The 144179-nt window shown below is 43.1% G+C and overlaps 1 protein-coding gene across 1 annotated transcript; it reads right to left on the minus strand.

Annotated features, from left to right (window-relative positions):
• Positions 1-46396: 46396 nt before the first annotated feature.
• On the minus strand, positions 46397-106823 carry GTF2A2 (general transcription factor IIA subunit 2). The gene is made up of 4 exons (XM_073618884.1): positions 106607-106823; positions 79642-79746; positions 57738-57864; positions 46397-46695 (listed from the first exon to the last, which is right to left on the minus strand). Exons 1-4 carry the CDS (start codon positions 106676-106678, stop codon positions 46670-46672), a joined length of 330 nt encoding a protein of 109 aa, XP_073474985.1. The 5' UTR covers positions 106679-106823; the 3' UTR covers positions 46397-46669.
• Positions 106824-144179: the final 37356 nt, after the last annotated feature.

The raw sequence follows: 144179 nt of genomic DNA on the forward strand, positions 1-144179 counted from the left end.
CATTATGGCAGTTTCAAACAAAAATATTCAATTTTATTTGGGGTGCTAATGGCAGCATGCTAGCTCGGACCACAATGTTTGTGCCCAAGGACCTGGGTGGCCTGGGGGCTCCAGACTTCCGGAAATACTATATTGCAGCCCAACTGACACAGCTGTGTCAATTACACTACAATCATTATAGACCAGACTGGGTGTCTGTAGAGGCCCAGTCCTGTTCCCCATTGCCAACAGACATGGTACTCTGGATCCCTTCAAAACATAGAAAGGCTATCCTATGCCCCACACTTTCCCATTTCATCAGTTTATGGCACTCGGCTTGCAAACGATGGCCTCTATGCTCCCCCCACTCCCATGTGGCACTCCTCTTTAACAATCCTCAATTCCCGCCAGGTATGACGCCCACCCTCTTTCGTTGGTGGATGGACAAGGGACTCTACAGCATAGGACACTATTTTTACCATAGAGGTATACGGCCCTCTTCGTATTTTGTGCAGGATTTGCAGATGCCCCCCCTTTGAGAGTTTCCGCTTACAACAAATACGACACTTAGGTTCTTTACAAAAGAACGGTTCCGATCTTACAGTGCGAACACAGTTCGAAAGCAGATGTATACAAGAGACTTTTCAGAGGGGATGTATCTCCATGTTATATAAATCCTTTGTTTCCCCCTTATCCAAACTTCCTTATCAAATGGGTTGGGAGAGGGATCTGGAAATTGCCCTGGAGATGGAGGACTGGCAATCCTGGACTGCACGCATTCATAAGGGTATAATGAATGTTGCTCTAATTAAAGCAGGATACAAAGTGATTGCGCAATGGTACCTCGTACCAGAATGCCTCTCCAAAATGTATCCGTATTCGTCCCCCTCCTGCTTTTGGGGCTGTGGACAGGTTGGCTCTGCCCTTCATATATGGTGGACTTGTCCTAAGGTCCATCGTTTCTGGATATGGGTAAATTCCTTAATTATTCAGTTACTATGGTTAACATTACTAAAGACCCTCACATAGCCTTGCTTAATGAACCTGTGGAGAATATCCCAAGGTACACAAACAGACTCTAATTTATTACATGTTTTTGGTGGCCAAAATATCCATCGCTACTGCTTCGAAAAGTCCAGTGATCGACTTAGCTTTAATGAAGCGAAAACTAACCTGGATCATGCTCCATGAAAAATTGGTCAGTGTCCTACAGGACAAACAACCCCTGTTTGAAAAAGTGTGGGCCCCTTGGCTTTCTTACCTGCAGGCACCGAATACTTGGGATTAACAATGGATCGGTGCTGGGTTGGACTCCAGGACAGTTGTGGTCTCACCTCTTTCTTCTCTTTTCGGACTCACTTCCTTCTCTTTTTCTAACTTGCTTCTTCCATTCCTTCACTTGGGTGCAAGATGGGCCCTCTGGTCAGACCCGCTGTCTCACTTTTGGGCCTCCCATCTAGGTTTTGTATGTAACGATGTCCTTCAAAGGATATGTCGCTGCTAGATTTGATTTTTCTACATATAAAGTACATATATATATATATATATATATATATATATATATATATACAGTATCTCACAAAAGTGAGTACACTCCTCACATTTTTGTAAATATTTTATTATATCTTTTCATGTGACAACACTGAAGAGATGACACTTTGCTACAATGTAAAGTAGTGAGTGTACAGCTTGTATAACAGTGTAAATTTGCTGTCCCCTCAAAATAACTCAACACACAGCCATTAATGTCTAAACCGCTGGCAAGAAAAGTGACCCCTAAGTGAAAATGTCCAAATTGGGCCTAATTAGCCAGTTTCCCTCCCCGGTGTCATGTGACTCATTAGTGTTACAAGGTTTCAGGTGTGAATGGGGAGCAGGTGTTTAAAATTTGGTGTCATCTCTCTCACTCTCTCATACTGGTCACTGGAAGTTCAACATGGCACTTCATAGCAAAGAACTCTCTGAGGATTTGAAAAAAAGAAATGATGCTCTACATAAGAGGAAGAAGAAGCTAGAAGAAGATTGCCAAGACCCTGAAAGTGAGCTGCAGCACGGTGCCCAAGACCTTACAGCGGTTTAACAGACAGGTTTCACTCAGAACAGGCCTCGCCATGGTCGACCAAAGAAGTTGAGTGCACGTGCTCAGCATCATATCCAGAGGTTGTCTTTGGGAAATAGACGTATGAGTGCTGCCAGCATTGCTGCAGAGGTTGAAGGGGTGGGGGGGAGGGGGGTCAGCCTGGCAGTGCTCAGACCATACGCCTTACACTGCATTAAATTGGTCTGCATGGCTGTCGTCCCAGAAGGAAGCCTCTTCTTAATATGATGCACAAGAAAGCCCGCAAACAGTTTGCTGAAGACAAGCAGACTAAGGACATGGATTACTGGAACCATGTCCTGTGGTCTGATGAGATAAATTTATTTGGTTCAGATGGTGTCAAGCGTGTGTGGCGGCAACCAGGTGAGGAGTACAAAGACAGGTGTGTCTTGCCTACAGTCAAGCATGGTGGTGGGAGTATCATGGTCTACTTTTTTGACACTTTTTTTGGTGAATGTATAGTAGTACAATGTACCCTATACACATTCACATAGGCAGGGGCTGGGATCTGTGGGCAGTGGAAATTGACACTTTTGGAGTGTCAGTCTCCTGGATCCACACAGCTCTCACTGGTTTGCAGACAGGTGGGAAGCAGTGGCGGCTGGTGCTGGAGGATTTTGGTGGGGCGCAGATGGGCTCCTCCAGGTCCACACTCACCCTACAGCAGAGCTATTAGCAAGAAGAACTAGTGAGAACTGTAGCGGGTCCAAGGAATTGACTGAGTTGGTTTCCCTGCAACCTTACTTTCCACTTAATAGAGCAATGTTCTGGTGGTGTGGGCAGTGTGAAAGTATCCAGGTTTAAGATGTCCTCCAGGTACGTGCCTCATGTGCAAAGCAGTGAGATCTTTTATTTGTCAGCAGTCTATTATTGATTTTTTCTTTTTTTTTTTTTTTTTTTTTAACAAAAAGCTTTTATTAATGTTTGAAAATAACATTGGTACAATCATATTAACATTTGTACATAAGTTTCATATAACAGTGAATAATTGACTTCAATAATAGAGTATTTACTGGTAAGGCCACCAAGGTGGTTTCATATCCGACCTTATTATTGATTTTTTCTTTTACCTACTGTCACCAATCATTGTCCCTGATAACTGCCACACCAGTCATTTGAACATGCTGTAATGCTCTGGTGACATTGTGAAAAGAAAAAAATAATTTTATTTATTAAAACCAGTGAAATAGAAATATATATACCAAAGTGCATACATAGCAAAATTCACAGTAGCGCAACCATAGCACCAACTATTTCAGTGTTCAATACAAAAATGTATTGAACACTGAAATATATAGGTGTTATTGTTGCTGCACATTTTTTATCTTCGAATGCTTGCAGTAAGCCGTTTCGTTTGTGCACATAATGTCTCCACTGTGGCACCGGGTAGTTACGATTTATGCTTCCGGTGTCACTTTCTCTTTAAATCTTGTTTGCTGACATTACATGGTATTCTCCAATCCCAGAGGACGTCAGTTTTGGGGAAACACTTCGGGTGGAGAGCGTGTGACGTCATTACGGCTGATTGATGGTGACACCTTGGCCAGCTTGTTTTAAAAGCTTGAATTTTCTGCCTCATTTGATTCTCTCCCTGAGAGTGAGTTTCGTAAGGAGACATGCTTTTTGTGAAACGTTCGTTGTAGAGATTCAACATGGGCTGTTTTTGATCTCTGTAACCAAGATCCATATGTTCTGATAAGAGGCCATCTGGCTATATTAAGGAGCACCTTTGACTCACTGGAGCACATGTGGAGTGATTTGTGAAGCACTAGGCACCCCTTCAATGAACTTTATATTCATTAATTATATGTTCATATGTGGATTTTGAATATCTGCACTTTGCACTATTAGCACTTATAGGTTTTTGCATATGACATTGTGTTATTTGGATTGAAAACTGGCTACAAGGGTGAATTCAGAGGGTGTTGATAAATGGGGAGTACCAGGATTCTGTGCTGGGACCAATCCTATTTAATTTGTTCATAAACGACCTGGAGGATGGGGTAAACAGTTCAATCTCTGTATTTGCAGACGATACTAAGCTAAGCAGGTCAATAACTTCTCCGCAGGAAGAAACCTTGCAAAAAGATCTGAACAAACTAGTGGGGTGGGCAACTTGATGGCAAATGAGGTTCAATGTAGAAAAATTTAAAATAATGCATTTGGGTGGCAATAATATGAATGCAATCTATACACTGGGGGGAGAACCTCTGGGAAAATCTAGGATGGAAAAGAACCTGGGGGTCCTAATAGATGATAGGCTCAGCAATGGCATGCAATGCCAAGCAGCTGGTAACAAAGCAAACAGAATATTGGCATGCATTAAAAAGGGGATCAACTCCAGAGATAAAACGATAATTCTCCCACTCCACAAGACTCTGGTCCGGCCGCACCTAGAGTATGCTGTCCAGTTCTGGGCACCAGTCCTCAGGAAGGATGTACTGTAAAAGGAGCGAGTACAAAGAAGGGCAACAAAACTAATAAAGGGTCTGGAGGAAATTAGTTATGAGGAAAGATTGCGAGCACTGAACTTATTCTCTCTGGAGAAGAGACGCTTGGAGAGGGGATATGATTTCAATATACAAACACCGTACTGGTGACCCCCACAATAGAGATAAAACTTTTTTGCGGAAGGGAGTTTAACAAGACATGTTGCCACTCATTAAAATTAGAAGAAAAGAGGAATAACCTTAAACTACGTAGAGGGTTCTTTACTGTAAGAGCGGCAAGGATGTGAAATTCCCTTCCACAGGCGGTGGTCTCAGCGGGGAGCATGTGTGGTTTCAAGAAACTATTAGATAAGCACCTGAACGAACCCAACATACAGGGATATACAATGTAATACTGACATATAATGACACACATAGGCTGGACTTGATGGACTTGTGTCTTTTTTCAAGGTCACCAGCTATGTAACTATGTAATTTGTTGACTTATTACAGGTGCATGTCGTATATATTTGGATTTAAAGGAACAGTACACATTTTATTGCTTTTTGTATGATAATTTCATATGATTTTTCAGATCAATTATGCATGGAGGAGTTATGGACTTGACTCTTGATATCTACTTATATTGTCTTCTACATTGATGGACCTTTATACGTCTTATACGATTGGATCCATGCCCCATGTCTGTAATTGGGTACCTGTTGATATACTGTTAAGTAAAGGTTGGGAGGGGGCGTGGTATGGAGGAAGGACATGCTGTGTGAGCGTGCGGAGATTCCCGGGCTCTGAGAGACACGAGGAGCGGTGAGCTCCAGCAATAGCCTCCCCCTCGCCTCCCCCTCTCCTCCCCAAACCTTCCTCACAAGGCCGGGAGATAGCAATCGGAGATGTCGGCACGGCGACGCAACACGCCACACCCCCCTGGTAAGGGGAAAGCACAGACTGGCGGCCTGAAAGCCTACTTGCCCCCGCAGAGCACAAACTGAGGGAAAGCGGAGCGGAGGATGTCAGAGTATGGAGGGGTGAGGTCCGCTGTTTCCGATGCCCGAAGTAGCCAGAGGCAAGGTGAGGAGACGTCAGTGAAGGGTCAGAGGAGTCCAATGATGACAGAAGACTTGGCAGTGGGGGGAGTGGAGAGGGCTGAGAGTGAGCTCTTCTCTGAGCGAGGCAACCATGGTATGGCGGGACTGAACTATAAAGAAAGCCTTAGAACAGGCAATATGCCGGACGGAGGACTGGGGGGACAAGACACAGGTGGAAGTGGAGGGACGGAACCCAGAGATGCCCTAGGGGAGAGGGTTTTGGGGGATGAATATGGGAGTGCATCTCACGGAGGAGAATTGGTGTCTGCTAATCATGGAGCGACACAGAAACAACAAGGGATCCCCATGACCCAAACCCCCAATGCAGAGCAAGCAATACACCAGACAGAAATATTGCGGATAGACTTGGATAAGGAATTCAGAGAGCATTTGAGATCTCTCCCTACCAAGAATGACATACAATCACTTATCTCTGCAGTGGAACTGTCCTGTAAGCAGATGGCTGAAGGGATCAGAGAAGACACTATAGCCTTGGGACGCAGAGTGGAGGAGATAGAGATAAGTCAAGACGACATTAAGCAAGCTGTGGTGGACACTCAAGTAGTGGTAAAGAAGTATGAAGAAAAATTAAACTCCCTAGTAGATCAAATAGATGATCAAAAAAACAGAACAAGCAGGCAGAATATTCGTATAAGGGGTTTAGGCGAGGTAAAAGGGGCTACAGATCTAGCACAAACGGTGACGGACTTGTTTCGCCAAATACTGGGGCCACAAACTCCAGATGTTATTGAGATAGACAGAGTGCATCGTTCACTGTCTTTTGTCAATCAGAATACGGACAGACCCCGAGATATTGTCTGTAAACTGCACAAATTCACATTGAAGGAGGCAATCATGACTGCAGCGCACAAAAACCCTAGGATAGAGTATGAAGGCCATCAGATCTCTCTGTTTTCGGATTTATCATACCGAACATTAATGCAACGTCGTACTGTCAGACCCCTATTAGAAGCTATGCGGGCAGCGGAAGTGAGATATAGATGGGGTTTCCCTTTTTGCTTAAAGGCTACCCGAGAGGGAAAATCAGCAGTCCTCAGATCTAAGGATGACCTACAAAGATTTACAGAAGTACTGGGCTTGCCGTTGGTCGACTTTCCAGACTGGAGACTGAACAGTACTAGAGCCCCTTTGCCACGTCCAGAACAGTGGCATCAAGTCCCAATTAGAAGCAGAGGGAGGAAGATAAATAAAGATGGACAAATATAATTATGGATGGACATAAATAAAAAATGAGGGGAGTTTAATTGGAGGGCTGGGGGGAGATGTGACATCTTGGGATGGGGGGGAGATGTGGGGAAGAGGGAGGGGAATTGTTTTTTTTTTTTCTCTCTTTTTCTCCTAAATCCCCACTTCTGGGTCTCCCTCCCAGCTTTCTTTTCTGCTCCCCGCTACCTACCCGCCTCTTCTTTTATATGTAGAATTGTTGTCAATTATTTTGCAAATGCCCCTCTGGCTCTCGGAGTCCAGGGAGAAACCGGGTACCTTATCCATACTATGAAACATCTTTACCCCAATAGGAAAGTCCCAAAAGGAGGACTTTCTATTCTGCACTTTGGCAGAAGGGAGGACAATCTCAGGAATAGGAAGTATGCCTATAGGGGGATTGGTCCTCCATTTAGGGGAGATAATAGGAATTATAGTGGTTTGTGTTTTTGTTGGTGTTTTTTTTTTTTTTTTTTCTCCCCTTGCCCTCACCCCTTTTTCCCTCTAGCCCAGGCACCTTACTCTTGGAGTGGATATATACACGGAAAAGACAAGGGGAACCCTTGGAGCGGCATGGCGGCAGATACAGGAAAGTACATATATACAGGATTAAATGGCAGATGTGAAGATAGTATCATATAATGTAAGGGGCCTAGGAGCGCCTGGTAAGAGTGGGCGTTTCTGGTGTGAACTGCGCACCCTGGGGGCAGATATTATATTTCTCCAGGAAACGCACTTCACAGCAGGGTCGACCCCCAGATTGCCCTGCTTTCCATTCAATCAATGGTTTCACTCAACCTCTCCTATTCATGGAGCGAGAGGTGTTACAATAGCCTTTAATAGATCAAGTCCTTTTTCACTTGTGGAGGTTGAGACGGATCCGGAAGGCCGTTTTTTGTTTGTAAAGGGGAGAATTCAGGGTCAATGTTATATGTTCGCCTCAATTTATGCCCCTAATAACTGTACGGTAGAATTTATATCAAAAACACTGAAAAAATTGGGAAAGATGAGGGAGGGTGTCTGGGGGGGGGGGGTTTAATCTCACTCTAGATCCCGAAATGGACACTTCATCAGGTAAGACAGTATTATCCTTTAGGGCTCAGAGACACTTAAGAAAGAGTTTGAGATCGCTTCATCTGGTTGATAGCTAGAGGATATTGCACAGCCGAGAAAAGGATTATAGTTATTATTCAAGAACACACAACACCTACTCACGGATTAACCTATTTTTGGTCGATCAATTTGCATCAATTTACATCTTGTGAATTCTTCAGTAATTGGCCCAATTACGACATCGGATCATGCCCCAGTGGCTTTGAGCTTACGAATGAGTGGTATAAGCAAGAAGGAAAGGACCTGGAGATTAAATAAGTCCATTTTGGATGATAGAAGGGCCTTCGAAACCCTGAGGGATGGACTGATGTCGTATTTTGAGATCAATAAGCCAGGGGAGGTGTCCAATCAATCAGTGTGGGAAGCGCATAAAGCGGTTATTAGGGGGGAAATGATCGCACAAGGCTTGCGCCTAAAGAAAGTAAAACAAAAAGAAATTACGGATCTCTTAGGAGAGATACATAAAATTGAGATTAAACATAAAAATAATCGGGATCCAGAAGACGACAATAGGTTGGTAAAGTTGAGGCTTAACCTAACCAGATGTTTGGATCTGAAAGTCAAAAATAAGCAAAGGTACTACGCTCGTTTTTATGAACAAGGTAGTAAAGGGGGGAAGTTGCTGGCGAGACAGTTAAAGAAACAGCAGGAGGCAAGGCATGTCCATAAGTTAATAGTAAACAACAAACAGGTCACTGACTCCCATAAAATAGCAGCGGAATTCCAAAAGTATTATAGATCTTTATATAATATAGAAGGGGGTATAATAGGAGCTGAAGCGGGAGGAGTGAGGAAGGAGATCCAAGAGTACCTAAGGGCCTCAGATTTACCAGTTATTTCAACTGTGGCACTTGAGGAAATGGAACAACCAATTACGGTGGAGGATCTGGGTAAAGTAGTAGGGGGATTGGGAAAAAGCCCGGGCCCAGATGGCTTTACGAATGCATACTATAAAAAGTTTCTCCCAGTGCTAATACAGCCCTTGTGCAATTATTTCAATTCTATAACAACATCTAGCCCATTGCCCACAGAAGTACTAATGGCGCACGTGACGGTTCTCCCGAAGGAGGGGAAGGACCCTCAACGGTGTGTCAACTATAGGCCCATCTCCCTCTTGAACTCGGACACAAAGATCCTATCAAAAATCTTGGCCCTTAGAATGCAAGATCACATAGCAAAAATAATATATTTAGATCAAACAGGAGTTATAAAAGGCCGGGAAACCAGAGACAATACAATTCGTGCCTTACAGTTATTACATTGGGCCCAAAATGGGCCAGAACAAATCCCAAGGGTAGTGCTGTCTATGGATGCTGAGAAAGCATTTGATAGGGTCAATTGGGTCTTCCTGTCCGAGGTTTTGAGGGAGGTGGGCCTGGGAGAGCGCATGATGGGATGGGTGTTGGCACTATATAACAACCCTAAAGCAAGGGTCAAGGTAAATAGAGGACTATCGGACTACTTTGATATCCCCAATGGGACTAGACAGGGGTGTCCACTGTCACCCCTGTTATTTGCCTTGATCCTTGAACCTTTTCTATGTAAGATTAGGAGGAATGGAGGGATTAATGGGATTCGTATTGGGGCAGTGGAGCATAAGGTATCGGCCTATGCAGATGACCTTTTATTTTATTTATCTAAACCCCAAGAATCACTGAAAGAATTAATACGGGAAATAGAGAGGTTCGGAGCCCTGTCTAACTTTAAGATAAACCCTGAAAAATCAATTTTGATGCCAAGCCATGTTCCTTCTAAGATGAGGACCTCTATAAAATATAACTTTCCCTTTATTTGGAACATGGATTCATTAAGATACTTGGGGATTCATATAACAGCAGATTTAAATAAGCTATACGATCTCAATTATGGTACACTGCTAGTAAACATACAGAGAGACTTGAAAAGCTGGAGGGGCCACTTGCTGACTTGGTTTGGAAGAGTGAATGCACTAAAAATGAACGTACTGCCGAGAATTATCTATATTTTATACACGGTCCCTATGACACTCCCACAAGCCTTTTTTAGGCAGATGAGAAGGGCCTTTTCGAACTTTGTGTGGGGAGACAAGCAGCCAAGAATATCATATGATATGCTGAGGAGACATAAAGAGGAGGGAGGGTTAGGATTACCAGACATGAATTTGTACTACAAGGCTATGGCCCTGGTACGAATAATGAATTGGCGCCAAGATTCTTTAAGTAAACTATGGGTAAATTTGGAAAAAACAATAGCAGGTAGGAACCTAGAAGGGGCGCCCTGGATTCCAACTGCGAATAGGGGACTATCGGAATGGACATCGCCAATAACTAAAACTACATTACTAGTTTGGGATAAGTTGAATGCCCAGGGTAAGATCGCACCTATGATATCCCCACTGGCCCCACTGGAGGGATTTCCATGGTTTCAACCAGGTGAGGACAAAAGAAATCTAGAAGGATGGGGAAGAGATGGGGGGGGTAACATGTGCGAGAATAGCTCTATTGGGCAAATTGGTCCCTTTAAAGGACTTATTAACGGAATGGGGAGACATTCCCATGTCTACGTGGAGATATTTCCAAATTACAGATTTTTATAATAAAAGGAAATCTCTGATTAGGCCTTTGAACTCCCTCACTACGTTTGAATCTTGGTATATAGAGATCCCAGAAGCTAAGCACCTACTATCTAGGATGTATAAACTGATACTTAAAATACAGAGTATATCAATACCCTATTATATCATGGAATGGGGGAGAGAAATAGGAAAGAGGTTCTCAACTTTACAAACAAAAAGGCTGATTAAAACAACTCTTCAATAAGCTCACATACTCAGGAGATGGCATATAAATTTTTGACCAGATGGTACCTTACCCTTGCTGCTTAGCACAAATGTTCCCAAAGGGAGATGCACGGTGCTGGAGGGGATGTGAGGAGAGGGGTACATTTCTCCACCTTTGGTGGACATGTCCGAAGATCAAAAAATTTTGGGAGGCAGTGGCTCCTTGGATCAAGAGGCTGACTGTAAAACCTATAGAATTCTCGGTTATGCACTTCTTGTTCCACGGAATGCCATCCTCGAATAAAATATATAAAAAAAGTATTACCCCACATCTGCTGAACGCGGCAAAGGTATTGGTGCCAAGGTACTGGAAAAAATCTAGATGCCCAACATTGCTTGATTGGAAAAAGGAAGTAGATAAAATAATGGACGCAGAAGAGTGGGTACATAGGATTAAGGATAGACAGGAGGAATTTAAGGATATATGGGAAATTTGGAAACAACATTCAGCTGAGATATCATAGATTGGAATAGAGATGCTGGATAGGGCCGTGCCGCGCTGTTTAAAAGTAAGAAGGGGGAATATTTTTCTTTCCAGGAGGTGCCTGGGGAGGGAGTGGGGTGGGTGGATCGAGGTGAGTCCTTGACCCGCCCACCTATTTTGGATGATTAAGGGAGGGGAGGACCACTTTTAAATTTTTTTTTCTCTTTTATTTACTTCTCCGGACCCGTTTTCTTCCAACCTCTCTACACCCCCATAAAAGAGGGGAGGAGGGAAGAAGGCACAGGCAATTAAGGGGCACGAAGGGGTTTTTTTTTTTTTTGGTTTCACTTAAAGGATAAGTAAGGAATATTTGAGTAAAAATGTAAGAATAATGGTGAAAGGAGGAATGAGACTATTAACACAGGTATTAAGTGTGGAGCATGCGGGTGGATGGAGGGGAGAGTATGGTACACCGATAAGGGGAAAGAATTGTTGAATATTGAAATAATGTGAACACAATGAAATTGATTGAATACGGAATCACGGGGGCAATTAAAGGAGTAGGTTGAAGAATGCAGAAGATAAATGGGGAAGAGGGAGAGGGTGAAGGGTGTACACTCATAGAAGTGGGGGAATGTTATGGTTGGAGGTGATGTGGAATGGAATTTTTGGTTTTGTTTGTTTATTTTCTTTTTTGGTTTGAAAGGGCACGAAGGAGTGGTGGAGGGAAGGGGAAAGAAAAAAAAAAAAAAGAAAAAAAAAAGAAAAAAGAAAAAGTAAAGGTTGTTGTTGCAATGATTTTAGTATGTGTGGTTTTAACAATAATTGTAATAAAGATTATTTTGTTTTTCATGTACTGCCTCATGTTGTGCCCATAAAGTCCATTGTGTTTTTTTTTTACATAGTATATTCTACTTTCTCAATCCTTTTTCTCAGATCAATTGTAGGAGTATGTTATACACAATCGATTTAAAGGCTCTCTTTTTTTCATTATCACTTTATTGCTTTTCATATGACTTTTGCTTTTCATATGACATTTGTTTGTTTTGCCCAAAAATTGTATTTATCAAAAATGTTTTTAACCCCCTCTGGGAATTGGGATTTTAGAGGCAGACAGTACACCAAGGAAATAAAATACAGTAATACCTTGGAATTCGAGTAACGTGGTTTACGAGCGTTTCGCAATACAAGCTATTATTTTTTAAAAATCTTGACTCGGTTTGCAAGCGTTGTCTTGCAAGACGAGCAGGATTCAAGCCAATGGGGTGTACAGTACCACATTTGGCCAGAGGTGCACCAGTGACACTCAGAGCCGCTCGGATGCACTTGGAGCCGCTCAGAGTCACTCAGACACTTGGAGACACTCAGAAAGACTCCGTTCCTGAGTGTCTCAGAGTGCATCCGAGCGGTCTCCGAGTGTCTCCGGTGCCCCCCCACCTCTGGCCACATGCGGTAATGCATACAATAGCAGTCACTGTGCAACAAATTATCTGAGTTTCGATTGACTCCTATGGGGAAACTCGCTTTGATATACGAGTGCTTTGACGTACAAGCATTCTTCTGAAACAAATTATGCTCATAATCCAAGGTACCACTATATTCCAATTTATTTCAACATGTTAAAATTTTTTTTACAAAAATAGACAAAAAAGAAAACATGAACATATACATGATAAAAACTGCTTTTTTATAGAGACATCTCAGTATTGGATTACCGTGCGAGGTATGCTTTCTCCACTCGACCCGACGTGTTTCAGGTCTACAACCTTTCCTCAGGGGTATTAGGAGGGAGATGCATATATTCAACAGTTTTACCTTAGATGTCAAGGTTAGGTATGGCCTTGTGATATTATTTAGAGAATGAGATGTTATATTTGCCTGGGTGGGATGGATCAGCAAGAGTGCCACTATCGCCGAGCCGACGACCGTCCCCACGACAACCAGGGCCACAGTTAAATAATCCCCAGAAGGAAATTCGGCGCTGTGTCAGAATGTTAGAGGATTAGTGGTTGCTTGCTGATAGTTAAGAAGATGGTATCAGATTACTTGATTTGCACCACAGTATAATCTGGATCCTTCAGCCACAGTGTCAGAGTGTGCTGTATATCCTCCCAGGTTCTGCATTGTTGTCTCTAAAATATTGTATTTGGTTGTTTAACACAGATTTCTAGGAACAGCGCATCTTTTTTTTACCATTGCCACTCAATCTACAGTGTTGCATGACTGAGTAATTGGCATTCAAAGTGTGAGAGCGCTGAAAGCTGAAAAATGGCCTGGGCAAGAAGAGGTTGAAAGTGTCCGGTATTGAGGTGGTTAAATATTTCCTCTATTATTTTGCAGATATGTCTGTTTTGTAAAATATTATGTCATAAAGGGTCATTTCAACTCAAACCTGTTTTTACTACAAAATTGTGCAAATATATAGTAGGGACCCTGTTCTGGAACATTATACCATTATGTTTTCCCCTGAAAATCCTATGCAATACATACATTCAGAAAGTCAGTGAATGTGTAAAGCTTAGTACACATTAGTTTTTTTTTTTTTTTTCCGTTCAACCCAGCAGGGCTAAATGAAAAAAAAACAGCTGCGGTAGGAGCCGCTGTACCAGCTATCCGATGTTAGTACAGCGATCTCGCTTGCTGTTCTATTGTGTTCTGACAAGGGGACACCTCCCACCGCCAGAACACTTCAGTCAGCGCTCTCAACCATTGGCTGAGAGCGCTGATCGGGAGCCGATCAACAGAACTTTTTCAGTCATGCACTTTCAGAGCTTCTGTTGGACCGACTGCCGTACACACGGGCTGAATGTCGTCCAGTTTCTATTGAACCGGCCGATGCCGCCTGACATTCGTGTCATGTGTACTAGGCTTACGGCTAGGAACTTTCCTCAGGTAACATTGCCTGGACCTGGAGATAGTTTGCTAGGCATTGAGCACTGCATTGTGAGATATGGAGGGGCCTGAAGCAGATAGGGAAGGTGGGGAGGCACTGTGAAAGTATAATGTGGCTCTGGAGTAGCCTGGAAAGTTTAGTAGAAACATACCTGCGCTAAATGATGTTTTAATTATTCTCCCAAAGATATGCTTTAAAGCAGACCGTGCAGTAAAAATGCAAAGTCTGCCTAATACTAATTATTAGGGCCCCTCTCCCCTGATACAAAAAGCAGATTTACAGTTAAGGCGGAGTTCCACCCAAAAAATGGGATTTTTGTACTCACCGTAAAATCCATTTCTCTGAGTTAATCGATGAACACAGCGCCTCCTTAACCACTTGCCGACCGCCTAACGCAGATATACTGCGGCAGAATGGCACGGGCAGGCAAAGTCACGTACCTGGTGCCCGAGGTGGTCGGCTTCTGTCTGGGAGCGTTCAGAGATGGGGAGGAGGCCATCCATTCGGGCCCCCCCCCCCTCACGATCGCTCCCAGCCAATGAGAATCTTCCCCTGCCTCTGTATAGTACACAGAGGCAGGAGGAAGTAATGTGATTGCTCCTCGGCTCGGTATTTTCCGTTCCGGCGCCGAGGAGAAAAGACATCTGAGTGAGTTACACCAACACACACACACAGTAGAACATGCCAGGCATACTTTACACCCCCCATCACCCCCTAATCACCCCCCCCCCCCCGTCACACTGACACCAAGCAGTTTTTTTTTTCTTTTTTTCCTGATTACTGCATGGTGTCAGTTTGTGACAGTTAGTGTGGTAGGGCAGTTAGTGTTAGCCCCCTTTAGGTCTAGGGTACCCCCCTAACCCCCCCTAATAAAGTTTTAACCCCTTGAACACCCCCCGTCGCCAGTGTCACTAAGCGATCATTTTTCTGATCGCTGTATTAGTGTCACTGGTGACGCTAGTTAGGGAGGTAAATATATAGGTTCGCCGTCAGTGTTTTTTAGCGTCAGGGACCCCCATATACTACCTAATAAAGGTTTTAACCCCTTGATTGCCCCCTAGCTAACCCTTTCACCAGTGATCACCGTATAACTGTTACGGGTGACGCTGGTTAGTTCGTTTATTTTTTATAGTGTCAGGGCACCCGCCGTTTATTACCTAATAAAGGTTTAGCCCCCTGATCTCCTGGCGGTGATATGCGTCGCCCCAGGCAGCGTCAGGTTAGTGCCAGTAGCGCTAACACCCACGCACGCACCATACACCTCCCTTAGTGGTATAGTATCTGAACGGATCAATATCTGATCCGATCAGATCTATACTAGCGTCCCCAGCAGTTTAGGGTTCCCAAAAACGCAGTGTTAGCGGGATCAGCCCAGATACCTGCTAGCACCTGCGTTTTGCCCCTCCGCCCGGCCCAGCCCAGCCTACCCAAGTGCAGTATCGATCGATCACTGTCACTTACAAAACACTAAACAAATAACTGCAGTTTTCGCAGAGTCAGGCCTGATCCCTGCGATCGCTAACAGTTTTTTTGGAGCCGTTCGGTGAACTGGCAAGCGCCAGCGGCCTAGTACACCCCGGTCGTAGTCAAACCAGCACTGCAGTAACACTCGGTGACTTAGCGAGTCCCATAAGTGCAGTTCAAGCTGGTGAGGTGGCAAGCACAAGTAGTGTCCCGCTGCCACCAAGAAGAAGACAAACACAGGCCCGTCGTGCCCATAGTGCCCTTCCTGCTGCATTCGCCAATCCTAATTGGGAACCCACCACTTCTGCAGCGCCCGTACTTCCCCCATTCACATCCCCAACCAAATGCAGTCGGCTGCATGAGAGGCATTTTCTTCATGTCCTCCCGACTACCCCTACCCAACAAACCCCCCCAAAAAAGATGTCATGTCTGCAGCAAGCGCGGATATAGACGTGACACCCGCTATTATTGTCCCTCCTGTCCTGACAATCCTGGTCTTTGCATTGGTGAATGTTTTGAACGCTACCATACACTAGTTATTAGCGTAGGGTACAGCACTGCACAGACTAGGCACACTTTCACACGGTCTCCCAAGATGCCATCGCATTTTGAGAGACCCGAACCTGGAACCGGTTACAGTTATAAAAGTTACAAAAAAAAAGTGTAAAAAACAAAAAAAATATATAAAATAAAAAAAACAAAAATAGTTGTCGTTTTTTTGTTCTCTCTCGCTCTATTCTCTCTCTAATGATCTGCTCTTTTTTACTGCATTCTATTCTGCAATGTTTTATTGTTGTTATGTTTTATCATGTTTACTTTTCAGGTATGTAATTTTTTATACTTTACTGTTTACTGTGTTTTATTGTTAACCATTTTTTTGGTTTCATGTATGCCATTGACGACTTTGAATGGTTATACCAGAATGATGCCTGCAGGTTTAGGTATCATCTTGGTATCATTCTTTTCAGCCAGCGGTCGGCTTTCATGTAAAAGCAATCCTATCGGCTAATTCGCCTCTAGACTGGTTTTACACCGTCTTCCATGTTTTTCTCTGGCTCTCCTGTCCCAAAGGGAACCTGAGAATGTAGCCGGTGATTCGGCCAGCTGACCATAGAGCTGATCAGAAACCAGAATGGCTCCAATCATCTCTATGGCCTAAGAAACCGGACGCTACGAGCATTTCATGACTTAGATTTCGCCGGATGTAAACAGCGCCATTGGGAAATTGGGAAAGCATTTTATCACACCGATCTTGGTGTGGTCAGATGCTTTGAGGGCAGAGGAGAGATCTAGGGTCTAATAGACCCCATTTTTTTCAAAAAAGAGTACCTGTCACTACCTATTGCTATCATAGGGGATATTTACATTCCCTGGCATAACAATAAAAATGATAAAAAAAATGAAAGGAACAGTTTTTTTGATAAGATAAGATAAAAAAGCAAATAAAAAAAAAAAAAAAAAAAAAAAAGCACCCCTGTCCCCCCCTGCTCTCGCACAAAAGCGAACGCAAGCGTTGCTCTGGCGTCAAATGTAAACAGCAATTGCACCATGCATGTGAGGTATCACCGCGAAGGTCAGATCGAGGGCAGTAATTTTAGCAGTAGACCTCCTCTGTAAATCTAAAGTGGTAACCTGTAAAGGCCTTTTAAAGGCTTTTAAAAATGTAGTTTGTCGCCACTGCGCGTTTGTGCGCAATTTTAAAGCATGTCATGTTTGGTATCCATGTACTCGGCCTAAGATCATCTTCTTTATTCCTTCAAATATTTGGGCAATATAGTGTGTTTTAGTGCATTAAAATTTTAAAAAGTGTGTTTTTTTCCCAAAAAATGCGTTTGAAAAATCGCTGCGCAAATACTGTGTGAAAAAAAAATGAAACACCCACCATTTTAATCTGTAGGGCCTTTGCTTTAAAAAAATATATAATGTTTGGGGGTTCAAAGTAATTTTCTTGCAAAAAAAATATATTTTTTCATGTAAACAAATAGTGTCAGAAAGGGCTTTGTCTTCAAGTGGTTAGAAAAGTTGGTTATGTGTGACATAAGCTTCTAAATGTTGTGCATAAAATGCCAGGACAGTTCAAACCCCCCCCCCAAATTACCCCATTTTGGAAAGTAGACACCCCAAGCTATTTGCTGAGAGGTATAGTGAGTATTTTGCAGACCTCACTTTTTGTCACAAAGTTTTGAAAATTGAAAAAAGAAAAAAAAAGTTTTTTCTTGTCTTTCTTCATTTTCAAAAACAAATGAGAGCTGCAAAATACTCACCATGCCTCTCAGCAAATAGCTTGGGGTGTCTACTTTCCAAAATGTGCAAAAAAAATTGTAACTTTCCCACAACTTGTGTCAAAATATAAAATATTCCATGGACTCAACATGCCTCTCAACAAATAGCTTGGGGTGTCTACTTTCCAAAATGGGGTCATTTGGGGGGGTTTTGTGCCATCTGGGCATTTTATGGCCTTCAAAACTGTGATAGGTAGTGAGGAGTGAAATAAAAAATTTACGCCCTTAGAAATCCTGAAGGCGGCGATTGGTTTTCGGGGCCCCGTACGCGGCTAGGCTCCCAAAAAGTCCCACACATGTGGTATCCCCGTACTCAGGAGAAGCAGCTGAATGTATTTTGGGGTGCAATTTCACATATGCCCATGGCCTGTGCCAACTTTTTGTAAATTTTTTTTTTGTCATTATTCAATCACTTGGGACAAAAAAAAATAATATTCAATGGGCTCAACATGCCTCTCAGCAATTTCCTTGGGGTGTCTACTTTCCAAAATGGGGTCATTTGGGGGGGGTTTTGTACTGCCCTGCCATTTTAGCACCTCAAGAAATGACATAGGCAGTCATAAACTAAAAGCTGTGTAAATTCCAGAAAATGTACCCTAGTTTGTAGACGCTATAACTTTTGCGCAAACCAATAAATATACGCTTATTGACATTTTTTTTACCAAAGACATGTGGCTGAATACATTTTGGCCTAAATGTATGACTAAAATTGAGTTTATTGGATTTTTTTTATAACAAAAAGTAGAAAATATCATTTTTTTTCAAAATTTTCGGTCTTTTTCCATTTATATCGCAAAAAATAAAAAACGCAGAGGTGATCAAATACCATCAAAAGAAAGCTCTATTTGTGGGAAGAAAAGGACGCAAATTTTCGTTTGGGTACAGCATTGCATGACCGCACAATTAGCAGTTAAAACGACGCAGAGCCAAATTGTAAAAAGTGCTCTGGTCAGGAAGAGGGTAAATCCTTCCGGGGCTGAAGTGGTTAATCTTGACCATTAGGTTGTATTGCCTCCACAGGGGTAATACTAGGCAGAACAAACAACACCTGGCTACGCCCATGGGCTATCCTCAGTCAGTATATAACCCCCTCCCTACTCTAGGTATTCATTTTAGTAGCAAGCAGTAATAGAAGTATCAAAAACTCCATAGGGGTGGGTACTGTGTCCGTCGATGAACTCAGAGAAATGGATTTTACGGTGAGTACAAAAATCCCATTTTCTCTTTCGTTCATCAACGGACACAGTGCCTCCTTAATCTTGACCATTGGGACTTCCAAAAGCAGTGCCAAAGAAAAATAAGGGGTGGGCAAAATAACCCAAGGCTAACCACAAGAGCCCTAACCAGGACACAGGAGCCTTAACCGGGTAACAAGAGCCCAAGAAAAACACCCCTCAAGAGGGAACCCTCCTCTTTATACAGCAGCCTGCAAAACCTTGCGGCCAAAAGAAGCATCCGCAGATGCCAAAATATCTACTTTATAGAATTTAGTGAAGGTATGCACTGACGACCAAGTGGCCGCCTTGCAAACCTGTGATATTGACGCGTGATATATGACAGAAGGCTTAAGAATTGCTAAGCGTCCGAGTAGAATGCTCCGTGACAGGGAAAGGAGGAACCCGGCCCTTAATAGAATAGGCCTGAGTCACAGTGTCTGATCCACCTGGAGATGGTAGCTGAGGAAGCGACCAGCCCTTTCCTTGGTCCCTGTGTAACCAAAAAAAGTGAGTCTGACCTCCGGAAGGACTCAGTGGCTGCCATATACACTAAAATCGTATGAACCACATCCAAGGTATGCAAAGCAATTTCCTTGGGATGAGCCAGCTTGGGACACAAGGACGGCAACACAATGTCTTCATTTACATGGAAGTCAGAGACAACCTTGGGCATAAATGACAGACAGGGACGGAGAACCACTTTATCCCTATGGAGTACTAAATAGGGATTATGACAGGATAATGCAGCCAACTCCGAAACCCTGCTGGCCAAGGTAATGGCCATCAAGAATGCCACCTTCTGGGACAACGTAGGTAGGGAAATCTCCCGAACATTCTCGAAGGGAGGTTTCTGGAGAACCGATAGTACTAAGTTTAAATCCCATGGCGGCAAAAGAGACCGTACAGGTGGAGCCACATGCTGGACTCCTTGAATGAAGGTTGAAGAAAAGCTAAGATCCAAGCCACAGAAAAGGATTGAGGATGAACGCCAATCAACTCACACCAAGAAATGTACGCTTTCCACTTACTAGAAGTCGACTTCCTCGCCTTTACCATAGTAGGGATCACTGATCCCGACAAACCTCTATCTCTCAGTACCTGGCTTTCAATGGCTAGGCCATTAAAACCAGTTACTGTAAAGCAGGATGGAAGCTCAGCCCTCGGTACAACTGGTCCTCTTTGAGAGGTGGCTTCCGAGGGATGTTTACGGCCACCAGAATGACCTTTGCCCTCGGTCCTCCACAGGCACCACAGAAGAGGAAGGTGTTGGCCCCGCAGTAGCACTAGGACGACTGCGGCGTCTACCAGAGGAACCTGTGAGATTGCCATGAGTCTTAGTTACTTCCTGTTGAACTGAACCTGCTGAAGGGTCCGACGTGTGAGAAGAAAAACTACTAACCTGGTCAGCATGCACAACAGAGTCAGACCCAGGTAACCCAATTTCCTGGACAAGGCTAGAGGGGACCTTAGGTAGTTCGGACGTCACCCGGACCTTTACAGGAATTATACCCGCACAAGGAGACACAGGGCCCCCCAAAGTGGACAAAACCTGTCTCCTTTCTTTGGTACCCCCAAAAGGTTCAATTCGTGGACCCCCTTGACGCTTACGAAGGAGCTCCATGAATCTGGAAACCAGCGAAAACTTGCGTCCAGTCTTGGCCCCGAGGCCAAGACTGGATGCAATGCCAAACCAGCCATAGTAAACATGCTGCGTGCCACAGCCTCCGCTTTCCTGTTAGCCTGTCCTTAAAGGACGGAGATTCCTCTACTGGGATCATGGTTGCTTTATTCAACCTGGAAATAGGAGGGTCCACCACTGGTGGGGTAGTCCACTTTTTTAAAAGTGATTCTTCAAAGGGGTAGTGTACTTAGAAACATTTGGGGACCACAAAGGGTGACTTTGGTTGTTCCCATTCCTTATAGGTAAACATATCAAAATAAGGCAGATAAGGAAACACCTTTTGTGTGCGAGGTGACTTATACGTACCAAAGGACACAACAACATCTGTGGCCCTGTCAGCGGTATCCTCCATCTTTATAGTCTCCCACACCGCAGTAAGAAGTGCATCCACCAGCGCTTTTTCACTCGCTGCTGAGACCGCGGAGGACTCATTCTCACTATCGTCACGTTTTACAGTTCAGGTGGGGACACGTGGGGGCATTCTTGGGTCCAACGCATTTGCGAGAAAATTACATTTTATTTTGATATGTTTCAATTTGTTTTGATTAGTGAATACTGATATTCTAATATATTGTCTTTCACCTATAGTGACCATATTATGCAGTGCTTATTGGAAGTCTCCTGAGGAAGCCATTGCATGGCGAAACATGTAGAGCAAGAAACTACTGCCGGTTACTCATATTATGGTTATTGTATGATGATACTGTGATGTTTTTAGATATTTTGTATTAATAAATTTGATATATTTTTATATATTTGACTATTTTATTTTCTTGGGCACCCTAAAAATCCCATTCCCTTTCTTCTGCCAATATATGTATTCAGAGGGATGTGGTGCCCCTTTGACTATCCAACCTCCAGCAATTTACAATATTAAACCATGGGAAAGATTTATGGAACTTTTATGGCAGTTTTATTATTATTATTTTTTTACCAGATTGGACACTTTTGACACATTTTTGGGACCATTGACATTTATACAGCGATCAGTGCTATAAAAATGCACGGATTACTGTGTAAATGTCATTGGCAGAGAAGGGGTTAACACTAGGGGTCGATCAAGGGGATAAATGTGTGTTCCCTCAGTGTGCTCTAACTTTATGGGGATATGGGGATAGCAGTGACCAGGGGAAGAGACATATCGTTGTTCCTACTTAGTAGGGACAAATGATATGTCTCGTCTGCCCAGACAGAACAGGGATTTGTGTGTTTACTCTGGCCACACACATCAGGTCCCCCGCTATGCAGCGGGGGGGGGGGGGGGTGCCTCCGGCGGCATGCATGCGCCCTCTGGCAGCTCTTAAAGGGAAACCCGTACAGGGTTTCGTGCAGGGGTGCCATTCTGTTCCCGTAAAAAGACGCGAGCCAGTCGGGTACCGGTTAAAGGAGAAGTATGGCCAAAGCTATTTTCACCCTACTTTTCCTATTCTCCTGTAACCCATTTCCAGCTAAAGTCCGCTGTCAGCTGACATCACTCAGCCAGTCCCGGCTCTGGAATGATCCCACCTTAACAGCCCTTTCACACTGAGCCGCACCGAGCATTAGCGGTAAAGCGCGTCCTGAGTCCCTCTGCATAAGGCCGGGTTCACACTGGTATGACAAGCGCTCCGACATTGGGAGCTCATGTCGCATTACGTGTGAAAATCAATGTTTCCCTATGGGAGCCGTCTTAACTGGTCCGACACAAATTAGTCCGACTTTGAAAATGCTCCCTGCACTACTTGCAAGGATCGCCTGCCGTCTGGCGTCTAGCAACCAGTGAAGTCATGAGGAGGAGAGTGAGGCTGAGATCCCAGCATTCAGAGCAGAGGAGGACTTACCTTCTTCCTCCTCTGCGCCTAGTAAATTTTGGCTTCACCCACCTCCTCCTTCCATCTTCTCCAGTGTGGCTGCATGCGCCTCTCAGAGCCTGAGAGAAGGGAGATTAGAGCACGTCTGAAGGGTCGACCTGCACCTGCCTGAGGTGAGGCGGATAAATTAAAACATGTGTGTGTCATCAGGGAGCATGAGCTGGCAGCAGATGACACCCAGAGAGGGATGGGAGAAGGAGGTCACAAGGATGGATGTCAGGGATTTATGCTGGGACTTGTAGTAGGGATTTGACCCCTAAAAGTGAAGGACTATAGGTCCCAGCATGGACCACTCAGAACTGAGGATGTATCACACCCCGCCCCTCCAACTAATGAAGGACTACAGGTCCCACTGTCCCAGCATGAACCCCCCTAGAGCTAAAGAGGTGGCCCCCCAACTAGTGACTGACTACAGGTCAGTCACAGCATGAACCTGTGAGATCTAAGGGGTCACATCCTTAGATCTCAGGGGTTCATGTTGGGACTTGTCCTCCACTAGTTGGGGGTGGGGGGGTGTCACGTCCTCAGCTCTGAGGGGTTCATGCTGGGACTTGTCTGTCGCTTTTGGGGGATGTGACCCAAAGTAAAGGCCTGCAAATCCCAGCATGAACCCCTCAGAACTGAGGATGTGTCACCCACCCCGCCCCTAACTAGTGGAGAACAACAATTTCCAACAAAAGTATATTGATTGGTTTGCACAAAAGTTATAGCGTGTACAACTATGGGATATTTCTATTTATTTATTTTTACTAGTAGTGGCGGCCATCAGCAACTTATAGCGGGACTCTTTGCCATAGAAACATTTGTAAAGGGGAGGAGTTAGCAAAATGACCATGCTCATGGGGGGTGCCAAAAATAATTCTGCACTCAGGTAGCTGTGACCCTAGGATCGGCCCTGGGTATACACATGGTTACTAGCCATAATATATGCATATTTACCTTAAAAAAATGGATTTTTGACTTACCGTAAAATCTATTTCTCTGAGTTCATTGACAGACACAGCACTTCCTTATTCAGAACTATAAGGTTATACCGCCCCCTACAGAAGTAGGACACTAGGCATAAAAAAGACTTGGCTATTCCTATGGGCGGTCCTGGGTGATATACACCCCTTTCTCTGCTATAGGCCTTCAGTTTAGTAACAAGCAGTGTCAGAAGTAATAAAACTCCTTAGACGGGTGGGTGCTGTGTCTGTCAATGAACTCAGAGAAATGGATTTTACGGTAAGTCAAAAATCCCATTTTCTCTTTCATTAATTGACAGACATCGCTTCCTTATTCAGAACCATAGGGACGTCCCAAAGCAGTGCCAAACATGAGGGGTGGGACAGCCAACAAAAGTACAGGCCAACCAGGTAACAGGAGCCCAATAAGAACAACTGGAGCCCAACCTGAAAAAAAAAAAAAAGGGATAGACCGCAGCCTGCAAAACCTTGCAGTCAAATGAGGCATCCGTAGATGCCAGCACATCCACTTTGTAAAATTTTGTGAAAGTGTGCACTGACGACCAGGTGGCCACCTTAAAAACTTGTGTCACTGACGCCTGATGACGGAAGGCCCAGGAGGCACTAAGCACCTGAGTAGAGTGCACCTTAACCAGGAAGGGAGGAACCTGACCCCTGATAAAATAGGCCTGAGTCACCGTCTGTGTGATCCATCTAGAAATGGTCGCAGAGGAAGCAGACAGCCCACTCTTTGGCCCGTACGTGAGCACAAACAGGTAGTCTGACCATCCGAAAGGACTCAGTGGCAGCCAAGTACACCCTGATCACCCAAACCACATCCAGAGCGTGCAAGGCGAATTCCCTCGGATGTTGCAGCCTGGGACACAGGGAAGGCAACACAATGTCCTCATTCAGATGGAAATCAGAAACAACCTTAGTAAGGAACGATGGACAAGGGCGAAGGACCACCTTGTCTTTGTGGCTCACCAGGTAGGGCGTACGACAGGATAACACCACCAATTCTGACACCCTGCGTGTAGAAGTGATAGCCACCAAGAAGGTCACCTTCTGAGACAGAGTGAGCAGTGAAATTTCTCAAATATTTTCAAAAGGAGGCTTCTGTAGGACCAAAAGCAATAGATAAAAGTCCCACGGTGGTAGAGGGGACCCCCTGATTGAAGGTACGCACCAGGGATTGCAAAGCCAGGGAGCTTTGAAAGAAAACCGCCAAAGCCAACACCTGGCCCTTGATCGTACTGAAGGCCAATTTCTGCTCAACGCCCCGTTAAAGAAATGTCAAAATCTAAGCCACTGAAAAGGAACAGGGGTGAACACCCACCTACTCAGACCAGGAAACGTACTCTTTCCACGTCCGATGATAGATCTTTCTAGAAGTAGACTTCCTAGCTTTAAGTAGTGTCTGAATCACTGACACAGGCAAACCTCTATCCTTCCGCACCTGGCTTTCAACAGCCAGGCCGTCAAAGCCAGCGACAGTAAAGCAGGATGAAAGATCGGCCCTTGGGATGGCAGATCCTCTCTGAGAGGCAGCTGCCAGGGGGTATCTGCGACCAGGCGCACCAGGTCGGCGTACCAAGACCGACGAGGCCAGTCTGGGGCCATTGGAATGACCGGAATTCCTTTGGCTTTGATTCTGTGTAACAGCCGCGGCAGAAGCTTGAGAGGAAGATAAGCATAGATAAAATGATACTGGCCCCACGGGGCCACCAGAGCATCCGCGGCCTCCGCCAGAGGATCCTAAGACCTAGCCACTAACCTCTGCGCCTTTCTGTTGATCTGGAATGCCAACAGATCAACCTCCGGAGTGCCACAGGGCAGACACATCTGCTGAAACACATCCTGATGAAGGGACCACTCCCCTTGGTCCAACACCTGTCAACTGAGGTAATCCTCCTGCCAGTTGTCCACCCCTGGAATGTGGATGGCGGAGATTGCTGGGACCCACCGGAGGATGCCGGATACTTCCAGGGTCGCTAACACACTCTTGGTTCCTCCCTGGTGGTTGACATAAGCCACCGCCGTGGCATTGTCTGGCTGAATCCGTACCGGGAGCCCCTGAAGATGATCAATCCAATGATCCAGACAGAGTCTAATCGCCCAGAGTTCCAAGATGTTGATAGGTAGCCTGGATTCCTCCAGCATCCAGCGACCCTGAGCAGAGCTCAGGCCCAGAACACCTCCCCACCCACACAGACTGGAATCTGTGGTGACCACTGTCCAGTACAAGGGGAGAAAGAATTTTCCCCGCTGAAGAGCCAGGGGAAAGAAGCCACCAGACCAGGGACCCCCTGTTTTCCCAGCTCAGCCGAATCTGATTGTCCAGAGACCCCAGAGATTTGTCTCATTTAAACAGGATCTCTTTTTGCAGGGGTCTCATATGGAACTGAGCAAACGGGACTGCCTCGAAAGTAGATACCATCAGGCCACTGGGAGACACATAAATGAGTTTCAGCCTGCAACTTCTGGAGTTTGTCCAGCAGAAGGAACACTCTGGCCTGAGCGGAATGCAGAGTCAGACCCAAATAGGCCAATTCCTGGGCTGGAATCAGCGCAGACTTCTGGTAGTTTAATAGCTACCCAAACTCTGTCAGAGTCTGAATAGCGATCTCCACGTCGCCCCTCAGGGTAGCAGGGGACTCCGCTCACAGAAGAAGGTCGTCCAGGTAGCCCAGAACAGCAATTCCCCGCTGGTGCAGCAACGCCAGGACACTTTTGTGAAGACCAGAGGAGCGGAGATGAGACCAAAGGGTAACGCCACAAACCAATAGTGCTCCTCTCCCACAGCAAAGCGGAGGAATCGCTGGTGTCGTGCACAGATCGGAATGTGCAGGTAGGCATTCTTGATGTCAATGGGGGCAAGAAAGTCCCCTTGATGAAGGGATGCTACCACAGAGCGAATAGACTCCATTCTGAACTTCCGAACCCGCACAAAGCAGGTCCAGAATTGGACGTACCATACCCTCTTTTTTGGGGACCATAAACAGATTTGGACAAAACCCCTGGAAACGTTCCGACACCGGAACCGGGCCATTCACCCCCTGAAGCAACAGGTCTTGTACCGCTAGCAAACCTATGCATAAATCTATCTATTTGTACTAGAGGGGGTGACAGGAAAGAGGGGGCGGCGCCCCTGCGCACTTATGGACGCACCGCCACTGGTGGCCACCAATGCAAGTTTGCAGTAGTATACAACTGCACATTATGGCAAATGCTCCTAGGAACCCATGGAGGTTCAGTAAGACTTTAAAGAAGAGGGTCATGTAAATACGAGAATTCAAGTATAACTAAAGGCAAAGCTTTTTTTTTTAGTTTTGGATAGAGTAGAGATTGATTAGAACACGTCAGTTTTTATTGCAGTCTGTGCCCCTGTTAAGGAGATTCACTCTCTCTATTTGTCCTGTTTACGATTATCATTGAAAGTTAGGGCAGACCTTCAGTCTTTTTTGCTTTCCATCTATTAAAGGAGAAGTATGGGAATGAAAAAATAGGTAGTACATGCTACCCTCATACCCGCATTGCATTTCTTTCTTTCCCCAGTCCTTTAGTTTTTGCAGAATAGTCTTTTGAAGATCCCAGAATCAGCCTCTAATGGTTCTCTCTCAGTTCAAAAGTTTCCAGGGTGTGGAAATATTTCCACAATCCAGCCCCTCCTTCATTCCCTCCCTCTGGAGGACATGTGGGTGTGTTTAGTGAAGAGGTACACACCAGGGCTGCTATCTAGAACGAGCATGTTCTTCACTTGCCTCTGTTTCCACTGCAGCATGTCCCCAGCTAAAACCCAGAAGCAGAGAGACAGTATGATACAAACGGTGAAATCCTCACCTTTCCCTGGTTTTTATCTGCAAGCTCTCCTCTGAGAGACTCCAACACCTCTACCCTGGGTTTTGATGTTCCTTCCTGTGTCCTCCGAATTCCCTCCCCCCCTCTCCCCTCACTCATTCAAAGTCTGTATCAGCGTCTCCTCCAGCCGATGGGGGGAGGGGGGAGAGTCACTTTTCGTGTCCAGAAATGAACACAGGTAAGTTCTCTACACATAGCCTCATGTTATATCAGAAGAGGAAACATGGTGAGGAGCATAGTGACCTGTGCCCTGTGTCTGTTCTCTGAAATGTACACAGTGCTATGTGTAGAGAGCATACCTGTGTACAGTACATAGGAGAGGAGACTGACAACTCCCCCACATCGAAAGTGACCCCCGATATGTCCCCAGAGTCTCCTTTATTGTACATACAAATCACCCCACTGTCACTGTATGGCATGTGATGACTCTGTACGACATGTGATGATGCTGTACGGCATGTGATGGCACTGTACGGCATGTGATGGCTCTGCACGGCATGTGATGGCTCTGCACGGCATGTGATGGCACTGCACAACATGTGATGGCACTGCACAACATGTGATGGCTCTGCACGGCATGTGATGACTCTGCACGGCATGTGATGACTCTGCACGGCATGTGATGACTCTGCACGGCATGTAATGACTCTGCACGGCATGTGATGACTCTGCACGGCATGTAATGACTCTGCACGGCATGTGATGGATCTGCACGGCATGTGATGGCTCTGTACGGCATGTGATGGCTCTGTACGGCATGTGAACCTGTAATTCTCTATTTACATTGAAGGGAACATTACCACAAATATATTGTTTTCACTCTGGTAGATAGTAATATGTAGAGGAGATTTACATACACAGCACTATCAGTGACTTCTCCTACATTAGTCACTGACTAAAGTGTTATTATCTCTGCTGACTCTTCTGACCATTGAAACATGCTGCAGGGCAGAAGGGAGGGGGAGAGGAGAGAGAGAAGAGAGAAGGGAGGAGGGAGAAGAAAGGGGGAGGGAGGAGAGAGAGAGAGAAGAGAGAAGGGAGGAGGGAAGGATAGGGAGGAGAGAGAGAGAAGAGAGAAGGGAGAAGGGAGGAGGGAAGGGGAGGGGGGAGAGAGAAGAGAGAAGGGAGAAGGGAGGAGGGAAGGGGAGGGAGGAGAGAGAGAGAAGAGAGAAGGGAGAAGGGAGGAGGGAAGGGGAGGGAGGAGAGAGAAGAGAGAAGGGAGAAGGGAGGAGGGAAGGGGAGGGAGGAGAGAGAAGAGAGAAGGGAGAAGGGAGGAAGGAGGGGGAGCAGCTACGCTCTGTGAAGTTTTGAAAGAGCAGAGAGAGGACATCAATCAAGCAAAATGACAGGAAAGTGGGAGGATCCAGACTCCAGAGCCAGACCATTGTTGGTATTGCACTGTATGAAAATCTGTAGACCATCCCACAGGTATTTAGCTCGATTTTAAAAAAATTGGGGCACTTCTGAGAGGGCTGGAAAGATATTTAGATATCAGCAGCTGACATAGAATAGATGTAAGCAAAAAAAAAAAAAAAAAAAAAAAAAAAAGGGAAACCCATACTTCTCTTTTATCTTCTGCCCTTTTTGTTTTAACTTTGGATAGTAAAACATTTTTTTTCTGCCAGTAAATACCTTATACGGCCCACTTACTGTTTCTTGTCTGGTAAAAAGCCTAGGCTTATGATATCAAGCACAGCTCTCTCTCTCACTCACTCTCGTGAGAGTTTGCCAGGAAGGGAGGGGTGATGAGTCAAAGGAGGGCCAATGAAAGCTGCAGGGTTGCAGAGCAGAAGGTGTGTCTCTGTGTGTCTGTGTAAATCCAGGAAGTGAACAGACAGCAGCTTCAGCTGCCCACAGTTAAAATAGCTGCAGCCAGACTCAGTGGAGAGAGATTTCTGCAGCATATTTGGCAAGTACAGAATCACGGTATATATAATAGCAGACTGCAGTTCCTCTTTAAAGTAAAAGAAAATCCTAAATTTTGGGTTGTCCATAGAAAAAAAAATAGAGGGGAAATCTTCCAATGGGGACACTAGTTTTGATGTCCTGGGGGTCCCCAAGGAATTCCCTTAACCACTGGCCGACCACCGCACGCTGATGTACATCCCTAACTTGGGGACGGATATCGTTGTTATGGCAGCAGCTAGCTGCTATAACCCCAGTATCCCTGTGTTCGTCCGGCGGTCGGCTACAAGATAAAAGTGGTCTCTGTGGCGGATTCGCCACAAGATCACTTTTATCGGTGGTGGGAGAGGGCCCCCCCCTCCCACCGCGATCCGGTGCCCTCCGCCGCTTACCGAAGCCGACGGCAGCGGCGGAGGCAATTGCGTCTGTCCCCTTGCTGGGTATGGAGATGAGTGAGGGGAAGATGACCCCCACCCGTGTCAATACCATAGCAGGGCGGAAGCCACGTCAAAACGTCACTTCCGCCCATACGTCTTAAAGGCACATTTTTCTGTTGTAATTTTTTCAAATGACAATTTTTTTTTTTTTATTGCATTTAAGTCCAAATATGAGATCTGAGGACTTTTTGACCCCAGATCTCATATTTAAGAGGTCCTGTCATGCTTTTTTCTATTACAGGGGATGTTTACATTCCTTGTAATAGGAATAAAGATGAACCAATTTTTTTTATTTTTTTTTTAAACAGTGTAAAAATAAATAAAATAAATAAGAATTTTTTTTTTTTTTAAAAACGCCCCGTCGAGCTCGTGCGCAAAAGCGAACACATACTTGAGTAGCGCCCGCATATGAAAACGGTGGTCAAACCACACATGTGAGGTATCGCCGCAATCATTAGAGCGAGAGCAATAATTCTAGCCCTAGACCTCCTCTGTAACTCAAAACATGCAACCTGTAGAATTTTTTAAACGTCGCCTATGGAGATTTTTGAGGGTAAAAGTTTGACGCCATTCCACAAGCGGGCGCAATTTTGAAGCGTGACATGTTGGGTATCAATTTACTCAGCGTAACATTATCTTTCACATTATAAAAAAAAATTGCGCTAACTTTACTGTTGTCTCATTTTTTATTCAAAAAAGTGAATTTTTTCCCAAAAAAGTGCGCTTGTAAGACCGCTGCGCAAATATGGTGTGAAAAAAAGTATTGCAATGACCGCCATTTTTTTCTCTAGGGTGTTAGAAAAAAAAAAAAAAACAATATATAATGTTTGGGGGTTCCAAGTAATTTTCTAGCAAAAAAAGTTTTGCCTATAGTTCTACTTTAAGTTGATTTGTAGTATTAAAATGCACATATATTTTAAAACATTGCTACAGTTATTATGACAAACTGGTTGTGTGATGTGGGCTGGACACATCTTTCTTCATCTCCATTACACATTAGTTTACACAAGAAAGATAAGATTGTTTCACTAACTGTTAAGCTCACAAGGATACCACAGTTTTTTTCACTTGATGAAAATGTTCTGAAAAATGAAAACTAAAGGGCCAGAGCCAGCAGTGATCCTTGTATTGTGACGGCTGGGAAACCTCCTGCATTAAGAATACAACAGCCCCACCGGAAGGATTCCCCCTTCAACACCAAGTGTGAAAAAAAATGCATCATCTATGGCCTGCTTAAAGAGGTTGTAAACCCTTGTTTTTTTTCATAAAAATAACAAACATGTCTATACTTAGATGCTTTGTGCAATCGTTTTGCAGCCCCAGTCCTCTTCTTCTAGGGTCCCCTGCCAGCGCTCCAGGCTCCTCTTCTTCATCAGGTGCCCCCACGGAAAGCCACTTTCCATGGGGGCACCATGTGTATGCTTACTCCTGAGTCCTGCTGCTGCGTCCATTGACACAGACAGTGGGGCTCGGCCCTGCCCCCTGCTGCCGTGTCACCATAATTAGTTGACAGAAGCAGGAACCAATGGCTCCTGCTGCTATCAATCTGTCCAATGAGGAGGGAGACAGCGGCTGGAGCATTAAGGTGAAAAATCTTGAGACTTTACAACCACTTTAGGATAGCCAGCATAAGACTGGTAAGCTATAATATATTACATTTTTGTGCTTGGGTTTGGTTATACTATAGTTGTTTCTGCTATAAATGTAGCTGCTTGGCCAAAGTTCCACTGTTAAAGCGGTACTAACGAAATCCTTATATAAAAAATATGAAGTTTCCATTGCTGACCTCCTTCTGAAATGGTAAGTGCTTGGTTGTTTTGTTGATCTGCTGGCTTCAGGGCATTCTGAAAATTAAAGTGACACTAAATGATATCATTATTCTCAAGAACAGATCCAAACACATCCACCACGTGATGGCCATGTAATCTATTTTACATGAAATTGTTTCTTACTGTGTTTTTCTACCTCCTTGTAATGTCCTTTCCTTTTGCCCCTGACTTTTGTTTGGAACGAGTAGCGTTAGTTTCAGTTATATGCACTGCTCCATGCATACTACAAATCACCTAGTCCATCTTGCGCATGAACAAGAGAGGGTACCTATGTTCCTACATACAGTGGGGCCATTAAAAATGGTCAAAGCCACCCTCTAACAGGAAGTCAGATCACAGCAGCTGAATTTGGAGATTGGGAGAAGACTAAGGGCCGGTTCACACTAGAAGGTGGTGTGGGAAACCTGCATTCCGCACGCATTTAGGGCCGGTGCAACTGTAATGCCCCGTACACACGGTCGGACATTGATCGGACATTCCGACAACAAAATCCATGGATTTTTTCCAACGGATGTTGGCTCAAACTTGTCTTGCATACACACGGTCACACAAAGTTGTCGGAAAATCCGATCGTTCTGAACGTGGTGACGTAAAATACGTACGTCGGGTCTATAAACGGGGCAGTAGCCAATAGCTTTCATCTCTTAATTTATTCTGAGCATGCATGGCACTTTGTGCGTCGGATTTGTGTACACACGATCGGAATTTCCGACAACGGATTTTGTTGTCGGAAAATTTTATAGCCTGCTCTCAAACTTTGTGTCGGAAATTCCGATTGAAAATGTGTGATGGAGCCTACACACGGTTGGATTTTCCGACAACAAGGTCCTATCACACATTTTCTGTCGGAAAATCCGACCGTGTGTACAGGGCATTAGAGCGGCTTAGGCAGCCATCCTAGGGCACCAGGATGTGGGAGAGGTGGTAATACCGGAATCCCCAGCCACTTGCTGGGGATTTGGATTTTTAACATGCTGCAGACGTGCTTTTAACAAGCCAACTCTCGGCTTTCAATGTGAAAGTGACACAAGCGGCTATGTTCACTGGGCTCCGCTGTCCCACCTGTAGGCCCGGTGGTTTCAGGGTGTCACTAAGAAAGGCGAGCTCAGCGGCTCATGGGCAGAAAATGGCGTGTATAACTAATAGACCCTGGATGTCTCATAAAGGGATGCTGTCTCCTATATGCTATCACATAGGAACTATTGGTCCCTTAGGTGATAGCAATAAAGTCATGTAAAAAAATAAAAAAATAAAATGGATTAAAAATGCACATTCGCCGAGTAGACAGAAATCCTTGGACCCCACTCAGCGCGCATTTGCCACACCACATTCAAAACACAGGTTGTATACAAATATTTGGGCAGTCATTGCATTCCCGCGCGATTCATATGCAGTTCTGTGCGGTGCAATTTCAGCCCATTCATATTGAATGAAATTGCACTACACCACACCCAAAGTAGTGCATGCCCTAACTTTTGTGTAAGCAAATGCACTGCATTTGAGACCTGTGTTTGGGTTGTCCCTAACCTAATATTGACAACTGCTGCAGCCTGTAACTGCAGTGTGTTTCGAATGTGGTGTGGCAAATGTGCATGGAACACAGGTTTCCCACACCACCTTCAAGTGTGAACCAGCCCTAAGAGCAATAGTAGGTATGTTTTGATTTAGGAATATATGCTTGAAAATATTTTTTTTGTTAATCAAAGTTTAGTGTCACTTTTAGGTTAATTTTCTACTTAAAGTGATTTTATTTTTTTTAACAAAAAAAAACAAACAAAAAAAACAAACATATTATACTTACCTGCTCTGATGCAGTGGATTTGCACAGGGCAGCCCCGATCCTCCTTTTCTCGGGTCCCTCTTCACTCCTCCTAGACCCTCCCTCCTGTCGAGTGCCCCCACAGCAAGCAGCTTGCTATGGGGGCACCCGAGCCGAGCTTCAGCTCTGTGTGTCCATTCACGGAGCTGCGGTTCGGCCCCATCCCCTCTCTCTCCTTATTGGCTAACTGACCCCCATTGATAGCAGCTGGAGCCAATGGTGCCGCTGCTTTGTCTTAGCCATTTAGGAGGGAGAGTCCCTGGCAGTCGATACTGGGGATCGACCGATTATCATTGCAGCCGGCGGCCCATATTCACTTTTTTAGAAGTATCAGTTAAAAAACTGACCAATATTACTTCAAGGGGTTTTACCGGGGTGATGCATGCAGATGCATGCACCACCCGGTATCATTCTTTAGAACGGACAGTCGGCTTTATTGTAATGACAACCGATGCGGCTCAACAGCCGCTCGGCTGTTATCACAAGCAGCAGGAGAGGACGTCCCCCCCCCCCCCTCCCGCCGCCTTCCACAGCTCGCATCCCACCGCGAGGCCTGAGCAACCACCTGGCACGTCCGCTGGCTGGCCAAAGACCCGAACAAAGCCGATGCTTCATTCGGGTCTCGGATCTAGTAATCCAGAAGTAATGTCATGACATCACTTCCTGGATTACTGGCATCTTAAAGGCGCCAGTTTTAAAAAATAAAGTATTCAAAAACGCAGATCGTGAGGTTTTGAATACTTTGAAAAGCAGTGGAGGCGTTTGGGGTCTTAAAGACCCCCGATGTCTCCATAAAGAGTACTTGGCAATGCCAATTACTGTCACAAGGGATGTTTAGTGACAGTAATAACAGTGATAAAAAAAAAAAAAAAAAAAAAATGTAAAATTACAGTGTAAAAAAAAAAAAATGTAAATGTACAAGATATCGGCAAAAAATATTGGCTATCGGCAGGAGAGGTGGCTGAAATATTGGTATCATATCGGCACCGAAAAAACGATATCTGTTGATCCCTAGTCGATACACTCGTGGACATTGTTGGAAAGAGATGGGGCGGGTAAGAGATGAGATGGATCAGGTAAGTATTAGGGGGTTGAGGGGGGCTGCTGTACACATTTTTTTATCTTAATGCATAGAATGATATTAAGATAAAAAACCTTCTGCCTTTACAACTCCTTTAACTGCTTCAGCCCCGGAAGATTTTACCCCCTTCCTGACTAGAGCACTTTTTGCAATTTGGCACTGCGTCCCTTTAACTGACAATTGCGCGGTCGTGCGACGTTGCACCCAAACAAAATTGACATCCTTTTCTCCCCACAAATAGAGCTTTCTTTTGGTGGTATTTGATTACCTCTGCTGTTTTTATTTTTTGCGCTATAAACAAAAAAAGAGCGACAATTTTGAAAAAAAAACGCAATATTTTTTACTTTTTGCTATAATAAATATCCCCCAAAAATATAATACATATTGTTGGTAAAAAAAAAAAAATCACAATAAGCGTATATTGATTGGTTTGCGCAAAAGTTATAGCGTCTACAAAATAGGGCATAGTTTTATGGCATTTTTATTATTAATTTTTTTTTTTTTACTAGTAAGGGCGGCGATCTGCGTTTTTTATCGGGACTGTGACACGTCGGACAATTTTGACACATTTTTGGGACCACTGGCATTTTTACAGCGATCAGTGCTATGAAAATGCATAGATTACTGTAAAAATGTTACTGGCAGTGAAGGGGTTGACCACTAGGGGGCAATCAAGGGGTTAATGCGTTCCCTATTGTGTGTTCTAACCGAAGGGGGGATGGGACTGTGCAGGGGAGATGACAGATCGCTGTTCATACTCTGTATGAACAGACAAACTCTGTTCTACCCTCAGAGAACCGGAAACTGTGTTTACACACACAGATCCGGTTCTCCGTGTGCCCCGAGCGATCGCACGAACCCAGCGGTGATCGTGACTGCCGGGCACTCGCATCGGCTCCGTGGGCCAGCAGGGGGCGCACACACACCCCCTAGTGGCCGAAGGGTGAAGCGACGTTACATAACGTTGTTTCGCCCAGCCGTGCCATTCTGCCGCAGTACAACTGCGGCGGATGGTCGGAAAGTGGTTAATTCCACACCAAACTGAGAAGGTAATAAATAGATTAGCATAATTCTAAAATAATGGTTTTAAAATAATGGTAATCTATGGATTACCTCCTCAGTTCACTGTGGCAATAAGAAATGAACCATTCATTAGTATACAGCAAAGCTGCTGTTCCAGTCTTGGCGAGTTGTATACAAACATTTTGGGCAGTCATTGCTTAACTACATAAGGTCCTGTTGAACATAGAAATGATAAGATACAGTGCCTTGCAAAAGTATTCACCCTATTTTTTTACCTATTTTGTTACATTACAGCCTTTAGATCAATGTTTTTTTTAATCTAATTATATGTGATGGATCAGGATACAATAGTCTAAGTTGGTGAAGCAAAGAAAGAAAAATATATACATAAAACTATTTTTCAGAAATAAAAAACTGATAATTGGCATGTGCGTATGTATTCACCCCCTTTGTTATGAAGTCCATAAAAAGCTCTGGTGCAACCAATTACCTGAAGAAGTTACATAATTAGTGAAATGATGTCCCCCTGTGTGCAATCTAAGTGTCACATGATCTGTCATTACACATACACACCTTTTTGAAAGGCCCCAGAGGCTGCAACACCTAAGCAAGAGACACCACTAACCAAACACTGCCATGAAGACCAAGGAACTCTCCAAACAAGTAAGGGACAATGTTGCTGAGAAGTACAAGTCAGGGTTAGGTTATAAAAAAATATCCAAATCTTTGATGATCTCTAGGAGCACCATCAAAACTATCATAACCAAATGAAAGAACATGGCACAACAGCAAACCTGCCAAGAGACGGCTGCACAACAAAACTTAAGGATCGAGCAAGGAGGGCATTAATCAGAGAGGCAGCACAGAGACCTAAAGTAGGAGCTCCCTGGAGGAGCTGCAGAGTTCCACAGCAGAGACTGAAGTATCTGTACATAGGACGACAATAAGCCCTACGCTTCATAGAGTTGGGCTTTATGGCAGAGTGGCCAGAAGAAAGCCAATACTTTCAGTAAAAAACAAAGTGGCATGGTTTTAGTTTGCAAAAAGGCATGTGGGAGACTCACAAAATGTATGGAGGAAGGTGTTCTGGTCTGATGAGACTAAAATTTAACTTTTTGGCCATCAAAGAAAACGCTATGTCTGGCACAAACCCAACACATCACATCACCCAAAGAACACCATCCCCACAGTGAAACATGGTGGTGGCAGAATCATGCTGTGGGGATGTTTTTCAGCAGTCAGGACTGGGAAACTGGTTAGAGTTGAGGGAAAGATGGATGGTGCTAAATACAGGGATATTCTTGAGCAAAACCTGTACCACTCTGTGTGTGTGATTTGAGGCTAGGACGGAGGTTCACCTTCCAGCAGGACAATGACCCCAAACACAATGCTAAACACTTGAGTGGTTTAAGGGGAAACATGTAAATGTGTTAGAATGGCCTCAATCCAATAGAAAATCTGTGGTCAGATTGCTGTTCACAAGCACAAACCATCCAACTTAGTTACATAGTAGGTGAGGTTGAAAAAATACACACCTATGTGTGTGATATTTCATTATTACATTGTATGAGACCATCGCCTGTGGAAGGGAATTCCACATCCTTACCGCTCTTACAGTAAAGAACCATCTACATAGTTTAAGGTTAATTGGCTTCTGACAAAATTGACCCTAGTATATGAATGGGAGTTGGGGACCTTGGATTGTGGGCTCCTTGAGGGTAGGGACCGATATGAGTGTGCAATGTATGTGTGGAGCGCCACGTAAAATTGATGGCGCTATATGGGTACCTTAAATAAATAATAATATAATAGATGAACATCTTAATGAGATAAAATGTACAGGGATAGGGACAATTGTAGACATGCACCCACACTCACTCAGGTTGAAATGGATGGACTGGTGTCTTTATTCAACCTTACTATGTAACTATGTTAAGCCCCTTTTCTTCTAATTTTAACGAGTGCCCACGTGTCTTGTTAAACTCCCGTCCATAAAAAGTTTTATCCCTATTGTGGTGTCACCAGTATGGTATTTATAAATTGAAATAATATCCCCTCTCAAGCATCTCTTCTCCAGAAAGAATAAGTTCAGTGCTCGCAACCTTTCCTCATAACTAATTCACTAATATCCTCCAGACCCTTTATTAGCTTAGTTGCCCTTCTTTGTACTCGCTCCATTTCCAGTACATCCTTCCTGAGGACTGATGCCCAGAACTGGACAGCATACTCTAGGTGTGGCCGGACCAGAGTCTTGTAGAGCGGGAGAATTATCGTTTTATCTCTGGAGTTGATCCCCTTTTTAATGCATGCCAATATTCTGTTTGCTTTGTTAGCAGAAGCTTGGCTTCGCATGCCATTGCTGAGCCTATCATTTACTAGGACCCCCAAATCCTTTTCCATCCTAGATTCCCCCAGAGGTTCTCCCCCAGTGTATAGATTGCACTCATATTTTGCCACCCAAATGCATTATTTTACATTTTTTTACATTGAACCTCATTTGCCATGTAGTTGCCCACCCCATTCATTTGTTCAGATCTTTTTGCAATGTTTCCACATCCTGCGAAGAAGTTATTGCCCTGCTTAACTTAGTATTGTCCGCAAATACAGAGATTGAACTGTTTACCCCATCCTCCAGGTCGTTTATGAACAAAATAAATAGGATTGGTCCCAGCACAGCACCCTGGGGGACCCCACTACCCACCTCTGACCATTCCGAGTACTCCCCAATTATCACCACCCTCTGAACTCATTCTTGTAGCCAGTTTTCAATCCATGTACTCACCCTATGGTCCATGCCAACTGACCTTATTTTGTACAGTCAACTGTGTCAAAGGCTTTTGCAAAATCCAGATACACCACGTCTATGGGCCTTCCTTTATCTAGATGGCAACTCACCTCCTCATAGAAGGTTAATAGACTAGTTTGGCAAGAACTATTATTCATGAATCCATGCTTATTACTGCTAATGATACCATTCTCGTTACTAAAATCTTGTATATAGTCCCTTATCATCCCCTCCAAGAGCTTGCATACTATTGATGTTAGGCTAATTGGTCTGTAATTCCCAGGGATGTATGTTGGGCCCTTTTTAAATATTGGTACTACATTGGCTTTTTTTCATCACCAGGTACCATTTCAGTCAGTAGACCACAGCTTGAAGGAGCTGGAGCAGTTTTGCAAGGAGGAATGGGCAAAAATCCCAGTAGTAAGATGTGGCAAGCTCATAGAGACTTATCCAAAGCGACTTGGAGCTGTGCTAGCTGCAAAAGGTGGCTCTACAAAGTATTGACTTTAGGGGGGGGTGAATAGTTATGCACATTTTTCTGTTATTTTGTCCTATTTGTTGTTTGCTTCACAATAAAAAAAAAAAAAAAAAAAAAAAACATCTTCAAAGTTGTGGGCATGTTCTGTAAATTAAATGATGTAAATCCTCAAACAATCCACGTTCATTCCAGGTTCCAGGGGGGAATACTTTTGCAAGGCACTGTAGAGCTATAATGTGGTTTACTGAAGTTTGCTCAACATTTCCCTGTACACAATTTTCTTCCACATTTATAAAACATTGAGCAGGCAACAGCAAGCTTTAACAAAACCGATCGCTAGGAAACTTGAAAATGCTTCCTTGCAGTGGGGCCGCATTGCAAGGGCTAACTGCAGGGTTGCCACCTTTTCTTCAAGCCAAACCTGAACACTTTAGGATTCGTTCACATCTTGGCGTTCTGAATCGCGCAAACAGAATCGCAAGACGCCTGTTGCCCAAAGGAAGTTCTTGTATTACGTTTTGGAGACGGGTGCCCCATGTTTCTGTTTGCTCGATTTCACCGCGAATGACGCCCGACGAATCGCGGCAAAATCACACTGCGATTGGGGTGCCATTGGAAGTGACAGGGAACGCACAGGCATCCTGCGATTTGCCACCATTTCAAATCACGGGCAGAATTGTGGCAATGCGCCTGTGATTTGAAACGCCAAGATAAGGACGGAGCCTTAGTGGTGCATTGGAATTTTTTTTTGTAGTATACACCAGGGTTCAAAATTTCAAAGTCCTAAGCTACTTGCCAGACCTTAAGAGTTACTCAACCACAAGTTGCCCCACCCAACCTTGCCCTTAAACACACCCTCGCAAATTATCATATTTTATTTATATCAGTCAGATCAATGAAATATGATTGCCGATTCCTGGTATTGTTTATTTACTTATTTTCTTATTCAGTGTAATTACAAAACTATACTAAGATAAGAGTCCCCTTACCCCCAACTGCCAATATTCCCCAGGGCCAACACACCTGTACACATTCACTCCCCTCTGACACACACAACTCTGCCCCCATCCCTCCGTAGACAAACAGACCTTCCTTCCCCTTACTTATACATGCAAACCCTACTTGTAAAGCTAACACATGCCCCTGAGACTCAGAGAGGAGCTACAACCATCATGATCCAGAATACAGTACAAGCAGCACGCACATGAGGAGTGCACATGCAAGAAGCAATGTCCCCAAATGTCCTGCCACCTGTACACACATTCATTCAGGGAGGGGTGTATACTTAGTTTCCAGTATTAATGAAGTTGGAAGTGAAGTTCCTTCCCCCGTCCTCCCCGGCTATCCCCTCTCACCAGCCTTGCAAGAATCCTGTTCTTCCTCTGGCTCCAGCTACTGGTACAAGGCTGGGGGATACCACTGGGTCCAGGGAGAGAGCCAGGCAGAAGGGAGGACCTGCAGAAGGGACATGTCCCCCTTAGAGCTACAGTGACTGCACTTCCAAGTGCACAGTAGATTTGCCTTTAGTAAATAACCCCCAAAGTGTCTGGACAGGTGGCAACTCTAGTTGCCTGCTTGTTTAAATCTAGGGGGCATTGAAAGGCTTACTTGCCCAAGCCTCTGCGCTGCTAGAGTGGTCCCTGCAGAGTATTGCTCCAGTGATTAAAGGTCCTGATGTCATCAATTCTGATGAATTGGGCATGATGACCCAAGCCTTGCAGCTTAGGGGAATGCTGACAGGTGAGCAGAGGATTTGGTAAGTAAAATTACTTTTACTCACCACTAGAATAAAACGAGCAGTCAACCCTTGCAGGGTGGGCGCAGCCTCTCCGAAGGTTGAGCAGACAGGTTGAAAAGATAAAAACTTTGAATTGCAGTGCTGTAAAAAATAAACAGATATAGGCAGGTACCTTGAGGGGCTTACTATTAGGAGTTGTAAAGGCAGGTTTTTTTTATCCTAATGCATCAAGATAAAAAAAAAAAAAAAAAAAAAAAAGCATTCTGTGTGTAGTAGCAGCCTCCCCAGCACCCCCTAATACTTATCTGAGCTCCATCTCTGTGCAGCGATGTCCATGAATACCTCGGCCGTCCCGGACTCTCCCTCCTGATTGGCTTCCACTGCTGTCAATGGGAGTCAGTTAGCCAATCAGGAGAGAGAGAGAGGGTGGGGCCAAAATTACAGCTACATTTCTGAATGGGCACACAGAGCTGTAGCTCCAGCCCCCTACCTTAATAGAGGCCCAGCACAGACATTGAGGATCTCCGTTCCGCCACCTCTGGCGCTAGTCACTTGCTCGCTGCCCACTACTATCGATTCTGACAGCGCTCCTCTCTTGGCAGGCGCACATAACCTCCCTTCACTGCAGATCGCCATACGACAGCAGAGGAGGAAGGGGGCGGGAATCTACACAGCCTCTAGTCTCATGCCTGAATCTCCTCCTGAAGCCCACACCAGCAGCCTGCACTCACACATTGTAAGTTGCAGCTGCCTCTCTCGCTCCGACATTTTAGGTGGTGGGAGCAGATTTGGGGAGGAAGGAGAGCCCTGTACTGGAAGTGAGGGAGAGCGCCAGGGGAATTGAGCTATGTACTGGAATCTGGGAGTAAATCATTTTTGGTTGTAGAGTGGCTTGTTAGAGATGCACTCCACAACCTTGCACTCTGCACGTAGTGCAATCCAGTAGCCCCCGTTAGTGCAATTTGCCTACGCCTAACAGATGATGCTGCAATCCCTCGCCAATGTTCTCCTCGAGAGAAAAAAAAAAAAAAAAAAAACACAACACACAGGCCATGCACGAAAGCAATGGGCTGACGGGGAGAGATCTCCCCTAACTGCTACAGCATTTTGTGTAATGATTGGCAGTCTAATGATGTGTGGCTTTTCCTGTGAACTGGCTCAAGTGGTTAACTTTTTTTTTGGGGGTAATGTTTTAACATTGCCATTAGTAAGATGTAGCACGAAGGGGTTAATGTACTGCCACTGATGCATTAGTGACAGCTGTGTCAGTGTTTAACCCCTTCAAGCAGCATAACAGGGTAATTAACACTGACACTGGTGCCACTAATGCAGCACAAAAGGGATTAACTAACTGCCACTGGTCACTAATGCATCAATGACCAGTGGCAGTACATTAACCCCTTCATGCTACATATTAACAGCACTGTTAAATAAATAAATTCATTAACAACCCCTACTTGCCCAGTAGTGTGTTTAGCACATTTCAGATACCCACCCACAAGATCCGGGGCTGTCCAGCTGAGAACCTCTTCTCTTCTGGCAGTGCTCGGTCCCAAACCGCCATGTTTTACTGTGATGTCATCGATAGGCTGCCAGCTGTTCCAGATTCAGCCAGCACACCTATACAGGACTGGAGAAGGGGTAGAGCAGAGGGATAAAGATCCACTTTAAAGTAGAATTCCAGCTTAAACCTAACTAGCTAGCAATTTAATTAGAATTGTTTTAACAAAAAAAGATTTGCGTTTTCATTTTATTTCCTTAAAAAGGCCCACCAAAACCCTCAACACCAGGCCCATGATACTCTTAATCCGTCCCTGGTTGTCACCAGCACAGATTTTCCAGTGACAACACGTGTGGGATTTGCCATCACTTTCCATACCAGCAGCCATTATGAAGACACAATGTAGGGAAATCTCTCCAACAGGAAAAAAACTCAAACTTCACACCAAATATTAAAAAATGTGGATTATCCGTGCCAAGGTGCAAGGTGCTCGGAATGACAGGATAGACAGGCGACTGGACACCCCCCCCCCCCCCCCCCAAAAAAAAAAAAAAAAAAAAAAAACAGACAGACAACACTAACCTGTAAACTCCATATCCTGAAGCACAGTACAGGTCACAGGCTGGATATTCACAGGCCCCGAGTTATATGCTGCTACCTTTTGGCGATTGGACACTGGCAAAGCTTTATGTCAAAATGCTCAGAAAACTCCACGGATTTGCTGGAACGGGCAGGTAAGGGTACTGGCGGAACCTTATCCATTATAATGTAAGCCCTGACATCGAGTTGTCTTACCTATCCGGTTTGGAAACAGGGTGTTCCTTTCAAGACTCTATTGGCAAGATGAAAACTGTCCATTTACCAGAGAGGTCATAGCTTTCAGATAGACTGATAGCCATGACCACATCCAGACAAATGGAGAGCAATTTCTTTGAGATGCCTAGGAGCAAGGCATAAGGAAGGTATGACAATGTCCTAACGAAAGTGGCAGGCTGATACCACTTTAGGTAGAAAAGTGGGTCCTGGATTAAAGATCAATTTGTCCTTGAAAGGATTTAGGAAGGGCTCCTTATAAAAGAGAAAGCCGCCAACTCTGAAACACATCCAACAGACAAGAAGGACACTTCCCTTGGAGTTCCCCAATGGGCTCAAAGGATGGCTTCTGCAGGGCAGAGAAAACCAAACTGAGATCTCACAGAAGCACAGGGTACTGCAATAGGGGTCTGATCCATTAGGTACATAAAAGGTTTTAACAAGTGAAGCAAAAGGTTTCTGAAATAGAGAGGACAAGGCTCAAGCCTGTCCCCTAATAGTATTTAGAGGTAGTTGTTGGTCTAGTGAAGTCTCTCTTGCAGGAAGGCCTTAATGCAAGGTACTGCGTAATCTCTTGGGTTCAAATGCCTGCGTTTACACTAGATGAACAGGGATTTCCTGGTACACGATTTAACCACTTAAAGGTCATGCTTTTTCTGTCATTTCAGGCAATAAAAATAGCCACTTCTCTTAGTAAAAGCAGCTCACAGTATATACAAACACTGGCTAGGCACACATTTAACCCATTGATCTCCCTAAATGTTAACCCCTTTCCAGCCAGTGTCATTAGTACAGTAACAGTGCATATTTTTAGCACCGATCACTGTATTAGTGTCACTGGTTCCCACAAAGTGTGAAAAGTGTCAGTGTTAAAATTGCCCACCACACTATCGCAATACCGCTATAAGTCGCTGATCGCCACCATTACTAGTATTAAAATATAAAATAAAAATTCCAGGACACACACTAGAGCTGCACGATTCTGGCTAAAATGAGAATCACTTTTTTTGCTTAGAAGATAGATCACGATTCTCGCAGCGTTTTTAATTCATTGACGTGTGTTTTTTCCCCCCAAAAAAAATTGCGTTTGAAAGACCACTGTGCAAATACAGTGTGACATAAAATATTGCAACAATCGCCATTTTATTCCCTAGGGTCTCTGCTAAAAAAAAAAATATATATATAAATAAATATATATATATATATATATATATATATATTTGGAGGTTCCAAGTCATTTTCTAGCAAAAAATACAGATTATAACTTTGTAAGAAACAAGTGTCAGAAAAAGGTTTAGACTTTAAAGTGGTTAAACTTCCTGCATTTACACAGAAGTTTATCTCTTTGATCTAAGGAAAAGTTAAGTTATCTACTTGCTCAACAATGTTGTTAAAAACTTGTCAGACTGCCTGTTTTTTTTCCTTTTGACAGCTGAGTGAGCAGAGAAGTCTCTACACTTGTTACATGAAAGAATCAGGAAACTGCAATAGAGATCGTGAGGGGGTTGAATCGAGATCACGATTTTTTAACGATTAATTGTGCAGCTCTAAACACACACAATTTTCTCACAAATCAATCAATATATGCCTATTGTGATTTTTCCTACCAAAAATATGTAGCAGAATACATACCATAATTATTGGTGTATAAAAATGCACTTTTCCCTCCTGAAAATAGGGGGGGAAAAAAAATTAAAATTTCGAGGGTGCGTGTTATACGCTGACAGCGTACCTCGGAGGGGAATGAGTGCCACCGGAAATCACAGAGCAGTCATCTCCTCTACACTCGGCTCACACGCGCGCGCAACACACACACACACACACACACACACACACACACACACACACACACACACACACACACACACACACACCACCACCGGCATTGGACCAGTGTTTTGTCTATCACAGGAGCTGGTCCAATGCCAATGGTGGACTGTATGTGTGACTGCCAACTGAGAGCCGAGTAAACAGATGACGGATCGGTGATTTCCTGCAAGGAAAGATGGTGAGCTGCATTGATGGGAGATGGGCACAGATCAGGCTGCACTGAAGCTGCAGATGGGCACAGATTAGGCTGCAGATGGACACTAATCAGGCTGCATTGATGCTCACTGACCATTATTTTGCTTCAAAGTGGTTTATTAAAAAAAATAAATAAATAAAAAAAAAAAAAAACAATTTTTACCTGAAACCTTCCTTAAATTGGGGTGCGTGTTATACGCCGATAAATACTTTATTTACCTAAATCTATGAAGTAATTTGACATTTAAAATTTTAATGGACAAGTTTTATAGCAGAAAGTAAAACGTTTTTTTTTGTTTCAAAATGAATGTTTTTTTTGTGTTTACAGCGCAAAAAAAAAAAAAAAAAGGTGATGATCAAATACCACCAAAAGAAAGCTCTTTGTATGAGAAAAAAAAAAATATATAAAAAGTTCCATTTGGGCACACAGGACATTTAAAAAACGGCAATGCTGCTGCCAGGAAAAAGCCGTGTCAAAAACGCACTGTTAGCCACGTTTTTGAATAGCATTTATGGGCATTTGCTGCCGTTAGCGTTTTTTCACTAAAAACACTAGAATGTTTAGCTGAACGCATGGGCTGTCATTTATTTAAAAAAAAAAAAAATGTAAAAACCGTGAGACGCCCCCAACAGCAGCTGTAAAAACATGTTGCGTGCATGAGGCCTTAGGTTTGTCCAATGCCAAGCTCTTCAATAGGGAAACTGCAGTAAAAGCTTAACAGAGGTTGTACCTTTTCCTGGACACTATATAAAAAACAGGTTTTAGCAAATTTTTACACTTAACTACGGTAATTGGTGGCATTTCAGTTGCAACTAAATAGAAGTTTTCAGCAATCAATAGAGCATCACAAGTTTTTTTTTTGTTTTGTTTGTATTTAAAAGAGAAATATGAGATTTCTTTTATCCCATAATCATACTTACCTAGGTGGATGGTCCCCCGCTGTCTCTTCACCGAGAACAGAGCAACTGAACACCACTGATGGCTCGGTGCTCACACCTCCCCGAGCAGAGAGCTGCCGCCTGTCAATCAGCAGCTCTCCTGCTCTGTTCCCCCACACTCACTGAAGCGCTGAGCTGTGGAGAGGCGGGGAGTGGCAGTCTCCGCCTCGCTGAGAGCCTGAGATGGCCATCAGTCCAGGCACTTGGCGGATCCAGAGTTGGGATGACGCGGTGCCTGGACTGATTTCTGTGACGTCAGCAGAGAGCGGACTTCAGTCCGCTCTCTGCTGAAAACGGGTCACAGGAGTGCAAAACTGATTGCACTCCTGTGACTCATAGGAGAAGACCAGCCAAACAAGCTCAGTCTGGACTTCTCCTTTAATATGATGACTTTTGTACTGTATATCAAAACATACTCAAATTTCCACTGGATCTATGGTTGTTCAAAATATTGAAATATACCATAAAAAAAACCTGAAAAGTGCCATTTTCTCATGTTAATACTCATAATGGAGATATAACTGGATGGTGTTACACTATAGTAGACAGGATAGATCTTTGGACAATGATCTGTTAAAACGATATACATATAGCTAGCGCTTTTGCATTGTGCTCAGGAAGCCCTTGAAAGGAATTAAATCCATTATCTTTCAGCACACATTTATTAAATAAAAGTTTATTTGACATATTTCCCCAAAACAAAAAGGCAACTTCACATCTGTATAAAAAAACACTTTCGCAACAACCTTGTGTGTAAATGGAGGTGAGAAATAGACTACCAAAATATTTGGAATCCTGTTTGGATGTGATAGCTTGTCTGGGAGATCTCAGCGACATAAATAAACAGTCTTGTCCATGGCTCTCAAGGAAAGGCTGTAGTTCATCAGAAACCGATGCAGTTTGTGTCCGATTCTCCTTACTCCGCAGTATTTGAACCAGTGTCTGAAAAAGAATCAAAGTTCACTGGTTACATTTAGTTCAACCCATAACAGACAGCAGGCAAAACTGCAAAATTCTACAATTGTACACTTAAAGCCCAGCTCTGGGAAAAGGGAAAGTTCTCTTGCGGTGAGGCAGCGCCTGCACTGCAAGGTTTAATTGCTTGTTTTGCCTAGAGACAGGAGAAACAAAAAAAAAAAAAAAAAAAAAAAAAAAAAAAACAGCTAAGATTTCTACATCCACACAAGCCAGGTGGCTGCAGAAATCCTCCCCATTGTGCTATTGTATTTGAATATCGGGGACAACTCCTCTGTCAGCGTAGACTGATCAGCGCCTGCAGACTGCTGATCAAGGAAGGTTTTCCAGCAGTGTGTACCTGGCTTTACTTGTGCCACCGATTACATCATTTATAATGAAATGCGTAAGATGGAGGTTGTGACATTACCACACATTCGCAAAAGGCATTGTGGGAATTGTAGTCTGGGTGATGCCAATTGTTGTACATTTTAGATCAGCATTCTAACCATAATAAGAAGTGTGTGAGGATTTTACAGTACAGCGAGGTGCATGTAAGTGGGGAGTGACGGAGGATTCCCATGTGCTGCTGTTGCAGGATCAGATCTGTACAAATGCGATTTGAAATAGATATACAACTATATATCTATCGTCACACACACTCTGGTAAGCAGATACAGTTGTGCTCATAAGTATACATACCCTTGCAAAATGTTGGATTTCTTAGCCATTTTTCAGAGAATTTGAATAACGAAAACTTTTTTCACTTATGGTTAGCTTTTGGCTGAAGCCATTTTATTAACCGTGTTTACTCTCTTTTTAAATCATAGTGGCAACAGAAACTACCCAAATGACCCTGATCAAAAGTTTACATACCCCAGTTCTTAATACCGTGAATTGCCCCCTTTAACATCAATGACAGCTTGAAGTCTTTTGTGATATTTGTGGATGAAGCTCTTTATCTTCTCAGATAGTAAAGCTGCCCATTCCTCTTGGCAAAAAGCCTCCAGTTCCTGTAAATTCTTGGGCTGTCTTGCATGAACTGCACGTTTGAGATCTCCCCAGAGTGACTCAATGATATTGAGGTCAGGAGACAGATGGCCACTCCAGAACATTCACTATATTCTGTTGTAGCCAATGACAGGTCGACTTGGCCTTGTGTTTTGGATCATTGTCATGTTGGAATGTCCAAGTACATCCCATGCGCAGCTTCCTGGCTGATGAATGCAAATATTCCTCCAGTATTTTTTGATAACATACTGCATTCATCTTGCAATCAATTTTGACCAAAATTTCCTGTGCCTTTGTAGCTCGCACATCCCCAAAAAATCAACGATCCACATCCGTGTTTCACAGTAGGAATGGTGTACCTAATCATAGGCCTTGTTGACTCCTCTCCAAATGTAGCGTTTATGGTTGTGGCCAAAAAGCTTAATTTTGGTCTCATGACTCCAAATTACTTTGTGCCAGAAGGTTTGAGGCTTGTCTCTGTGCCGTTTGGCGTATTGTAAGCGGGATACTTTGTGGCATTTGCGTAGGAATGGCTTTCGTCTGGTGACTCGACCATGCAGCCCATCTTTCTTCAAGTGCCTCCTTATTGTGCATCTTGAAACAGCCACATCACATGTTTTCAGAGAGTCCTGTATTTCACCTGAAGTTATTTGTGGGTTTTTCTTTGCATTCCGAACAATTTTCCTGGCAGTTGTGGCTGAAATTTTAGTTGGTCTACCTGACCGTGGTTTGGTTTCAACAGAACCCCTCATTTTCCACTTTTTGATTAGAGTTTGAACATTGCTGATTGGCATTCTCAATTCCTTGAATATCTTTTTATATCCCTTTCCTGTTTTATACAGTTCAACTACCTTTTCCCGTAGATCCTTTGACAAATCTTTTGCTTTCCCCATGACACAGAATTCAGAAACCTCAGTGCAGCACTGGATGAAAGATGCAAGGGTCTGTCAGGAGTCCAGAAATTCCTTGACCTTTTATACACACACACACACACACACACACACACACACACACACACACACACACACACGAATTACAAGCAGATCACAGGTGAAGATGGTTACCTTTAATAGCCATTCAAACCCCTTTGTGTCAACTTGTGTGCATGTTATCAGGCCAAAATCACCAGGGTATGTCAACTTTTGATCAGGGTCATTTGGGTAGTTTATGTTGCCATTATGATTTAAAAAAAAAAAAAAAAAAAAAAAAAGAGTAAAAACACAGTTCACTGATAATAAATGGCTTCAGCCAAAAAGTAACCATGAGTGAAAGAATGTTTTTGTGTCATCATTCATATTCTCTGAAAAATGGCCAAGAAAATATGATTTTTATAACAGCTTACCTGTAAAATACTTTTCTTTGAAGCACATCACGGGACACAGAGCCATAGTAGTTACTATGTGATATTATAGGCCACCTTCAGGTGACGGACACTGGCACGCCCTAAATTAAAAAGTTCACTCCCTATATAACCACTCCCACTGGTGGGAGTACCTCAGTTTTGTAGCAAAGCAATACACGTGTATACCATGAAGGGAGGGACCTTTGATGTACTTTAAAGAAAAGGATTTTACAGGTAAGCCGTTATAAAAATCCTATTTTCTTATCGTACATCAAGGGACACAGAGCCATAATAGTTACTATGTGGGATGTCCCATAGCAATGCTAACTGAAGAGAGGGAGACACAAGAAAGTAGGGCACCAAGAGACTAGAGGACTCCTACTGCAGCCTGAAGTACACTGCGCCCAAAGGCGATATCCTCATGTCTTTTACATCTACTTGATAGAATCTGGTAAATGTATGGACTGAAGACCAAGTTGCGGCCTTGCAGATCTGAGCCATGGAGGCTTGGTGATGCACTGCACAAGAAACACTAACAGCCCTGGCGGAGTGCGCTTTAATATGAAAAAGGAGGAATTTCCCCTCTATAAAACCATAAGCTTGAACAATCACTTGACAAATCCATTTAGAGATAATAGATTTTGACGTTGCCTGTCCTCTTTTAGGACCATCTGGCAACACAAACAAAACATCTGTTTTACGAATCTGAGCGGTCACTTTCAATAGACCTTGACCTCTCTCACCACATCGAGAATGTAGTGACCTTTCTTCCACAGAAAACGAGGTTCTGGGGAAAAAAAAAAAAAAAAAAAAAAAAAAAAAAAAAAAAAAATATGAAGGCAGAACAATATCCTGGTTTAAATGAAAACCCGATACTACCTTCAGTAGGAATTCAGGATGAGGCCGCAATACAACCTCATCCTTATGCGCAACCAATATGGCTCTTTACAAGAAAGAGCAGCCAACTCTGATACACATCTTGCAGAAGATATGGCAACCAAGAAAATTATTTTTCCCCCGTCAGGAGGACCAAGTGAATATCTTGTATTGGCTCAAAAGGCTGCTTCTGTAAGCCGACAGGACTAAAATTAAGTCCCCAGGGTTCAGGGGTGACCAAACTGGACGATTTAATCTGTGTTACCCCCTGAATAAAGTTACGAACCAGAGGGTGAGAAGCACGTGGTCATTGAAAAGAAAGACCGATAAGGCCGACATCTGGCCTTTGATATTACTCAAAGCCAGCTTAATGTCTAATCCTATCTGTAGGAATTCAAGGATCCTACCTATGACATATTTCCTGGGGTGCCAACCCCTGGATTCACACCAGGAGGCATATGCCTTCCAGATTCTATAGTAGATTCTGGAGGCCGGCCTCCTAGCATTACCCAAGTAGAAATTACTGAAGCTAACAGCCCACGAACTTTCAGAATGTGGGTCTCAATAGCCAAACCGCTAAATTTAGCATTTGTAAGGTAGGATGGAATACCGGACAAGGTCTGGCCATAGTGGTAGGGTCCAAGGGTCCCCTACCACCATCTTTACAATCTCGACAAACCAAAATCTCCTGGGCCACAAGAATCACCTCCTTCCCTTCTTGCGTGATCCTGCGAGAAGGCACGGAAGCAGCAGAACAGGAGGGAATGCATAGATCAGTGAAAAACTGATCCCAAGGAAAAAACCAAGGCATCTGTTCCGTATGCCATCGGATCCCTTGTCCTTGTCACAAAGTTGTCGATCTTGTTGTTGAAACTGGACGCAAACAGATCCACATCCGAAACTCCCCATCTTTGGCGTATGAAGGGACCATTCTCCCGGGAACAATTGTCGATGACTCAAGTAGTCCGTCTGCCAATTCTCTATCCCTGGAATGAAAATTGCTGATAGGCAAGGAATGTTGCTTTCGGCCCAAGATAGAATATGATTCACCTCTGTCCGGGCTGCACGACTTCTCATGCCCCATTGGTGATGATGATATAGGCCACAGCTGTGGTACTGTCAGATTGGATCCTGACAGGACAATTCCGAAGTTTGAGTGTCCAGGCCTCGAGGGCCAGGTGTACTGCCCGAATCTCTAGAATATTGATGGGCAAGGTCATCTGATTTGGACCATTTCCTTTGGACAGATGCTTCTTCCAGGACTGCTCCTCAGCCCAGAAGGCTGACATCTGTTGTTACCACCTTCCAGGTAACTGATAGAAAGGATTTTCCTTTTTGAAGATTCTTGGATATCAACCACCAATTGAGGCTCTGACGTACTTTGGGGGATAAACGCACTGGGAAGTCCAGAGCTTGGACCTTCTTGTTCCAAGTTGACAGGATACTGTTTTGCAGCAGTCTTGAATGAAATTGCGCATAAGAAACAGCCTAGAAGAAGCCACTATCATTCCCAACAACTTCATGCAAAGTCGAATAGAAGGATTCTTGTTTTAATCAACTGAATCAGTTCCCTTATGGAACTGATCCTTTGCTGATCCTTGATGGTTTTAAGGAGGATTTCTCTAGGTTGAGAATCCAACCTAGGTATTCTAGGTAGCTGACTGTGGTGACCAAAGTTTTGGATTAAGCGGGCTACCGATCAAAGGAAGATCACTTAAGTAGGCTAGTATTCTTATACCTGGAGCCAGGACCTTTGTAAACACTCGAGGTGCAGTAGCTAGACCGAAGGGCAGAGCTACAAACTGGAAATGAAGATTTCCTACCTCGAAGCTTAGAAATTTTTGGTGAGCGGGGAAAATCAGCACATTGAGACAAGCATCCTTGATGTCGATTGACGCCAGAAGTTCTCCCCCTTGTAGGATGGAGACTACTGATCAGATTGACGCCATGTGAAAAGAACAGATATCCAAAAAAATGGTTTTGATGTTTGAGATCTAAAATGGGTCCGACATCCCCGTTTGGTTTTGGAACCGTGAATAGGTTTGAATAAAACCCTAAACCTTGCTCTTCCAAGGGGACCACCGATATCACTCTTTGAGACAAGAGATGTCCAAAGCTAGAAAGAGAGACTTCTTTTTCACTGGATCTCCGAGAACGTTTCATCTGAGAAAACGAGCAGATGGGAATTCTCTGAACTCTAGTTTGTAACCTAGAGAAATTGAGGAAGCCACACATCTGTCTTGACATTGTTCCTGCCAAACCCTTAAAAACTGTAGAAGCCTTCCCCCCACTTGAGCGAGCGGGAGCGCCCCTTCATAAGGAGGCTTTAGTATTTTGTTTTGTGGGTTTCCTCCCCCAAGTCCTCTTTGACACTGGTACTGACCCTGAGGTTTACCTCTTGAACCTGACAGTGGAGGCAGTCGTGACTGCCTGGAGGCTGATGCCCCCGGCACTGGAGAAGAGGCATGTTAAAAAGAAAAAAAAAAAAAAAAAATGCTTAAACTTCTTCTTAACTAGTAAAAGGGAACTTTCCCCTATAGAAATTCTTTGGATATACTTATCCAGATCGTTTCCAAATAAGCGTTCATCATGAAAAGGGAAACTGGTCAAGAGCTTTTTGCATGGCGCTTCGGCTGACCAATTTTTCAACCATAGGATTCTACACACATGTACCAGCCCTAGCATGAGCCGTGAGGCTTGGAGAATAGAATCTTTCATAGCGTCTACTGTAGAACACAACGCTTCTGATATCCCAGCCAAATCCTGGGCCTGCTGATCAGGAATAATTTTGTGTACCTCTATAAGCTGGTCCTATAAGGACTCAGATACTCCGATCGCTGCCAGCGCTGGTTGAACGACTGAACCTGCGAGCGAAAGAAAGGAACTCCAACTTTTTATCTGTTGGATCCTTTAGCAAATGAGCATTGTCTACCGGACAAATCAGGTTTTTGATTACAGAGGATATAGCAGCGTTAATTGCTGGAATTCCCCATTTCTTATAAAACTTTTCCTCCATAGGATAAAGTATTGAAAAACTTTTTTCGGAGGAAAAAAACTGTTTATCTGGGTGCTCCCACTCAGAATAAGCTTTCTTAGCAATGAATGGATAGGGAAAGCATGAACAGATTTGGGGAGGCTTTTTGGTGACCCCAAACCAGAAGTGGGCTCATCGACTGATTGCGTTACTGGCAGAAAAAATGTGGAGCAGACCAATTCAGTGAGAGACTGTACCAACAACCTTTCCTGCGAACCTAAAAAATTTCGTAGAAAACTCCACTTACCTTTTCTGCCGCAGGGATTTCTGTGGTAAACCAACAGACCCAATATTCACCCTTCACGGTGAGTTCCGTTAAACCTTCAGGAGCTGGGGATCCTCGAGGAAACCCACAATCCTGGACCTGTAATACCACCACCGCCAGTAAAAACTTTATGGCCTTAATATCAAAAAAGTACTGGATCCCAGGGTCCAGCTCTCTAAAAGAGAAGCGTTACAGGCAAGACCTTGTTTCTTCGGATACGAGGCCCGGGTAGCATTCAATTCGGCAAAAAAAGACAATTTGAATGGTTCCGGCTACATGGCAAGCCCCAGCAAGGATTGCTCCAGTGGGGCTCAGCACAGTGCATCTTTACTCGTGACCAACACCTTAGACACTGGCGAAAAAACTGAGGTAATCCCACTAGTGGGAGGGGTTATATAGGGAGTGCACTTTTTAATTTAAGGCGTGCCAGTGTCCATCACCTGAAGGTGGCCTATAACCCACATAGTAACTACTATGGCTCTGTGTCCCGTGATTGGCCAAGAAATCAAGTTCTGCCAGGGTATTTAAACTTATGAGCACAACTATATGTGTGATGTTTGGAGTGCACACCGAGTGTGGAATCTAAGAAGCAGATTTATGATCACAGAGATCTCAGTCTTGGCACAGGAATCTATTGGTGTTGGGACTATTCACTACAGTTGGTCTAAGGACTATTTTTAAGTTTTGTGGACTTATTTCTTTGCACAGTGTATTTACATTAAACATTTTCTATATATGTGCATGTACTGTATATTAAATTGGTCATATAAGATATATATTATTGCGCGACAAACCCTTTAAAACATTATTTTGCTGTGTATTTTATCCTACACATTTGCTGCTGCTTTATGGTAGGCATTTCAGATAACCATTTGCACGGTATTTATATAACACATTGGAATACCCGGCTTTACTTATCTGATCCTCCACTCCCCTGACAGATGGAGCTTCCCCACGCTGTGGTGGTGTACTGTCCCCTGGAGTCAACACATGCAATGCAGGGTTATGTATCCTGCATTGGTCTTGAGGCCTCTGAAGCGTGAGGGAGAAAAAGCTGCAGGTCCCTAAATCTTTTATCCCCCCCCCCCACCTAAACAAGCAATTAACCCTTAGAGTACAGGCACAGGCCCACTGCAAGGTGCAAGGAATGCTCTTTTAGTTGCCTAGAGTTGGAATTTAAAGCGTACATAAAAAATAGAAGTGGAAAAACAACCTGAAGGCAGAAAAATGCTTAGGTTATGAATACGTTACAAGATATAGCAGAAGGGAATTTAAACAGTTCCTCAACTGACTGATAAAAAGTGTAGAATTGAAATTTGTGTTACAAGAAAAACATGTTCCTGCTCACCCAACACTTATTTGGAGAGAGTGTTTTGGCAACAAAACAATTTACCAACAGACTAAAACAGGTTCTTAGGTTCACATACCCCAAGCAGGCAGTAAGGTTACAGTAGGTCAAAATCTGATGAAGATGATAGGCTTTTCTTTCATACAGTGCATTGAAACAACAAGCACATACATATATAATCAATCTATCTCATGTTTTACTAATTCCGCAAAAAGGGTGTGGACAGTCAGTTACGAGGAAGAAGGAAGAAGAAAGCACACAAACAGTAGGAAGGGGGCAAACGACCCAACTCTGGAAGCTGGATTCATTTTTGCATATTGATGGAATGATTCCATACTGTGTCCTGAAGCACACACACATTTCTATTGGCCAACAAGGCAGCCATTATAATAACAGGCATCTGAACGTGGGGGAGAGTGGGAAAGCTTTAATACTACCTGGAGCCTTTAATGCCAGCCGTTCCAAGGGGGCAAAGTTCCTTTTGTACTACGTTACACCCACATTTAGGGTGTAAGATGAAACAGTAGCGTAAATGACCCCAAAAAACTATATACAAATGCACCCTTACCAGAACTGCAGCGTGCTTGTTCTGCCACATTTGATTATGTTGTGTGGCTGTGAATGGCTCTGCCTGCACACCAATGCCACTCATGCCCAGGGTCATTGTAAGCACTACACTACAAACCAAAAAATATCCTTGAATATATATATTATATATTTTTTGGTTTTTAAATTACTGTGGGTTCATTACAAAACAGCCCGACCCATCGAGGCACAGATGCCACTAGAGCTCTGAGTGTATGCTGTGGTATCTGACAAAGCCATAAGTAGCAGATCCTTTAAGTCCTGTAAGCTGCAAGATGGGGCCTTTGTGGATTGTACTTGTTTTTCAAGCACATCCCACAGATGCTCGACTGCAGGGGTAGGCAACCTCGGCCCTCCAACTGTGGTGAAACTACAAATCCCATTGTACCTCTAGGAGTCATGTCTGATTTTTAGAGTCTTGCAATGTCTCATGGGACAGCAGTCTCAAAACAGCTGAAGGGCCGAGTTTGCCTACCCCTACGCGACTGGACTGAGATCCAGAGAATTTTCAGGCCAAGTCAACACCTCAAACTCATGTTTCTCAAACCATTCTTGCAGTGTGGCAGGTTGCATTATTTTTGCTGAAAGAGGCCACTGCCATCAAGGAATATTGTTTTCATGAAGGGGGTTTGCTTGGTCAGCAATGATGTTAATGTAGGTGGTACGTGTCAAATCAACATCCACATTAATGGCAGGACCAATCTGCGCACCAAACTGCAATGTGCTTTCAATACATCGACTACATGTTAACTTGTTGCTTAATGTATCCCACCCAACTTCAGATGCCTTTGATTGTAACAAGATATTCAATGTTATTCACTTAGCCTGTCAGTTGTTCTAAAATTATGGCTGATCGGTGTATACAGTGCTGTGAAAAAGTATTTGCCCCCTTTGATTTCGTTTTTTGCATATTTATCAGACTTAAATGATTCAGAGCATCAAATAAATGTAATTATTACACAAAGATAACCAGAGTAAATACAAAATGCAGTTTTTAAATGAGGATTTCACGTGTTAAGGAAAAAAAGCTGTCCAAACCTGCCTGGCCCCAAGTGAAAAGGTAATTGCCCCTAAACCTAATAACTGGTTGTGCCACCCTTGGAGGCAACAACTGCAATCAAACATTTCCGATAACTAGCTATGAGTCTTTCACATTGCTGTGGAGGAATTTTGACCCACTCTTTGCAGAATTGTTTTAATTACGCCACAGTGAAGGATAAACGGCCTGTTTAAGGTCATGCCACCGCATCTCAATTCAATTTATGTTCGGACTTTGACCAGGCCACGCCAAAACCTTAAGTTTGGGGGGGTTTTGAGCCAGAGATGGACTTGCTGGTGCGTTTTGGATCATTGTGCCGCTGCATAACCCAAGTGTGCTTGAGTTTATGAACTGATGGCTGAACATTCTTCAGGATTTTCTGGCAGAGCACAGAATTCTTGGTTTAATCAATTATGGCAATTCGTCCAGGTCCTGAAGCGGCAAAGCAGCCCTAGACCAATCATACTACCACCACCATGTTTGACTGTATGATGTTATTTTTATGAAATGTGGTGTTAGTTTTATGCCAGATGTAACATACACCTTCCAAAAAGTTCTACTTTTGTCTCATCAGTACACAGAATATTTGCCCAAAAGTCTTGGGGATAGTGGAGATGTTTTTTGGCACACAATACGAGCCTGTGTGCTTTTTGGTCAACAGTGGCTTTCGCCTTGGAACTCTCTCATGGATGCCGTTTCTGCCCAGTCTCTTATTGTTGAATCATGAGCACTGATCTTAACTAAGCCAAGTGAAGTCTGCAGTTCTTTAGATGCTGTTTCTGTTGAGTTCTGTTTTTTTTTTTTTTTTTTAGGACCTCCTGGATGAGTCGTCATTGTGCTCCAAGACCCCTTTCACACTAAAAGGCGTTTTTCAGGCACTTTCGCTCTAAAAATAGCGCCTGAAAGATGCCTCATCTTCAGTCTCGGTGTGAAAGCCCGAAGTGCTTTCACACTGGGGCAGTGTGCTTGCCGGACGTTAGAAAAAGTCCTGCAAGCAGCATCTTAGGGGCGGTTTCTTAACCACTCCTCAACCGCCCCTGCCCAATAGGAATGCATGGGCATAGCTGCCGAAGCAACTGCATAGCACTTCGGCAGCAGTGCTACATGATTTTAACTCCTTTTTAATCCCTTCTAGTGGGTTAAATACGCCCCCCACACCCGCCCGAGCAGCAGCGCTAAAACTAGTGGCCCAACCCCCCCAGTGTGAAAGGGCTCTTGGTGTCATTTAGGCAGGCCGGCCACCCCTGGGAAGGTTCACCACTGTTCGAAGCAATTACTTTTTCACATAGGGCCAGGGAGGCTTTTACAGCTTTCTTCCCTTAATTAAATCATTTAATATATATATATATATATACATACACACACACACACACACACACACACACACACACACTTTTTTTTTTTTTTTTTAATTTGGAAGTCTAAAGTGTATATTTTAAGTTTTCTTTAAGGTTTTAAAATAAGAGCCTCAATTTAAGTAAAATAAGTAAAAAAAATAAATAAATAATCGCACTATTATAACAAACTTACTTTTCCCATCGCAGGCTACAATTTTTACTTTATCCACCTTCACCAGGTCAGTCACTTCTCTGAACTCCACATCATTTAGAACAAAGGTCCAGACGTTATCACAAAACCGATATGTATTTAATGATCCCTTAATAAAAAGGAAAAAAGACAAATTAATTGTCAGACGTATTTTGCTAAAAGTAAATGGACAAACTTAACTGTGAAAACACAGAAACAAATGTGTAGGCATCATACAGAAAACCTGTGCTCTCAGTATACTGTTAATTGTATGCCACGTTCACAGCTCTGGCATGAACCAACAATTGATAATGGTGCCTAGAAGGTGTAATAATCAAATGTATCTTGCATCATAAGTGGCTATGTAGGGAAAAAAAAAAAAAAAAAAAAAAAAAAACACACACAAATCCTAGGGATTTAAAAAGCAGTCTTCCTAGAGAGTTATGCAAAGAGAAATCTTTCTACACTTCTATGGTGTTCTACATATCATTAGGGAAACCCCAATGCATCCTCCTCCTCATGGCCCAAAACTGGGTGCGTCTTAACGCGCACGTGCTTCCTAAGATTTTTAAGACGCAACGTGTAACTTGTGAATTATCTCTGCAACTACAGTGGATATAAAAAGTCTACACACTCCTGTTAAAAGGGCAGGTTTCTGTGAAATCATTTCAGAACTTTCCACCTTAAAAGGGTTTGTTAACCCATCTATATAAAACTATGCCAGCCCCTCTATTAGAGGCTGGCATAGCACACTGTCAGTGGTTTTAAAAACCGAGTGTTCTAAATACCTAATTTCAGCTGTCTTCAGGCCTGTCACATGACTCGCGGCCGCCTTACAGCTCCGATGGATCGGGAGATCACGGGGCCGCTCGTCTCCTCCGCAGAAGCCCTGTATTGGAGCTGTAAAGCGGCCGCGAGTCACGTGACCGGCCTGAAGACAGCTCAAATTAGGTAGGTATTTAGAACGCTATTTTTTTTCAAAACTGCTGACATAGTTTGCTATGCCAGCCTTGTGATAATTTAAAGTTTTTATGTTTGAAGAATAGCGGCGGGGGCAGGGCTGGCCCAGAGACAGACACAGAGGGGAGATGACAGGCAGGAAGGAGGGGATGGGGTGAGGGGGGAGAGAGGAGAGCAGAGGGGACAGATACGCATGACAGGGGGACATACTTTGACCATGGTGATGAGGGCGGAGCAGTCCTGATTTTCGTGGTCTGTTTAGATGGCATACAGGAAGTGCCAGGTTCAAGTTTTTCTTCTTTACAGTTTGGGGGGGGGGGGGGGTAGATTACACAGCACAAGCACTGTGCAGTGTAATCTGCTTTTAGGGGACAGGCTCTGTATATATTTTTTTGGGTTAACAAACACTTTGCCACCCTGTGTGCCTTCAGGCTTTTTAGCGCAAAACATAGCGCCTGTAAAGTGCCTCTCAAGCTTGCCCAGTGTGAAAGTCTTGCGAGCAGCATCTTTGGGGCAGTGCGGGAGCACTGTATACAGCGCTCCTAAACCGACCCTGCCACTGAAATCAATGGGCAGCGCTGCCGAAGCATCTTTAAAGCGATTCGGCAGCAATACTCTTTGGGCGCTTTTAACCCTTTCTTGCTCCCGCCCGCACAGCGCCGCTAAAACTAGTGGCGCTTTACCGCCAACGCTTGGGTAGTCTGAGTGTGAAAGTAGCCTTAATGTGACCTATAAACTGTACAACTGAAATTTTAGGTGGAGGGAAGTAAAAATAAAAAAAAAACTAAAATAATATATGATTGCATAAGTGTGCACACCCTTACACTAATAATACTTTGTTGAAGCACCTTAATGTCTTGGAAATTCTTTTGTACCCTTCTCCTGACTGATACCTTTTAACAAGGAGATTGCTCTGATGCTTTGGAAGCTCTCTGCAGGCCATGGCTTTTGCTTTTTGCTTTTGGGGTTAATCAGAGGCACGTTATATGATGGCAGGTGTGTACTGACTCCTATTTAACATGAGTTTGCATGCAATTGCTTAATTCTGAACAAAGCTACGTCCCTAGTTATAAGAGGTTGTGCACACTTCTGCAACCCAATTTTTTTTTTTTTTTTTTTAAAACTTAACCCCCTAAAAGATTTCAATTTGTTTTTCAACCGAGTTGTGCAATTGATAGGTCACATTGAAAGGTGGAAGCGATTCTGAAATGATTTATCTTTGTCCTGTTTTTTTACACCACAGAAACCTGACATTTTAACCGGGGGTGTGTTGACTTTTTATATCCACTATAATACCAAAAGTATCGGGACGCCTGCCTTTAATGGCGTCTTAGTCCGTAGGGTTTAATATTGAGTTGACCCACCCTCTGCAGCTACAACGCTTCTGGGAAGGCTGACCTCGGGTTGAGGTCAGGACTCTGTGCAGGCCAGTCAAGTTCCTCCAAACTCGCTCATCCATGTCTTTATGGACACCTTGCTTTATGCATTAGTGCTCAGTCATGTTGGAACAGGAAGGGGCCATCCCCAAACTGTTCCCACAAAATTGTCCAAAATGTCTTGGTATGCCAACACCTTAAGCGTTCCCTTGACTGGAACTAAGGGGCCAAGCCCAACCCCTGATAACCCCACACCATAATCCCCCTTCCACCAAATGATTTGGACCAGTGAACAAAGCAAGATCCATGAAAACATGGATGAGCGAGTTTGGGGTGGAGGAACTTGACTGGCCTGCACACCTCAGTGAGTCCTCACCTCAACCCGATAGAACACCTTTGGGATGAATTAGAGCGGAGACTGCCTTCTCATCCACATCAGTGCCTGACCTCACAAATGTGCTTCTGGAAGAATAGTTAAACATTCCCATAGACACACTTCTAAACCTTGTGGACAGCCTGCTGATGCTGAAAGCGGTACAATTATTTTGCATGGAAATTTGGCATTTTATATTGTCGGCCTGTAATTCTTAGGAATAACTCGCTTAAATCTGTCCAAATAAGAGAGTCTAGTAGACATCCTGGGTATGATAAGGTTTGAAACACGAAATCATAAATTATAATAAAAAAAAACTATAAATAATAATATAATAAAAATTATTCAATAACGTAATCAAATCAAAAACACCCCACAATTTACTATCGCTCAATTCTGCAAGTGATTCTAATTTATTATCACTGTTTTCTAGCTGGTCTAAAACCACTTTTGATGTAAAGGGACACTTTTTGGTTGCTATGGACAATCTCCATTTTCCAGGCAGAAAGAACAGTATATATAATGTAAAACTGCATGCAGGACACTGGACAAACCACTAGGGACAAAAGGGAGGTAAAATAAATTGATACAGTACTCTGTAATTTTACAGATTACATTACTGTATGTGTATTGTGTTTTTTAATTTTTGAATTTTGTGCTGTTCTCCGTCCCCGTGCGTCGCAACGCTCGCAGGGAACGGAGCTCGGCACTGTGATAGATCTGGCTGAGGAAGGCTCGCACACAGAGCGAGGAGACATCGCAGGATCCTTGGGACAAGGTAAGTAACTTTGCCTGGATCCTGCATGGTGATCCCGAGTGTGGCTCGGGGTTACCGCTTTTGGTACTGAAAATCCACCCCAAGCCAGACTCGGGAAAACCGCTAAGGAGGTTAAATTTCATGTGCGTGCAAAGGCAGGCGTCCCAATACTTTTGACAATATAGTGTAATTTGTATAGGCCATACATAACGCAAATTTTGATTGGTTAACTTATCGTGAATAGCCCATCTGGTTCATAGACTGTATAGACTGGTTGTTCATAAAACCTTTGAATAAAACAATGGTCAGTTTAACAGTTGGAATAATACTTGTGCTAAACAGAGAACTTATTTTTGTAGCAGGTAAATATGGAAGGCCAGATGTTATAAAATACCAGGTAATAATGATACAATTGCTGATACAAAGTGCCCAGCTGGAGTTACAGTAGAGGTACCCAATACATTTGATATAAAATGACTTCTGCCTAAATCCTTTGGTTTGTTTCTTGGTTTCAGAAAAAAGAAGTCTACATACTTAGGTCTTTATTGCTACTTTTTGTTGATCAGAATCTGCACATTTCAGAATTTTGATTACATTTTCATAAATGAAGCTGCTTTCACACTGATTCGCTGCAAAAAATGCATATGAGTTTTTTGCTGCGCTTGCAGTTTTAATAAAGGAGATGCGACTCAAACCGCACCAAAAACGCATCGGGGTGCGTTTTTTGCACGTTTTTCACTGCTTTCAAATGGGAAGGTGTGGGGTTTTTGTTTTTTCTCTCCCCAAACATGCTGTAAAAATGCTGCAATCACCGCACCGGAAGCGCCCTGCCCCAGTGTGAACACATTCATTGATTTTAAAAAGGTAAGCATTTTTATTGGAGCTTTTCAGGCGCTTTTTTTTCTGAAAGCAGCCAAAGAAATGCACTTCTAGGAAAACGCATGTTATGTTTATTACTCCTAATTCAGAATGTTTCATTGTTCATAACAAGCCCTCTGCAGGAAAACACAGACAAGTGTTCTCATGGAAAGAGTTGCTAGATATTTGTGATATGTTCTGAAGGAACAGAAGAGGGGAAGTTATTAAAGTAATTATAGCTTTAGATTGATAACTGTTTTAAACGGATCAGGGTGGATTAAAAAAAATCTAAATCTTAAAAAAAAAAAAAAGAAGGTAGTTTTCCATTTAAGATAAATTAATAAATTTTGTTTATTCAGCATGAAATGGAGCTTAGTTATGTAGCATGAGGCTGTATATTTTGCAATATTTACCTTTTTGGTAACTCATTCAATCAATCTAAGCTCTGCAAGCTGAAATAACATGCACTGTATTAATGCATTCACACAATTTCACAGTAACCATGAGATAAAACAAAGTTCAGGAATTTTCATTGTTTTTTCATTTTTTCATTGTTTTGCAAATCTATGTACACTACAAACTGTATGATTGAATCGGTCCTGACCGCTGTTTTACTAACCTGGCAGCTTATTATTAAAGACTACCTCATTTTTTCAATCCATGAAAGGTTTCTTACCATGTCGGGAATGCAATAGTTGCCAGATTAATTCATTCAGAGGGTGGAAATGCAAGACTTTTCAATCCACCCAGACTAATAGGACATATAATATAGAGAGCCATTCATTACCTGCTCCACCCAATATGTTGTGTACATGATACAGTGTCTATGTTCCAAACAATACATTGGTCGTACAAAAAGAGAATTACGCTTATCTGAACATGTAGGAAATTTTAAGAGAGGTTTTAACTGCTTGCTGACCAGCGCACGCCGATGTACATCGGCAGAATGGCGCTGGTAGGCAAAAGGGTGTACAGGTACGTCACCTTTAAGAAGCGGTGTCGCGGGCGCACGCCCGCCGCGGTCTCCGTGACTGCGGGTCCCGCGGACTCGATGTCCGCCGGGTGCCTGTGATTGTGTTACGGAGAGGAAGACCCCATTCTTCCTAGTGACAGGACAGTGATCACTGCTCACTCATCGAGAGCAGTGATCACTGTCCTGTGTGTTAAAGCCCAGCCCCCTAACAGTTAGAATCACTCCCTAGGACACACTTAACCCCTTCACTGCCAGTGTCATTTACACAGTAATCAATGCATTTTTATAGCATCGATTGCTGTATAAATGACAGGGGTCCCAAAATAGTGTCAAAAATGTCCGATGTGTCCGCCATAATGTCGCAGTCTCGGGGGGAAAAAAAAGGAAATTGCAGATCGCCGCCATTACTAATAAAAAAGCCATAAAACTATCCCCTATTTTGTAGACGCTACAAATTTTGCACAAACCAATCACTCATATTGTGATTTTTTTTTTTTATCAAAAATATGTAGAAGAATACATAGCGGCCTAAACTGAGGATAAAAATCTTTTTTTTTTTTTTATATATATTTTTGGGGGATATTTATTATAGCAAAAAGTAAAAAAAATTGTGTTTTTTTTCAAAATTGTCGCTCTTTTTTGTTTATAGCGCAAAAAATTAAAAAACCGCAGAGGCGATCAAATACCACCAAAAGAAAGCTCTATTTGTGGGAAAAAAAAAAAGTCAATTTTGTTTGGGTACAACGTTACACAACTGTGCTACTGTCAGTTAAAACGATGCAGTGCTGAAGTGCTCTGGTCAGGAAGGGGGTAAAATCCTCCGGGGCTGAAGTGGTTAAAAAAAACAATCTCTCTAGACATTATGCTAAATATCATGACAAGAAACTCAAAAGGGATTTACTTTGTGGCTTTGGACAAAATTCAACCTCATTGGAGAGGAACGAATATGATTAGTTCAATCTCAAGACTAGGTGAATTTTCGATATGAAATCATATGTTCCGTTTGGCTTAAACATCGATATCAATTGTTTTATAAACAATGCCTAGCTATTATTGATTTCAGGCTAAAACAAGATTTGCATACTTTAATATTTTAAAATTTCTATGCATTTTTCTTTAGTATGTGTATTATTTAGATAGGGATCCTTCTTTGCGATCTGCACATTCTCACAAATCTGTTGCAATTACTAATCATGTTGCGTTTTATTGATTTTTTTATACGTAGTCCATATGACTTCTTGCTTCCTTTGGGACGCGATCCATTTAATTAATTATTTTGTTCTTTTTCTATTTTCGCCACAGGATGGCTGTGTTCAACTTCATCTAGTTCTTATGATGACACCGTCATCCGGCCATTCCCCAGTTGAGGTCCGCTAGTGACGAAACACGTAGGGTGGAGCCCACGATGGTGACCTCATCACGTTTTTTTCCCCTCAGGAGGTGGATGGGCGAATTACACAGGAAGTGATCAGAAGTTTCTGGAGATGCTGCGGTTCCGTTTTTAACCAACAAACATTGTATCGCTTTCAAACAGCTTCTACCTTGTAAGCGCAAATCTATTTCTTTTATTAAACTTTTTTTATACAGTATTATGCTATGGGAGCTTTTCTTTTTCTGTTTTTTTGAGTACCATTGGCACCAGCTACAGTTACCAGGCAGCCTTTTAATGGTCTTGGGAAGACCTAATCATTCCCTATGTTTGGTGAGATCACTGATTAGTGATCATGGTTTTCTGGTGAACAGAATATCCTTCATATAAGTGCTGGAAGCACTTATATGAAGGATTTCTTCACTGCAAAGTATCACCTTTATTTGGATGGGCGTTCATTGTTTATTATATGGACTTTAATCCCAATGGGACTTGCTTTAATATTCTTTTTTTTCACCTTGTTTTTCTTCAATTAAATTTTGCGACTTTGCTTTAGTTTCCTTTTTCACTTTGATTTTTCTTCAATGAAATTCAGTTTCTATATTAATTGTTTTACTGATCACCAATTTTATCAGTGCTGCATTTACCTTGTATACCATATTATTCCAAATAGGAAACCTTCATTTTGTTTGCAAACATTAAAGATTCTAACTACCAGCAAAAATGAGTCTTTACATTTAAAAAAAGCACCAGTCATTTCAGATCCATCATGGCAGCGCCTGTTAGCGGGCATCCACTCACCTGCTGCCGCCACCTACCTTGTTGCGTCACTGCCGCATCACCAGCCGTCCCATTACAGTGAATGGGACTGTCATTGAGTGAACAGCGGGACAGAGATGACAGTTGCTCTTTAAAAATTACGATTTAAAATCGAGTGGATTTCAATCAAGTCTTTTTACTATTTATTTAAATCAACGTGATTTAAATCAAACCCACCCTGACTGTGATTAATGTTGTTTGCATCGAATATTGTATCAGATAGCTAATTTAAGGCTTTTCACCCACATCGCCTTCCCAAGATATTTTTAAGACGTAATGTGCCAAACCTGTAACTACTTTGGATAGGTTATACATAACGCAATTTTGTACGGTTAACTTTTCACGGATAGCCTAGCCAACTCAAACTATGTATAGACTGGTCGTTCATAAAGACTATGGAGTACTCAAGGGTTTATTTATATGAGAAGTATGTTGAGACAAACCTTTGTACAGCTTATGTAAAAGGTCTTTCACTCCGCTTTAACTCACATGTACTTCCGAAGATATTTATAGGACGTAACGTGCCCAACTTGTAACTTATTCCTGCAACTATTTTGTATAGGCTATACATGACGCAATTTTGAACGGTTAACTTATCATGAATAGCCCATATAATTTATAGACTATGCATAGACTGGTTGTTCATAAAGACCATTTGGTATTCAAGGGTTTATCTATACAACACGTATGTAAAGAGACAAACCATTGTATGGCTTATGTGTAGGTCTTTCATGCACCAAATTTTATGAAGACTGTCATTTGTGAACTTGCACATAAAGATATTATTGTAATGTAAAATCACAAAACAATTTTCTGAAAATTATTTCTTATTGTGTCCCACAAGTGTTGGAATGGATGACTTCACAAAATGCTGCGAAGGGAGCACGGAGGTGATATGGTATAATCAATACATGACTTACATTTTTTGTATACTTGTAAAACAATCTTGTGACTTGAAGAAGGCTATTGATCCACATTGCTTATGTAACCCATGACTATAAATTCAGTCACCAGATCCAATAAAACAGTTTGCAGTTACACTGTTACTTGCTGTCTGTACTCACCTGTGTGGCGCCACATAAGAACCACCAGTCAATAATCCACAACAGCTCATACAGGCAACAATTTGGGCAGGATAAGCTAAATGCAAAGACTGTCTGCAATTCAGAAGTGCGGTGCTGCAAATTTAACACTCCAAAAATACAACAAATTACAAAAGATGGCAGATCTGTTATTTGTCCCTCTGTTACAAAAAGGACATTTAATACGGTATTAAACCCCAAATCAAAAATGTATTATATTGCAGCTTACCAATCATTAGATATGGTGGCTGTATTCGTTTTCTTTTTTAGACTCTTTTCCCTCAGTTTTCCCCTGGTGATCTGGCTAGTAAGACACCTCCTGTATTATACAGACACCACTCTGGATGAATGAGCACGGGGTAATATTCTGACAGTAGTATTGTGTGTCAGGGAGTAGGGAGTTTCAGGCCGGCCATAGACAGATCTGGCCGAATTTAGATCTGTCTTTTTGCAGGCTGGTTGTACTGAAGTCGATTCATCATACAATTTTCTTGCTCAATTACCCCATTAACAGAGTCAAAGAGTGTTGATGGGGGAATCCCTCCAGCTGCACCACTATACTCTGACAGAAGGTTTCCCAGCTGTTAGAATACAACGGTCGATAACGGAATACATTGATAGACTTCAGTACAACCAGCTTGTTTTTTTTCGAAAGATCACTGCAGTCAGCTATAGCCTCCACCCATGATCATTGTATTCTATTGGCTGGGAAACCTTCTGCTGTCAGAATATAATGGCCCAGCTGGAGGGATTCCCTCAACACTCTTCGACTCTGTTGATGGGGTAATTGAGCAAGAAAGTTGTAAAATGTATGTTTTGCTTTAGAAGTAGAAAAAGGTTTAAAAAACAGCAACAAGTTGAAGCTGAACTCCTAATAGAATACTTTATAGTCAGTTACAGAAAACTTTTTTTTACTTTTAGGATAAAGGATTTACATACACAAAAGTGGATTTAAAGCGGAGTTCCACCCAAAAGTGGAACTTCCACTCATTGTACTCCTTCCCCCCTCAGGTGCCATTGACATCACCGCCCGGGCTCCCGCCTCCCCAGGCAGCCGGGCCAGTAGGAGAGGAGCCTCGCGCATGCGCAGTAGGGTTCCTGGCCTGAAGGCTTCACTGCCGGGATCCCTTACTTGCAATAGAGGCGGCATGCACCTAGCAGCTGATGGAAACAGCAGCTGTGGTGCCGACATCGCTGGACTCCGGGACAGGTAAGTGTCAGATTATTGAAAGTCAGCAGTTGCAGTATGTGCAGCTGCTGGCTTTTAATTTTTGCAGCGGTGGGCGGACCTCCTCTTAAAGTACCCCTGTCAATGCTAAATGGTCTGTCTCATCCCAGTAACTGCAAAACAGCTTTCCTGTTAAAAACCATAGAGATCATTATTTTCAAGAGCTGAACATTACATGGAAAGAAATTAAGGACCACCATGGCAAACTAGAAAAGCCTTATAGCTTACTGAGCTGACCCCCGACACCACAACACAGAAAAAAAGAAGTGTTTTTCAAAAGCAAACTAGAGAGACTGTTGAAGCAATGAATAAACCACATAAAGACTTTACTTTGATAGCAAACTTGCTCCATCTACTGGCACAAATCCTAAATTTTTATATTTATTTTTATATATATATATATATATATATATATATACACATACACATACACACACACACACACAGTGGGGATGGAAAGTATTCAGACCCCCTTAAATTTTTCACTCTTTGTTATATTGCAGCCATTTGCTAAAATCATTTAAAGTTCATTTTTTTTTCCTCATTAATGTACACAGCACCCCATATTAACAGAAAAACACAGAATTGTTGACATTTTGCAGATTTATTAAAAAAGAAAAACTGAAATATCACATGGTCCTAAGTATTCAGACCCTTTGCTCAGTATTTAGTAGAAGCACCCTTTTGATCTAATACAGCCATGAGTCTTTTTGGGAAAGATGCAACAAGTTTTTCACACCTGGATTTGGGGATCCTCTGCCATTCCTCCTTGCAGATCCTCTCCAGTTCTGTCAGGTTGGATGGTAAACGTTGGTGGACAGCCATTTTTAGGTCTCTCCAGAGATGCTCAATTGGGTTTAAGTCAGGGCTCTGGCTGGGCCATTCAAGAACAGTTCCTTATTTTAGCTGTGTGCTTAGGGTCATTGTCTTGTTGAAAGGTAAACCTTCGGCCCAGTCTGAGGTCCTGAGCACTCTGGAGAAGGTTTTCATCCAGGATATCCCTGTACTTGGCCGCATTCATCTTTCCCTCGATTGTAACCAGTCGTCCTGCCCCTGCAGCTGAAAAACACCCCCACAGCATGATGCTGCCACCACCATGCTTCACTGTTGGGACTGTATTGGACAGGTGATGAGCAGTGCCTGGTTTTCTCCACACATACCGCTTAGAATTAAGGCCAAAAAGTTCTATCTTGGTCTCATCAGACCAGAGAATCTTATTTCTCACCATCTTGGAGGCCTTCAGATGTTTTTTTTTAGCAAACTCCATGCAGGCTTTCATGTGTCTTGCACTGAGGAGAGGCTTCCGTCGGGCCACTCTGCCATAAAGCCTCGACTGGTGTAGGGCTGCAGTGATGGTTGACTTTCTACAACTTTCTCCCATCTCCGGACTGCATCTCTGGAGCTCAGCCACAGTGTTCTTTTGGTTCTTCTTTATCTCTCTCACCAAGGCTCTTCTCCCCCAATAGCTCAATTTGTCCGGACGGCCAGCTCTAGGAAGGGTTCTGGTCATCACAAACGTCTTCCATTTAAGGATTATGGAGGCCACTGTGCTCTTAGGCACCTTAAATGCAGCAGAAATTTTTTTGTAACCTTGGCCAGATCTGTGCCTTGCCACAATTCTGTCTCTGAGCTCTTCAGGCAGTTCCTTTGACCTCATGATTCTCATTTGCTCTGACATGCACTGTGAGCTGTAAGGTCTTATATAGACAGGTGTGTGGCTTTCCTAATCAAGTCCAATCAGTATAATCAAACACAGCTGGACTCAAATGAAGGTGTAGAACCATCTCAAGGATGATCAGAAGAAATGGACAGCACCTGAGTTAAATATATGAGTGTCGCAGCAAAGGGTCTGAATACTTAGGACCATGTGATATTTCAGTTTTTCTTTTTTAATAAATCTGCAAAAATGTCAACAATTCTGTGTTTTTCTGTCAATATGGGGTGCTGTCTGTACATTAATGAGGAAAAAAAATGAACTTAAAATTATTTTAGCAAATGGCTGCAATATAACAAAGAGTGAAAAATTTAAAGAGGGTCTGAATACTTTCCGTCCCATATATATACATATATATATATAAAATATTATTTATTATGTGTAATTTAGGATTTGTGCCAGTAGATGGAGCAAGTTTGCTATCAAAGTCTTTATATTATAGATCTTTATCAATTTCCATTAGTTAAAAGAGGAGGTCCAGCCTGGGTGAAAAAAAATAAAAAAGTCAGCAGCTACAAATACAGTGCCTTGCAAAAGTATTCATGCCCGCCCAACACATCACCCAAAGAACACCATCCCCACAGTGAAACGTGGTGGCAGCATCATGCTGCGAGGATGTTTTTCAGCAGTCGGGACTGGGAAACTGGTCGGAGTTGACTAAAGCAACACTTGAGTGGTTTAAGGGGAAACATGTAAATGTGTTAGAATGGCCTAGTCAAATCCCAGACCTCAATCCAACAGAAAATCTGTGGTCAGACTTAAAGATTGCTGTTCACAAGCGCAAACCATCCAACTTGAAGGAGCTGGAGCAGTTTTGCAAGGAGGAATGGCCAAAAATCCCAGTGGTAAGATGTGGCAAGCTCATAGAGACTTATCCAAAGCGACTTGGAGCTGTGATAGCCGCAAAAGATGGCTCTACAAAGTATTGACTTTAGGGGGGTGAATAGTTATGCACATTTAATTTTTCTGTTATTTTGTCCTATTTGTTGTTTGCTTCACAATAAAAAAACAAAAACAAAAAAAAAAATCTTCAAAGTTGTGGGCATGTTCTGTAAATTAAGTGATGCAAATCCTCAAACAATCCATGTTAATTCCAGGTTGTGAGGCAACAAAACACGAAAAATGCCAAGGGGGTGAATACTTTTGCAAGGTACTGTACTGTAGCTGTTGACTTTTAATATTAAGGCACTTCCCTGTCCAGGGAGCCCGTGATGTCGGCACCCCAGCCGATCTTTGGATAGACTCCCGGGTGGTGCCGCCACCATTCCTGGTAAGGGAACCACGCAGTGAAGCCTTTTGGCTTCCCTACTGCGCATGCGAGAAGCGTGCTGCGCTTTCCAACTGGCCCGGCGGGGGAAAGAGAAGGGGGCCGAATTTCCGGGATATCAGGCCGCAGCCCGTATCCCGGAAGTGGGGAAGGGCGCCTGTCAAAAACGGGTCCCAGTTCCCCCCTGAAAAGTGCCAAATGTGAGGGAGAAAGCATATAAGGGGGAGATCTACTTTTGGGTGGAACTCCGCTTTATGGAGTAGTAGATATTTTTGCCAGATAAGTTACAAAATAATTAAACTCCACTTTTCTTGCGTAGTAAAAAGCAGGTTGTAAAGGCTTAGCAAACCTCTTTATCTGGTTGCTCCAGGTAGAGGTCTGTCTATTGACCACCATTTATCTCTACAAAATTGTAAGAAAGTAATAGTCAACTGTACAAGCTGGGAGGTAAGATTTCTTAAGGTGGTGTCTGTTGTGTAAATTACAGTTCAAAGAAGTAATATAGAAAGTCTTTGATAGAAACAAATAAATTAAAAAATATATAACAGCTGCAGCTTAGAATGCAATCTAATTTTTAAATAGCATCACACTATAAAATTATCCGTGTACCAATTATCTCTTACTTTTCTTTTAGTGAACAGCTTTTTAAAACGACTTTTTTTTTTTTTTTTTTTTTTACACCTGCAAGGCAATGTCATATTGTACTAGTATGCATCGTATACTAGCACATCATGTGAAACTTACCTTAGATTGAAGCCCTCCAGGGGCGTACTGTCACCGGTGAAGGCGCTTTCATCTTCACCCAGTCTTCCTTCCGGGTTCGCGGACTCCAGCTGTGTGAGTGGCCGGAGCCCTGATGATGTCACATCCGCGCATGTGTGTGGGAGCCGCCGTTTACAGCACAGGACTCTGAAGGAAAGGCACAGGTATGCCGTTCCTTCAGAGAGCATGCGTTGGCAACGTCACTGACTGCATCTACAGTAAATATCTCCTAAACGGTGCAAGTTTAGGAGATATTTACAGTACCTATAGGGAAGCCTTATTTTAGGCTTCCCTATAGGTAAAAATCATGCATGGGAGTTTACTCCCACTTTAAATTGCACAAAAATGCATTGTGGGCAATAAGGCAATAAATATTCAGGAAAAAGCCTCCAAAAATTGGTTGCTCACTACCTTATTTGGCTATGTGTGTGTATATATATATATATATATATATATATATATATATATATATATATATATATATATATATACACACACACACATATACACACACACACACACACACTGTATAATCACACAGTTTAGTAGATGAAGTCAATTTTGCTTCACAAGTACCTAGCAAACGCTGCAGTGATCATGAGCACAGATGTGAGCATTGGTATGGTGGGTGGGGGTTAGATGCAGCAGTAAGAATGGGGTTAGTGTGCTGGTGTGGTGCAGGGGAGGAGGATGGGGGCTGGTAAGGGCAGTCAGCTGTAACTTCATATGCTGGCAGTAGTCCTCCCATCCAGCAGCAGGGGGCAGGCAGGAGAAGGATTGGTGATGTAGGCTGATAGGGCTGGATATTAGAAGGTCATGTCCCACTATAACAAAAACTCACCTATTTCAATGAGCCCTCTGGAAGTGGGGTCAGCCATACGGCTGTTGCTGGTCTATATTTAAAATGCTGATGCCACTACATATGTGAGTTAGCAAGTTTGGTATAAACAAAAACCTTAGTTAGACTTACCGGTGACGGTATTTCTACGAGCCTTTCAGGACAGCACCTTGGAGAGAGCGTAGCTCCACCTCTTAGACAGGAAACACTGCGTGACAACGCCCCTTTAAAAAGCAGCTGCTTCCACCATGCCATCAGTTGTTACCGAGAAATCCTCCGACATGCTGGAAAATATAATCAGACAATTACCAGGTCCTATAATTATACTTTACATATGATAACCAAGGGAGGGAAGTAGGCTGCTGTCCTGAAAGGCTCGTAGAAATACCGTCACCGGTAAGTCTAACTAAGGTTTTCTCCCTTCGCCTTTCAGGACAGCACCTTGGAGAGGATAACCGAGAAACTTACTTCAGGGTGGGACTACTGCCTGCAAAACCTTCCTACCAAATGATTGGTCCGAGGCTGATAGTAGATCCAAGCGGTAGTGCCTTATGAAGGTCGAAAAACTGGACCATGTGGCAGCCTTGCAGATTTGCTCAGGAGATGCCCCAGCCCTTTCTGCCCATGATGCCGCCACTGCTCGAGTAGAATGAGGTAATACCCCTTCCGGAGGTTCCAGACCCAAAGATATGTATGCCTCTTTGATGGCCTGCTTTAACCATCTTCCAAGGGTGCTTTTGGAAGCTTTACCTCCTTTGTGAGTACCTTCCATTAAAACAAAGAGTGAGGATGACTTTCTGATTTCCTTTGTTCTTTCCAGATATTTAAGCAGGCACCTCCTGACATCAAGGGTATGGAAAGCTTCTTCTCCTGCTCCCGAAGGTAAAGGACAAAAAGTAGGGAGAATGATTTCCTGTGTACGGTGAAAAACTGAAGCCACCTTTGGTAGAAATGCTGGATCCGTCCTTAAGACTACCCTATCCTGTAGACATCTCATGAAGGGCTCTTTAATTGAAAGGGCTTGTAACTCACTAATTCTACGTGCGGAAGTTACTGCTACCAATAAAATAGTCTTTAACGTCAAGAAACGTAATGATGCTTCTTCTATGGGTTCAAACGGTGCCATAGTTAGACCCTGAAGAACTAAAGATAAATCCCATTTGGGAAAACTAACAACAGGTCTAGGCTTTACTTTTGCCATTGCCCTAAAAAATCTGATTATTAAAGGTTCCCCTGACAGGGTTCTTTCCAAAAAAACTGATAAAGCAGCTACCTGCGTCTTGAGCGTACTTGCTGCTAACCCCTTCTCCAATCCCTCTTGAAGAAATTCCAAAACTGAAAATGTGGTACGAAAATCAAAGTTTTTACTGGAACACCAAGAATTATAGATCTTCCAGACTTTAAAGTAAATGTCTCTCGTCACTTTTTTTCTACTTGCAAGAAGGGTAGAAATAAGCCTCTCTGATAAACCCTTCCGTCTTAAGATTTGTTCTTCAGAAACCAAGCTGTTAGTTTGAGGTAAGCTGGATCTGGATGGAGAATTCGGCCCTGACTCAACAGGTCTGCCCTGATTGGTAATCTCCAAGCAGGTTTCACTGAGAGGTTCATCAAGGTTGAAAACCAGGGTCTTTTTGGCCAATAAGGAGCTATTAATATTAGCTCCGTGGACTCCAATCTGAATTTGGCTAACACCTTTGGTATCAGTTGGAACGGGGGAAAAGCGTAGGACAGATGGAAGTCCCATTTGTGAGCTAACGCATCTACTCCGAGAGCTTGATCCTGTCTCTGAAGAGAGAAGAAGACTGGTATTTTTGCATTTTCCTCTTTTGCAAAGAGGTCCACTTGGGGATGACCCCAACTCTTGGAAATCTTTTCGAATAATTCCTGATTGAGAGACCACTCTGCTTCCCTTATTTCTTTCCTGCTGAGGAGATCTGCTAAGGTGTTTTCCGTCCCCTTTAGATGGACTGCTGATAGAGAGGCCACATTGTTCTCTGCCCATCTTAGGATCTGATGCGCTAGACCCATTAGGGTTTTGCTTTTTGTGCCCCCTTGCTTTGTTAAATATAATACTGTCGTCATATTGTCTGACAATATTTGGACATGTTGATTCACTAGAAATTCCTGGAGGGAGAGGAGACTTAAGTGAACAGCCTTTAACTCTCTCCAATTTGAAGATCTTCTTGCTTCTGGTTTGGTCCAAACTCCCTGAACCGTTTTTTCTTCCAGGTGAGCTCCCCATCCCCAGGCGCTGGCATCTGTAGTCAGCCTTCTGGTTACCGGAAAGACCCAAGGAAGCCCTTTTGAAACGTTTCCTAGGTTCCTCCACCACCAGAGAGACCTTTTTGCTCTTGCCCCCAAGTTGAATTTCTTCTCCAGAGGTTCCTGGTATGACCAATTCATCAGGATATCCGATTGCAGAGGACGGGAATGCAACCTGGCCCACTGTACCGAAGGAATTGCTGCTGTCAACAGACCCAGAGCAGACATGGCTTGTCTTACAGAGATCTCTGCGTTGGATTGAAGTGTTATCAGGGTCAACTGCATCTTCTCTATTTTCTCCTGGGGTAGAAAAATTTTCTGTTCTATCGAGTCTATTTCGTACCCCAGAAACCTTACCCTTTGAGATGGAATTAAGTTTGACTTCTGAAGATTGAGAAGCCATCCCAAACCTCTTAAATGTGTTTGAACTGTCTGTAGGTTGACCTCTACTTGACCCCTTGAGTCTGCAAACAGTAGCAGATCGTCCAAATAGGGTACTATTGAAATCCCCTTCAGTCTCAGGGGCTCCAAAGATTCCGCCATCACTTTTGTGAATACCCTGGGAGAAGAGGAAAGACCGAAAGGCAGAGCCCGAAACTGCAGGTGCCAAATCTCCCCTCCCCCCAGATTGACTGCAAGACGCAGGAACCTTTGTGATGGGGGCGCTATTGGTATATGGAGATAGGCATCTCTCAAATCGATGGAAGCCATATGACATTTGGGGGTTAGCAAATTCCTTACTGAGAAAATCGTATCCATCCTGAATTTTTTGTATTTTATGGATCGATTTAGAACCTTTAAATTGAGAATCAGGCGGAACTTTCCTGATGGCTTTTTGACCATAAAAATGTGGGAGTAAAACCCCTTCCCCTCTTGATCTTTCGGAACCTGGGAAATGACCTTCTGTTGCATCAGTTCCTGTAACAGAGACTTCATGGCCAGAGCCTTTTCCCGATCCTTTGGCAGGTTTGTGATGTAAAACCGACTTGGGGGGCTTTGTGAGAATTCCAATTGATAACCCTTTTTGATTAACCCCAGAACAAAAGGACTCTTTGTTGTTTTTTCCCAGATTGGTAAGAAGTCCTGTAGTCTCCCCCCTACTAGATGGTCATTGTTTTTTAGGGGTTTGTTCTGGGGTTCTAAAGAGTACCCCACCTCTACCTCTTCCTCTCTGAGAAGACCAGGGTCTCTTCTGTGTGTGGTCCTTTTCCTTATCGGTTTGTCGAAAAGGACGAAAATTTTTCCTCTGCTGTACCGTTTTCTTCTTCTGTGGGAAAGCTTTCTTCTTGTCTGCTGTCCTGTCAAGGACAGTCTCTAGTTCTGGCCCAAACATCAGGTCTCCTGAAAAGGGAATTCCGCACAGTTTTACTTTAGAAGCTGAATCCCCTGACCAGGTCTTTAGCCAGAGTGCTCTTCTTGCTGAGTTAACAAGCGCAGAGGACCTGGCTGACATCCTGATAGATTCTGCAGAGGCATCTGCCATATATTTTACTGCCTTAAGCAGGGTAGGGAAGGACTCCAATAAGTCTTTTCTGGAGGTACCTGCCACAACATGATTTTTAAGTTGCTCTAACCAGCACTCCAGATTCCTAGCCACAACCGTAGCCGCCATTGCTGGCTTAAGATTAGCTAGAGATGAGTCCCAGGCTTTCTTCAGTAGCCCATCTGCCCTCTTATCCATAGCATCTTTGAGAATACCCATGTCCTCAAAAGCTAAATCAGTCTTCCTAGATACTTGAGAAAAGGCAGCGTCTATTTTTGGTTTTTTATTCCACAATAGTTCCTCATTCTCCTCAAAAGGAAACCTCCTTTTGAGGGTTTTAGAAAAAAACTGTCCTCTCTCTGGGTTCTTCCATTCCTTTTTAATAGTGTCTGTTAACACTTTATGCACAGGGAACACCCTGTGTTTAATTTCCTCCAGCCCCAGGTACATCTTATCATGCACAGACAGCTGAGCCTTTTCTTCCTGGATCTCCAGGGTAGTATAAATTGCCTTGAGTAATTCATCCACCTCCTCAAGTGACAGCTTATATCTAGATGATCTTGACTCTTCTTCCACCTCCTCCTCCTCAGAATCAATGGTTGAGGGTGGAATGCTTTCCCTTTCCTCCTCCGACTCACTTTCCACCTGTCTGGAAGTGGACTGAGGGAAACTGGAGTGAGAACTCTGCTCTTGGCTGGAACTCTGGCCGTGCTTTACAAGGGAACGCACTGTCCCTAGGGCCTCTGCTAACTCCTTCCTCACAGAAGATAAGAGCTCTTTGCACTCTTGTGAGGATTCTTCTTTTACTAAATCCACAATGCAGGATTTGCACAGTGGTTTGGGCCAAGAGTCCCTTAAAGGATTTTTGCATGAGGGGCACTTTCTCCCTGTTCTCTCTGATTTGGCAGTAGCTTTCTGAAACAGAGAAACAAGAAAAAACCCAGGTCCTTTAGAACTAAGGCTTCAGAGAAAAGTAGTACCTCCAGCCAACACCCTAAGTGCCCAGAGTCTCACTCCTTTGCTGAACTGCTAATGGAAACTGTTACCCCATAGCAGACAGCAGCAGGTTTTGAATAACCACATCAAAGATAAAACACCCAGTGATATAAAAGGAAAGAGGTGCCACCGCACCTCTCCTACCTGGGCCTGGCCGGGAACCTGGGCGCCTGCATCCGCCATTGCTGCTGACGATTCCGCTGTCTCCATAGTGCAATCCGCAGCTGCTGCACTGTGTACTAGGCTCCATGTGCCAAACAAAAGGAAGTCCCGGCCAGAGGACCCGCCCCTTCCTCCTGCGTTCCAGCAGCAGGAACCAATCGCTGCTACGCCCCGCCGGAAGTATCCGCCCACCGGAACTGACATCACCTGCTGTCCGGGATTCGGCGCCGCCATGCAGAGGCCTGGCATGGACGCTCTTACTGAGCACAACCGCGGCCCCCCGAACACCCCGGGTGGAAAACTTCCGGCAGACCATTACTCCTGTGAGCCGGAGAAGGAAGGGACACCGGAGCACCCTCCTCACGTAAGGGAAGGAGCTGGGTTGGTCTGAGTATCCAAACGTGGAGGTCCTGCCAAAACCCTCTCCTTGGAGAGAGCGCAGCCCCTCTGGTTCCCCAAGCAGTGCTTCCACCATGGCGGAGGAAACACTAAAACTGATGGCATGGTGGAAGCAGCTGCTTTTTAAAGGGGCGTTGTCACGCAGTGTTTCCTGTCTAAGAGGTGGAGCTACGCTCTCTCCAAGGTGCTGTCCTGAAAGGCGAAGGGAGAAAACGCTGCTGATACCTGGTCACGTATGGTAGAGACACAATGGTAAAAATGCTGAACAGAGATGCAAATAAGTAATTATTATTATTGCTGGTAAGTGTAAGGATTGCTGCAGGTTAGGACAGATCAGTGGCATGGTCATTAAAGTGGTTGTAAAGGCAGAAGTTTTTTTTATCTTAATGCATTTCTCTGTACAACAGTCCCCTAATACCTACCTGAGCCCCCTTCTCTATCCAGCGATGTACACAAGTGCCTCAGCCGCCCGGGAATCTCCCTCCTGATTGGCCAAAACACAGCAGCGGTGCCATTGGCTCACACTGCTGTCAAAGTCAGTTAGCCAATCAGGAGAGAGAGGGGGAGCGGGGACAAACCGCAGCTGTGTCTGGATGGACACAGATCAGTGGCTCGGCTGCCCCCATAGAAAGCTGCTTGCTGTGGGGGCATTGGACAGGAGGGAAGGACCAGAGGAACCCGAGAAGAGGAGGACCCAGGCTGCTCTGTGCAAAACCATTACACAGAGCAGGTAAGTATAACATGTTTGTTATTCTTAAAGAAAAGAAAAACACAACACTTTATCACTTTAAATGCCGAGTCCAGAACCTGTAGACATCTAGGGGGCTGGGAAATGGATCAGTCATCCCAAGTCCTCAAAGCTGAGGATTTAGGATGACTGATCCATTTCCACACATCACATAGCCAACAGAGCAAATCAAAACTATTAGGTCCCCAATCACACTATTCCTTTCAATATCGGTGTGTTATGCATACATATTAAATGTGCAGTATTGTGCACTGGTGCAGCCAGTTCATTAATAGGCGGCCAATGCATGTCAATAGAAGATAAACAAGACTCTCTTTTTAAATGTAGTACACCACAATGCACCAATTGACAGTGCCATGTGTTATGTTATGCGTTATGGAAAATGTCCGATCGGAGCGTGTTGTCGGAAATTCCGATCGTGTGTGGGCTCCATCGGAGATTTTCCATCGAATTTTCCGACACACAAAGTTGGAGAGCAGGAGATAAAATTTTCCGACAACAAAATCCGTTGTCGGAAATTCCGATCGTGTGTACACAAATCCGACGGACAAAGTGCCACGCATGCTCAGAATAAATAAAGAGATGAAAGCTATTGGCCACTGCCCCGTTTATAGTCCCGACGTACGTGTTTTACGTCACCGCATTCAGAACGATCGGATTTTCCGACAACTTTGTGTGACCGTGTGTATGCAAGACAAGTTTGAGCCAACATCCGTCGGAAAAAATCCATCGATTTTGTTGTCGGAATGTCCGAACAAAATCCGACCGTGTGTACGCCCTATTACTGTGTGTTGAGGTATAACATGAATATTTCTGCGATGCATAGATTTGCAGGCCAACCATACTTTGATTATTAACACTGCACCCCTGTCTCTGAACCTTCCAGTACCCCTGCCGCTGTACCCAATCACTTCACCTTTCTACCAACCATTCATTTCATTCAGTCAATGCCTCTGCACAAACACACTCATTCACTCGCAGCCACTACACTGAAATGCATTTCTATATAAACTCATTTAAAAGGATAGCCATACTTTTGTTAGTATAAAATCTATTCCACCATTCACTCTATTTTATCAATACAAAGTGAATATTTTATGGAATAGTTTCCTATACATGTATTTATACTACGATATGCATTACACAATCATACAGATTTGGTGATACTATGGTATTTTATAGCTAGTTATTTATCAGGTTAGCCAGATTTTTACCATTTATATACACACATTGATATTATGCTTATACTAATTATGACTTCTACATAATTAGTACAAACATAAGTAAAACTTTCAATATCAATAATTTTTTACCATAATGATATCTATGTTTTAGCTGTATATTTACATTTGGGCAGTTTTTTTTATTAAAAACTCGAAATACAATAGTATATTGGCATAAAACATAACAATTCCTTTACTTTGTGTATTAAACTATGTACGTTCTCACCACATAGAACAAGTATAAAGGGTCTCCCTTACCCTAAAGTTGACTCTGTTTCGGACTCGCTGTGCCAGTGCAGAATTTATTGCCTTGTCAAACTGAAGCAGTACTTGTAGCGCCAGCTGAGGGTTAATCTGCTGAGACTGGAGGAAAACAAAGAATCAAAACTTGATTACAGCACGTATGCCTTTTTTATTAAAGCAAACAAGGATGTAAGACTCCAGACCTGCTTTTCACTACTTAAAATATGACAGGTGTATTTTAAAAGGCTAAGTTCACTGAGAACATGTTACACCCGTATTTAAGGTGTAACATGTGCCTACGCACCCCCCACAGAGCCACATCATTCATTAGAGATCTGTGAATGAATAAACTACAAGTCCCATCTGCCACTGTGGCAGACAGGACTTGTAGTTCTCATGGGCAAAGAGTGCCTGTACCTCTGTACAGCTTTCTAACTAAAAGCCGTACAGAGGTACAGGCAGAGAACTGGAGACAGTGTGCAGGAGCCCGACATTGCATTCGTGATCCGCTGATTGTGCAATGCTATGCAGGCTCCTGAGGAAAAAAATATATATTTTTTTTTTTGCAGGAGGGAAAACAGTATGTGCATTTATTATTATTTATTTTAGCCTTTAATTCTTGCTGACTATAGTATGTAAATCTACAAACAAGAAGAGTCTTCTGCCTACAGGACTTAAAAAGTGGAATTCTGTTTGCATTAAATATTTTGTTTTCCTAAAAGGAGTTGTAAAGGCAGAAGGTTTTCTTATATTTATGCATTAAGAAGAAAAAAAAAAAAAAAAAAAAAAACACCTGTGTGTAGTAGCCTCCCCCACAATCACTTTAAAGCAGAGTTCCCATAAAAATGGAACTTCCGCTTTTTGGAACCCCTCGCCCCCCTCCGGTGTCACATTTGGCAACTTTCAGGGGGGGGGGGGGGGGGGGGGTGTCCAAAACAGGTATCTTCCGGGCATAGATTCCCGCGAGAGCCTACGCCTCCCCCCCCCGCACTGTCTGCTGGGACACACGTGGGTCCCAGAGACAGCAGGGACCATTCAGATTGCGCAGCACGACTTGTGCCTGCGCAGTAGGGAACCAAGAGGTGAAGCTGCAAGGCTTCAGTTCCTGATTCCCTTACCGAAGATGGCGGCGGCAGCACCCGAGAGCCGAGGGAGAGATAGACTTCGGGGGTCGACATCGCGGGTGCCCTGGACAGGTAAGTGTCCTTAATTTAAAAAAGTCAGCAGCTGCAGTATTTGTAGCTGCTGACTTAAAAAAAAAATATTTGGTGAAACCTCCGCTTTAAGCATACATTTGTACCGATATAGATATACAGTACAGGTACACATAAACACACAATTACACAATTACCAAACGTATTGCACAAACAGGAAATGTAATGGCATCCCAGTCTTAGTCTGTAGGGTTCAATATTGAGTTGGCCCATCCTTTGCAGCTATAACAGCTTCAACTCTTCTGGGAAGGCTGTCCACAATGTTTAGGAGTGTGTCTATGGGGATGGTTTGACCATTTCCTCCAGAAGCACATTTGGGAGGTCAGGCAATGATGTGGACGAGAAGGCCCGACTCGCAGTCTCCGCTTTAATTAATCCCAAAGGTGTTTTATCGGGTTGAGGTCAGGACTCTGTGCAGGCCAGTCAAGTTCCTCCACCCCAAACTCGCTCATCCATGTCTTTATGGACTTTGCTTTGTGCACTGGTCCAAATAATTTGGTGGAGGAGAGATTATGATGGGGGGTTGGGATTGGCCCCTTAGTTCCAAGGAAGGGAACTCTTAAGGCGTCAGCATACCAAGACATTTTGGACAATTTCATGCTCCCAACTTTGTGGGAACAGTTTGGGGATGGCCCCTTCCCATTCCAACATGACTGCGCACCAGTGCGCAAAACAAGGTCCATAAAAGACATGGATGAGTGAGTTTGGGGTGGAGAAACTTGACTTAACAGTATGTTAGAGATAGTACTCAGAAAAACCAAAGCTGCTATAACAAAATAATCATATGTCTATAATTTTAAAGCTTATCTCCATGTTTAATGTTCTTTTAAACAGTTCAAAGAAAATGCACTGCTCCAATCTCCTGAACAGCCTCTCGGGAAAGCCACTGCTCTATGACTAAACCCTAGGAGGGATGAAATTTGTCAGGAGGGGCGTGGCTCAAGGGCAGGAAATGTCTACAACCAGATACACACAAACTTACTAGTGAGACTCCCATGGAGTGTGGTCTTGATCCTTTGATTTTCCTTTAGTTTGGGCCAAGCTGGCCCAATCAAACTATATACTGCACTAACTGATGCACTTGCTGGGTGCACTGTATTTCCCGTATGTAGCCTCAGCTACATACAGTAAATGGAGTCGGCTGAGTGCCACCCAGCCATTTATGGGAAGCCATAATTTCTACAAATACAAAGCTTCCTCTGATTTGCTGAGCCGGAGATTGTGCCCGCATCTTCACTTCAGTCGGTGGTAGCTTTGCATATAGTGCAAAGCTTCCTGTGAAGCCCAACACTATTTTGTTTTGGGGGTGAGACAGGAAGTCCCCTCTCACTGCCAGAATACAACACTCCATATACAGTTGGGGCTAGATACAGTTAAGACTGCAGCAAGCACACCCGTTAGTGCAGTTATAGTTCAGTTGGGCCAACTTCGTCCAAGCAAACCATTTAAAAAGGACGTTTAATGTGGAGATCTACTTTAATTTGGCCCTAAAGCTTCCAGTTACCCTTTGCATATGGAAAAAAAAAAAAAAAAAAAACAAAACCACACACTAGTCCATGTGCTGATCCACACAACCTTCAATTGAGTGAGAGATATAAACACACACACACACACACACACACACACACACACTTGTGCTCAAAAGTTTGCATACCCTGGCAGAAATTGTGAAATGTTGGCTTTTATATTGAAAATATGACTAATCATGCCAAAAAACTGTCTTTTATTTAAGGATAGTGATCACATGAAGAAATTTATTAACACAGTTTGTTGGCGCCTTTTAAAATCATAACAGAAATAACCCAAATGGCCCTGATCAAAAGTTTACATACCCTGGAATGTTTGGCCTTGGTACAGACACAGAAGGTGGCACACACACACACACACACACACAGGTTAAAATGGCAATTAAAAAGGTTAATTTCTCACATGTGTGGCTTTTTAAATCACAATTCGTGTCTGTGTATAGTCAATGAGTTTGTTAGCTCTAACTTGGATGCAGGCTAGATACTAAGCCATGAGGCGGTAGAAAAAAAAAAAAAAAATAATGTAAAGGAACTTTATAAAGATGGAAAAGGATATAAAAAGATACACAAAGCCCTGAATATGCCAGTCAGTACCGTTGTACCACTTAAGTGGAAAATTCGGGGCTCTTTTGATAACAAGCCAAGGTCAGGTAGATCAAGAAAGATTGCAGCCACAACCGGCAGAAGAATTGCCCAGGATACAAGGAAAAACCCACAGGTAACCGCAGAGAAATACAGGCTGCACTCCAAAAAGACGGTGTGTTTTTTTTTAAGGAGCACAATTCAACGAACAAAGAAGAGCTGCATGGATGAGCTGCCAGAAGGAAGCCTTTACTGCGCCAATGCCACAAAAAAGCCCAGTGAGGCATGTCAAGGTGTTGTTGGGCATATTATAAACAGGCTTTTTTTTTCTGGCAACTTGACCATGCAGCTCTTTTTTGTTCAAGTATCATCCACTTTATTAAAATGATTGAACAGTACTGACTGGCATATTCAAGGGTTTGAATAGCTTTATATCCTTTTCCATCTTTACAAAGTTTCATTACCATGTTACGCAAGTCTTTTGACTGTTCTTTTCTGCTCCCCATGGCTTAGTATCTAGCCTGCTTAGGGCATCAATGTGTACAAACTCATTGACTATTTCCACTCATTACCTGTATTAATGGCACCTAAAAAACCACAAATGTGGAAAATTAAACTTTAACCACTTGAGCCCCGGACCATTATGCTGCCTAAGGACCAGAGGTCTTTTTCCAATTTGGCACTGCGTCGCTTTAACTGTTAATTGCGCGGTCATGCAATGCTGTACCCAAACGAAATTTGCGTCCTTTTCTTCCCACAAATAGAGCTTTCTTTTGATGGTATTTGATCACCTCTGCGGTTTTTATTTTTTGCGCTATAAACGGAAAAAGACCGAAAATTTTTTTAAAAAAATGATATTTTCTACTTTTTGTTATAAAAAAAATCCAATAAACTCAATTTTAGTCATACATTTAGGCCAAAATGTATTCGGCCACATGTCTTTGGTAAAAAAAAAAAAAATGTCAATAAGCGTATATTTATTGGTTTGTGCAAAAGTTATAGCGTCTACAAACTAGGGTACATTTTCTGTAATTTACACAGCTATTAGTTTATGACTGCCTATGTCATTTCTTGAGGTGCTAAAATGGCAGGGCAGTACAAACCCCCCCCAAATGACCCCATTTTGGAAAGTAGACACCCCAAGGAAATTGCTGAGAGGCATGTTGAACCCATTGAATATTTATTTTTTTGTCCCAAGTGATTGAAGAATGACAAAAAAAAAAAAAATATTTACAAAAAGTTGTCACTAAATGATATATTGCTCACACAGGCCATGGGCCTATGTGGAATTGCACCCCAAAATACATTCTGCTGCTTCTCCCGAGTATGGGGATACCACATGTGTGGGACTTTTTGTGAGCCTAGCCGCGTACGGGGCCCCGAAAACCAATCACCACCTTCAGGATTTCTAAGGGTGTAAATTTATGATTTCACTCTTCACTGCCTATCACAGTTTCGGAGGTCATGGAATGCCCAGGTGGCACAAAACCCCCCCAAATGACCCCCATTTTGGAAAGTAGACACCCCAAGCTATTTGCTGAGAGGCATGGTGAGTATTTTGCAGCTCTCATTTGTTTTTGAAAATGAAGAAAGACAAGAAAAAACTTTTTTTTTTTTCTTTTTTCAATTTTCAAAACTTTGTGACAAAAAGTGAGGTCTGCAAAATACTCACTATACCTCTCAGCAAATAGCTTTGGGTGTCTACTTTCCAAAATGGGGTCATTTGGGGGGGGGGTTTGTGCCACCTGGGCATTCCATGGCCTCCGAAACTGTGATAGGCAGTGAAGAGTGAAATCAAAAATTTACGCCCTTAGAAAGCCTGAAGGCGGTGATTGGTTTTCGGGGTCCCGTGCGCGGCTAGGCTCCCAAAAAGTCTCACACATGTGGTATCCCCATACTCAGGAGAAGCAGCAGAATGTATTTTGGGGTGTAATTTCACATATTCCCATGGCATGTTTGAGCAATATATCATTTAGTGACAATTTTGTGCAAAAAAAAAAAAAGTGTCTCTTTCCCGTAACTTGTGTCGCAATATAAAATATTCCATGGACTCGACATGCCTCTCAGCAAATAGCTTGGGGTGTCTACTTTCCAAAATGGGGTCATTTGGGGGGGGTTTTGAACTGTCCTGGCATTTTATGCACAACATTTAGAAGCTTATGTCACACATCACCCACTCTTCTAACCACTTGAAGACAAAGCCCTTTCTGACACTTATTGTTTACATGAAAAAGTTATTTTTTTTTGCAAGAAAATTACTTTGAACCCCCAAACATTATATATTTTTTTTAAAGCAAATGCCCTACAGATTAAAATGGTGGGTGTTTCATTTTTTTTTTTCACACAGTATTTGCGCAGCGATTTTGCATTTTTTGGGGAAAAAACACACTTTTTTAAATTTTAATGCACTAAAACACACTATATTGCCCAAATGTTTGATGAAATAAAAAAGATATTCTTAGGCCGAGTACATGGATACCAAACATGACATGCTTTACAATTGCGCACAAACGTGCAGTGGCAACAAAATAAATACATTTTTAAAAGCCTTTAAAAGCCTTTACAGGTTACCACTTTAGATTTACAGAGGAGGTCTACTGCAAAAATTACTGCCCTCGATCTGACCTTCGCGGTGATACCTCACATGCATGGTGCAATTGCTGTTTACGTTTGACGACAGACCGCCGCTTGCGTTCGCCTTAGCGCGAGAGCAGGGGGCGACAGGGGTGCTTTTTTTTTTTTTTTTTTTTTTTTTATTTTTTTGCATTTTTATCTTATTTTTAAACTGTTCCTTTCTCTTTTTTTTTTTTTTTAATCATTTTTATTGTTATCTCGGGGAATGTAAATATCCCCTATGATAGCAATAGGTAGTGACAGGTACTCTTTTTTGAAAAAATTGGGGTCTATTAGACCCTAGATCTCTCCTCTTCTCCTCTGCCCTCAAAGCATCTGACCACACCAAGATCGTTGTGATAAAATGCTTCCCCAATTTCCCAATGGCGCTATTTACATCCGGCGAAATCTAAGTCATAAAATGCTCGTAGCTTCCGGTTTCTTAGGCCATAGAGATGTTTGGAGCCACTCTGGTCTCTGATCAGCTCTATGGTCAGCTGGCTGAATCACCGGCTGCATTCTCAGGTTCCCTGTTGAGACAGGAGAGCCAGAGAAAAACACGGAAGACGGTGGGGGGGGGCTTTCCCTCCCACGGCTTGTAAAAGCAGTCTAGAGGCTAATTAGCCGCTAGGATTGCTTTTACATGAAAGACGACCGCTGGCTGAAAAGAATGATACCAAGATGATACCTAAACCTGCAGGCATCATTCTGGTATAACCACTCAAAGTCATGAATGGCGTACCTGAAGACAAAAAAATGGTTAACAATAAAGCACAGTAAACGGTAAAGTATAAAAAATTGCATACCTGAAAAGCAAACCTGATAAAACATAATAACAATAAAACATTGCAGAATAGAATACGGTAAAAAAGAGCAGAACAATAGAGAGAGAATAGAGAGAGAGAGAGAACAATAAAACGACAACTATTTTTTTTTATTTTATATATATATTTTTTTTTTTTTTTTTTTTTTTACACTTTTTTTGTAACTAACTTTTATAACTGCAACCGGTTCCAGGTTCGGGTCTCTCAAAATGCGATGGCATCTTGGGAGACCCTGTGAAAGTGTGCCTAGTCTGTGCAATGCTGTACCCTACGCTAATACTCAACTAGTGCATGGTAGCGTTCAAAACATTCACCAATGCAAAGACCAGGATTGTCAGGACAGGAGGGACAATAATAGCGGGTGTCACGCCTATATCCGCGCTTGCTGCAGACACAACATCTTTTTTGGGGGGTTCGTCGGTTAGGGGTACTCGGGAGGACATAAAGAAAATGCCTCTCATGCAGCCGACTGCATTTGGTTGGGGATGTGAATGGGGGAAGTACGGGCGCTGCAGAAGTGGTGGGTTCCCAATTAGGATTGGCGAATGCAGCAGGAAGGGTATTATGGGCACGACGGGCCTGTGTTTGTCTTTTTGGTGGCAGCGGGACACTACTTGTGCTTGCCACCTCACCAGCTTGAACTGCACTTATGGGACTCGCCATGTCACCAAGTGTTACTGCAGTGCTGGTTTGACTACGACCGGGGTGTACTAGGCCACTGGTGCTTGCCAGTTCACCAAAACGCTACCAAAAAAACTGTTAGCGATCGCAGGGATCAGGCCTGACTCTGCGAACGCTGCAGTTATGCGTTTAGTGTTTTGTAAGTGTCAGTGATCGATCGATACTGCACTTGGGTGGGCTGGGCTGGGCCGGGCGGAGGGGCAAAACGCAGGTGCTAGCAGGTATCTGGGCTGATCCCGCTAACACTGCGTTTTTGGGAACCCTAAACTGCTGGGGACGCTAGTATAGATCTGATCAGATATTGATTCAATCAGATACTATACCACTAAGGGAGGCGTATGCTGCGTGCGTGGGTGTTAGCGGTACTGGCGCTAATCTGACGCTGCCTGGGGCGACGCATATCACCGCCGGGCGATCAGGGGGCTAAACCTTTATTCGGTAATAAACGGCAGGTGCCCTGACACTATAAAAAATAAACGAACTAACCAGCGTCACCTGTAATGGTTATACGGTGATCAGTGGTGAAAGGGTCAACTAGGGGGCCATCAAGGGGTTAAAACATTTATTTAGGTAGTATATGGGGGTCCCTGACGCTATAAAACGCTGACGGCGAACCTAAATATTTACGTCCCTAACTAGCGTCACCAGCGACACTAATACAGCGATCAGAAATATGATCGCTTAGTGACACTGGTGACGGGGGGTGATCAAGGGGTTAAAACTTTATTAGGGGGGGTTAGGGGGGTATCCTAGACCTAAAGGGGGCTAACAGTAACTGTCCCAAAAATCAAAAATAATGTGTCTGCGCTAGAAAAAAATCACTACACTCAAAGTGCAGTATTAATATAAGCAACCTGAGTGTTAAAATAAAATATGAAGTGCACAATACTATATAAACAGAGAATGTGAATAATCAAACAAAGTGACATATCAATTGAAATAACAAATAAATACTGGAAGATATAGCAAATGGTGAATAAATAAAGTCCAAAAGCGTGAATATCCAATGATATAAAAGTGCCCGAATAAATTAGTCCCAAAATTGGGTGATTTTCACATATTCTATCTTCCAAAATGTGCCACCAAGAAACATGCTGTAGTGTCTTCCAGCCGCCCCCACAGGTGTATATGCTCACCTTCCTGTGTGTGACACAGCGTTTAAACTATGCCAAACAAAGCCTTGGAGCCACTCCTGTGCTCATTAGGAACCAGCTGTACAAACTTCCAATGTTCTCAATGGAGATGGTTTATGCAAGAGAAAAAAAAAAAAAAACTCCATAGCGCAATATGTAGGTATAAAGCATTTAATAAAATAATTAGCTCCCCTGTCTGGGGTACTCACATATTGTGGGTGCGTGAGTGCACCAACCATATCAAGCATAAAACAGATAATCTCCCGGTGTGGCGTGCGGTGTAGCGTGTGTAACGAAAAGACTCCTTCTCTCTCTCTGCTGACAGCTCCGTCCAGGCCCCTCCCCTACGCGTGTTCGGCACCGGGACCACGTGCCTTCTTCAGGGGGATCCCCCTGAAGAAGGCACGTGGTCCCGGTGCCGAACACGCGTAGGGGAGGGGCCTGGACGGAGCTGTCAGCAGAGAGAGAGAAGGAGTCTTTTCGTTACACACGCTACACCGCACGCCACACCGGGAGATTATCTGTTTTATGCTTGATATGGTTGGTGCACTCACGCACCCACAATATGTGAGTACCCCAGACAGGGGAGCTAATTATTTTATTAAATGCTTTATACCTACATATTGCGCTATGGAGTTTTTTTTTTTTTTCTCTTGCATAAACCATCTCCATTGAGAACATTGGAAGTTTGTACAGCTGGTTCCTAATGAGCACAGGAGTGGCTCCAAGGCTTTGTTTGGCATAGTTTAAACGCTGTGTCACACACAGGAAGGTGAGCATATACACCTGTGGGGGCGGCTGGAAGACACTACAGCATGTTTCTTGGTGGCACATTTTGGAAGATAGAATATGTGAAAATCACCCAATTTTGGGACTAATTTATTCGGGCACTTTTATATCATTGGATATTCACGCTTTTGGACTTTATTTATTCACCATTTGCTATATCTTCCAGTATTTATTTGTTATTTCAATTGATATGTCACTTTGTTTGATTATTCACATTCTCTGTTTATATAGTATTGTGCACTTCATATTTTATTTTAAACACTCAGGTTGCTTATATTAATACTGCACTTTGAGTGTAGTGATTTTTTTCTAGCGCAGACACATTATTTTTGATTTTAATACTATACACGAATATGGAACGTGATTGAGTGTTTGCAGCTGGACTCCACTGTTCACTTATTACTTTATAGGCATTTGTCCGTAAGTGGCTCGCAAGGTTTTTAGCTATTATTCAGTAACTGTCCCAACACTGTAACTGTCACAAACTGACACCAATGCAGTAATCAGAAAAAAAAAATCAGGGCCATTTGGGCAAATTTCTGTTATGATTTTAAAAGGAGCCAAAAAACTATGTGATAATAAATGGCTTCATATGATCACTATCCTGGAAAAAAAAAGACTTTTTTTTTTTGCGTGATTAGTCATATTTTCAATATAAAATGCCAACATTTCATCATTTCTGCCAGCAAAACTTTTGAGCACAACTGTGTAATATATACTTATATACCATCAGCTAAAAATTTGTGCATGATGGATAGGCAGTTCACAGGTGCGCACAGGACGTTGCTGCTCTACAATTCCACCAGGTGGCTGGAATACAACAATTTAAAATAAACCACTACCTTTTGTTTTTTATTGCAGTTACAATTTATGCATATCCAACAAATGGTGAAATACATGGTCATTGCTGTCAATACTAGTGAGCAAAATGCTTGAAATGTATACACAAATATGTGACTCAGAGGGTTGGGTGTGTCATTGCCATCATCCCCAGAGACTTCAAAAAACCAAATATATACCTCAATGTGGGATTTTTAAGGCAATGTATTGACAAAAAGATTTTATATTAAAAAAGATTTTTATTTTATTGATACAAAAAAGGTAAAGTAAAAATAGACATACAGAATAATTATTTAGAGTACTGTGTAGTTAAAAAGGTCATCAGACAATATGAAAGCAAGCAAGGAGCTATGGCTCCTACATATGATACATCCTGCTGCTAGATACAATCACCACCTAAATTGATGCGATGGCGTCCAGTAGAGAAATTCCAACGCGTTTCAACTTTATAATATCAAAGCAAAGTCTTCCTCAGGGAAGGATTGTATCACGTTCTAAAGTTTCAAAAATAGCATTGTTACACATCATATGTATACATATCGCCTATATCTAAATAATCGCATTTCAACTAAAAACAAAACACAATACAATTACATTTAGCATGTAGCTGTAAGAAAAACGCATTCCCAGTGCTGACAGGGGTTCTCATCACCAATTGCCTATACTGTTTAATATCCTCTACGGAGTGGCCTGGTATATTTGAAAAAAAACAGTGTTTGGCAGCCATGAAGGAAGAAGAGGCTAAAAAACACAATATTTGAATAGATGGAAAAATGAAGAAAATAGGTAAAAATAAAATAAAATTAAAAATAGTAATGGATTTTGGGGAGCTGTGCTCCCCAAAACCTAGGAGTCAAGGGTTTTAGATGAAATTACCTTCTACTGGTCGTATAGAGTATGTTGGTAAAAATCCAAATTGCCAGCAACGGTGAGCCCTGGTCCTGGAGTACCTCTCTGTTGAAAGCCAATTGTAGAATGCTGCCCTTGGCCATCCCTGGCGTCCTAATAAAGGGGATATGGGCGTGGTTTGTGTTTTGGGCGTTTAATCAATCTAGTAGTAATCTCCTGCTCATTGATGGTGCTATGAAGGGGGCGCGGTTTCAGCTAACCACTGCCCCTTGCATGAAGTATCCTTGTATGGGAGGCTTGGGGAGAGCATCTTGTGACTCATTGTTGCCATGGTGAGGGATGCCTCTCCGTTCCACAGCTGCGGCGCCACGCCCCCCCTTCCCATATCCTATGGGATGTAGGCGCGGTTAGCCGAGGGGGGGGGAGAGATGCGTCACATCACCAAGGCAACACTCCGTGCTTGGAGTGTCTACTCATGACACGTACGGCGTCGGAGTCACATGACTCCGACGTCCATTCACATGGAGAGAGGAGGCACTGTGTAACCTGGACAGCACCGCTCAGTTGTCTGCCCGTGACATATACAACGTCGGAGTCACGTGACTCCGACGCTTGTCCAAATCAAAGGAAGAGGCGCTGTATAACTTAAACAGCACCGTGTGTATACAGTAGTTGTTGACAGTCAATGTTAAATGACGCCGCCACTATGGAGATGGCATTTATTAGTATAAAATAGGAGTTAGATGGATAAACCACGGGGGATAAAAGTTTGTATTTAAGGCAAGCCTCTATTAACTCTGTAGGGCATGGAGAGTGCCAGATTACATTTAAAATAGGTGAGAACATTGATGTATGCTATTTTATATTGCATATAAACTGGCCAAACCCCTTTATATCAGTATATATGTCATTTGACCTCAATCTTGGGGGCCAAAGGACAAGGACATATTTAGGACTAATAACCACCGACACAGTAAAATAACCCCCTGGCACCAAGTGATAATCGGTGTCCTAGGGGTATATGGGCCACGATAAAAATCGTGGCCCCCTGTGCCGGGTAGGGATAAAAAAAAAAAAACAGGGAGAGCAATGGTATATCTGAACCCACAGTCTCAGAACTGAGAGGCGAAAATACAAAGTTGTTACATACAAAATGCGTACTTGATAACAGCGATTAAAACAACAATCATAAGAGAGAATATATATTTTTAAATAGAACTAACGTAGGCTGTACAAAATAAATTTCATTAAATAAATTGAATAGATTAGAAAACTCTCCTATAAAATTTGGCTGGGTAGAGTGTAGAATCAAAATCTTAGCAATTTGGGGTACGTGACAACCAACTAGGAATATCCCATTAAAGACCATATTAAAAGACCATACTAGGCTGATGAGCTGTTTAGGGCTGAAACAACTAATCGATTAATCGACAACTAATCGATTATGAAATTAATCGATTACTATTTTCATAATCGAATAATCGGCCAGTAACATAATGGGGTTTAAAAAAAGCTAAAATGAGTCCTTTATAGTACAAAAAGAGCAAATCGCTACTGTAAATATTACTTTCACAGTTCTACAGTAAAAAAAATTAACCCCTTACAGTAGTGATTATCGGCTTTTTTTTTGTACTATAAAGGGCTAATTTTAATTTTTTTAACCCCATTATATTACTAAACGTCTTAGCCCTGGTTCACATCTATGTGTTTTTTGGTGCTTTTTGCAGAAACGCACTACAGTTTATTTACATGGTTTCCTATAGGACACGTTCACATCTATGCTTTTTTCAGCCGCTCATATTTGGAAAGGGTCAGGGACTTTTTTAACGCAAAACAGTGCTTTTTTGGTTTAATATACTTCAATGGAGAAGCTTCAGAAGAGCATGTAATGTGTTTTTGCAGCAATTTGTGTTTTTTTTAATCTGCTTAACGACAAATTGATAAAAAAAAAATGCAAAAACGCAAATCGCGTGCGCAAAAATCACAACGCACAGCAAAAAGCACTGCAGAAATAGATGAAAAGCAAACTGCATAGGTGTGTACCGAGCCTTATGCTGGCCACACGGATCAATTTTCAGACGAGAATATTCAGACAAAAAATCATTCGCTGAATGAAAGAATGTTGTTTGAAATTTTCACTTGTTTTTAACATTCTGTTTTTAAAACGAATGTAAATTTCTGAACGAAAACCACATCCACTGTCTGAAAATTCCTTTGACCAAGAAGTTTTCTATTTCCAAATTTTCCCATCACTATGGTTGAAAATGACCGTCGATTTTACCCCACTAATGATTAGAAAATCGAACGAACGTTCTTAAAATTGCATTTTTTTTGGTGGAAGACATTTGTTTTTTTTTAAATAAAAAAAAATGTGATCTCTGAGTCTGATGATATTTACCAGATTCACCCTTTAATAGTATATACAGTATATCTCCTCTAATAGTATATACAGTATATCTCTCCTCTAATAGTATATACAGTATATCTCTTCTAATATTCTCAGAGTGGATTCGAGATTTTGCTCCCTAACCATATAGTTGGTTATTTAGATTTACCACTGCATAGAGATATTTAAGAATAAATTGCCTTTTTTTAAAACTTTACATATTAACTAAATTATACACCACACTTTTTTTTTTTTAAGGTTATTAACCGATTAATCGATTAATCGAAACAATAATCGGCCAACTAATCGATTATGAAAATAATCGTTAGTTGCAGCCCTAGAGCTGTTAATAGGGCCCTTTATATTTCTATTTTGAATATAGAAGTGGCCCAAAGGCCATAGAGTATATCTAAAGATAGCTCGAGGGTATAACACCCAATAAGTAAAGACAGAGAAAACAGAAGGAGCGGTGCATTATATTTGAATCCGTATTAGTCAGTTTTCCCAGAGCTGAAACCCGGGGTGGCCCTAAGGTATCTTATCCAGCGCATTTCCCGCTGGAGGCAAACCTTGTTCCAGTCGCCCCCCCAATTGGCAAATGGATCCTATCTAGGACTGTAAAGTTCACAGAGGGTAGCCGATAATTATGCTGTCTAGCAATGTGCCTTCCCAGTGGTAAATATAAAAGTTACCAATGCGCACGCTCTGCATATGCTTATCAACTCGTTTCCCAAGTTCTTGTCTAGTTTTACCTACGTAGAAGGCGTTCTACAGTTGGCAAAATGACGCATGAGTCACAAGACGATCTCCCCAAGCCTCCCATACAAGGACCAGGGCTCACCGTTGCTGGCAATTTGGATTTTTACCAACATACTCTATACGACCAGTAGAAGGTAATTTCATCTAAAACCGTTGACTCCTGGGTTTTGGGGAACACAGCTCCCCAAAATCCATTACTATTTTTAATTTTATTTTAACCGATTTTCTTAATTTTTCCATCTATTCAAATATTGTGTTTTTCAGCCTCTTCTTCCTTCATGGCTGCCAAACACTGTTTTTTTCAAATATACCAGGCCGCTCCGTAGAGGATATTAAACAGTATAGGCAATTGGTGATGAGAACCCCTGTCAGAACTGGGAATGCGTTTTTCTTACAGCTACATGCTAAATGTAAGTTGTATTGGGTTTTGTTTTTAGTTGAAATGCGATTATTTAGATATAGGCGATATGTATACATATGATGTGTAACAATGCTATTTTTGAAACTTTAGAACGTGATACAATCCTTCCCTGAGGAAGACTTTGCTTTGATATTATAAAGTTGAAACGCGTTGGAATTTCGCTACTGGACGCCATCGCATCAATTTAGGTGGTGATTGTATCTAGCAGCAGGATGTATCACTATGTAGGAGCCATAGCTCCTTGCTTGCTTTCATATTGTCCGATGACCTTTTTAACTACACAGTACTCTAAATAATTATTCTGTATGTCTATTTTTACTTTACCTTTTTGTATCAATAAAATAAAAATCCTTTTTAATATAAAATCTTTTTGTCAATACATGGCCTTAAAAATGCCACATTGAGGTATATATTTGTTTTTTTTGAATACTTGAAATGTAAGCTCACCTCCAGTACTCCTGTTTCAAAAGCTGCACCTACTCCCATTACACATGCAGCTGTGTGTGGGGGTTCCACAAAACCACTGACTCCCCTTGATCCTAGACACTACAACTGTGCACCCTCTAGCAAACACACTGGGCCATTCAAAGTGCATGCCTGCACAGTATGCTCTTTCCTTCTCTAGCTGCAGAGGCTGAGCTCATCCAGAGAAGAAGAATGTGCACTATGCATGCAGTTTTTTTTTTAATCATTAAAGAATTTTTATTGAAATTTCCATACAAACAGAAAAATTACAGGCAGCTGGTTTTGGTATATAACAATCAGGTACAGCAGTAAAACATTTACATCCTAATCTCAATCAAAGTAATGGACAATAGTCATACAAATGATCAATTAAAGCATACATAAACAGTATAGTAACACTCCTGTTTACCCCATTGGGTTCTAACTGTAAACAGGCGCTAACTAATATAATGACAACATTATCATGGACAATTCCAGAAATTAGAAAAAGAGAGAACTGTGAAGCCTTGATATTACTCATGGAATAATACTGAAATATGGTTTAAGAACTGCAGCTCATGTTTTTGAGTGAGGTAGAAGCTCTAGGGTAACTGATCCATATTTGCCACAATTTCTCAAACTTGACCGTGTTGTAATTTTTATATGCCAACATTAACTCATATTGAGCTTGTGGATTCAACCTTATAACAACATCAGATAAATTTGGTGCTTCGATAGATTTCCATAGTTTTGTTATAGTCAGCCTTGCTGCTATTAATACATTTGCTACTACTGTTCTATATTCTACAGAGTAAGGCCCCTTTCACACGATCGGACCGTACAGGTCCGCCTGTCAGTTTTGACGGCGGACCTGAACGGGCGCTCCATGTTAGTCTATGGAGCATCGGATGTCAGCGGAGACATGTCCGCTGACATCCGACCCCGTCCGATCCACTAAAAGCTGACAGATGGCCCTACGTCCAGGTCCGTCGCTGGCGGATCGGATGAGATCTGATGAAAACGGACATGCTGTCCGTTTTCATCCGATCCCTCCATAGGCGGCAGCGGTGCCTGACAAGCCCCTCCACGCTCAGTGAGCAGAGAGGGGCCTGTCATCCACCGGCTCAGCGGAGATCAACGGACAGATCTCCCACTGAGCCGGCGGACCGAGGCGGGCTCCGTAGAAACGGAGTCCGCCTCGTGTGAAAGGGGCCTAAAGATCCAGATTTATTCCTAAAAGGGCCATTGCGGGAGTAAGGGGAAGTAAATTACCAGTGAGGTTAGCAATAATATGTCGAAACAGATTTCCAAAAACTACTACGATTTTTGCAATTCCATAAAATATGATAAAGGGAACCAGTTTGTTCATTACATCGCCAACAAGTTGGGGAGAGTGATGGGTAGATTTTGGAAAGTTTATATGGTGTAAGGTACCATCTGTTTAATATCTTTTGGGCATTATCCCAATGTTCAACGCAGGACGATGCCTTAGTGCTCAGAATTATGGCCTTATTCCACTGTTCCCAAGAAATAGATAAGGAAAGATCCTTTTCCCATTTCAGCATATTATTGGTTTTAACAGATTTCGGGAATTCTGAGAAAAGTTTGTAAAATAAAGATATTCCTTTCTTATCACAAGCGTGCTTGTTCAGTAGGAACTTCCAGATTATTGATGGGATATTCATGCTCGATGATTCTGGGTCAAGTTTCTTTAATCTTTCAAAATGTCTAAGTTTTTTTAACACCATCTCTTTATAGTCTAGGGGTAGGTTGACATAGTAATTAAACCCCTGTGAAATATTCACTGAGATACGGGCTCTACAGTATTCCAGCACTCTTAAGGGCACAGGGATTTTAATTAGTTCACCTAGTTCTTTTGATTTAGATAATATGTGTTTCCAAGCTATCAACGTGGATTTAACAGTGATGAGTTTTGGTATTACGACTTCAGGAAGCAAAGCATACGCTATAGCTAATGCACACATGTCATTGCCCTTGGTGACTTCTTTTTCAATATTTACCCAAAGTTTCTCGTCTGAATTAGAAAACCAAAATTTAATTTGATCAAGGAGTGACGCAGTGTAATAATGTCGAATATCTGGGAGACTCATTCCACCTTTATTCTTTAGCAGACCTCAGTTTTTGTCACAAAGTTTTGAAAATTGAAAAAAGAAAAAAAACATTTTTTTTTTCTGGTCTTTCTTCATTTTCAAAAACAAATGAGCTGCAAAATACTCACCATGCCTCTCAGCAAATAGATGAGGTGTCTACTTTCCAAAATGGGGTCATTTAGGGGGGGGGGGGGGGGGGTTGTGCCATCTGGGCATTTCATGGCCTTCAAAACTGATAGGTAGTGAGGAGTGAAATAAAAAATTTACGCCCTTAGAAATCCTGAAGGCGGTGATTGGTTTTCGGGGCCCCGTATGCGGCTAGGCTCCCAAAAAGTCCCACACATGTGGTATCCCCATACTCAGGAGAAGCAGCTAAATGTATTTTGGGGTGCAATTCCACATATGCCCATGGCCTGTGTGAGCAATATATCATTTAGTGACAACTTTTTGTAATTTTTTTTTTTTTTTGTCATTATCACTCACTTGGGACGAAAAAAAATTAATAATATTCAATGGGCTCAACATGCCTCTCAGCAATTTCCTTGGGGTGTCTACTTTCCAAAATGGGGTCATTTGGGGGGGTTTGTACTGCCCTGCCATTTTAGCACCTCAAGAAATTACATAGGCAGTCATAAATTAAAAGCTGTGTAAATTCCAGAAAATGTACCCTAGTTTGTAGGCGCTATAACTTTTGCGCAAACCAATAAATATACACTTATTGACATTTTTTTTTACCAAAGTCATGTGGCGGAATACATTTTGGCCTAAATGTCTGACTATAATTGAGTTTATTGGATTTTTTTTATAACAAAAAGTAGAAAATAATTTTTTTTTTTCAAAATTTTCGGTCTTTTCCCGTTTATAGCGCAAAAAAAACAAAAACAAAAAAAAAAACAAAAAAAAAACCAAAAAAAAAACCACAAAAAAAACGGCAGAGGTGATCAGATACCATCAAAAGAAAGCTCTATTTGTGGGAAGAAAAGGATGCAAATTTCGTTTGGGTACAGCATTGCATGACCGCACAATTAGCAGTTAAAACGACGCAGAGCCAAATTGTAAAAAGTGCTCTGGTCAGGAAGAGGGTAAATCCTTCCGGGGCTGAAGTGGTTAAAGAAGAAGATACAGGTCTGTGAGAGCCAGAAATCTTGCATGTTTGTAGGTGACCAAATACTTATTTTCCACCATAATTTGCAAATAAATTCTTTAAAAAAAAAAAAAAAAAATCAGACAATGTGATTGTCTGGATGTTTCCACATTTAGTCTCTCATAGTTGAGGTATACCTATGATGACAATTACAGGCCTCATCTTTTTAAGTGGGAAAACTTGCACAATTGGTGGCTGACTAAATACTTTTTTGCCCCACTGTATTCTTTTACATATTTTTGGTAAAAAAAAAAAAAAATATATATATATTTGCACAAAAGTTATAGCGTCTACAAACTATGGGAAAGATTTATGGCATTTTTATTATTTTTTTTTTTTTTACTAGTAAAAGCGGTGATCTGCGATTTTTAGCGGTATTGCGACGGACAAATCGGACACAACACTTTTTTTTGGGACCATTGACATTTATACAGCGATCAGTGCTATAAAAATGCACCGATTACTGTGTAAATGACACTGGTAGGGAAAGTGTTAACGCTAGGGGGCGATCAAGGGGTTAAATGTGTGTTCCCTCAGTGTGTTCTAACTGTGAGGGGATAGGACTGAGTAGGAGAGGAGACATTTCGCTGTTCCTACTTAATAGGAACAAACATGTAATGCGATTTTGCAGCAAATTGTGTTTTTTAATCTGCCCAACAACAAATTGTCCAAAAAAAAAATGCAAAATCATGTGCGCAAAAAATCAAAACGCACAGCAAAAAGCCCTGCAGAAACAGATCGCATAGGTGTGTACTGAGCCTTATGCTGGCCACATGGATCAATTTTCAGACGAGAATATTCATACAAAAAATCTTTGTACATTCGCTGAATGAAAGAATTTTTAATTTCATGAAATTTTCACTTGTTTTTAAAATGAATGTAACTTCTGAACAAGAACCACATACACTGTCTGAAAATTCCTTTGACCAAGAAGTTTTCTATTGTTTCCAAATTTTCCCATCACTGTGGTTGAAAATGAATGTCGATTTGACCCCACTAACGATTAGAAAATTGAATGAACGTTCTTAAAATGACATTTTTTTTTGAAGGAAGATATTGTTTGTTTTATGAAAAAAAAAAAAAAAAAAAAAATTTGATCTGAGTCTGATGATATTTACCAGATTCACCCTTTAATAGGATATATACTATCTCTCCTCTAATAGTATATATACAGTATATCTCTTCTGTCTGTTATTCTCAGAGTGGATTAGAGATTTTGCTCCCCAACCATATAGTTGGTTATTTACATTTACTACTGCATAGAGATATTTAAGAATAAATAGTTTTTTTTTTAAACTTTACATATTAACTAAATTATACACCACACTTCTTTTAAAGGTTATTAACCGATTAATCAAAATAATAATCGGCCAACTAATCGATTATGAAAATAAATAGTTAGTTGCAGCCCTAAGCCGGAGCCATTGGTATCATCATTAATATTATCACAAGGGTAGAGGTCGACCGATATGGGTTTTTCTCTGGCCGATGCTGATGCCGATATTTAGAAATCGCGGTGGCCGATGGCCGATATGTGATGCCGATTTTTTTGGGCCGATATATTAGGCAGATTTTTTTTTTTTTTTTTTTTTCTCCTTCATCTCATAAAATTTAACAGTTAGACCCCTTTCACACTGGGGCGTTTTTCAGGCGCTTTTGGGCTAAAAATAGAGCCTGTAAAGTGCCTGTAAAACGGCTCCCCTGCAGTCTCAGTGTGAAAGCTCGAGTGCTTTCACACTGAGGCGATGCGCTGGCAGGATGTTAAAAAAAGGTCCTGCAAGCGGCATCTTTGGAGCGGTGTATACCACCACTCCTGCCCATTGAAATGAATGCGCACCGCTGCCAAAGCGCCTGCAAAGCGTTTCGGCAGTGGCGCTTCAGGGGCACATTTAACCCCTTCCTCGGCTTCTAGCTGGGTTATAAGCTCCCCGCTAGCAGCCGAATAGATATATATATATATATTTTAAAAGTTGTAGTCTGATGTGTGGTGTCCCCCTATACTTGGTTCAAGGCGCATGAGCACCTACCCAGTACGACCTGAGGAAGCTACTACATTGCAAAACACGTTGACAAGCAAGCGTGGAAGCGATGTTGGATCCTATAAAATACAATCATTCGTATTACAAGTTTACTACATATCTTAGGATCCAACCTTTATGTTTGCTTTATTGGGTATCTGTTGACCTTGTCAAATAATAGGGTGTTGTCTCAATGTTGTATGTTTATGGGCGTATTAGGAAAAAGATAAAAGTTGGATGATCTTATAGGGAACAGGAAATATAGGTGAAAAAGATATTTATCCAGTTTCTGCCGGCCTATAGAAAATGACAGCTAGGCAGGACTTTGGTCAATTCAGGTGGACGTCCTATGACGTCTTCCCAACGCGTACTGTAGCGCAATCTGTTACTGGCTGTGTCTGATCATTGTACTGGCTCAGTACCATGTGACCAATCACAGCAGGTCACGTGACAGTTGTATACAATGGATGGCTTCCTTTTATGCCATCCATTGTTTACAGTTGTGTTGCTAGCTGCGATTGGTCAATGATCACATGGTACAGACAAGGCCAATTACAGGCCACCTGTACCATGTGATTAGCTCCAGCTAATCATAAAACAAACCAAACTGAATGAATCAGTTTCATTCAGTAAATTGCTTGCTTATAATAATGAAATTCACTGCTATAAGCAATGGATGTGTAAAAAAAAAAAAAAAAAAAAAAAATTTAAAACTGTAAAGTCAAAGTGGCCCAGGCAGGAAGGGGGTAAAGTGCCCAGTATTAAAGTAGGTAAAGGAATCAAAATATCCCAGGTAGTACCCTCCAGCCTAAGGCCCCTTTCACACTAGGGCGGTGGGTGCGTCAGTTACTGTCCATTTCCCTGCGCTATTCGGCCGCTAGCGAGCGCTTTTACCCCCCGCTAGCGGATGAGAAAGGGTTAAAAACCACCCGCAGCAGCGCTTTGCCAGTGGTATAGCCCTGCTGCCCATCTAAACTCTACTAACAAGGCTTGGAAACATTGTGTATGTATCTTTAAAGGTATTTTAATGAGGAATGTCACCCTTATCCTAAAAGTTAAAACAAATGTACCTTTAGAAATGTTTACTACTGACAGGCAGAGATTTAACCTCCCTGGCGGTATGATTATTTCTGATTTTAGGTGCTGAAAGCAGTACAATTATTTTGCACAGAAATTTGGCGTTCTATATTGTAGGCCTGTAATTCTTAGGAATAGTTCACTTAAATCTGTCCAAACAAGAGTCTAGTAGACATCCCGGGTATGATAAAGTTTGAAAAACGAAATAAAAAATTATAATATAATAAATAACTATAAATAATTATAACATAATAATAAAAATTATATAATAATGTAATCAAATCAAAAACACTGAAATTTGCTCAGTTGCAGAATTTTAGCTTTCGTTACTTTTAGTGTTTGATGACGGATCTCCCCACAAAACTATCGCTCAATTCTGCGAGTGATTCTAATTTATTATCACTTTTTTCTAGCTGCACTAAAACCACTTTTGATGTAAAGAGACAGTTTTGGTTGCTATGGACAATCTCCAGTTTCCTGGCAGAAAGAACAGTTTTATATATATAAAACTGCATGCAGGACACTGGGCAGACCACTAGGGACAAAGGGGATGTGTAGTTATTTGATACAGTACTGTAATCTGTAAGATTACAGTAAGCTGTATCTATACTGTGTGTTTCACTTTTGAATTTACCGCCGAACTCCATCCCCGTGCGTCGCAACGCTCGCAGGGAACGGAGCTCGGCACTGTGAATCGAGCGAGACACAGCGGCTCGCCGATCACAGCGGGGAGACATCGCAGGATCCAGGGGACAAGGTAAGTAAACTCTTCCTGGATCCTGCGATGCAAGCCCGAGTCTGGCTCGGGGATACCGCTTTTGGTATGTAAAATCCAACCCGAGCCAGACTCGGGAATACCGCCAGGGAGGTTAAAAGATAATTCTTTACTTATCTTATTTTTATTTTCCTCCCTATTAGTCTCACAGTGACCTTTTTCACTAAGGCCCCTTTCACACATGCGGATCCGTTATGCGGATTCCACTTGCTCAGCAGGGATCGATCCGCTGATACCCGCTTAGCCGGCAGGTGACAAACAAGGGTGACTAATGATTGAAAAACCGAACAAACGTTCTTAAAATGACATTTATTTTGAAGGAAGACATTGGTCAAATTTTTTTTATTAAAAAAAAGAAAAAAAAAAAAAAACCAGAGTCTGATATTTACCAGATTCACCCTTTAACAGTATATCTCTCCTCTAATAGTATATACCTTCTGTCTGTTATTCTCAGAGTGGATTAGATATTTTGCTCCCTAACGATATAGTTGGTTATTTATATTTACCACTGCATATAGATATTTAGGAATAAATTGCCTTTTTTTTTAAACTTTACATATCACCACACTTCTTTAAGGTTATTAACCGATTAATCAGCCAACTAATCAATTATGAAAATAATCGTTAGTTGCAGCTCTACTAAGGAGACAAAGGGTCTACCAAACTCCAAATGTCTCCCCTGCCCTCCATAACAGCTGATCAAACACAAATTGTATTTGATCAGCTACTTCCCTGGCTGTAACAGTCAGCAACCCCCCCCCCCCCCCCCCCCCCACACACACACACACACACACACACCCCAACTGGACCGGGTGGTACACTTGCCACCGCAAAAAAATAATACCCAAGCAGCAAGCACTACCTCCGCTGAATGTGACCAGTTCATGTAAATGGAGCTAAACAACTGCCCCGCAACCATGTGTAATACTTACAGTTGCAGACCAGTGGTTCACCTTTTTCAGGGTTAAAACAGGTGGTGAGAAAACATTTTCCAGCTGCCTGTCAACCGCCCTCTGAATGATGATCTACCATAAACCACTTTTCAGAAGGACAGCAAGGGCCCCTTACCAGGCAAAGTATAAACCTTTATCGTGGAACTAAATTCCAGTGTCACAAGCTGCAAGCAGGTAGGTGCTCAGCCTTCAATGTCTCTTCTGCAATAAAAAAAAAACAAAACAACACTACTTGCTCGTTGCATGCGCAGCTCAGCTTAAATTGCTGACTCAGTTGCTGTGCGCAGGGATGACTGACTCCTGTGCAGGAATGATGTGAACCCTGTGGCGGCCAATAAAGATGACTGAGGACCGGCACCCAGGAGATAATGTGAGTTGAAACAGCCACTTCTTGTCCTTGTTATAAGCCTGTGTGCACAGTGGGAACAACTGGGGGATGAGAACACAGCGCTGTCACCCTATAACAGGAAATACTCAAAGACCCTCATGGCAGGACCACCAGGCATCAAGTTAATGAAATGTGCAGTTTTTATGGAATTACACTGCCATGTTTCAGGCTGTATACAGCTCTGTTCAGATGTGCAAGCACATTTGTGTGCACACATTACAGGTATGCCAGCCCATGCATCTCAGTGAGCTGCCCTATGGGTGAGAAAAACAGGGACCGAAGTCCCTGACCCTCTGTTTTATATTTTTTAAATCGCATTGCACCAAGTGAAAATGTGCTGCAGATGCCAATAAAGTGATTGATAATGATCAGATAAAAAAAATAAAAAAAAAAAAAAAAACAAAAAAAAACAATAATAATAATCATAATAATAACTAAAAGTTATAGTAATGGTTTTTACAGAGCAGCCTCGATCCTTCTGTTCTGGGGTCCCCTGCTGGTGCTCCTGGCTCCTCCACCCCACCAAGTCACTTGCTATGGGAACACTTGTGCATGCTCACTCCTGAGCCACCTCTGTGTGTCCATAAGACACACAGAGTGCGGCTCAGCCCTGCCCCTCTCTTGCTAGCTGTGATTGACAGCAGCAGGAGCCAATTACACTCGGTATGTAACTCTTTCGGAAATAAGGCATCTAAACTATATCCACATCTTTTCCAAAAAAAAAAAAAGGGCTGTGGATATATTGTTTAGTTACCTTATTTCCAAAAGGGTTAAATACCGAGTGTAATTTATCAGCATTCTTAGAATAATAATGGGCGATCCATTGACTATAATTTTAGGACCCTTCCTGCTAGCTATACTTCAAGTAATTGTGTCTGACTGAATCATAAATCCTGTGTTTGGATACTGATACATTTAAACAGTAAGCTATAATGTAGTGAATCCTCTGAATTCTTTATGACCTTCTGGCCGTGTTGTCCTCCTTGTCTTGCTGTGATTTGTTTACACTTTCTCATTTTTCTTTTTTGTTTTGCATTTTCCAAATATCTAAATGGGACACTGTTTCTCTTTTTACTATGCTGCACTCAAGGTTTTTATTAAGTGATGAAAGTCTGTTGTGGCTGGGTTATTTGGGAGTGACTGTGGTGATGATTGATTCCACAGGTGTGTGGAGCATAAGACACCTCTTCCTAACCCCCAAGCCTCGCTCTGAAGAAACTAGCCTGACTAGTGAAACGCGTCAGTGTGACCTCCTGATCCAGACAACAGCCATTTGACTTGCCTTGCTGCTCCAACCACAAAGCAGGGACCCTATCCGATGTGACAGGAGGAGTGTGGACGCGGTGACGGACGTGCTGTGGAGACGGATCCCAGAGCTGACTCCTGGATCTTTTGGTGCTATTGTGGTCTGGTGAGACTTACTAGACTATCTACCTGCACCTTTTCAAACCCCAAACCACCTTATCACCCTGTGGCACACCATCTTCATCCGCAGGAGTCCACTGCCTGTCTGCTTTGATCTGTACCAGCTCGGCTTTCTATTCATTGCTCACTAAGTTTGTTGCCTCCAATGTGAAATCCACCAATACCCGGTCAAGGATCTAACCCAGTAACTCTTGTTGTCATAGTGCTACTTTGAACCTGGGACTGACTTATTTTTTCATCTACCAGCAATATCCCCCTCTTAGGGTACTTTATGTGTGAGCATGTAGGCATTAGCATGGTGGCTGCAAGTCTGTTACTGACAAAATGGTCAATAATTTTATTATGAAACAGTGAAGGTTATTATGGTTTTATGCATATTTAATAAAGCAAATTGTATCTTTTCATAAACCCGCTTTACTCCTCATTGATGAATCTTGAGGAATCTTTTGTCCTCCTTTATTATAACTTGATACATTCAGCCTACCCACTAACGGTTCGAATCTCGGCCGGAACTGGCCAAGATTCCATGTATGGCCAGCCTGAACCCTAGTGCACACGGGCTGAATGTCAGGCGACATTGACCGGTTCAATAGAACTTGGCTGACATTCAGTCCCACAGAAGCCGGCCGTTCTTTGTTGAAAGGATATGACTGAAAAAAAAAATCAGCGCTCTTAGCCAATGACAGGGCGCTGACCGGAGGGTTCTGGCAGGGGGGCATTGACGTAACGCGTATGGGGGGGGTCGTAGTTGGTGACATCATCCCGCAGCCATTTCGTTGTATATGGAGATTGTCATGTCCAGATAGCCCACACCGCTTAAGTGTCTCATTTGTGAGTACCTTGAATGTGCTTTTTCTTGGAGAAATAAATATTTTTTAAAAGCAGAGTGCACTAGATCCGCTTTTTTTTTGTTCCCATCCATATCTGATATCCTTGAGGGAGAGTCGAGGCTTATTAAGCCACTAGAGAAGAAATGGAGAGACAGCGGATCAATACGCCGGGTCGATCCATTGATTACCCCAGAGGGGGCCTGCTGTTTCTGACCCAATGGTAAAACAGGGGTCAGAACGTGAGGGGATCGGCCAGAGCACTTTGAATATCATTTATGCACAGTTTGGTGAATCAAAGTCTTTGTGATACAACAATTTGAGGCTGCCAGCATTTGATATTGGGACTGTATATATATATGGACTATTTTTCACTGTGTCACAATATAGGTCTTTTATGTGTGTTTATTTTTTTATTTTTTTTTTTTTACTAGTAGCACTGGGTTGGAAATTATAGTATAACAAGCATGCTTTACTAAAAAATTATAATATATATATATATATATACACACACACACACACACATACACTCTGATTTTACTGTTGTGGGTTTAGTAACACTTTAATGCCAAACGTGCATAAAACGCAATCTTTACCACGCTTTCCCAAGCGGCTTTTCTCCTGCCAGGAGAAAAAGGCGTTTAGAGGAACTGGGTGAGCTCCCTGTTTGCATGAGGCCTTCTATCTGTACTACTTGTTTCTGGTACTTTTACATACAGGTAAGCCTATAACGAGGCTCGGTAAAATGAACGCACGCTTAGGAAATAATCCAGTGACATCGCCGATGCATGCGCTCTGAAGGGACAGCATACTCATACCATCCCTTCAGTGCTCTGTGCCGTGACCCCCACATGTGTGCGCGGGAGTGACATCATTGTGGCTCTGACATTTAGGTAGCAGGAAGACCAGGTGAAGATGTAAGCTCGGTCAGTGGTGACAGCGCGGTGCTGGATGGCTTTGTTCTAAGCCAAGTCTCTTATAATGTTATAGTATGTGATGCATATCAGCACATTATAACACTGCCTTGCAGGGACAATTTTTCTTCTTTGCACAGTTTCCTACCACTTTAACGACCCCCACGTATCTGCTAAAGTGCATTCCCCACTGGAAGGTGTGTGTGTGTGTGTGTGTGTGTGTGTACACAGGAAGGGACTGAGAGTAATGGTGGTGGTGGTGGTGGGGGGGGGGTAAATCCTCTGACCTGTATCAGCTCGTCCAGGCTCTCCTGCAGACTGTTGCCCAGTGTGGTGTTCCTGTACAGCTGATAAGCCATGATGTACGGAGGTCACACACGGCTCAACAGGATCTCCTGTGCGGAGTACGGCACACAATTCCCGCCGCTTGTCGGGGCAGACTCGCTCTTCCCAACCGTCGTGTACAGCTGGAGCAGAAACCGGAAGTTCTGTAACTCGGCAGCGGCGAATTCCCATCCACTGGAGGGAGGCGGAAGTGATGCAGAGGAACCGGAAATGGGCGGAGCACGCACGGAGTGAACTGGATTTGACAGAACACCGGAAATGGTCACATTTCCTGCTCGCTAAGTTCTAGTAAGGAAAGTGTTAGCAGTGCATTCATAGTGTACTACTACGCATGTGTCGATCTAACAACGTGTAGTAGGAGAAGAGACTTAACACGTAACCACTTGCATACTGGGCACTTAAACCCCCCTCCTGCCCAGACCAATTTTCAGCTTTCAGCGCTGTCGCACTTTGAATGGAAATTGCGCGGTCATACAACACTGTACCCAAATTACATTTTTATCATTTTTTTCACACAAATAGAGCTTTCTTTTGATGGTATTTAATAACAGCTGGGGTTTTTATTTTTTTGCTAAACAAACAAAAAAATATGGAAAATTTTGAAACAAAAATCATTCATGTTTCATAGTTTGTTATAAAATTTTGCAAACAGGTGATTTTTTTCCTTCATTGATCTGCGCTGATGAGGCGGCACTGATGGCCACTGATAAGATGGCACTGATAGGTACCACTAATAGATGGCACTGATGGGCGGCACTGTGGGCACTCATAGGTGGCACTGTGGGCACAGATGAGCTGGTGGCAGCTCTCCTTGATCGGGACCAATGTCCCTCTGAGAGCCGTCGGTGATTGGCTTTTATTTTTCTCCTCATGCTACCAGCGCGAGGAGGAAAAATAGCAGATTACCTGCTCTATTTACATCACATGATCAGCTGTTGTTTGAGCGCAGGCCACTTGGGCACAGGAGGACATCTATTTACACCCTCCCGGCAAAGTAGGTCTGCGCTGTAGCCGTCATTCCGCTATAGCGCGGATCTGAAGAAGTTAAAGCTGCTGACTTTTAATATATGGACACTTACCTGTCCAGGGAGCCCGCAATGTCGGCAGCCGAAGCTGATCCGTCCTTCGGCTCTCGGCTGCTGCCGCCACCATCCTCGGTAAGGGAATAAGGAAGTGAAGCCGTGCGGCTTCACTTCCTGGTTCCCTACTGCGCATGCGCGAGTCGCGCTGAGCGTCCTCTCAGGTCCCTGCTGTGTTCTGGGACCTGTGTGTCTCCCAGAATACAGCGGGGGAGGACGGGGTAGGTGCCGGAAGTGGCATAGGTCACCGCAAGTGCCGCGGCGATCTATGCCAGGAAGTGGGAGCAAATACCTGTATTATAATGAATAAAATTAAGTGCGCTTGCAATCAGAAATTCATATGTTACTTATATAAATAAATAAGTGAATATAAATATTGAATAATTAATAAATCAAATATCTTAAAAAATACTGAATAGATCAATAGTGAATGAATTAAGTGTTCTCTATATATATCATATAAATAGAATAAACGTGATCAAAAATCAAAACATAATATAATGGTGAGTGAAGTCCATTCAAAACCAAATCAGTAGAAGTGCATCAATCCCGTGAAGGCAAAGTCAGAGAGCCACGATTCATCAAAGACAGCCAATATAAGTGGAAGAAGGAGGAAAAGATGTGAGGAAATATCCCAGCAGACAGTGAATCCGGAGGACATTAAGGGGCACCTTTGAAGACGTCATTTATGACAAAACATGTAGGGCGTGGCTACGCACTGTACGCCATTCGCCCCATGTTTGCACGGGTGTTCATTTTTGATATGCCGGCTTTTATAACTTTTTAATACTGTATTGCGGAGTTTGTTTCTTCTGCCTTGTTTTACCAATAAACACTTTTTAATTTACTACACTATTGGAGCCCTTTTCTGCTTCCTCTCCCACCTACAACCTTCGGGTCGAGTGGGTGTCCCCCTCCAGGCAGACGGGTGGGATCAGTCTCTTATTGGAACGCTCCATTCACCAGCCGAGTTGGACACCACCATTCAGCTGTCCCCGCAGAGGGCTGTATCTGCATGCGCACAAGACCTCGCTAACAGGGGGGTCCACCACTCCTGGTAAGGGTCCATCCAGGGCCAGATTTCCCACAAGGCCACCGAGGTCATGCCTCGGGGCGGCAGTAGTGCAGGGGCGGCGCCACTCCTGTGGTGACTTCTCGGCTGCCCCCCACACTAACATAGCAGCATGCAGTGCACCCAGGCGCCAGAAAGGTGGGGCGCTGAAGCGCCAGAGTGCTCCCCTCCTTCCTTCTCCTCTCTGTGTCCAGACTGAGGTGGCTCCCTCCGCAGGTCACCGCCGCCGCTACTGTACTTTTCCAAGCTCAAGCCCGTCCCCCCTCCCTCCTCCTGTCAGAGAAGGAGAGCAGCCGCCGGAGATCGGAGTGACATTGCTGGGGGGGGGGTCCGTGCCCAACGTGTTCTCCTCCTCTGTCGCTCACTCCCACCCAATCCTGTCGCCATCTGCTTTACGTACACTAATGGAGGGGAGTTGTCCAGGGGGGTCTGTACTAATGGAGGGGGGGTTTGTCCTGGGGGGTCTGTACTAATGGAGGGGGGTTTTCCTGGGGGGGTCTGTACTAATAGAGGGGGGTTTGTCCTGGGGGGGTCTGTACCAATGGCGGGGGGGTTGTCCTGGGGGGTCTGTACTAATGGAGGGGGGGTTTGTCCTGGGGGGTCTGTACTAATGGAGGGGGGGTTTGTCCTGGAGGGTCTGTACTAATGGAGGGGGGGTTTGTCCTGGGGGGTCTGTACTAATGGAGGGGGGGGTTGTCCTGGGAGGTCTGTACTAATGGAGGGGAGTTGTCCTGGGGGGTCTGTACTAATAGAGGGCGGGTTTGTCCTGGGGGGTCTGTACTAATGGAGGGGGGGTTTGTCCTGGGGGGGTCTGTACCAATGGAGGGGGGGTTGTCCTGGGGGGGTCTGTACTAATGGAGGGGGGGTTGTCCTGGGGAGTCTGTACTAATGGAGGGGGGGTTTGTCCTGGGGGGGTCTGTACTAATGGAGGGGGGGTTGTCCTGGGGGGTCTGTACTAATGGAGGGGGGGTTTGTCCTGGGAGGTCTGTACTAATAGAGGGGGGTTTGTCCTGGGGGGTCTGTACTAATGGAGGGGGGTTTGTCCTGGAGGGGTCTGTACTAATGGAGGGGGGGTTGTCCTGGGGGGTCTGTACTAATGGAGGGGGGGTTTGTCCTGGGAGGTCTGTACTAATAGAGGGGGGTTTGTCCTGGGGGGTCTGTACTAATGGAGGGGGGGTTGTCCTGGGGGGTCTGTACTAATGGAGGGGGGGTTGTCCTGGGGTGTCTGTATTAATGGAGGGGGGGTTGTACTAATGGAGGGGGGTTTGTCCTGGGGGGGTCTGTACTAATGGAGGAGGGTTTGTCCTGGGGGTGTCTGTACTAATGGAGGGAGGGGGGTTTGTCCTGGAGGGGGTCTGTACTAATGGAAGGGCGGTGGTTTGTCCTGGGGGGGGGTCTACACCCAGGAAAGTACACCCAGGGCTCCAGAGGGAGAGGGCAGTGCAGAGAGAACACCATCAGAGAGAGAACCCCGCTGCCCTGTGCCAACAGAGGGAAAGCCACACAGCCTGGTGCCATCCCTGGCGGAAAAAGGAATGGAGTCATTGCAGGAATACAGATCTGGGTGCTACCCAGCGGAGTCGCCAGGGGCAATTCAGAGTGAGCTGACTCCTGATCAGAGGAACCATTGCTGTATCGCTGGATCAGGTGAGAGGGCCGATCGGCTATTATCTACTAACATCCGTAGGAACTGCAGTCTCTGACCATCTCCTGTACTATGTCTGCAGTCTCTGACCGTCTCCTGTACTATGTATGCAGCCTCTGATCATCTCCTGTACCATGTCTGCAGCCTCTGACCATCTCCTGTACCATGTCTGCAGCCTCTGATCATCTCCTGTACCATGTCTGCAGCCTCTGATCATCTCCTGTACCATGTCTGCAGTCTCTGATCATCTCCTGTACTATGTCTGCAGTCTCTGACCGTCTCCTGTACTATGTCTGCAGTCTCTGATCATCTCCTGTACTATGTCTGCAGTCTCTGATTATCTCCTGTACTACGTTTGCAGTCTCTGATCATCTCCTGTACCATGTCTGCAGTCTTTGACCGTTTCCTGTATTATGTCTGCAGTCTCTGACCGTCTCTTGTGTCATGTCTGCAGTCTTTGACCGTATTATGTCTGGGGGCTCTTTCTAACAGACAGCCCTCTCTGTGTGCATCAGAAAGACTCCCCTCCAGGTCTCATTAGTGTACTCTCTTCCTGTATTTTCTTTATTGTTAAGAGATCATGGGAGGATCCCAAGGTAACGAAGACTTCTAAGGGGAGCATCTCTGTGTTTGAGTCGTTGCCATAGAAACATTTGTAAAGGGGAGGAGTTGGTAAGATGACCACGCCCATGTGGGGGCTCCAGAAATATTTCTGCACCCAGGCGTCTGTGACCCTAGGATCGGCCCTGGCAGCATGGCAGGTGCGGCAGGTGCGGCAGGTCCGTGCCTTCTCTAATCACTGCACTGCCCCCTCCCCACACTGCCTGTCTTATTCACACAAAACATGAAGCGCTAGACAAAGGGCGGGACTTTTTAAGTTAAGAAGTGGGTGATTGGTTGCTAGGCAGCGGGGCAGTACCAGCAATAAATCACTCACTTTTAACGTGAAAAGTCCCGCCCATTGTCCAGAGCGAGGGTTTGGGGAGGGGGCGGCATTGTAGGACCCGGCCTTGGGGCGGCAAAGGGAGTAAATCCGGGCCTGGGTCCATCCTTAGTGTCCTCCGGATTCACTGTCTGCTGGGATATATCCTCACATCTTTTTCTCCTTCTTCCACCTATATTGGCTGTCTTTGATGAATTATATATATATATATATATATATATATATATATATATATATATATATATATATATATATATATATATATATATATAATATATATAAATATTTTTTTTTTTTTTTTTAAGCAGAGACCCTAGAGAATAAATTGGTGGGTTTTGCAATTTTTTTTTATGTCACAAGGTTTTTCAAACGCAATTTTTGAGACAAATACACTTTTTTAACTTTTAATGCAAAAAAAAAGAAAAAAAAAAAAAAGAAAAAGATACATAACCCAATTTTAGTAAAATATAAAAGATGATGTTACGCCAAGTAAATAGATACCAAACATGTCACGCTTTAAAATTGCGTACGCCCACACAATGGTGAAAAACAACCTAAACTTTACTATCCATAGGCAACGCTTTAAAAGCCTTTACAGGTTACCACTTTATATCTACAGAGGAGGTCTAGTGCTGGAATGATTTGATGCTCGAGGCGATACCCCACATGTGTGGGACGTTCATTGTGTGCATGCGGGACGGATGCATGCATTCGCTAGCATTGGGGGATAGGGCACTTTAATTATTATTTTTTTAAATTATTAATATATATATTTATTCTTACATTGTTGCTTTACTTTTTTTTTTTTTTATCACTTTTATTGTTGTCACAAGGAATGCAAACATCTATGTGACAGCAATAAGCATGTGACAGGTACTCTTTATGGAGAGATCTGGGGTCAATAAGACCCCAAATCCCTCCTTTGCACTTAAAAGCATTCAAAACGCCAAGATCTGCATTTTTCAATACTTTAAATTTTCAAAAAATGGCGTCTTTGACATCCAGGTAAACCGGAAGTGATGTCATGTCATCACTTACGGGTTACCATAGCGGAGACCCAAAAAACACAATCACTTCCAGCGCTAATAGGTCTTCCAAGGTTTGGAGTAACAGATATAAAAAAAAATGGTGGTGTGAAAGGTATATATGGTATCCAAAACTGGGTTGATGCTGCCTTCCTCAGATGGGATAATCCGAAAGGAACTACAAGAAAAACAAAAATGGAAGGCGCGCACCCCTAGTGCATTGCCAAAGATAATTTAATAATAAAAATGTTTTATATAAAAGTGGGTACTCACAAAATGCAACTGACAAAAGGCCATAAAAACAATGCATGGACATGCACAGAACATGGGGTACAGCTAACGCATTTCTGGGGTGCACCCCCTTCCTCAGAGCTAGGCCTAACTCCTCCTCTTTACAAAGAAGGATCACTATCGTACATGTAGGTTAGGAAGGCTATGGCACATGGAAGGCTGGAAGACTATGGCAAATGGAAGGCTGGAAGGCTATGGCAAATGGAAGGCTGGAAGGCTATGGCAAATGGAAGGCTGGAAGGCTATGGCACATGGAGGGCTGGAAGACTATGGGACGTGGAAGACTATGGCACATGGAAGGCTGGAAAACTATGGCACACGAAAGACTATGGCACATGGAAGGCTGGAAAACTATGACACATGTAAGGCTGGAAAACTATGGCACATGCAAGGCTGGAAAACTATGGCACATGCAAGGCTGGAAAACTATGGTACATGGAAGGCTGGAAAACTATGGCACTTGGAAGTCTGGAAAACTATGGCACATGGAAGACTATGGCACATTTAGAGAAGAGAGCGAGGGGAGAGATCACTCACACAGGGCTGCATTGTCTTCAGAGGCACAGGCACTCAGGCAGCAACATCAGGCAGCGACATCAGGCAGGATCAGTGGCTGGTTTGAAATCTCCCACCCACACCCCCTTCCCAGGCACAGGTTGGATGCATGAAGGGATTGTGGCTGGGCACAGGAGGGACCTGGGGAGGAGCTGGAGCAGCCCTAGCCTACCTCCTCCTCCCTCCTCGTGCGGAATATACAGCGGGTGCCGGGCGGGGGATGTGCACACTGCAGTGGGCACGAGCCAGCACACATGGGACCGACAATGCCCTGGCACTTTTGCGCCCCCTCTGCGACGCCTGGGTGCAGTGCACCTGCCCAGGATTGGGCCTGGGCAAAACTTTTCTTTTTTTTTTTCTGCTCTGGATAGGGTGGAGAGATTGGATCACCGGTCAGATTTTAAATTTATTGCTATCTGGGCACGTAATAGGGAAATTCTTCCTCTCTAATTTTCCTGTTAATCATGATCACCGAGAGTGAAAGTAGAGGGGAAACTTTCCAATGGAACACTAGTTTTGGTGACACTGCAGGATGCCCTTGGAGGAAATTCCTCTCACTTCCTGTTTTGGTTATGAGACAGGAAATGAAGGGAAACCTCCGCAACAGGACACAGATGGTAAAAAAAAAAAAAAAAAATTGTTGACAGGGGTTATAACCCTCCTCCCACATACTCTATCCAAAATGAAAAAATGTTGCCTATAGTTCCACTTTAACCCCACATTTGCTGGATATCTAAAGGCCCCATGCACAGAGGGCATTTGGCCAGCGCTCCTAAATGCCTTTCCTCCTGGCAGCAGGCAAAAAAACCAAACATGTCTAAACATGTCAAGTGCTTGGGCATTAATTCATTTAATTTTGGCCATTGACATGAATTAGTGCTCAAGTGCATGACACAACTAGCGTTAACAGGTGCTTAGACACATCAAGCATTTTTTTTCTGCCAAAACACTGCTGCTTCTGGACACACTGGCAGTGGCATTTTTCTTTCTGCCTTAACGCCTATATGTGCAAAGAAACACCGGATAACATGGAGGGACATATAGTGGCAGTCAAAAAAACAGATGCCCTTAAAAATAGGATTTTTATAATAACTTACCTGTAAAATCCTGTTATAAAAATCCTATTTTCTTTATCGTACATCACGGGACACAGAGCCACAGTAATAACTGTATGGGATGTCACCTGAGGGGAGGGGACACAAACAAAAGTAGGGTGCAATCAGACCTGAGGACCTCTACTGCTGCCTGCAGCACACTGCGCCCAAAGGCGATATCCTCATGCTTTCTTACATCCACCTGATAAAATCTGGTGAATGTATGGACTGAAGACTAGGTTGCGGCCTTGCAGATTTGAGCCATGGATGCACTGCCCACGAAGCACTAACAGCCCTGGTGGAATGCGCTTTGACCTGAAAAGGTGGAACCTTCCTCTTCAAGCCATAAGCTTGAATAATTACCTCAGAATTCAAAAATAATAATGCGCCAACCACAAAGCAAAGCAGCCAACACCACAATCAGACAAATTGTAGGAAAATTAAAATAAAAATAAGTGTGGCGCTAAAAAAGAATGTCCTTTATTGGGCGAAGCCAAACAGAATGGTGTCTGGAGGGCAATATGCACAACAAAGATTATTAATGGAAAAAAAGGTCCTGTAGGGACTGTTGATTAGCAACAACAAAACAAATAAATCTAACCACAAAATGAATGTGTACAAATGAGTGAATCATAAATAAAGTAAAATGGCATATGGAGTGAACCAATGTACACACCAATATATGTACATAAAAGGGGAAATGATGTAAGGGGGACCACACACCCAACAATAGGGGAGAGTGGTTATAAAATTGTGAAGATAGTGTACATCACGGGCATATTGCACATGAAAAAAATTGTGTATAGATTTATGAAGGTTGTGCACAACACAAGTGTATTATAAAGAGGATAAAGTTCATTACGTGAAAAGAACCAATAACTAAAAGTGCCGGGCTGCTAGTACAATAAAAAGTCCATCCGGAACTTAAGTGAGTGAAGTGATGACTATAAGTCCAAATAATACAATGGAAGGCGATCAACAGCCACCAAACTTAGTGTGGGAGGACCAATGGATCCAAAGATGGTATCCGCGAGTTGCGGTCATAAACTTCTGTGTGAAAGGTGTAGGCATAAATACCCTTACCAGAGAGGATGGACTCCCAGTCAGCGACTTGGGAGTCAAACAGGCTTATATCAGAGTAGGGGGAGTAGCTCCTGGTTCCCAACGATTGGGGATGATGAAGGAGTGGTAATGTTCACCGACCCGATCTCTCTGATCTCACCAACCTGTCGCTTCAAAGATGTCAATGGTAGGTGGTTGTTAAAGATCCAACTTCGTAGGAAGGATGTCACTCCTCAAAAATAAAGGGGAAAAGAAAGAGGCTTCCCCATAGTGTGAGTCGGCTAAGAACCAGCTTTATTAAAATAAAGTAATAAAAACACTCTGGCTCTTTAAAAAAACAAACAATAAAAGTAGCGCTAAAATACAAATGGTGGCAAAACAGGCATAACAGACCCTACGCGTTTCGTCCGATAGGACTTCTACTGGGGTATATGCTCGTCTGCCACTTGTGCCTGTATATATAGATAAACTAATAATAATCAAAGTATGACAGCTGTTCGCGCCATGTAAACCATCATTTCCGGGTTATGGGAAAATGGTGTCCGTATCCATCATTATCCAATCACAATGATGCTAAAATCGGCCTGAAACCAAGCCTCAATGTGAGTAGGCCAATCATAGTAATGCCGTATGTCCCGTCATCAAAAGCATATCAAAGAGTGGGTCACATGATGTCACTCCTCCTATAGGATCCCAGGACATACAATGCAGTATCCAGTAAGGCTCATCCCTGTCCTCAACCTATCACCAGTGACAGGGGTGAAGCGTAACATCCAATCCGGGGATGTGGTGAGGACAAGTGACGTCAATCCGGCATACAACCGGAAGTGACGAGGACGCAAGTGGTGGTGAACCGCAAAAGCGTACCACAACTCATTCTGATAGGAAATGTAAAGCGGAAGTCTTAGAACTTGGAGCGCAGTGCGGTCCAACTATCAAAAGACATGGATGTATACCCAAAGACGCTGACATGGCACGAACATTGTTAAACTCAACAGTAAAACAAATACACAATGGAAATAGACAATGTACAATATCGCTGGAACTCGATAATTCGATAATGAGGTATATAAGTCCCTATCATTATGAAAATTGATATGTAGCTGGAAAGAAAAAACCTCTATACGTAAGTGTAAACTAAGAGGCTCAAAAGAATTCCAAAATTATACACAAGAGCCAAGTAATCAAAAGTAATAAAAATAATAAAATATATAAATGGAATGAAAGCTATGTAATAAACTGAATAAATTAAACGAAAACCTCTATTTTAATTTATAAATGACTGAATTGAATAACGACCAACCCCATAAAATTTAAGGACTCCATATGCACCATACAGATATGTTAGGCGTAAGGATTATTCATCCAGCCCGTATTCAAAGGGGAGCGGGACTAGTATGGAACCCTAAAGAAAAAACACTAACAATAAACTAGAAAAGAGTTATGACTGATTGATAAAAGAATTAATGTCCCATTCGATGTTAAGGCCAAATGGTGAATAACACTTTAATTGATGTATCCAGAAAGTTTCCAATCTGGATACGCCCCTCTTCATTGATTCTCCTCTCCAATGAGGGGTGAATTTATCAATAACTTGGAACTGGGTTCCATTGGGATCTTGGTTATGACAATGCCGGAAGTGTTTGGGTACACTATGGTTTGTGAGGCCTTTTTTAATATTGGCTATATGCTCATTCCCTCTAACTGCAAAAGTACGTATCGTGCGCCCCACGTACTGCTTTTTACAGGGACACGTGATCAAGTAGACCACGTATCTGGTGTCACATGTCAAAAAGTGTTTTATCTGGTACTCCTTCCCAATGGAAGTGGAAACAAATGTCTCAGTCTTCCTCCGTCCACAGATGTTATGTAGACAAACGTTGCACCGTTTGCAAGGGAAGTAACCCTTCATATTGTGGAAGAAGGAACGAATCACAGGGGGATCAGTAATATTGGGGGCAATCTGATTTTTGATAGAAGGGGCCCCTCTATAGATAACGCCACTACGTTCAGGAAGAACAGGGCCTAGGATTGGGTCATTTTTAAGAACTCTCCAGTGTCTCGCTACAATTTCTTTAATCTGTCTATGTTGAATAGAAAAATTAGTTAAAAGGGACCATTTATGTCTATTTTCGGGACCACTTTTAGGTTTAACAGCTAACAGAGATTCTCTGTTAATCTGAGCTATATTATTAATTTCGCTGTCAATTTCTCTAGGGTCATAACCTCTGTCTAAAAATCTTGACTTCAAGATCTGTGTTTGGTGAAAATAGTCCGTGAGGGTACTACAATTACGCCTGATCCGTGTAAACTGACTGCGTGGTACAGATTTTAACCACGTGGCATGGTGACAACTATCGACCGGAATGTAACCATTCCGGTCGGTAGGCTTGAAAAACGTCTTGGTTTCTAAACGGTTGTCAACCACTAATATCTCTAGATCCAAAAAATGAATCGCAGAAGGGCTGACCTCATACTTCAGCTCTATCCCAATATCATTATCGTTTAAAATACACAAAAATTCATGCAAAGATTGGGTGCTACCCCTCCATAGGAGGAGGATGTCGTCTATGTACCTCACCCAGAGAACTAGCTCCGGGGGGTCAAGAGCATAGACGACATCCTCCTCCCAACGGGCCATAAAAATATTGGCCAGGCTAGGGGCGAACTTAGCGCCCATAGCCACTCCTTTCTGTTGGATAAAGAAATCACCATTATACCAAAAGTAATTATGTTTGGTAGCGAACCGTAAAAGGTCCATGATGAATCGCTGTTGGGTTTTAGGAATAGACTCTTCTCTGGACAGGAAGAGTTCGACTGCTGCAAAGCCCGCATGATGGGGTATAGAAGTATATAGTGACGTAACGTCAGCTGTAACCAAGAGAAGATCACTGCTATAGGTAATACTATTTAACTTGGAAATGGTGTCCTTAGTATCTCTTAGATATGATGGTACAGATTGCACAATGGGTTGTAAAAAGAAATCGATATATCTTCCTATACGGGAAGTAATGGAATCAATGCCGCTGATGATGGGGCGGCCCGGAGGTTGTGTGATGTTTTTATGCACTTTAGGTAAGTAATAGATTACCGGGATTCTTGGGGCCACAGGAATCAAAAAACTTTTTTCTTTATTATTAAGAATGCCCAGCTGGAACCCCGTATCCACCAGGTCCATAAGTGATTTCTTGTAAGTAGTTGTAGGATTAGTATAGATCCTAGAGTAGGTGTCAGTGTCGCTCAGGATTCTAGTCATCTCTAGGTGGTAGTCGTTTTTATCTAAAACCACTATCCCTCCCCCTTTATCCGCTGGACGGATAATTAGATCTTTCCGTTCGCATAATTTTTTAAGTCCGATTTTTAAAGTTGGATCATTGAACGACTTTTTGGTAGGTAGTCTATCAAGATCTTGTAAGACCAAATCCCGAAAAACCTTGATGGAGGGAGCAGTGGGGCCTGGAGGGTTGAAGAGGGAAGGGTTAGAAAGTCCTGAATGGACTATATGAGAATTTACTTCAACTTTGGGTCTAGTGGGATTAGCAATAATATATCTCTGTACATTTAATTTCCGCACGTATTTCTGCACGTCTATAAAAGTACTGAATTTGTTTAGTTTTTTAGGTGGGGCAAACTTTAAGCCCTTTTCAAGGACCAGGAGTTCCGCCTCAGATAGATCTGCTTTACTAAGATTAAATATCCCACTCCCTTTTAAACCCGTTTTCTTTTGTCGGGAGCGCCTCCCCCCTCTAGTCCCCCGTTTCCGTCTATGGCCCTTTTTTGTCTCACTGGTTCCCTGGAAAAATCCCCATGATAGGGGGGGGCTGATTGTTGATTATAATTAAAAGGTGATCTGTTGTAATAATTAGGATCATTTTCTCTATAGGGATGATAGGAGTTGTGATTCTCCCATGATCTATCATTCCTTAAAGGGGAGTACCTATTGTATGTCCGCACAGGCGTTCTTTGCGGGTAGGAATGTTCATAATATTCATTATATCTATCATAATGGTTCTCTCTCCTAGGTGTAGATCTTTGATGGTTCTGGTTAGAGGACATATCTCTTTGCCCTCTACCTCTCCCTCCTCTATCCCTACCTCTGGGATTAACCGGAGGACCCTTCCGATGGTTTTTCGGGGTTTTAGGGGGAGCAGGTGGATGATGGTCGTTAATCCTATATTCTGTCGTATCTACACCCCTGGATGGGAGCGGTTGGGATTGGGGGTACTGCTGCTCCGAAATATCCATCTGAGTTGGACCCTTCTCAGGAGCAGCAGGTCCTTCATCCAACGTTTGCCAGGAGAAGACACAACCACTTTTGTAGTCATTGACATCCCTGGTATACTTTTTCTGTTTTTTGATTTTTTGGTCCTTCTCTTCTTTTTCTAAGAGAGTTCTGAGGGCAGTCGAATGTGTGGCATATTCAGAGGAAGACCTAAAGGATACCAACTTGTCTTTGATCTCCTTTATCTCTCTGTCAATAGTCAACATTCTTGCTCTCTTTTTGTCTATTAGGAATTTCAAGAGGGAGATCCCAACCTCATTGAAATATCGGAACCAGGATTCGAGATCTGGGTCCCCTTGTTGTGGGAACACATTCCACCTTAATCCCCTCGGAACCATATGTTCCTTAGAATACTGCTCCAAAAAGACAATATCCCAGTCTAGGTGTAACTCCGCTAGCATAAGATTCTTAAGTCTAACAAACAGACCCCCTATCTCAGTGTCCGTTTTCAACAGCGTAAAGACACCCTCAGTATTAACTGAGCGGTTAGTACGGTAATCAAATACATCCATAGCAATGAATACAAGAGATGATGAGATATTAAGTGGGGGCAGCACTATCAACGTCTAAAAATACTACAGAATTCAAAAATAATAATGCGCCAACCACAAAGCAAAGCAGCCAACACCACAATCAGACAAATTGTAGGAAAATTAAAATAAAAATAAGTGTGGCGCTAAAAAAGAATGTCCTTTATTGGGCGAAGCCAAACAGAATGGTGTCTGGAGGGCAATATGCACAACAAAGATTATTAATGGAAAAAAAGGTCCTGTAGGGACTGTTGATTAGCAACAACAAAACAAATAAATCTAACCACAAAATGAATGTGTACAAATGAGTGAATCATAAATAAAGTAAAATGGCATATGGAGTGAACCAATGTACACACCAATATATGTACATAAAAGGGGAAATGATGTAAGGGGGACCACACACCCAACAATAGGGGAGAGTGGTTATAAAATTGTGAAGATAGTGTACATCACGGGCATATTGCACATGAAAAAAATTGTGTATAGATTTATGAAGGTTGTGCACAACACAAGTGTATTATAAAGAGGATAAAGTTCATTACGTGAAAAGAACCAATAACTAAAAGTGCCGGGCTGCTAGTACAATAAAAAGTCCATCCGGAACTTAAGTGAGTGAAGTGATGACTATAAGTCCAAATAATACAATGGAAGGCGATCAACAGCCACCAAACTTAGTGTGGGAGGACCAATGGATCCAAAGATGGTATCCGCGAGTTGCGGTCATAAACTTCTGTGTGAAAGGTGTAGGCATAAATACCCTTACCAGAGAGGATGGACTCCCAGTCAGCGACTTGGGAGTCAAACAGGCTTATATCAGAGTAGGGGGAGTAGCTCCTGGTTCCCAACGATTGGGGATGATGAAGGAGTGGTAATGTTCACCGACCCGATCTCTCTGATCTCACCAACCTGTCGCTTCAAAGATGTCAATGGTAGGTGGTTGTTAAAGATCCAACTTCGTAGGAAGGATGTCACTCCTCAAAAATAAAGGGGAAAAGAAAGAGGCTTCCCCATAGTGTGAGTCGGCTAAGAACCAGCTTTATTAAAATAAAGTAATAAAAACACTCTGGCTCTTTAAAAAAACAAACAATAAAAGTAGCGCTAAAATACAAATGGTGGCAAAACAGGCATAACAGACCCTACGCGTTTCGTCCGATAGGACTTCTACTGGGGTATATGCTCGTCTGCCACTTGTGCCTGTATATATAGATAAACTAATAATAATCAAAGTATGACAGCTGTTCGCGCCATGTAAACCATCATTTCCGGGTTATGGGAAAATGGTGTCCGTATCCATCATTATCCAATCACAATGATGCTAAAATCGGCCTGAAACCAAGCCTCAATGTGAGTAGGCCAATCATAGTAATGCCGTATGTCCCGTCATCAAAAGCATATCAAAGAGTGGGTCACATGATGTCACTCCTCCTATAGGATCCCAGGACATACAATGCAGTATCCAGTAAGGCTCATCCCTGTCCTCAACCTATCACCAGTGACAGGGGTGAAGCGTAACATCCAATCCGGGGATGTGGTGAGGACAAGTGACGTCAATCCGGCATACAACCGGAAGTGACGAGGACGCAAGTGGTGGTGAACCGCAAAAGCGTACCACAACTCATTCTGATAGGAAATGTAAAGCGGAAGTCTTAGAACTTGGAGCGCAGTGCGGTCCAACTATCAAAAGACATGGATGTATACCCAAAGACGCTGACATGGCACGAACATTGTTAAACTCAACAGTAAAACAAATACACAATGGAAATAGACAATGTACAATATCGCTGGAACTCGATAATTCGATAATGAGGTATATAAGTCCCTATCATTATGAAAATTGATATGTAGCTGGAAAGAAAAAACCTCTATACGTAAGTGTAAACTAAGAGGCTCAAAAGAATTCCAAAATTATACACAAGAGCCAAGTAATCAAAAGTAATAAAAATAATAAAATATATAAATGGAATGAAAGCTATGTAATAAACTGAATAAATTAAACGAAAACCTCTATTTTAATTTATAAATGACTGAATTGAATAACGACCAACCCCATAAAATTTAAGGACTCCATATGCACCATACAGATATGTTAGGCGTAAGGATTATTCATCCAGCCCGTATTCAAAGGGGAGCGGGACTAGTATGGAACCCTAAAGAAAAAACACTAACAATAAACTAGAAAAGAGTTATGACTGATTGATAAAAGAATTAATGTCCCATTCGATGTTAAGGCCAAATGGTGAATAACACTTTAATTGATGTATCCAGAAAGTTTCCAATCTGGATACGCCCCTCTTCATTGATTCTCCTCTCCAATGAGGGGTGAATTTATCAATAACTTGGAACTGGGTTCCATTGGGATCTTGGTTATGACAATGCCGGAAGTGTTTGGGTACACTATGGTTTGTGAGGCCTTTTTTAATATTGGCTATATGCTCATTCCCTCTAACTGCAAAAGTACGTATCGTGCGCCCCACGTACTGCTTTTTACAGGGACACGTGATCAAGTAGACCACGTATCTGGTGTCACATGTCAAAAAGTGTTTTATCTGGTACTCCTTCCCAATGGAAGTGGAAACAAATGTCTCAGTCTTCCTCCGTCCACAGATGTTATGTAGACAAACGTTGCACCGTTTGCAAGGGAAGTAACCCTTCATATTGTGGAAGAAGGAACGAATCACAGGGGGATCAGTAATATTGGGGGCAATCTGATTTTTGATAGAAGGGGCCCCTCTATAGATAACGCCACTACGTTCAGGAAGAACAGGGCCTAGGATTGGGTCATTTTTAAGAACTCTCCAGTGTCTCGCTACAATTTCTTTAATCTGTCTATGTTGAATAGAAAAATTAGTTAAAAGGGACCATTTATGTCTATTTTCGGGACCACTTTTAGGTTTAACAGCTAACAGAGATTCTCTGTTAATCTGAGCTATATTATTAATTTCGCTGTCAATTTCTCTAGGGTCATAACCTCTGTCTAAAAATCTTGACTTCAAGATCTGTGTTTGGTGAAAATAGTCCGTGAGGGTACTACAATTACGCCTGATCCGTGTAAACTGACTGCGTGGTACAGATTTTAACCACGTGGCATGGTGACAACTATCGACCGGAATGTAACCATTCCGGTCGGTAGGCTTGAAAAACGTCTTGGTTTCTAAACGGTTGTCAACCACTAATATCTCTAGATCCAAAAAATGAATCGCAGAAGGGCTGACCTCATACTTCAGCTCTATCCCAATATCATTATCGTTTAAAATACACAAAAATTCATGCAAAGATTGGGTGCTACCCCTCCATAGGAGGAGGATGTCGTCTATGTACCTCACCCAGAGAACTAGCTCCGGGGGGTCAAGAGCATAGACGACATCCTCCTCCCAACGGGCCATAAAAATATTGGCCAGGCTAGGGGCGAACTTAGCGCCCATAGCCACTCCTTTCTGTTGGATAAAGAAATCACCATTATACCAAAAGTAATTATGTTTGGTAGCGAACCGTAAAAGGTCCATGATGAATCGCTGTTGGGTTTTAGGAATAGACTCTTCTCTGGACAGGAAGAGTTCGACTGCTGCAAAGCCCGCATGATGGGGTATAGAAGTATATAGTGACGTAACGTCAGCTGTAACCAAGAGAAGATCACTGCTATAGGTAATACTATTTAACTTGGAAATGGTGTCCTTAGTATCTCTTAGATATGATGGTACAGATTGCACAATGGGTTGTAAAAAGAAATCGATATATCTTCCTATACGGGAAGTAATGGAATCAATGCCGCTGATGATGGGGCGGCCCGGAGGTTGTGTGATGTTTTTATGCACTTTAGGTAAGTAATAGATTACCGGGATTCTTGGGGCCACAGGAATCAAAAAACTTTTTTCTTTATTATTAAGAATGCCCAGCTGGAACCCCGTATCCACCAGGTCCATAAGTGATTTCTTGTAAGTAGTTGTAGGATTAGTATAGATCCTAGAGTAGGTGTCAGTGTCGCTCAGGATTCTAGTCATCTCTAGGTGGTAGTCGTTTTTATCTAAAACCACTATCCCTCCCCCTTTATCCGCTGGACGGATAATTAGATCTTTCCGTTCGCATAATTTTTTAAGTCCGATTTTTAAAGTTGGATCATTGAACGACTTTTTGGTAGGTAGTCTATCAAGATCTTGTAAGACCAAATCCCGAAAAACCTTGATGGAGGGAGCAGTGGGGCCTGGAGGGTTGAAGAGGGAAGGGTTAGAAAGTCCTGAATGGACTATATGAGAATTTACTTCAACTTTGGGTCTAGTGGGATTAGCAATAATATATCTCTGTACATTTAATTTCCGCACGTATTTCTGCACGTCTATAAAAGTACTGAATTTGTTTAGTTTTTTAGGTGGGGCAAACTTTAAGCCCTTTTCAAGGACCAGGAGTTCCGCCTCAGATAGATCTGCTTTACTAAGATTAAATATCCCACTCCCTTTTAAACCCGTTTTCTTTTGTCGGGAGCGCCTCCCCCCTCTAGTCCCCCGTTTCCGTCTATGGCCCTTTTTTGTCTCACTGGTTCCCTGGAAAAATCCCCATGATAGGGGGGGGCTGATTGTTGATTATAATTAAAAGGTGATCTGTTGTAATAATTAGGATCATTTTCTCTATAGGGATGATAGGAGTTGTGATTCTCCCATGATCTATCATTCCTTAAAGGGGAGTACCTATTGTATGTCCGCACAGGCGTTCTTTGCGGGTAGGAATGTTCATAATATTCATTATATCTATCATAATGGTTCTCTCTCCTAGGTGTAGATCTTTGATGGTTCTGGTTAGAGGACATATCTCTTTGCCCTCTACCTCTCCCTCCTCTATCCCTACCTCTGGGATTAACCGGAGGACCCTTCCGATGGTTTTTCGGGGTTTTAGGGGGAGCAGGTGGATGATGGTCGTTAATCCTATATTCTGTCGTATCTACACCCCTGGATGGGAGCGGTTGGGATTGGGGGTACTGCTGCTCCGAAATATCCATCTGAGTTGGACCCTTCTCAGGAGCAGCAGGTCCTTCATCCAACGTTTGCCAGGAGAAGACACAACCACTTTTGTAGTCATTGACATCCCTGGTATACTTTTTCTGTTTTTTGATTTTTTGGTCCTTCTCTTCTTTTTCTAAGAGAGTTCTGAGGGCAGTCGAATGTGTGGCATATTCAGAGGAAGACCTAAAGGATACCAACTTGTCTTTGATCTCCTTTATCTCTCTGTCAATAGTCAACATTCTTGCTCTCTTTTTGTCTATTAGGAATTTCAAGAGGGAGATCCCAACCTCATTGAAATATCGGAACCAGGATTCGAGATCTGGGTCCCCTTGTTGTGGGAACACATTCCACCTTAATCCCCTCGGAACCATATGTTCCTTAGAATACTGCTCCAAAAAGACAATATCCCAGTCTAGGTGTAACTCCGCTAGCATAAGATTCTTAAGTCTAACAAACAGACCCCCTATCTCAGTGTCCGTTTTCAACAGCGTAAAGACACCCTCAGTATTAACTGAGCGGTTAGTACGGTAATCAAATACATCCATAGCAATGAATACAAGAGATGATGAGATATTAAGTGGGGGCAGCACTATCAACGTCTAAAAATACTACAGAATTCAAAAATAATAATGCGCCAACCACAAAGCAAAGCAGCCAACACCACAATCAGACAAATTGTAGGAAAATTAAAATAAAAATAAGTGTGGCGCTAAAAAAGAATGTCCTTTATTGGGCGAAGCCAAACAGAATGGTGTCTGGAGGGCAATATGCACAACAAAGATTATTAATGGAAAAAAAGGTCCTGTAGGGACTGTTGATTAGCAACAACAAAACAAATAAATCTAACCACAAAATGAATGTGTACAAATGAGTGAATCATAAATAAAGTAAAATGGCATATGGAGTGAACCAATGTACACACCAATATATGTACATAAAAGGGGAAATGATGTAAGGGGGACCACACACCCAACAATAGGGGAGAGTGGTTATAAAATTGTGAAGATAGTGTACATCACGGGCATATTGCACATGAAAAAAATTGTGTATAGATTTATGAAGGTTGTGCACAACACAAGTGTATTATAAAGAGGATAAAGTTCATTACGTGAAAAGAACCAATAACTAAAAGTGCCGGGCTGCTAGTACAATAAAAAGTCCATCCGGAACTTAAGTGAGTGAAGTGATGACTATAAGTCCAAATAATACAATGGAAGGCGATCAACAGCCACCAAACTTAGTGTGGGAGGACCAATGGATCCAAAGATGGTATCCGCGAGTTGCGGTCATAAACTTCTGTGTGAAAGGTGTAGGCATAAATACCCTTACCAGAGAGGATGGACTCCCAGTCAGCGACTTGGGAGTCAAACAGGCTTATATCAGAGTAGGGGGAGTAGCTCCTGGTTCCCAACGATTGGGGATGATGAAGGAGTGGTAATGTTCACCGACCCGATCTCTCTGATCTCACCAACCTGTCGCTTCAAAGATGTCAATGGTAGGTGGTTGTTAAAGATCCAACTTCGTAGGAAGGATGTCACTCCTCAAAAATAAAGGGGAAAAGAAAGAGGCTTCCCCATAGTGTGAGTCGGCTAAGAACCAGCTTTATTAAAATAAAGTAATAAAAACACTCTGGCTCTTTAAAAAAACAAACAATAAAAGTAGCGCTAAAATACAAATGGTGGCAAAACAGGCATAACAGACCCTACGCGTTTCGTCCGATAGGACTTCTACTGGGGTATATGCTCGTCTGCCACTTGTGCCTGTATATATAGATAAACTAATAATAATCAAAGTATGACAGCTGTTCGCGCCATGTAAACCATCATTTCCGGGTTATGGGAAAATGGTGTCCGTATCCATCATTATCCAATCACAATGATGCTAAAATCGGCCTGAAACCAAGCCTCAATGTGAGTAGGCCAATCATAGTAATGCCGTATGTCCCGTCATCAAAAGCATATCAAAGAGTGGGTCACATGATGTCACTCCTCCTATAGGATCCCAGGACATACAATGCAGTATCCAGTAAGGCTCATCCCTGTCCTCAACCTATCACCAGTGACAGGGGTGAAGCGTAACATCCAATCCGGGGATGTGGTGAGGACAAGTGACGTCAATCCGGCATACAACCGGAAGTGACGAGGACGCAAGTGGTGGTGAACCGCAAAAGCGTACCACAACTCATTCTGATAGGAAATGTAAAGCGGAAGTCTTAGAACTTGGAGCGCAGTGCGGTCCAACTATCAAAAGACATGGATGTATACCCAAAGACGCTGACATGGCACGAACATTGTTAAACTCAACAGTAAAACAAATACACAATGGAAATAGACAATGTACAATATCGCTGGAACTCGATAATTCGATAATGAGGTATATAAGTCCCTATCATTATGAAAATTGATATGTAGCTGGAAAGAAAAAACCTCTATACGTAAGTGTAAACTAAGAGGCTCAAAAGAATTCCAAAATTATACACAAGAGCCAAGTAATCAAAAGTAATAAAAATAATAAAATATATAAATGGAATGAAAGCTATGTAATAAACTGAATAAATTAAACGAAAACCTCTATTTTAATTTATAAATGACTGAATTGAATAACGACCAACCCCATAAAATTTAAGGACTCCATATGCACCATACAGATATGTTAGGCGTAAGGATTATTCATCCAGCCCGTATTCAAAGGGGAGCGGGACTAGTATGGAACCCTAAAGAAAAAACACTAACAATAAACTAGAAAAGAGTTATGACTGATTGATAAAAGAATTAATGTCCCATTCGATGTTAAGGCCAAATGGTGAATAACACTTTAATTGATGTATCCAGAAAGTTTCCAATCTGGATACGCCCCTCTTCATTGATTCTCCTCTCCAATGAGGGGTGAATTTATCAATAACTTGGAACTGGGTTCCATTGGGATCTTGGTTATGACAATGCCGGAAGTGTTTGGGTACACTATGGTTTGTGAGGCCTTTTTTAATATTGGCTATATGCTCATTCCCTCTAACTGCAAAAGTACGTATCGTGCGCCCCACGTACTGCTTTTTACAGGGACACGTGATCAAGTAGACCACGTATCTGGTGTCACATGTCAAAAAGTGTTTTATCTGGTACTCCTTCCCAATGGAAGTGGAAACAAATGTCTCAGTCTTCCTCCGTCCACAGATGTTATGTAGACAAACGTTGCACCGTTTGCAAGGGAAGTAACCCTTCATATTGTGGAAGAAGGAACGAATCACAGGGGGATCAGTAATATTGGGGGCAATCTGATTTTTGATAGAAGGGGCCCCTCTATAGATAACGCCACTACGTTCAGGAAGAACAGGGCCTAGGATTGGGTCATTTTTAAGAACTCTCCAGTGTCTCGCTACAATTTCTTTAATCTGTCTATGTTGAATAGAAAAATTAGTTAAAAGGGACCATTTATGTCTATTTTCGGGACCACTTTTAGGTTTAACAGCTAACAGAGATTCTCTGTTAATCTGAGCTATATTATTAATTTCGCTGTCAATTTCTCTAGGGTCATAACCTCTGTCTAAAAATCTTGACTTCAAGATCTGTGTTTGGTGAAAATAGTCCGTGAGGGTACTACAATTACGCCTGATCCGTGTAAACTGACTGCGTGGTACAGATTTTAACCACGTGGCATGGTGACAACTATCGACCGGAATGTAACCATTCCGGTCGGTAGGCTTGAAAAACGTCTTGGTTTCTAAACGGTTGTCAACCACTAATATCTCTAGATCCAAAAAATGAATCGCAGAAGGGCTGACCTCATACTTCAGCTCTATCCCAATATCATTATCGTTTAAAATACACAAAAATTCATGCAAAGATTGGGTGCTACCCCTCCATAGGAGGAGGATGTCGTCTATGTACCTCACCCAGAGAACTAGCTCCGGGGGGTCAAGAGCATAGACGACATCCTCCTCCCAACGGGCCATAAAAATATTGGCCAGGCTAGGGGCGAACTTAGCGCCCATAGCCACTCCTTTCTGTTGGATAAAGAAATCACCATTATACCAAAAGTAATTATGTTTGGTAGCGAACCGTAAAAGGTCCATGATGAATCGCTGTTGGGTTTTAGGAATAGACTCTTCTCTGGACAGGAAGAGTTCGACTGCTGCAAAGCCCGCATGATGGGGTATAGAAGTATATAGTGACGTAACGTCAGCTGTAACCAAGAGAAGATCACTGCTATAGGTAATACTATTTAACTTGGAAATGGTGTCCTTAGTATCTCTTAGATATGATGGTACAGATTGCACAATGGGTTGTAAAAAGAAATCGATATATCTCCCTATACGGGAAGTAATGGAATCAATGCCGCTGATGATGGGGCGGCCCGGAGGTTGTGTGATGTTTTTATGCACTTTAGGTAAGTAATAGATTACCGGGATTCTTGGGGCCACAGGAATCAAAAAACTTTTTTCTTTATTATTAAGAATGCCCAGCTGGAACCCCGTATCCACCAGGTCCATAAGTGATTTCTTGTAAGTAGTTGTAGGATTAGTATAGATCCTAGAGTAGGTGTCAGTGTCGCTCAGGATTCTAGTCATCTCTAGGTGGTAGTCGTTTTTATCTAAAACCACTATCCCTCCCCCTTTATCCGCTGGACGGATAATTAGATCTTTCCGTTCGCATAATTTTTTAAGTCCGATTTTTAAAGTTGGATCATTGAACGACTTTTTGGTAGGTAGTCTATCAAGATCTTGTAAGACCAAATCCCGAAAAACCTTGATGGAGGGAGCAGTGGGGCCTGGAGGGTTGAAGAGGGAAGGGTTAGAAAGTCCTGAATGGACTATATGAGAATTTACTTCAACTTTGGGTCTAGTGGGATTAGCAATAATATATCTCTGTACATTTAATTTCCGCACGTATTTCTGCACGTCTATAAAAGTACTGAATTTGTTTAGTTTTTTAGGTGGGGCAAACTTTAAGCCCTTTTCAAGGACCAGGAGTTCCGCCTCAGATAGATCTGCTTTACTAAGATTAAATATCCCACTCCCTTTTAAACCCGTTTTCTTTTGTCGGGAGCGCCTCCCCCCTCTAGTCCCCCGTTTCCGTCTATGGCCCTTTTTTGTCTCACTGGTTCCCTGGAAAAATCCCCATGATAGGGGGGGGCTGATTGTTGATTATAATTAAAAGGTGATCTGTTGTAATAATTAGGATCATTTTCTCTATAGGGATGATAGGAGTTGTGATTCTCCCATGATCTATCATTTTAGACAGAGGTTATGACCCTAGAGAAATTGACAGCGAAATTAATAATATAGCTCAGATTAACAGAGAATCTCTGTTAGCTGTTAAACCTAAAAGTGGTCCCGAAAATAGACATAAATGGTCCCTTTTAACTAATTTTTCTATTCAACATAGACAGATTAAAGAAATTGTAGCGAGACACTGGAGAGTTCTTAAAAATGACCCAATCCTAGGCCCTGTTCTTCCTGAACGTAGTGGCGTTATCTATAGAGGGGCCCCTTCTATCAAAAATCAGATTGCCCCCAATATTACTGATCCCCCTGTGATTCGTTCCTTCTTCCACAATATGAAGGGTTACTTCCCTTGCAAACGGTGCAACGTTTGTCTACATAACATCTGTGGACGGAGGAAGACTGAGACATTTGTTTCCACTTCCATTGGGAAGGAGTACCAGATAAAACACTTTTTGACATGTGACACCAGATACGTGGTCTACTTGATCACGTGTCCCTGTAAAAAGCAGTACGTGGGGCGCACGATACGTACTTTTGCAGTTAGAGGGAATGAGCATATAGCCAATATTAAAAAAGGCCTCACAAACCATAGTGTACCCAAACACTTCCGGCATTGTCATAACCAAGATCCCAATGGAACCCAGTTCCAAGTTATTGATAAATTCACCCCTCATTGGAGAGGAGAATCAATGAAGAGGGGCGTATCCAGATTGGAAACTTTCTGGATACATCAATTAAAGTGTTATTCACCATTTGGCCTTAACATCGAATGGGACATTAATTCTTTTATCAATCAGTCATAACTCTTTTCTAGTTTATTGTTAGTGTTTTTTCTTTAGGGTTCCATACTAGTCCCGCTCCCCTTTGAATACGGGCTGGATGAATAATCCTTACGCCTAACATATCTGTATGGTGCATATGGAGTCCTTAAATTTTATGGGGTTGGTCGTTATTCAATTCAGTCATTTATAAATTAAAATAGAGGTTTTCGTTTAATTTATTCAGTTTATTACATAGCTTTCATTCCATTTATATATTTTATTATTTTTATTACTTTTGATTACTTGGCTCTTGTGTATAATTTTGGAATTCTTTTGAGCCTCTTAGTTTACACTTACGTATAGAGGTTTTTTCTTTCCAGCTACATATCAATTTTCATAATGATAGGGACTTATATACCTCATTATCGAATTATCGAGTTCCAGCGATATTGTACATTGTCTATTTCCATTGTGTATTTGTTTTACTGTTGAGTTTAACAATGTTCGTGCCATGTCAGCGTCTTTGGGTATACATCCATGTCTTTTGATAGTTGGACCGCACTGCGCTCCAAGTTCTAAGACTTCCGCTTTACATTTCCTATCAGAATGAGTTGTGGTACGCTTTTGCGGTTCACCACCACTTGCGTCCTCGTCACTTCCGGTTGTATGCCGGATTGACGTCACTTGTCCTCACCACATCCCCGGATTGGATGTTACGCTTCACCCCTGTCACTGGTGATAGGTTGAGGACAGGGATGAGCCTTACTGGATACTGCATTGTATGTCCTGGGATCCTATAGGAGGAGTGACATCATGTGACCCACTCTTTGATATGCTTTTGATGACGGGACATACGGCATTACTATGATTGGCCTACTCACATTGAGGCTTGGTTTCAGGCCGATTTTAGCATCATTGTGATTGGATAATGATGGATACGGACACCATTTTCCCATAACCCGGAAATGATGGTTTACATGGCGCGAACAGCTGTCATACTTTGATTATTATTAGTTTATCTATATATACAGGCACAAGTGGCAGACGAGCATATACCCCAGTAGAAGTCCTATCGGACGAAACGCGTAGGGTCTGTTATGCCTGTTTTGCCACCATTTGTATTTTAGCGCTACTTTTATTGTTTGTTTTTTTAAAGAGCCAGAGTGTTTTTATTACTTTATTTTAATAAAGCTGGTTCTTAGCCGACTCACACTATGGGGAAGCCTCTTTCTTTTCCCCTTTATTTTTGAGGAGTGACATCCTTCCTACGAAGTTGGATCTTTAACAACCACCTACCATTGACATCTTTGAAGCGACAGGTTGGTGAGATCAGAGAGATCGGGTCGGTGAACATTACCACTCCTTCATCATCCCCAATCGTTGGGAACCAGGAGCTACTCCCCCTACTCTGATATAAGCCTGTTTGACTCCCAAGTCGCTGACTGGGAGTCCATCCTCTCTGGTAAGGGTATTTATGCCTACACCTTTCACACAGAAGTTTATGACCGCAACTCGCGGATACCATCTTTGGATCCATTGGTCCTCCCACACTAAGTTTGGTGGCTGTTGATCGCCTTCCATTGTATTATTTGGACTTATAGTCATCACTTCACTCACTTAAGTTCCGGATGGACTTTTTATTGTACTAGCAGCCCGGCACTTTTAGTTATTGGTTCTTTTCACGTAATGAACTTTATCCTCTTTATAATACACTTGTGTTGTGCACAACCTTCATAAATCTATACACAATTTTTTTCATGTGCAATATGCCCGTGATGTACACTATCTTCACAATTTTATAACCACTCTCCCCTATTGTTGGGTGTGTGGTCCCCCTTACATCATTTCCCCTTTTATGTACATATATTGGTGTGTACATTGGTTCACTCCATATGCCATTTTACTTTATTTATGATTCACTCATTTGTACACATTCATTTTGTGGTTAGATTTATTTGTTTTGTTGTTGCTAATCAACAGTCCCTACAGGACCTTTTTTTCCATTAATAATCTTTGTTGTGCATATTGCCCTCCAGACACCATTCTGTTTGGCTTCGCCCAATAAAGGACATTCTTTTTTAGCGCCACACTTATTTTTATTTTTATTTTGAATAATTACCTGCCAAATCCAATTGGCAATAGTGGATTTCGATGCTGCCTGTCCTTTCCTAGGACAACACGAACAAAACATGTTTTCCGAATCTGAGCAGTCGCCTTCAAATAGATCTTGACTGCTCTCACTACATCCAGAAAAATGTAGTGACTTTTCTTCCTTAGAACAGGGTTCTGAAAAAAATGAAGGTAAAACAATATCCTGGATTAGGTGAAAACCTGAAACCACCTTTGGCAGAAAGTTAGGATGAGGACGCAATACTACTCTATCCTTGTGAATGATTAAATATGAGCTGCTAATTCTGATACTCTTTTTACAGAAGAAATGGCTACCAGAAAAACTAGCTTCCTTGTTAAAAGGACCAAAGGAATATGTTGTATTGGCTCAAAAGGCTGTTTCTATAATGCCGACAGAACTAAATTCAAGTCCCAAGGGTTCAGGGGTGTTCTAACCGGCGGATTAAGCAGTGTTACCCCCCGTATAAAGCTTCGGACCAAAGAATGCGAAGCAAGCGGTTGTTGAAACAATACTGATAAGGCCGAGACCTGGCCCTTGATAGTACTCAAGGCCAGTTTCATTTCTAGCCCTATTTGCAGAAAGGCAAGAATTCTACCTATGACATACTTCCTAGGATGCAACCCCTGGATTCACACCAAGAAACATATGTCTTCCAGACTCTATAATAAATGACTCTGGAAGCTGGCTTCCTTGCATTAATCAAGGTAGGTATCACTGAGCCTGAAAGCCCACGATTCCTTAGAATGTGGGTTTCAATAGCCAAACCGTTAAATTTAGCGTCTGTAAAGTAGGATGGAACACTGGTCCCTGCGATAGCAGGTTTGGACGTGGGGGTAGGGTCCATGGGACCCCTACCACCATCTTTACTATTTCTGCATACCAAGATCTTCTGGGCCACACTGGGGCCACAAGAACTACCGACTTCCTTTCCCACTTGATCCTGCAAAGAAGTCGAGGGAGCAGCAGAATAGGAGGGAATGGATAAATCAGTGAGAACTGATCCCACGGGGTCACCAACGCATCTGTTCCGCATGCGAGTGGATCCCTTGTTCTTGACACAAAGTTATCAACTTTGTTGTTGAACCTGGATGCAAACAGATCTACATCCGGGATCCCCCATCTTTGGCATATAGCCAGGAAGATGTCGGGGTAAAGGGACCATTCCCCTGGGAACAACCGCTGGCGACTTAAGTAGTCTGCCTGCCAGTTCTCTACCCCCAGAATGCAGATTGCTGATATGCACGGCCCATGTTTTTCTGCCCAGGTTAGGATATGGTTTATCTCTCCCTGGGCTGCCTGACTTCTGGTGCCCCTTGGTGATTGATATAAGCCACTGCTGTGGCATTGTTGGATTGAATCCTGACAGGAGAATTCTGCAACCTGAATGTCCAGGCCCCTAAGGCCAGACGCGCTGCCCGAATCTCTAGAATGTTTATGAGCAAGGTCCTTTCGGTTCTGGACCATTTCCCTTGGACAGACGCTTCTTCCAGGACTGCTCCCCAACCTAAAAGGCTGGCATCTGTTGTTACCACCTTCCTTTTAACCGGTAAAAAGGAGTTCCCCTTCTGCAGATTATCAGATATCCTCCACCAACTGAGGCTCTGGCGCACTTTTGGCGACAAACACATTGGAAAATCTAGTGCCTGAATCTTCTTGTTCGGCCGATAGGATACTGTTTTGCAGCAGTCTTGATTGAAACTGAGCATAGGGAACTGCTTCAAATGAAGCCACCATCTTCCCCAACAACCTCATACAACCTCATACAAAGGCGAATGGAGGTAACCTTCTTTACCCTGATCCCCTGAACCAGCTCCTTTATGGCACTGATCTTTGCATGAGGTAAAAACAACTTCTTCTGGGTTGTATCTATGACCAGACCCAAGTACTCTAATCTTCTTACTGGCTTTAAAGAAGATTTCTCTAGGTTGAGGAACAAACCTAGGTATTCCAGGTAGTTGACTGTGGTGACCATGCTTTGGTCCAAGCGGACTACCAACCGGTTTATCAAGAGCAGGTCGTCCAGGTATGCTATTATTGTTATACCTTGAGTCCTGAATCTGGCCAGAGGAAGGGCCAGAAGTTTTATAAACACCCGAGGTGCAGTAGCTAGACCGAAAGGCAAGGCTACAAACTGAAAATTAAGTTTTTCTACTTTGAAACGCAGATACTTCTGGTGAGCGGGGAAAATAGGGACATGCAGGTATGCATCCTTGATGTCGCTTGATGCCAGAAACTCTCCCCCTGATAGGATGGAGACTACTGATCGGATTGATTCCATGCGAAAAGTGCGAATCTTCAGGAACCGGTTTAGATCTTTGAGATCTAAAATGGGTCTGACATCCCCATTTGGTTTTGGTACCGTGAAAAGGTTTGACTAAAACCCCAACCCCTGCTCTTCCACGGGGACCACCATGATCACCTTTTATGACAAAAGCCAGTCTAACACTAGAAAGAGAGACTTCTTTTTCTCTGGATCTTTGGGGACATTTGACCTGACGAAACGAGGATATGGGAAGTCTCGGAACTCTAGTTTGTAAACTAGAGCTATTGTGGTGACCACCCATCTGTCCCGAAATTCCTCCTGCCAAACTTTTGAGAACTGCAGAAGTCTTGCCCCCACTCGAGCGAGCGGGGGCGCCCCTTCATAAAGAGGCTTTGGCGTTCTGTCCTCACAGTGGAGGCCGTCGCGACTGCCTGTAGGCTGATGCCCCTGGCACTGGAGAAAGAGCCCATTTAAATGAGGGACATTTACTCTTTTTCTTAACTGGCAAAAGGGTACTTTTCCCACTTGATATTTTTTGGATATATTTGTCCAAATCCTCCCCAAACAGCTTTTCACTGCGGAAAGGAAAATCAGCCAGGAGCTTTTTGCATGGCGCTTCGGCTGATCAACTTTTCAACCATAAGATTCTACTCATATGTACCAACCCAAGCGTAAGGCGAGAGGTTTGAAGAATAGAATTTCTGATTACGTCAATTGTAAAACACAAAGCCGCAGTTCAGCTAATTCCTGGGCCTGCTGTTCAGGGAACACCTTGAGTACCTGTTTCAAATGGTCTCTCAAGGACTGACATACTCCAATTGCCGCCACTGCAGGTTGAGCCACTGAACCTGCCAAGGAGAAAATGTTTAACAGGAATTCCAGTTTTTTATCAGTTGGATCCCTAAGCATTTGTGCATTGTCAACCGGACAAGTCAAACTTTTATTCACAGAGGATATAGCAGCGTCAATTGCTGGTATACTCCACATGTTAGTAAATTTTTCCTTCATAGGATAAAGTGTTGAAAACTTTTTAGGAGGGAAAAAGTGCTTATCTGGGTGACCCCACTCAGAATACATAAGCTTTTCTAGTAATGAATGAACAGGAAAGGTACGCAAGGCTTGCAGAGGCTTTAGTGAACCCAAACAGGAAGTGGGCTCTTCAACCGACTCTGTTAAGGGTAGCTTAAATGTGGAGAAGATCATTTAAGTAAGAAAATGCATCAGCAACTCCTCAGCATGTGAAGCTGAAGAAGGTCCTTCCCCACTTGATTCCTCAGGAGAGGAATCATCAGCCTGTTCACGGTCCCCTGAGGGGGATTCATCTTCCCTCTCCCACAGTTCCTCCGTTTGAGGATCCTGGGTGGTAGAAAGGGACCTAATGCGTTTTCTTCCACTCTGTGAAGACGTGATTAAAGCCACTAATCTTTCCTCTAAACCCCTCATAGCTGAGGAGAAAGCCTGCTCAGTTATATAGACAGGGGCTGAAGTGTTGGAAGCAATTGCAGCCCCTGATGACCCCAATGGCTCCCTCTGACCAGCCTCCTTAGATCGGATGGTGTTGCAGAGGGAGGGTCTTTAGGACCTGAGGGCGACCCCTTTGTGTCCTTGGTTTTTGTGGCATTTGTACCACCTCCTCTGGTCATAGTGCGGAGCACAAACGCAGAGGTACTACCAAAAAAATGCACCCACTGCTGAGCAATAGTCCAGCAACTGCCCCTGCTATTAAGATCAGCCTGATGCTTAAGTAAATGTGCCTAGGAATGCCTGTATCACCCACTCACATGCCACCCGTCCGCTCTGTGTCCCTTCTTTAGCTGTATGCACCTGAAAAAAGATGCATTTTATAGCTATAAAAGCCTGCGTTGTGGACGCTAAAGCACGCCAAAGCCGCTAAGCCCGCCCCCTTCCTTCGACCACCCACCCCACCCCCCCTCATCTATTTTAAAATAGATAATTTTCCCGCACGAGTGGGCTCCGATCCTGACCGGACCGCATGGAGGAGGACTGGGGTGGAGAAGAGGAGGATAGCTGCCGAAGGGAACCACCATAACGGTGGCGGGAGCGGCGTGGCACACCGCCGTCTGAAGCCATGCTCCCTCTGCCTGGAGTAAAGCTATCCAGGTGGGGGGGACATTCCTAAGAGAAAAAAAAAACCCTTTTCCACGTCTTTACCTGGAGCTTGGGCCGAAGGAAGCGTGCAGCTTGTACACAGAGCGAGACTGACAAGCATGGAACAGGTACTTGCTCTTGACAGCCTCCGTGGTGACTATAGGCATGACAACATTTACATAAAGGAGAAAAACCCACAGGAATTAGAAAAATTCCTTAGGAATCTCCCTTACCTTATCCAGCTGAAGGGTTCTGTAGTAACAGACCCAATCTTCACCACTCTCGGTGGGCTCCGTTAAAAAGAGGACCCCAGTCCCTGAAGGTTTTTTATCGGGGGATCCACAGCCCTGGGCCTGTAAAAAGCACCCCACCAGGAATATGGCTGAAAAAAATAAATACTGGATCCTGGGGTCCAGCTCTTTAAAAAGAGAAGCGTTACAGGTAAAACCTCGTTTCTTCGGACGGGTACCATTTAATTCAGTCTGGAAAAGACACTTTGAATGGATCCAGTTGCATGGCTTGCCCCAGTAAGGAATATTCCAGCGGTGCTCAGCACAGCACATCTTTACTCGTGACCAACACCTAAGACACTGGCGAAAAAACTGAATTACTCCCGGGAAGGGGAGAGGTTATATGGGGAATATAAGCAAGCAAGGGCCACGTTTACCCACATAGGGATGTACCGCTGTTCCATGCATCCCCATGCAGGCAGTTCCATTCATGCCAATTGGGACACAGGCACTGCTTCAAATTTTACATCCGCGTAGGTGCAGGAGCGGGGCCTTCAATGCAGACAACCAGCCTTCAGGCCATGAACCTATATGAATGTCAAATTGGGAGCAGCAACTGTGTTCCAGTTGACACCAATGGGGCTGCTTGCACGAGGATGCATAGAACACCTGTACAACCCCCTGTGGAGGGGGGTGTTACAGTGGTTGTGGTGGGTAGGCAGATGTTAGTGTGGGGTGGTAGTAAGATGTCAGGGGCTTTGGTTGAGTTTGTGTGCGTGTGAATGAATGGTGGTGGGGAAGGTGTCAGTATTGGGTGGAGGTGGGGAGGGGCAGTGGCTGGTTCTTGAATGCTGAGTGATTCACATGGTGTAAGTATGGGAATCAGATCAGGAATTACTGTATGTCACTGGCCGCATGTTTGTGGGTCAGAACACTTGAACTACAGAGGATCATCATGACAGCCAGGTGCGTCAAGCACAGAGAAATTTACTCCACTCTTGTTGTCCAACTTCATTGTGTAACGACTGGGTTTTTAAAGTGCCTGCTCATGACTTAATTACATGTCATCACACGGGGGGGGAGGAGGAGGAATTTTTTAGGCTGGGTTCACTCTTATGCAATTGGATGTGGGTTTACCTACATCCAATTCACATGACAGGAGAGTGTGCCCGGCTCGCAATGGAGCCAGTTAGCACACCTCCGGGGCTGCCGCAGTCTGCATTTGGAAAGAGTCCTGTACGTCTTTGGTTCAGATTCAGGTGCGAATTCAGGCAAAATTTCAGACCCGTTTCGCACCTGAAATGGTGAACAGGGACGCACCATACCCCATGCTGGGAACCATGGCCTGCAGCATGTGTGAACCCGGCCTCATCCTCTCTACCGTTTTTGCCAGCCTGCACTCTTCACATACTTGCCAACTGTCCCGAATTTTCTGGGACATTCCCGGGATTTAGACCTTTGTCCCAGTCTTACCGTTTCCCGGGAAATGACCCGGAAAATCAATGGTTTTCCCATCTTTTTGCAGCCACTAGAGGCCGCGGCCGCCATTTTACTGAAGACCAGCTATCATGAGGAAGAAAGAAGAGGCGGAACCCAGGGTCCGCCTCTTGGTTCTTCCCTTTGGCTGGTCTTCTGTAATGGTGCGCAGGCCAAATCACCTGCGGCCCGCACCCGAGGGAACACCTGATGTAAGAAGGGACTCTGCTGGCTGGGGACACCTGATGTAAGGTGGGACTCCGCTGGCTGGTGACACCTGATGTAAGGTGGGACTCTGCTGGCTGGGGACACCTGATGTAAGGTGGGACTCCGCTGGCTGGGGACACCTAATGTAAGGTGGGACTCCGCTGGCTGGGGACACCATACCAACCATGATGCTATGATGATTAAAGCGCTAACACCAGGTGTTTGGAGTATCTTTATCTGCTAATTGTTAAACTTTCTGGAATACACATTTTTATTGGTGTAGGATCTGGGCCTGTTGTCCTTCCATCCCTCTTTCTTTCCTTCTTTCTCTCTCCTTTCCTCCCTATTTCTTTCTCCCTTACTTTCTCCCTCCATCCCTCGTTCATCTCAGACTCTAACCACACCCCCTTTGAGCCATGCCCCATTTAAGCCACACCCATTTTCAGTTTAAACCACACCCATTTTTTGTCACAACACGCAACGCAGTTTTCTTTCCTCGATACGTCCCACTTTCATAAAAACAACCCGTTTTTCGGGGCGCCCGTGAATGCCCGTTACGGGCACCGGTGCCCGTAAAAATGATGGCCGCGAGCCGGCCACGCAACTGCGCATGCGCCGTTCCGAAGCCGGCCGGGCTCGGGAAAGCTCGTACGCGCTCGGCCGGGCGGCGCATGCGCAGTAACGTAATACCGCCGCCCGGCGCCATTTTCGAATAGATCGAGCACGGCGGCAAGGCAAGCTGACAGCTGAGCTGAGCCAGGCGACGAGGCGACTCTGTCCTGTCATGCAGTCAGTGCATGACTTGGCTGGCTGCACACACAGGAGGTACGGAGAGTGAAGCTGTGGGGGGGATGGGATTGGGATCTAAAGGAGGACATTACTGGGACTGGAGCCGGGAGAAGTAATATGATGGTGAATAGAGCACATCAGTCTCTGTCCCTGGGCCCTGGCTGCATGGCATATGCAGGGGACAGAGACTGATGTGCTCTATTCACCATCATATTACTTCTCCAGTCCACATCAGATTCATCAGTGTGCTGTGTCCTCCTCCTGTACCCCTTTCACCTCTCCACAGGTCAGGGCAGAGGTGAAAGGGGTACAGGAGGAGGACACAGCACACTGATGAATCTGATGTGGACTGGAGAAGTAATATGATGGTGGACAGGGGAGAAGGCTGCTGTGAGGATGTGTCCTGTCCGCAGTCTTTGTCCCCCTCCTGTAGTATGCCCGCAGCCTCTGTCCCCCTCCTGTGGTATGCCCGCAGCCTCTGTCCCCCTCCTGTGGTATGCCCGCAGCCTCTGTCCCCCTCCTGTGGTATGCCCGCAGCCTCTGTCCCCCTCCTGTGGTATGCCCGCAGCCTCTGTCCCCCTCCTGTGGTATGTCCGCAGCCTCTGTCCCCCTCCTGTGGTATGTACGCAGCCTCTGTCCCCCTCCTGTGGTATGTCCGCAGCCTCTGTCCCCCTCCTGTGGTATGTCCACAGCCTCTGTCCTTCTCCTGTAGTATGTCCGCAGTCTCTGACCATCTCTTGTCTCTTATCATGTCTGCAGTCTTTGAGGGGATCCTAGAAAGGATTCAAGAGTGGGAGTGCTGCCGGGATGGCGGTTACGGGAAGAGACAGACACGTGTGGACTGTGGAGAGGAGACTATAGAATAGCCACCAAGCTGGAGCCATCTGACTGAGCCCTGCTGGGTGCACCTGAGAGGAGGTCAGTGACAGTGCCGCCAGGCCAGTCTGGGGGGGTCACTGATGTAAGGCGGAAGTGAATACAATAATGTAAGGGGGCACTGATATAAAGGTTCCCCCCCTATATTAGTAATCCCCCCCTTACCTTAGTGTATTCACACTGCGGAAGGTGGTCTCTGGTCACCATCCTGCAGACTCTGATGTAAGGGAGAACTCTCTGCTGGCCGGGTTATAGTAACCTGACCTTCATGTAAATTGAGAAATATGTTTTTTGACTTTTGTTTAACTTAAACACATTGCTAATAGCACTAGCTATGTGTTTATAGTTCAAATATTAATATTTGCAATGTTTAGCACTAAAAACAGTAATTTCAGGTACTTTTTTTAGCAGTGTCAGTAAAAAATGTGGATCTGCCAGTAAATTTCATGGGTTTTTTTTGCCAGTAAAAAAACGGGCACCGTTTGTAAATTTTGACGTTCTGCCAGTAAATTTCACTTCGGGGGGTTGGCAACACTGCTTCAGTGTAATTATTATATTTTAATAAAATATTTTTACAATCTCTGTGCGTTTCTTTAGCATTAGTAGGCATTTCTATTGATTTATGACAGGTGGATCTGCCTGTAAGAACCCATTCACACTGTATCGTGAAATTAATATGTGTGTTACAGTGATGTTTCTGCAGTGCACATCAATTCACCCTAAGTTTGCGGATGTGATGTGGTGTCATTCTTAATGACCCCTCAATGTACCTTCCAATAGACATACTATACGTTGCAGCATAATGTGTGGCAATGCAGTAAAGTACATTGCGTGATACTGACATAAAAAAAACATTGTACATGCACCCTTTTTTCAACACACTGCTACAGTGGGTAAAGGAAAGAATCACCCCTGACTCCTGAGCCCAGCTCTGTGTGTCTATAAGACACACAGTGCTGGGCTCAGCCCTGCCCCTCACTTCCATAATCACTGGCCGTGAGTGACAGCAGCAGGAACCATTTGCTAGATAACGCCCTGGAGGACAAGGTTATCTCCAAAAAGGAGTACAAATTTTTATTTCGAGATTTCTACAGTATATCATATTTTTATCATTTGCCCAAGATTCATAAAGATCCAGTTAATCTCCCATACCTCCATTCCTCATGAGATAGGCGTTGGTGCGGTACATTATTTCCTCAATACGGCTTCTCTGTTACATCATAAGTAGGCGCAGTTCATTGTTGACTGCACAAAATGTTGCCTGGTGAACAATTATTTGGGGCTTACTACCTGGCAGTACCTGGCACTGCTATGGGTGGCATTTTTTACACCCAGTTATGCACATCTTGCTATGGGTCTGTAGGTCAGGAACCAATCCTGGAACAATAACCCCTTTTCTGTTCCAAATTGTATTTTATGGTCATATCGACAACATTGTGATCATATGGGATTATCTTCTGTCTTACCGTTTGGTAACCACTGTAATAATAACCCCATTGGCCTACAAAAAATTCTCATGTGTCTTTGGATCTAATACTAAGCCATGATGAGCATACCATAATCCCCAAAAATCATTTTAAGGAGGTAGATGGTAACGCCTATCTCCATGCGCACAGCTGCCACCACCCTACATAGAAAGTCAATATTCCCAAAAGTCAGTATTGTCAATTAAGGAAAAACCATGACTATATTGTACAAAGTGAAATATTAACCATAACATTATTGGATAAATTATATGAATAGAAGTTAGTGGATTAAATATTTTACTATTATTTGAAGCCCTGGACTCCAGGCATTAAATATATTACACAATTCCATTATCGACACTAAGGAATGAAAACACTGGCATATCCTGTGGGGTGACCCCCAACTGTGTCCCCTGCCCCCACCAAAGCCTGGAGCAGTATGCCACAAGACCTCCCCCTATATAAAAAGGAAGGATGCCCCTAGTAAACTTAAAGTGATTGTAAAGTCTTGTTTAAAAATAAAATAACATGTCATACTTACCTCCTCTGTGCAGTTGGTTTTGTACAGAGCAGTCTAGATCCTCCTCTTCTAGGGTCCCTCTTCGCTGCTCCTGGTCCCTCCCTCCTGTCGAGTGCCCCCACAGCAAGCAGCTTGCTATAGGGCCACCCGAGCAGAGTCACAGCTCCGTGTGTCCATTCAGACACAGAGCCCCAACCCGCCTTCTCTCTCCCCTGATTGGTTAACTGACTGATTGACATCCGCAGGAGCCAATGGCGCCGCTGCGTTGTCTCAGCCAATCACGAGGAGAGTCCCAGGTGACTAAGACACTCGTGGACATCGCTGGAGAGAGATGGGGCTCAGGTAAATATATAGGGGGTGCTGGGGAGGCTTCTACACACAGAAGGTTTTTTATCTTAATGCATAGAATGCATTAAAATAAAAAACCTTCTGTCTTTACAACTCCTTTAAGACCTTGAAGCATCTCCCCTACAGTAGCTGTTGCGTGTTTAGTTCCATAGTTGAGATGTACTGTATTAATGCCGCATCAAAGGGCAAAAAAAACCTTTTCTCATAATTGAACCACCTAGCAGATACAGGCCTTTTACAACTGCTCTACGGAGTTTGTTGTTTACAGTCTGCAATGCCCTTGTAGCTTGATCTATGTGGGGCAAACTATTAGAGCACTTTGTTCCAATGCTCTTGTAGCTTGCTCTATGTGGGGCAAATAATTAGGGCACTCCGTAATTGTTTGGTGAGCACAGACACTTTATTGAAAATGGAAAGGATGATCATAGCGTCTCATATCATTTTTTGGAAATCTATAAATCCTCCACCACAGGTCTAAAGGAATGGGTTCTGGGAGCTACTGTATACCAAGCAGCCTCCCCACGCACAGCACTTTCGCAAGCTGTA

This window comes from Aquarana catesbeiana, linkage group LG03, assembly GCF_042186555.1.
Source record: "Aquarana catesbeiana isolate 2022-GZ linkage group LG03, ASM4218655v1, whole genome shotgun sequence".
NCBI classification, from domain to species: domain Eukaryota; kingdom Metazoa; phylum Chordata; class Amphibia; order Anura; family Ranidae; genus Aquarana; species Aquarana catesbeiana.

What these genes read in the sequence shown, in the direction of transcription:
- GTF2A2 (XM_073618884.1), bottom strand. Translation starts at nt 106,678, where the DNA reads ATGGCTTATCAGCTGTACAGGAACACCACACTGGGCAACAGTCTGCAG. An exon ending in GAAACAGAGTCAACTTTAGG is followed by an intron (nt 57,865 to 79,641) that starts GTAAGGGAGACC and finishes CTTTTTATTAAG; the next exon opens with GGATCATTAAATACATATCG. An exon ending in TGTAGCCTGCGATGGGAAAA is followed by an intron (nt 46,696 to 57,737) that starts GTAAGTTTGTTA and finishes ATTCTTTTTCAG; the next exon opens with ACACTGGTTCAAATACTGCG.